Below are 144,179 nucleotides of genomic sequence, written 5' to 3'. Positions count from 1 at the left end.
TAGATATAAGGTGTGTATTTAGAGTTTAATAGGTTACCTGTCGGCCCTATTTAGTGTGTATATTGATGTCTTTGTCACTCTAAATACGGTGGGCTGGATATCAACCAATTTATGGCAAATGTCCCTCATCTACCAAACTCTAAATCAGGCCCTGGGTCTCGTGCTTGAATTTATGCAAAGTTACTGAAAGGCTTCACGCAAATTAGGTCAGTAAATGTAGGGAAAACAGTGGAAAGGGAGCAACAGAAATCAATGGCAGACTTATTCCATCCGAAAAATGATCACTAGGGGAACATGGCCACGCTGGCGACCAAGATGGTGCCATGACACATAGCTGGATCTGGCAAGGACCATCCTCGGCAGTGGGAAGCTGCACCATGCGACCAAAATGCAATTACACGCACTTACATGCTGGGTGAGATGTCTCCAGCAATGACCGAAGCCTATTTGGGTGTTGCAGCCTTTTGACGACCCGGAAACGACTGGTGCTGCTTGTGAGTCTGATGCTAACTCCTCAACCCTGCAGCAGAGTCAGACAGGTTTGCCTCACCCTGTCCCCCGGGCCTGAATTTAAATTTGGTGTGCACTGTGGCTGGCTCCAGAGTATGAAATGTGCACACTCCGGCACAAGGAGCACCAGTGTGGACCAACCGGGTGGTCCAATAGGAGACTGTGGCAAACACCAGACCCTACCTACATACCTGCTTTGCTGATGAACTGTCCATTGACTCTTTACATTGCACTGTGTCTATCGCTTGCAGTTATTATGGTAAACCGCTACCGGATCTGCAGGGCTGATTTTTCCAACCCCTTGATTACAAAAGACACACAAGGTTTGGAAGTTCTGTAGAACCATATTACTTTCTACTTATGGACATCTCTCCCTGACTGTGGGTTTATATTTCTCCCGTGTTTTTCCGGATACTCACTGTGGGCCCAGGTAGAATTTTTTTATTGTATCTGTTCCTTGGTGGATCCTCATATTGCCTTCCTTGGCAGCCACATCCAACTAAGCATACCAGGGCTCTGCTGGGGTCGGGACTGTGAGTCACAGGCGAGGCCTCTGATCCAAATTTCTGCATCTACTCTACGCCGGTGTACCTGCTTGAATCCACGATGGGTAAGGGTGACCCAAATTATGGGAAACTCCATCTGACACCAAGACAATGCCTCACCACACCTAGATGCCATTTGGTAAGTAGATGGCTCAGTGGGCATCCATAGTGGGGTACTTCCAGATTTCACCGTCGCCACTGTACTAGAACTTACAACCAGTGTACAAACAATCAGTGACAAAATTGACTGGAAAGCCATGAGTCGACCGTCAAATAGAGGGATTTGACAGACAGGTGGCCTGAATAGACCGCATATAATGACTACTCTGTTCCTTGATCACTTGGCCCGCGTACACCACCAAGCACTCTCCCTCAGACGATCAAGACCAGGCTGCTCAACTTCCATGATCAGGATATTGTTCTATGAATGGCTGGTGAGAAGGGATCACTCAAGCGTCAATGTTCTGTGATACTGAGGTAATCTAAATTTTATGGTCCAGTTGTGTTCCCTAGCGAGTACCCCACCGACTCCATGTACGAGTTAAAGTGCATGTAACTTCCCTCCTGTGTCAGCTATGAAGACGCAAATACATTTGCGTCCAACGTTAACATGTCCTCTTTCAGACCCACCATGAATGGGTCGAATGGTCCGTTCCTAAGTATGCTATGCCAACGTCTTTTTGTAGTATACTCCTACGTTTTTCAGCTCTGGCTGAAGTAGGCCCTGAATCTCTGCCACCGAGCCACTTTTTCTGGCTTCTGACTCCGAGAAATCTCTGCCCAGGCAGCCCCTGTACTCGTGAACTCTGACTTACTTTCAGCGCGGCCCCTCGCGCTCGGCTCAGCCTGCTGCCTGCCAAGATTGACTATAACCTTCGAGTTATCTGTTTCCCTCCCCGAAAATACATTCCAGCCTGCTAGCTTCAGTAAACATCCTTCCTCAGCTACAGGGCTAAAGGGCCGACCTGTCTCTGTGCAAGTAATTCATAGCTTCGTTGCCATGCTTCCATGGAAGGCCCCATGCCCCCACGCTTCTCATACAGACACTCAGGCGCTTATACACGCACTCACAGCAAGTATAGAATAGCTTCTGCTCTAGAGACCTTTCTGCCCAGATAGCTTAGTTCCTAAACATCAGATATCAGATATGATAGAAGCACAAGTTGATCTGACATGCCAGACTTTTGTCTCTTTCCGTCAGTGTAAATGTCAAGTCCCCTGCACCCCTCCAATTTCACGTCATGCAGCTGCGTGCGCATCCAAGTTTCCGATTTCTGCTGACATTGCCACATTTTCTGTTAGTGCCACCCCTTTGTGACACCTATCAGTGACGTTTCCAGAACACACCTCTAGTTCACGCCTCTTGATTACGCACATGTACCACGTGTATATTGTTATCTTGTCTTCTCTCAGCTGTTACGCCTTCTATACTGTTTTAAATGGTGTACAATAAGTATATAAGCTATGTACTGTTAATAAAATGTTAGCGCGCTCATCTATCCCTTCTGACACCCTGTGTGGTGGTCAGAACATGATATCTTGGCCATGACCATTCCTTTTTAAGGAATAAAACCCTTAGAACTCTAACACCACGGACTCTGTCTTTTTTCACCCGATCTGAGTTATTATTGATTAAGTACTTACCTGCATAGAAATTAAGAGAGTAAATTAATTATTTACGTCATTTTGGCGCCCGAATAGGGACCCCTCCCCCACCTCACGCGCCGGTTGGCGCATTGCAAGCTCTGTCCCCTGCCATCAGTTAGAAGGAACATACGCGTACTGGCAGGATTTCCTGCATCTCCCTCTGACCCACGGAGGTGACGAAGACTGCGATCAGTGCCCAGACGAGGCGGTGAGGAGTGCGGAGGATCCCGACCAGAGCCTAGCCGAAAGAAGCAAGGTCCGAGGTGTCAAGAGGCCCACCAGGTTTCCGAAGTCTTTCCGAAAATTCCCGAAGTTTTCCGAAGTTTTCCGAAGTATCGAGTCGAGTCCAGTCGAGTTTTCCGAGGCCTTCTGTTTCCGTGCTTCCCGGTGAGTACCATTGCTGGGTCGTATCTAGACGGGTTTGGGTACGCAAGTCCGGTCTGCACTGTTTTTAGGCAGTGTATCTGTACTGTTTAGCAGTATATCTAGTATTCCGAATTTCTGAATTTTTTGCACTGTTACAACAGTGTATCTGTACTGTTGAGCAGTACATCTAGTATAGTGGGGTAGTCATCTATGTTTTAAATGTTTTTGTGATCAATGTCGTGGTATGAATGTGATTGTTCTCTTGTGCATTATTGTGTTTTTGTATAAATAGTTACATTCAGAATTAAGTACCAAGGATCGAGCATTTCAGTATCAAGTAGGCACAATGCCGTTTTTCAACAAGTTAAAGCAGATAGGAACCAGGAAAGGGATGTTAGAGGAAGAAATTCCGATCCCCCCTAGGGACACTCCAGGTAATTTCATGTATAACAAACATGGCATAGACGCCATATTGTATCTAGAGTTATGGACCGATTATACCAAGCACCTAGAGGAAAGATACCGATGGCCAGTTAACGGAACATGGGATGCCGAGTGCATCATAAAGGTAGAAGAAGCATTACGGAAAAAGAAAGCCAGACAATCTCAGAAAGACGCCATAGAATTTTGGCGTAAGGAATCACATAAACGTGCTGAAAGAGCACTCCGTAGAGAAGACAGACTTAAAGAATCAGAAAAGGCCCAAGAGAACGAATTAGTTATTGAAGGAATTCGAGTAAAATCAGAACAAATAGATCGCATCCGAAATAGCCAAGTGAACAACATGTATCTTTTGGCCGAAGGTACATCTGACGCCATTTCAGAAATACCGAAAAATTTGCCGTCACCATTAGTTCCCACTAAAGTAATGCACAAGACTACTAAAGACATATTCCTAAATTCATACTTAGAAGATGTAGCACCAGCTTACACCAATCTGCCTGTTCGTGCCCTGCCTACTGACAGGGACGGGGGTGGCACTCAACCCCCAGGTCAAGTTCCGAAGGTACCGCAACAGACTTCTCCCGTTCCGCCAGCCCCGCCGCTTCCCGCACTCAAAACTGACTTACCGAAACCACGTTTGCCTGATCCACCTAAACGACAAGTTCAAGTTCAGATACAGACTCCACAGGGAGGTAATGCACAAGCGTCCGCTTCAGGAGGTGCGACCGCGGGTCCTCAGACCCCGCCACCAACTCACAGATTCAATCTCAGAGATATGCAGAGTCCTCTCACGTACAGGTCTCCCCACTCCTCTAATTCATCCCGCCTTGACGCATTAAAGGAAAACATGTCAGTTTGCAGATATGATCCAGTACCCGGAAAGGACGATTTAATGATATTGGCATCATTACGGTTAAGATCTGCTACTGATAGCTTGTTATGCTATGCAGGAATGAAGGAGCGTCTAGACAGAATATATGAGTTTGTTCAGACAGGAAAGGACCCTGACAGTATTAAGGATGCCATGGAGAAACAGAAAGTTGGCATGCAAGCGCTGATACTACGATTCTTCATAAATTGTCTAATAAGAGAACGAGACAGGCCCGGAACAGATCAGAGTGAATTAGACGCATTGAACAAGTGGGGTCAAAATATAGCTGATGGAAGACATGACAGACAGAATTGCATAGACTCTATGTACAAGAAAATTAGGAAAGCAGTGATAGCCGTACATCAGAAAGAGAAAGAAGAAGCTCCCTCCGAGGAGGAAGAAGAACAGGAAGAACCCGAAAGAAATGTAGGAACAATAGCATATGTAGGTAAGGGAACTTACCTTAGGAAGGGTATCCGTCCGGAGAGCAAGAGAGTTTTCTTCTCTGCCTTAACAAATCCGAATTCTGCTGAGCATCAGTTCCAGGAAACTGATAAAAGGCTTCGAGATCGAGTTGGGTACCACGTACTCAATTCTATGGATGAACAAGAACTAGCTCGATCAGCTGTATCATGGGCCGAAAATGCAGACATATATAATGATGACACAGTAGCACAGACATTTCTGAACCTCTCCCCCGACGAACAGAAATTAGCAGGTGTATACATGATTCAGCACCTTCTCATCAAATACAGAAAACATTATTCCGATCCAGGTCCCTTACACGAGACACTAGAAGCACTACTGATGGATAGATGGAGAGGTCTAAGCACTAAATTAATTCAAATAATTCTAGAACAACGACACAGATATGATACCTTTGTAAGCTCTGAATATGTTCCCGCCCCACCTCCAGAAAGGAAAATGTACCACATGCAATGCGGGGGTGGTATTGAAAGTCAGAACCCCTTACGAGAAGTGCACCCTGTTATGGGTGAGGATAAAACCTTGAAACGCGTGTATGTACACACGCCTCTGACTAAATTAGAACTGTTAGAAATGAAGAAACTAGTACCATGCCATGATAAAGACCCTGCCGGTTTCCATAGAGAGCTTAAAGACATGTTATTAATGGGGGATTACACGTATGATGATATCATGAAAATGTTGAAAGTATTATTGCCTACGGGTATATTCGAGAAATTAAAGGAAAAGGAATGGGAGGTGGGAGACACAAAGATTGCCTGGGCAGAAATAGAGGAAGAAGAAAAGAAACGGGTCCCAGGGTTAGGCCTTGGGGACAAAACTAAAGCATTACCAGGTTTGATAGTACAGGTCCTGCCCAGATTATTGACAACAAGAAAGGAGGATTGGGATGCAATATCGTCCTGTAAACAGAAACATGATGAAGATACTAGTGACTTCTATTCCCGATTCGAGAAATGTTTTATTATTAATAGTGGCCTCCAGCCAAGTAGCGAGTCGTACCCGCATCTTTTTGTATCAAAGTTAGTCGAGAATTCCTTACCGTTAGTCAAAAATAGAGTGTACAAGGTCGAGAGTACATGGCAAGCAAATACGCCATCACAGATGTTACAAATGTTACAATATCATCAGAACAGAATCAGAGAAGAACAAGATCAGGAACAAAAACGCATGAAAGACACAAAGATGAAAATGTTAGTAGCTCAGACGGTCCCATCCGATGGTCACAGAAAGGGTGCGACCCAGACAAGTCACACTGCAGCTCCCGTTAAAGGGACATGCAATTATTGCAAGCAGCCAGGTCACTACGTACATGAATGCCCAGTTCTGAAACATAACATAGCGACAGGTAAAACTAAAGAAAGACCGCACCCGCCTAGACAAGACCATAACCAGCATCAGTCTTCACAGAATACACAGGGTACACAGCCTATGCATGTTTCCTCGACTCCAGCACAGACCGTAGCAGTACCACAGCCACAGCCCATTGCCGCAACTCAGCAAGTTTCACAGCAGATGTACCAGTATGCCCAGTCCGCGTATCCCGAATATTCCCGATATACATGAAACAGCCTAGAGAGGGAAGGTGGCTTGCCTCTTATTGAGATTCCTGTAGATCAAGAAGGTCCTTATGTACACAGTCAAGTATTGGGAAAAGACAGAAAGTTTTTAATTGACACAGGGGCAAGTCGCACTACAATAAGTCATGATGAAGTTCCAGGGGCACCCCTCTCAGGCTCACAAAATGTTTCTCTGGGTTTTTCAGGACAGCCTATTGTAAATGAGGTATCAGAACCAGTTCCCCTGGCTGTGGGTCCATTATCACGTGTTACAGACCTGTTACTCACGAAATCATGTCCAGAAAATCTGTTAGGAATTAAAACATTGAAGGCTCTAGGAGCTATAATATGCTGTTCCCCGGAGGGAGTTAGACTCTTTCTGCGGGATTTCAAGGGTCATTATGTTCTGCGTGAATTTGATGTCAGATTGAAAAATGTACCAGATTACTTGTGGGCAAAAGGCCCAACTGATGTAGGCTGTATGCACATTACACCATACCGCGTTACACTCAAGGCAGGTGTTATATTACCCAGAATCAGACAATATAAGTTACCACCCGATGCTGTAGTGGCTTTACTGAAAATCATTGAAGAGCTCATTGCCCAAGGAGTGGTCGTCGAGACCGACTCCAATATCTGCAATTCACCCATCATTCCGATTCTTAAACGTACTGATCCCAATGCACCGCCAGTATATCGGCTGGTAATTGATCTTCGAGAATTGAATAAATGCATTATTCCACAGTATCCTGTGGTCCCCGATATCTCCTCTCTATTGACTGCTATTGATTCAGAAGCAACGTTCTTTACTGTAATTGATCTCAAGAACGCCTTCTTCAGCGTGCCTATTGATCCAGAGAGCCAATATCTCTTCGGATTCAGTTTAAATGGACGCAGTTTCAAATTTTCGCGCGCACCTCAAGGATTCACAGAAAGCCCCAGCATCTATAGTCAAGCATTGAAAAGACAACTAGATTGTATTCAAATGCCAGTTAACACCGCTTTACTGCAATACGTCGATGATCTGCTGATCACCGCACGAAGTGAGCCCGAATGTGAAAAAGCATCACTGACAGTTTTACACTTCCTGGCCGACAAGGGACACAAGGTGTCCCCTTCGAAGCTACAATTCTGTGTTCAGCAAGTTGTGTACTTGGGTCACTTGCTGTCCAAAGTGGGGAGACAGCTCACTCCCGATCGCATTCAGTTAATTGCAAATATGCCACAACCCCAGACACAAAAGGAAGTGCGGGCCTTCATAGGCCTCACCTCGTACTGCAGACAATGGATTCCCCAGTATGCATTTCTAGCCAAGCCACTCATCCAGTTAACGACACAGGAGGCAGCGACTTCGACTGCCCTCCCTTGGACTCAGGAACATACACAAGCTTTTGAAGACTTAAAGAAAGCCTTATGTCAAGCACCAGTTTTAGCGGCACCATGTTACAGCAAACCGTTTACACTTTTTGTTACAGAACGTGATGGTACAGCGTTGTCTGTCCTCACCCAAGATCAAGCAGGTTCACATAAGCCTTGCGCTTATTTTTCTAGTACATTGGATTCAGTAGCCCAAGCACTCCCTGCGTGCTTAAAGTCAGTAGCAGCAACAGCGTTAGCAATAAGACAAAGTGACTCAATTGTTTTAGGTCATCAGTTAACAGTTCAAGTACCACATTCTGTAGAGGTTTTGTTAAACAGAACCCAGACTCAACACTTGACTATAGCACGACTGACAGGTTATGAATTAACACTATTTCAGCCACACATAGAAATTAGACGCTGCAGTATCCTGAACCCCGCAACACTATTACCAACAGTTGTGACAGATCCAGCCCCACATGATTGTATAGAAATCATTAATGCAGTAACAAAGCCTAGACGAGATTTAACAGATGTTCCATTGACAAATCCAGACCTGACACTTTATGTGGACGGTTCATGCATGAGAACAAGTACAGGAGAATTAGTGGCCGCATATGCCGTGACCACTGAAACTGAAGTTAAAGAAACACATCGCATTGACACACTGTCTGCTCAAGCAGCAGAACTCATCGCTCTGACCCGAGCTTGTATTCTAGCCAAGAACAGAAATGTTAACATATACACTGATTCACGTTATGCCTTCGGAGTTGTACACGACTTCGGAGTCCTCTGGCAAGAACGAGGTTTCCTGACCTCTCATGGGGCCAAGATTCAACACGGTCCCCTCATTCAAGCGCTGTTAGAAGCAATACATTTGCCCTCGGGCATATCAGTCATGAAGTGTAAGGCACATACTAAAATTACAGATTCTGTTTCCCAGGGTAACGACCTGGCAGACCAGACAGCAAAACATACAGCACTGACTCACATCCAGATTACTGATGTGACAAAGACAATAGTACCGATAAAGTGTATGGCAGTTAGAGATCCCGCCCTAGACGTAATTGACATTCAGACACATGCTACACCAGATGAAATAAAGAAATGGACTGAACTAGGAGGGATTCAGACAGATCAAGGTTGGATAACGAAGGAAAAATCTATATGGTTTCTCCCTGACTCAATGGTTCAAGTCATGATAAACACAGCACATAGCCCGGCACATCTAGGAGAGAAGGCGATGTTAGACAGTTTACAGAATCTCTGGTACAACAAACACTTACGAGCAGCAGCAAAACAGAAAGTGCGTACTTGCATGATCTGTTGTCAGTTCAATCCAGGTAAAAGCGTCCCTGTAGAACAAGGTGGATTTCATCCTCCCGATCACCCTTTTGAAGTCCTCCAGATGGATTATATCCAGATGAACAGTTGTCGAGGTTTTAAATATGTCCTTGTAGTTGTTTGTGCTCTGTCCCGCTGGACCGAAGCATACCCAGTTCCAGACTACACTGCTCCGACCACTGCCCGACAGTTGGTTCGTGAATTCTTCCCACGGTACGGTTTGCCCCGTGTCGTGTATTCAGATAACGGACAGCCATTCTCGTCCGAGTTGATGAAACAGGTTTCCCTTTTGCTAGGATATCAGTGGAGGTTCCACTGTGTCCGACATCCCGAAGCAGCAGGCCTTGTAGAAAGGCATAATCAGACACTAAAAATCCGCCTTGCAAAGATCTGTCAGGAAAAGGGGGTCGACTGGATAGTCGCCCTGCCCGTGGCACTATTCTACATGAGAATGGTCGCCCATTCAAGATCAGGGCTATCCCCGTACGAAGTGGTCTTTGGCAAACCACCGAATATGTGGGGGACGCCCATTCCGAAGAAAATAACTGATGTTGATTGCAATATGTTGACAGATTACCTTGCCTCCTTGATGTCTACACTCCAATCATGTCGTTCACAGGTTGCCGCAGCCTTCCCTGACAACACCGATGTGAAGGCGCACGAGGTCCGTCCTGGGGACCTGGTACTCGTCCGGAATTTCGACCGGAAAAGTCCGCTGGAGCCCCGCTGGAAGTCTCCGAAGACCGTTCTCCTTACAACCAGGACCGCCGTGAAGATAGAGGGGAGAAAGGGGTGGGTCCACACGAGTCACATCAAACTTTGCAATGAACTAAAAAACGGACTAAAACAGGACTCTGACTCGTCCACCCCCACCAAAGACTGTGTTGAAAGAAAAGACGTTACAGTGTCTGAACGAGAAAAGACTCCCCAAGAACTATATCGTACGAAACTCCGATCTAGCAAGTCAGACAGTTTAATTGTTTAAGTCCTCCCCTAGGTGAATCGGTTAAATAGTTTCTGACATGTATCCCCTAGATCGAGATAGAGAGAGAGAGAGAGAAGCAAAGAAACGTACATACTGTAAATCACTGCGTAGTCACTGTATAGTGACGTTGTTAATAATGTTTTTTTTAAGTATTCTAATTATTATTGCCAGCATTCTGCTACCTATATATTGGCCTATTTTCAGGCGTGAACAATCTGTTTACAATGTCTCTGCTGAACACACATTTAGTGAACTTCCTGCACATGAACTCTCTTACAGACTTGCGCTGCGCAACAATACATTCATTAGTATGTTACACCACTCCCATCAGACAAATAATGCTACCGACTGCTGGATATGTGGCCGACTCCCTCCCTACCAGAATTACAAGGGAGCTCTGCCCCTCTTTCCGTACCCGTTCACTCACAATGGCTCCTGTGGGGCATGGTTTAAAATAATTAATTCCTTAGATCCTGATATTGCTGTTTTCGATGGGGGTTGGGTTTGGGGAAACTTGAACTTAGTCCTGCTCGACGTCTGTTATCCTGATAAAGAGGGACTTCCCACTCGAATAGGAACTGATCTAGAAAATGAAGTATATGGATTAGGTAATTACACAATTAGCCTTATGATCCTTACTGTAGAATCCGAGGATGCTCCAGTTCTGCCCCATATGTTAGTATTACCAGTCACAGGTGAATTATGTGTTAGTAAGAAAGGTTCAGTACATGTAGGTCATAGTAAATGCACTACTGTGGTCGAATTCAGTGATCATGGTAAATCGTCTTTCAAAGCTATCAGTCACTCCTATTTTGTTTGTGGTCATACCGCATACATACGTTTGCCTCCAGATTGGGATGGTACCTGTCACATTGCATTCCTTCTGCCACCTGTTTTTCTAGCTCCCCCAGATTACCATAGAAATACGAATCTAGTACCGAATAGACCCAAAAGAGATATTCCACTTGTCGACTATACAGAAACGGCATGGGAACAGTACACTGATTTCAATAAAGGATTCTTTTTCTTTCTAGGACCTGTCCAAAACAGTAAATTAATACGTAGATTAACTAGAACACTTGAAGCAGTAGTACATGAAACTGCCTCCGCCTTAGGTAACTTAACAGAGGAGCAATCTGCTATGCGGGTTGTTGTCCTTCAAAATCGTCTTGTTATTGACGTCATCTTGGCAGATAGAGGTGGAGCCTGTAAGGTCATCGGGTCAAGTTGCTGCGTTTTCATCCCACAAAATGCACCATCTGTTTATGAAGCTATTACCCGTCTGCATAAAATTGCGAATCAGATACATCAGAATCCAGGCACCTGGACTTGGTCCGGTTGGTTCTGGACAACGTTAACAGCTTGGGGATGGAAGATCTTATCCTTCCTAGGCATTGGCCTTGTTATAGTATTCAGCTGCTGCCTGTGCCTACAGTGTGGGCCAGCGATATGTGGACTGTGTGCCACCTCGTGCATTGAACATTCCAGTTGTCTCTCAAACAGTCAAAGAAAGAAAGATGAACATATAATGTTACAAGAACAAACCGATCGATTTATGAGGATCGATATATCATGAAGGGTCCGTAGGGAACAAGGAGGGAATGAGGTAATCTAAATTTTATGGTCCAGTTGTGTTCCCTAGCGAGTACCCCACCGACTCCATGTACGAGTTAAAGTGCATGTAACTTCCCTCCTGTGTCAGCTATGAAGACGCAAATACATTTGCGTCCAACGTTAACATGTCCTCTTTCAGACCCACCATGAATGGGTCGAATGGTCCGTTCCTAAGTATGCTATGCCAACGTCTTTTTGTAGTATACTCCTACGTTTTTCAGCTCTGGCTGAAGTAGGCCCTGAATCTCTGCCACCGAGCCACTTTTTCTGGCTTCTGACTCCGAGAAATCTCTGCCCAGGCAGCCCCTGTACTCGTGAACTCTGACTTACTTTCAGCGCGGCCCCTCGCGCTCGGCTCAGCCTGCTGCCTGCCAAGATTGACTATAACCTTCGAGTTATCTGTTTCCCTCCCCGAAAATACATTCCAGCCTGCTAGCTTCAGTAAACATCCTTCCTCAGCTACAGGGCTAAAGGGCCGACCTGTCTCTGTGCAAGTAATTCATAGCTTCGTTGCCATGCTTCCATGGAAGGCCCCATGCCCCCACGCTTCTCATACAGACACTCAGGCGCTTATACACGCACTCACAGCAAGTATAGAATAGCTTCTGCTCTAGAGACCTTTCTGCCCAGATAGCTTAGTTCCTAAACATCAGATATCAGATATGATAGAAGCACAAGTTGATCTGACATGCCAGACTTTTGTCTCTTTCCGTCAGTGTAAATGTCAAGTCCCCTGCACCCCTCCAATTTCACGTCATGCAGCTGCGTGCGCATCCAAGTTTCCGATTTCTGCTGACATTGCCACATTTTCTGTTAGTGCCACCCCTTTGTGACACCTATCAGTGACGTTTCCAGAACACACCTCTAGTTCACGCCTCTTGATTACGCACATGTACCACGTGTATATTGTTATCTTGTCTTCTCTCAGCTGTTACGCCTTCTATACTGTTTTAAATGGTGTACAATAAGTATATAAGCTATGTACTGTTAATAAAATGTTAGCGCGCTCATCTATCCCTTCTGACACCCTGTGTGGTGGTCAGAACATGATATCTTGGCCATGACCATTCCTTTTTAAGGAATAAAACCCTTAGAACTCTAACACCACGGACTCTGTCTTTTTTCACCCGATCTGAGTTATTATTGATTAAGTACTTACCTGCATAGAAATTAAGAGAGTAAATTAATTATTTACGTCATACCCATTTTTCCAGATTTTACTGCTGTGTTTCAAGAAGCTTGCAACATGTTCATAGAGGTGAGGTGCACACTGCGGGAACTTGGTGTCAGGCACTCTATGTTATATCCAACATGAATAAAGGTGGACCTAGATGGTAAACTTCATCTCTTTCATAGTGCCACAGACGCAGCCAACATTTGTAAGTCACTTTCTTCTGGAAGGAGATCTTCTAAATCGATGGACAGATCTCCAAAAAAGTAAAAATCTCAGTGAACTGGGGCAGACTTTTACAGGACAAGAGTGGTGCATTTTTGTTGGGCCTGAGCTTCATGTTTTCTTACCCTTAATGTAGTACATTTTTCATAAATGATCTTGGGATAGGTGGCTTGAGGTACTACTCTCTCCCTATGACACCTCTTTTAGATTTTGTTGGTCACTGGACTTCCCATATGCCGACATGGAATACTAAGAAGGACATCCAATTATACGTGCCACGTGTCGCTGTAATGTCTCGTGGTGTGATTGTAAAATTGATACTTGTATAGCGCACTACTCACCCGCAAGGGTCTCAAGGCACTTGTACGAATACCGCTGTGGAACCCATCCTGGCTTTCCCTGTAAGGCGTCCACTCCTGGGCACCCCCAAGGTGGAGGCCAGGCATCCTTAGCGTTGTGGGGGCTGTTGTGGAGATTAAGCAAGCTATTGCCCAGAGTTGCCGAGTGGGACTCCATGATTGGAATGGGCACCGAGGCAAGAATTATCAGGTCCGTGGAATTTTGAGTCCAAGACCCGCCGAGGCAAGGAATTGAACCCTGGTCCCGGGCTAGACCTCTGCATCAGGGTCTGCCGCTCTAATCATTGAGCCACACTTCTCCACTGATTCACCTTGGTTGGTTTCGGTTTTCCTTTCTATTTTCTCTTTTACTTCACATCTGTTGGTCTTTGTTCCAGGGACATTGGCACAGACTGTTGGGGACCTCATTGTGGGCTGTATAGGAGGGTGCTATTTTGTATGGTGTGATGGTTATACAATTTTTGGAGCTTTCAATGCATGTTACTGCTCTCCACTTGGGTTCAGCATAGCACTCTTGTTAATCTTTGTATTTCAATCCATGGCACCCCGTAGAAAAGCCATTAAATGGCTCACTTGGAACATTAGAAGCCTCCATGAGTGAGCGTCCTAAACCTAACAGGGTATTGACATATTTGGACCATCATGTGGTTGATGTAGCCTTTTTACAGAAGTCACACTTGACACCAGGGTGCCCAAGCTCATTTGCCCCAAAATGGTCTCCTCATTGGTATTTCTTCTCATATAGGTCCTACTCTAGAGAAGTCTGTACTTCGCTATATTCTCATGTAGCCTTTAGATTGCATCAGAAGTATGAGGACAGAGATGGCAGATATTTTATCCTGGTTTGGACTTTTGATAAACTCAAATTAGCATTGGTTAATGTGTATGCACCAAATGTGGATGACCCCAGTTTTTTAGACAGCTTCACAAAATTGTGTAATTCCCTTATAGATTTCACATTAAGAGAGGAGATCTGAATTTGGGCTTGACATGCAGTGGGACTGTTCCAGGATACCTCACTCAAAAGCAAAAGTACTAAAGGATATCATTGATCTTTATGGGTTAAAGGATGTGCGGCATTCCGCACACCAGGAGGTGAGAGACTACATTTTCTAGTCAGCACGGATAAAAAATTCTCACAATTAGATTACTGGTTGGTCTCTCCTGAAATTACTGTATCTGTATCCATTTGCCCTACATGCTTTCCTATCATTCCCCAGTCATATTTAAGTTAGTTCTTCTAGCTCCAGATGTTGTCGTCCCTGTTTGAGATTACCTGCTACATCACTGTTAGACTCAGTGTTCAAAGATGAGCTTCAGTCTGCAATATTAGAGTACTTTCATCTCATTAAGGGTATGTTAATGAAACATGCCCCCATATGGGAGACCTTCAAGACATTTATTCAAGCGGAAGCCATACCAAGAAAATGGGGGGTTCTAACTTAGGAGACTTGCATCAATCAATCAGTCAATCACTCAATCAATCAATCAATCAATCAATCAATCAATCAATCAGGGTTTGGTGAAGCACAACTACTCACCTGTGAGGGTCTTAAGGCCCTGGAGGGTAGGCAGCTCAGTTGAGTGCTGGGGTCATCTGAAGAGCCAGGTCTTGAGGTCCTTCGTGAACTGGAGCATTGTAGGCACTTGCAAGAGGTGGAGGTGGAGGTCATTCCAGGCCTTGGCTGCAGGGTAGGAGAAGGACTTACCTCCCGTTCCGGTGGCGAGGACAGAGGACAGAGCGAGGTTGGCTGATCGGATGTGTCTTTTTGGTGCATGGAATGAGAGGCGGTTGAAGCTTATTCTTCTTTCAACTGGAAGCCAGTGAAGGTCTCTGAGGTGTTGGATGATGTGACTGCGATGGGAGATGTCTAGGATCAGTCTGGCTACAGCGTTCTAGAGTTTGCGAAGGAGTTTCTTGTTGATTCTGGCGTAGAGGGCGTTGCCATTGTCCAGTCTTCTGAGTTCTGCTGGTGAGGAATAAGCATATCCGGTCGAGGGCTTTGCTGCGAATGCCAACGTCAGGAAGTCTGATGGCTAGGGTGCAGTGGTAGACATTGTTAAAACATCCGATAGGTCCAGGAGGCTGAGGGCTGCCGTTTCGCCCTGGTCGAGGAGGGAGTGGATGTCATAGGTGGCTGCGAGTAAGTCCATCTCGGTGCTGTGGTTGCTGCGGAATCCTGATTGAGAGATGTCCAGGACGTTGTAAGCTTCAATGAAGTTTGTTAGCTGGGTGTTGACGTCCTTTTCGATGACCTTGGCTGCGAATAGAAGCAGGGAGATGGGCCTGAAGTTTTTGAGGTCTATCGGGTCTGAGGTGGATTTTTTCAGGAGATGATTGATTTAGGCATGTTTCCAGTCATTGGGGAAGGTAGAGGTCTTGGGGGAACAGCTGATTGTCCTATGTAGTTCAGGTGTGATGGCCGAGATGGCTCTGTGGAAGATGTGATATGGGTTGGGGTCTGAGGGTGATCCGGAGTGCATGCTTTTCATGGTGTTTAGGGTGTCTTCTGTAGGGAGCGGGGTCCATTTGAGCCGGGTCTGTTGGGTGGCATCGCATGGAGGGGGAACTGGAGCAGTGCGGGGGTCTTGGTTGTCGAAGTTGACATAGGTACTTTGAATCTTGTTGTGAAAGAAGGTGCTGAGTCTGTTGCAAAGGTGTTAGGAGGGTGGAACGTCTGTTGTTTCACAGCAGCGTTTGGCGAATTCCTTGATGATGGAGAAGAGTTCTTTGGTGTTATGAGCGTTGGTAAGGATTCTGTCTTGGAGGGATTTCTTCCTTGTAGATTTGATGAGATGGTGGTGTGCAGTAGTGGCTACTTTGTAGACGGCGTGTGGTTCTGGGATTTTGTTGTACCTCCATGTTTTTTCGAATCGTCTGCAGGAGCATCTGGATTCTTGGAGTGCAGTAAATACACCTTGAATCAGCTTTTGCGACACTAGAAACTGCTATTAATTGGATGCCCATACAGGTTCATCTACAGGAGCAGAACCAACTATTACAGTAGTATAGAGATTTGTTGGATAAAGAGTAGAGATGGGCGATAAATTCCACTCCATAAGTGGAGTTCGCAGAGTTTTGCCCACAGTGCGTTATGCTCGTAAAATGACAAAACTCTGCCACCAGCCGAATGGCAGAGTTTTTTTCTCATGTGTCACATACCAATGGTAAATTGGTGAGCACAAATGAGAACTGGTGTCCCCTAGCATGATTTTTGGGAGCACTAGGATGACACTCAGCGAGAATTTCTCAGTGCGGACACTTGCGACCGTTCGTGATCAAAAAGCTTGCAGCAGCAAAGAAGCAGCGACCTCTGGTGCACCGTATGGTGCTGTTCATGCTGATTTTGTAGTGCGGAACAAGCGCCCAGTGCTCAAACATATGTGCGGCATGCCGATTCCTCCTGCTTGTGGAACTCCACAGAATTTTACAGAGTTGTCATGCAAATCTGCGGAAATCCACTGAGTGACACTGCAAGAGTTCCGTTAACCACTAATACAAAGGTCACCCACTTAGAAAAATATTCACTAGCTAGGCAATATGGTGAAGGAGAAAGACTGGATAAAACACTGTCATGGCTACTTAAGAGAGAAATACATAGATTGAATATTGATAGAATAGATGGAGACAGTGGGATTGTTGTATGGCTTTTTAGGATCCGAGTGAATTTTCCCAATTCATGCCCTTATATAGGTACAATTCACATTGCCCTAATATAGGCATAGAAATCATTCCCTTATTTAGATATAGCCCATGCAGACCAAATACAGGCATGGCTACTTCTACCCGTACCAAAATGTCACAACGATTTCTTGGAAAATCGGCTTAAGCAGTCAGGGTCCTTCCCTTGCTTGAATATTGATTTGTCCAAGACCTTATATACTTTACAAAGAACTACTATTCCCTTGGGGTACTTTCCTAATGTTATTATGCCCGACTTTACGTCAAACTAGACACCTTCAAGATATAAATATGCCTTAACTTGCTCTAGCAAGACACGGTGGTTCGGAGCAGTTCGACTATCTACTTGCCTGACGCAGCTCGCTACAGCAAGTGCCGAAGGAAGCCGACCCTCCAGCTGACGCACTGATCGAGAGGCTGCATTTCTCTCTGCGAGAATCCAGCTCCAGTGTTTCCGAGCTCCCCTTGCGGGGTGTTGGGAAGTTGAGTCCCGAGACTGAGATACCAGACCTCCTTCATTCTAAATTAAAGGTATAGAGCTGATTAGAACCTAGAGAAACCTTGGATAGATTCTTGGCAAAGAAAAACGAAACCTATGCTACACCACACTTACTCCTTCCCGCGTACTAGACTTAGGTCAGGTACATTGGGGTAGGCGTATTTTAGAAGCACCAGTTGAGTACTTTTAGCCGTTGTTATTTATGTATGTATTTATATATGGTTTAGAAACCATACAATGCTCTTACAGTATTATTTTATAATATTGTTCTTGCTACTTTGCAGTCTGCATTACGCTTGTACTAGTTTACTTTACTCGCATGAGAAAGAAGACTGTTCAATAAAACCTTTTATTGAAAACGCCCGTCTTTCTATTTCTCTGCACCTCTGTAGAAACGAAGCATGCACGAGTTACTGAGTGAAATACTTATCTATTGTTTCCGCGACTCTAGAGATACATTTCCTATTCTTGGGAAATAAAGTTGTCATGTTTATGCGGTTGTCAGAAACGAATCCCTTCTTGTGAATTTTAGAAAGTTTCTAGTGACCTCTGAGCTGGCTGGTAGTCACCATTAAGTTTAATATATTCGATAGACACCTAGTCGACCTCAGTCCTACGTCTAATCTATAGGATATATTATTCCAATGCGCAGAGCCTATTGGGAATATAGGAACTACACTACAGGGTTGTGTTCACTAACAATGAAGATATTGTATCTGAATTTGTACACTACTACACACGTCTCCAATACTCACGCCCCTACACTCATGGTGGAGCTGAGTCTGTTATGGCATCACTGGATACCTTGATGAGATAGCATTGGTGCAGCAAGCAGACTGCCATCAATAGTTTCTCGGTCACCCGATATCTCTGGATGTTACTACTATTGGTTCTTCAGTGGGGGTAAGGCCTCGGGCTCAGATGGGCTCACCACTGATTTCTATAAAATATATTCTCACTCCCCACCTTGTAGATGTATACACAGAGGCACCAAAAGAAGAGGAATTACCACCATCAATGCTTGAGGTGGTTAAATCTCTACTACCTAAACCTGGGAAAGACCCCACTAAATGTGTTTTATACCGGCCTCTTTCTATGATAAATTGCAATAACAAAATGCTTGCTAAATTTATTACAACAGGCTGCACCTCTTACTTGGGAACATAGTCTCCCCTGTACAGTCAGGGTTTGTCCTGCATAGACATACGACATTCATCCTCTGCATGCTATTTGCGGTAATCAACTAAATAAACCCCAAGGTCAAAGCAAAAGTCAAGCTACTCGATGCGTTAAAGGAACTCAAGTGGACATTTCTATTTCAACCCCTTAAGCATTATGTCATGCCAAACATTCATCTAGCTATAATTCAGGTACTCTATAAAGACCTGTGGTCGAGTTAGTACCAATGGCTTGTCTCCTGACACCGTTCCAATTACACAGTGGACAAGCGAGGTTTGTCCCTTGTCCCTGTCTGTCATATTGGCTATGGATCTCTGGCCAGCCAGATGCAGGAAATTCATCTAAACAGGGGTAGGATTTCATCATGGCTGCCTCTTACTATGTATGCAGATGTTTGTGAGAGACCTGGAGGTCAATGCCACACCCCTTATTTGGGAAATTATTTGCTTTGCGACACACTCTGGCATCTCTATAAACTGGTTCAAGACAGAAGTCTTTCCCATAACACACAAGCTACCCTCGACTATCGTGTTCGATGAGTTACTGAATCTATTCAATATTTAGATATCTTTGCACATAGTGAGCTGCAACAGGTTGTTCAGCTCAGTTATGGTCCAGTGGTCGGCAAACTGTCACAATAAGTGGATACATGGCTCAAACTCCCCCTGCAATTGGCAGACAAAGTTGCCTTAATTTAAATGATTGTCCTCCCAAACTATGATATATTTTCACAAATACTCCCATACCTCTCAGTAAGTAATTTTTATTGCACTCTGAACCCTTTTGAGCAAACTACTCTGGGCAAATAGACCAGTACTGATTGCTTGGGACACACTAGTCCTTCCATCTGCAATAAGAGGGTTTGAAGTACCGGACCCGGCAGTCTACTGTTTAGTGGCTCATTGTCACTTTGATAAATTTTGGTATAACCTGCATATTTGCATCCTATACCTCATTCCCGAATAAGACCAAACTAACGGGATCCCTCTGACCTTGCTGCTACCATTAGGCCTTCTTAAGCAATAAAATAGACTAAAACAGTTGCTATTACATGATGGGCCTCGAGATCTCTTGATCACTTTGAGGAAATGCAGTTCATTATATGGTGTGGTTGTGCGACCTCACCATGTAATACACTCACAAACCTCTCTTGGGTCCAGTCAGGCTCATTTGCAAAACCTTTTTCTCAACCCTGGGTAGTTATGACTTTGAGCACTCAGGCTTTATAAAAGGAACACGTGTAAAGCATTTAGAAGACCCAAAACAGCTGAATAAGAAAGAAACATCACACAAAAGAAATCCAACACCAATTTAATAAAAATAGATCTTATTTTTCATGAATTTTTAGATTAAAAAATGAACTAAATCCACAGTAAGATTCCAGGGAAACAAATTGTTTAGCAAATTATAAATCACTGCTTTTTCACTCAAATCACAAACAAGTATTGGCAATTATCGTAGCTAGTGACTACTTTGAAAACGTTTGTAGAATTGTGTTTAGTTTCTCTGGCCCGCTTTGGGCAACCAACTCCGGTAGGGAGCAAGTCACAGGAGCCAGGAAGGCTCAACAGGGCAGTTACCTTGCAGTCAAAGCAAACTCCAGCCCAGTTCCAGGCTCTATGGGGGAACCCCCAGAGGCAACAATGGAGTGGTCCTGATGCAAGGTAAGCAGGAGTCTGAAAATGCGGAGGATGCTGTGGGTGCTGATTCCGTCCATGGGGTCTTCATTGGCCACCCAGTGGTCCACAAACATGGTGGGGTGGCTTTGGCCACATAGGTCGATGTCCCTCAAATTCCAGGTAAAGTTCAGCCAAAAACAAGTTGTCACTGGCCTTCTGTCTGTCTGGGCACAGTGAAACAAGGGGTTCCCCTTAACTGCAGCTAGTGTCCATCTTGGGTGACCACACTGCCCTTTAAAGATTCTCCCGGGTCTATCAGACTCGGTTGAAACTTTTGAATGTTAAAGCTTGGTCTCAAAATGAGCTTTGGTGAGTAGTGGTGAAAAAACAGTTGTGGCTACCACCTTTGCCAAGGTAGTTTCTGAGACTTTTGTGGCCTGGTGCTGTAACAGGAAGTCATCCAACTGCCCCCACCACAGGCACTGCCCTATCTTTACTAGCACAGGAGCAGGGGGTGCAGTCCATTCTTTGGTGTAGCCTCTCCTTGCCAGGTCCAGGGAACAGCGGAGCAGTCCTTCTTCAGTCCTCTCTCCAGTATAGATGTCATCTGAGGCCACGATCACAACTTGCCCTTGGGGATGAAATTACTAATTGTCAATGGACCACCAGGTCCTCTACCGCCTGATGAAGAATTACTGCAATTTGTGGCATCTAGCTATCCCAGAGTACATTATTCTTCTCACTCTCAAGATGGGAGAACTCTGTTCTCAGTTTGTGGAGCTTGTCAGCCCACCGTAAAGTTGTGGCTACCTGAGGGCTACACGCACACAGGAAACTGGTTCAGCAAATCTTTTCCCCTCTCTGTCCCCGACACCAACCTGTCTAGCAGAACAAAAGAGGAGCCTTTCTCGTGTTTGTCCATCCTTTTGCCCTTTAAAGGGGGTCTCCTCCTTGAAGCTCACCTTTTAATGATGTCCTTTTCTGGGAGTCGTTCACACCTCTCCCAGGTGAGCAGAAGGCTGTCTTGTGGCCAGCATCTGCAATTGGCCACTGGAAAACCAGGGCAACGGAGTGTCAACTTTCTAAAGTTGCCTTTTACTCGAAACTTACATCAAATTTAAATTGGGCACCAGATCGGGCTTAATGGAATGATTCTTTTGATACCATGAAGTACCAAATTTAGTAGTCCCATTCAGAAGTTAGCACAGGTGAGCGCTCAGCGTGTAACCCTGTAAGTGCCAAAGGGGCTACTAGCCTTTCCCCAGTAAATATGACAAGTTGTGGTTTTTACTTTTAGGACATATAAAATCACATGCCCTACTTTTTAATATACAGCACCCTGCCTTAGGGCTTGACAGGCCTAACTTATGGGTGGCATATATATTAAAAAGGGAGGTCTGTACTTTGTAGTTAATTGGGAAAGTCCAGTTGGCAGTTTAAAACTGCTCTTCCAGTCTAAAGTGTCAGGCTGGGAGACATATTTTTGCTTTGTTACAAGCATGGTGACATAACAAATGCTGCAGTCTACGAGGGATACTTGTATTGTATTGTATTGTATTCAAACTTATATAGCGCAATGTAACCCTGCGGGCATCCTGGCGCTGCGGTACATATGCACTGTCACCATAATTCTGGAATAGCATGTTGCTAAGCTAGACCTGTACTCTAGGGAATACCCAGGTTTTTACTTTGCCCCTGAACTTCAGCAGATCTTGCAGCTGTCTTAGCTCAGCTGGAAGACCATTCCAAAGGCGTGCCCTGTTTGCCACTGGTGCCATATACTAGATATTTATAAGTAAGTCAACTTATGACAACTGGGTATGAGCCAATTAAGCATACAGATTTGAGGGTGAGAACACTTGCACTAAGGGCTGGTTTGTAGGTCGCAGTGCAGTGAGTCAAAAAAACGGCAGCATCAGCCCAAAACATTGGGAGTGACCATGCATAAAAGAGGGATTTCCCTACAGTAGTGAAATCGGGGGGCTGTGCCTGTACTCACAGTCGTTCAGTTGGTATACAACCCTTAGTTACCACTAGTGGCTGAAAGCACTGTCATGCTGAAGTTGGTTATGACTGATATGGGCCATCTGAACGTAGATTGGAAACGCAAGTCTCTAGAACAATTTGCTCCACAGAAGATGCTACCATGCTTGATATTTTTATTTACTCAAGGATACATAAGGACAAATTACCAGGCTTTCCAGATAAACCAGCTGAATTTGCAGCACTGATGCAATTTATAACCTCATCTGATGTCCCCGGATGGGTCTGTAGACTCTACAGTCACATATCACAATGCAGAATGGGTCGCTCTGACCTTGCTAAAACAGCCTGGGAGGCTGAGCTCGGCGATTCCCTGACTGATGCACAGCAGACATATTGCTGCCCACGAACTGGTATACGTCCTATGAATTATCGGGACAAACCACTGCATTCTAAATATCCCCACTGTCCTTATAGCACCCCGATGCGACAGCTAAGGATAAACTGACCTCGTTCCCATAAATGTCTCAATTGCGGACATGACTATGCTGGGATTCTACACCTGGCAGGAGAATGTCCTCCTCTTTATAAATAGTGGCAGGATATTCTCTGGGTGGTGGGAGATGTGACACTAATCCCTGTGGAATCTTTCCCAGGAGTGACATTAGGCTTTGTGAAGGGTATCATACAGGGCATGCAACCTGGGCTGGTCTGGCCGTACTAGACATCAGGCCTTTCCAAGGGTGGCTGGAAGGGCGGGGGCCAGTTTTGCTGTGGTGGGGGCCCGTTTTGTTACTGGGTGACGGCTTTGCAGCAGTGCTGCACTATAAGCATCCTGTAACAAAATAGGCAGGCAAGACTTCCAGCCTCCTGGGGCCAGGCAGTGCTTCACCGGGGGCTGGTCCAAGACATTGCCAAGGCTGCTTGGGTTCCAGTCCGGCCTGCATGCAACGTATGACTGCCATGCCTCTCTGGTTAGCCAAGCATGGGATTGCTACGCACTGAGGGAGGATTAGAGTAATTACTTGTCTCTATTGGCTGCGAGAAATGGCAATACATAATGATCGCATTGAAGCCTACACTTTGATGCAGCCATCCACAACCAGACCTAGGGATATTTGGGGACCCTATAGCACTTACCTCGGCAGCACACCAAAACATCTGGTAGCCAGTCCAGCCCTGCTTACCTTTTCTGCAGCAACACTGATAGTCTTGAGAGCCCTGCTGAGGAATCAACGGGATAGCTTCTCCATCCATACATAGTTAACCACTGGCCTTGGTTTGTACTCTGTTGTGATTACTGTGTAATTACACCCCTCCGCCCACTAACGTTTCCCCCCTTTTTATGTATATATATATATACAAGAGTGTCTGAAATTTTACCTGGTGTGCCGGATGATTATTGTTTAACTACGGATACAAGAAGAATCCTACTACCAGTGTGAAAAAAAGGAAGAAAGAATAGGGGGAAACACTCAGTGTTGTGTAAAATACCCCTCACACACCAACAGGCCCCTTGGTGTCATGCTTCATCATCGGGGTCTTCGCACCCCGCTAAAGGGATGCGGCACGCTGCGACCTGCGACTACGCGGGAGCGTTGATAAACCAGACTATGTGTGGTGTGTGTTGAGTGTAAGTGAAAGGAAATAGATGTGAGTGGGAGGTGTAGTGAAAAATTAAAAAGTACCTGGCTAGTGGGTAAAATGAAAAAAACTTTATTTCGTACCCCTGGCTGGTGCTGTTAAAAAGTGTGCAAAAGAGCGAGGTTTTTTGTCTTACTTAGGAACAGAACCTCTGGTGTTCTTGACTCACCTGCCAGTCATTTCTTCCAGTGTGGTGTTTCCCTACCCTATGGATCCCTTTTGCTGGAACCGAGCATTCTGGGACGTGTAGTCCGTTGAACTACCGGGGACTACACGTTGGACATCCCGCTCCGGCCGGAGTGGGAGGGGGAATGGGTTACATCCAATCAAGACTGAGCAGGACGATCATAGTAGCTCAGGGAAGGGGCCTGTTCATTTCAGCATTACTGGGCACCGAAGAAGGCCTTACAGCCGAAATGCATTTGCCTGATGCACTCATGAGAATAAAACGGCTCCCTGGTTCTCCCCTATTCGGCCTCTACTCTTTTCTTTGAAGAAGGTGTGCACATACCAATTCACTGTGTTTTGCCTGTGACACGGTATAGAAGCCACCGCTTCACAAGTGACTCCGGAATCATTGGCAGCGGCAGCTCCGGTTGCTGGTTTGGCGTTTCTGTGGTAGCAGATTTCCGGAGTCCACCATATGACCCCAGGAGGAGGAGAAGCAATGTTGAGGCAACCCTGCCTCAATCTGGACCCGATGCATGGCCATTCGGAACCTTGCAGAAAGGAAACCTGGGCGATTAAGGTTGTTGCGGGTTGGGGACCCGAGGGAGCTCTGTTAACTCAAGATTTTAGAGAAATGGTGACACGCTCCGCTCCTTGACTCACCTGCCAGTCATTTCTTCCAGTGTGGTGTTTCCCTACCCTGTGGATCCCTTTTGCTGGAACCGAGCATTCTGGGACGTGTAGTCCGTTGAACTCCCGGGGACTACACGTTGGACATCCCGCTCCGGCCGGAGTGGGAGGGTGAATGGGTTACAACCAATCAAGACTGAGCAGAACGATCATAGCAGCTCAGGGAAGGGGCCTGTTCATTTCAGCATTACTGGGCACCGAAGAAGGCCTTACGGCCGAAATGCATTTGCCTGATGCACTCACGAGAAAAAAACGGCTCCCTGGTTCTCCCCTATTCGGCTTCTACTCTTTTCTTTGAAGGAGGTGTGTACATACCAATTCACCATGTTTTGCCTGTGACACAGTATAGAAGCCATCGCTTCACAAGTGACTCCGGAATCATTGGCAGCGGCAGCTCCGGTTGCTGGTTTGGGGTTTCTGTGGTAGCAGATTTCCGGAGTCCACCATATGACCACGGGAGGAGGAGAAGCGATGTTGAGGCAACCCTGCCTCAATCTGGACCCGATGCATGGCCATTCGGAACCTCGCAGAAAGGAAACCTGTGCGATTAAGGTTGTTGCGGGTTGGGGACCCGAGGGAGTGCTGTTAACTCAAGAATTTAGAGAAATGGTGACACGCTCCGCTCCTTGACTCACCTGCCAGTCATTTCTTCCAGTGTGGTGTTTCCCTACCCTATGGATCCTTTTGCTGGAACCGTGCATTCTGGGACGTGTAGTCCGGTGAACTCCCGGGGACCACACGTTGGACATCCCGCTCCGGCCGGAGTGGGAATGGGTTACAACCAATCAAGACTGAGCAGGACGATCATAGCAGCTCAGGGAAGGGGCCTGTTCATTTCAGCATTACTGGGTACCGAAGAAGGCCTAACGGCCGAAATGCATTTGCCTGATGCACTCACGAGAAAAAAACGGCTCCCTGGTTCTCCCCTATTCGGCTTCTACTCTTTTCTTTGAAGAGGTGTGTATATATATATATATATTCTCCATTGCTGGTTCCCTTTACCACTCGTGCAGCGCTCGGAACGGGTGCGGCGCCCTGCAGTTGAACCACGCTGCTAATCCATTTGTCACTGTTCCCTCGCGAAGGAACAAATTGGGTCGCACTCCACGGGTTGATTTTGCAATTTTTTTTATTTTCTCATAACATTCCACAGACTTAGGCAGATGTTACGATCTACGCGCGGGGATGCCTACGGGTCACCAGGCGCTTTAGAAATCGCAAAATAAATAAATACGCGTTTCGGTATTACAAATACCTTGCTCACGATCAACCGATCACTTGGCTCCCCCTCCCTGATATACTTGCATTGCATTGTATACATTACATCACTTCCTGTTTGGGGTTTGCCAGTGCCTCATTGCTTTATGGGACATGTAGTTTTTTTTAGATTTTATTGAGTTTTAAACTTTCTACCTATTTGCCCAATATTAAACATTTTACACATCACTATGATTATGATCAAGGATATTCAGACACGTGAGCAATGAGAGGATCCCTCTGGTGGGACTTGTTAGCTGAATATTTTCATTTCATGTATGATTCAATAATAGGTAGTTATCCACGTCAGTTAATAAGCAGTTGCGATATTATCTGCTAATATTTTCCCTCTGGTGGGATGACTTTACTTGTATCGTTGTATATGCAACTTAACAGTATCAATTCAGAAACGTTGACACAGGTATCATTAGTTATTTTAAACTAGACCATTGTCATTCATCTTTTTCGCTGCAAATCCTTCGGATTCTCAAAAATTCCCCGTACGGGATACTGGTGATCAGGGATTGCTGGTGGAAGCTGGTTGCTTCTAATGTGGCATTGGTGGCAGTACATTTACGATGCAATGTTGTATGTATTTGACTTTCTCGTATGCAGATCTCCGTGTCCAGAAATACAATCCTCTCATTGCTCATTACATAGCTAAACTTAAGGTTTGGTATGCTGTTATTCATGATGTTGAAGTATTTCTGAAATTCTTCTTTGCTGCCGTCCCAAATGATGAGTAAATCATCTATATATTGTGTCCAGCTTATTACTTTGTTCAGTGATGTTTCGTTGCTGTTGCTCCAAGCAATTTCCTTCTCCCACCATCCCATCGCTAAACAGGCATAGCTGGGACTGAAGGAAAATCCCATCGCCGTCCCGCTGTTTTGGCAGTATAGTTCATCCCCAAACATGAAGATGTTTCTAGTCAGACAGATCTTGATCATATCCAAAATCATTTGGTTGTGGTTTGCAAATTCCATTTTCCTTTCCTTTAGGAAGTAGTTGCATGCTGTCAGTCCCATGTCATTCCCTATGTTGGTATAAAGGGAAATGACGTCCATAGATACCAAGTAGTATGTGTCTTGCCAAGGGGTATTCTCAAGTTTCCTGAGTAGATCACTTGTATCTTGTATATATGAATCCAGGCATAATACAAACGGGTTCAAAAAATGGTCGATATAATTGGCAATTGGTTCCAGGAGTGAGCCTTTGGCAAACAGGATTGGGCGTCCCGGAGGCATTTTTTGATGTTTGTGCAGTTTAGGGAGGAAATATATAGTGGCTGTTACTGGATGCGCGACTGTGAGGTATTTCCTTTCCTCTTCATCAATTAGGCCATTTTCTGTCCATTCTGACAATCTAGCATCCACCATTTCTTTTATTTCCATGGTGGGATTTTTTTTCAATTTGTCATAGTACTTTGTATCCCTTAATTGTCGATGCGCTTCAGTAATGTATGCTGTTTTCTCCAGTATCACAACGTTTCCGCCCTTATCGGCCATTTTAATTTCGATTTGATTGTTTGTCGAGAGCTCCACGAGTGCCTTCCTCTCCATTTCCGTTAAGTTGTCTTTGTATTTTGTATTTTTCAGCTTATATAAGTCTTGGGTTACCGCCTCCTGGAAGAGATCAATTTTGTTTCCTGGGGCTAATTGAGGGTAAAACTTTGATTTGGGCTTCATACCGCTCAGACCCGCACCTGTTTGTTTACAAACTTCTTCGAGGGGGATGTCATGATTTACATCGTCATTCAGGTTTATCAGGGTCAGCAGAGCCTCCGAATCTTTGACTGACAAAGCTGTGCCACTTTCCTGCACAGGTATTTTATTTGTCTTTCCAGTTTTCTGTTTTTCAGCAAAGTATTTGGCCAGTTTTATCTTCCTGATATATAGGTAGAAATCTATCCAGACTTGGGCTAAGTCCATTTTTCTCGTTGGACAGAAGTTGATACCCTTTCTCAGTAGTTGTTCTTCTGTCGTTGATATTTCCCTTTTGGATAGATTGACCACCTAGAGTTCGTCCTCTATGGGTTCATCTTCCTGCGCATGCTGCGCGTTTCTGTCCCCACTTTTGTTCCTTCGTTGCTTTTTGCTCCTTTTTCCTCTCCTTTTTGGTCTTTTGGGGGCTATATATATATATATATATATATATATATATATATATATATATATGCACTGCTATGCTGACCCGCATTGTCGCATTGTTTTGGACTATGTTCTTGAACTGAAATGTAAATGAGTACCTCTATGAACGACACTGCTCACACTCCCTTGCTTGAGTGTATCTGTGCAACCTTATTATTGCATGACCCCATGTACTATTTATATAAGATTGTACTTGCTACAATGAATCTCAATAAAACTATTTTCAAAAAGAAAACATATAATTACCCTTGAGTGCGCTTCCTTAGGGATGAGTTCTTCCCGCGGCCTTAGAATGATTACTTTGCTTGAAAATGGAAGTGAAAGTGGAGGGCAAGAGAGCAAATGAAAAAAAATGTGCCCTATAAATTCACAGTATGCCAATGATGCAGAGCGTTAGGTTGAGAACCTGAATAAGAAACCAGCTTTGACAAGGTTCTAAGCCACACGCCCAACATCAAAGATGATGGTACGTCACTGGAACTTCATATTATATATGCAATGTCACTGGGAGTGACACCTCTGGTCAGAGCTGACACTGAACAGGAATCAGACAGATTCCTGGACCATCAGCTGCTTTTGAGATGGAATCAGATTAAAACCCAGCCGGTGCGAATTCCTCCACCTCTGTGTTAGCACTGATACCGGGGCACATTAATTGATTCCCACACATATAAGTGCTCTTCTTTTTTATCCAGGGGCTGTTTTTATTAAGCTCCAACTCAGCTTGGCTGTAAATTCCTGTCTTCATGGAAATCAGTAATTGCTTTTACATGAGCTGTTGTTGGGCTGACTATAGGTATCAGGGGGTCAAAAAGAGCAGAGATGGTTTCTCACATCTTGTCTCCGATGGAGAAGTTCACAAGTGGAGCAAAGATGCAGCATGTCCCGCCATAAACTCAAATATGAAAATTTGTATATTTTTATGTATGTATGTGTGCTTTTATAGCGCAAACCTACCTAAAGAGCAACAGATTATTAATGATATGCAAATGTATGTGTGTCCTAAGACAATGCTTGGTACTTCTTTCTGCGGTCCTCATTATGAGTGGGCCAGTGTTTGGTGTGACTATCTCACCCAATTAAAGCTAAAAGCATTGCGTCAAGGCAGCAATGAATCAGAAAAACTTACGCTGCAGTACATCAGTTTAAAACACCATTGATGTGCCGTATTTATGATACAGTAGAAAACATGGTGTATAACAAAGAAAATGGCACATCCGTGGGCTCGATGTCGTAATGCAAACTGACACATCGGCAGCTAAAATTACGGAAGGCTGGTTTGTGGCACATAAAGTGACGCTAACCACCTATGTGTCACTTTTAAGTGCGTCAAACATTATAAATCATATTAAAAATGAACAGAACAAGAGCAAACAAAATTGCACACCTCACACAAGGCAGCCATGGAACAGAGAACAGCAACCAGGTCAACAGCCCCAACAACCCCAGCACCAGTCAAGATGTCCCCACAGACTCTCAGGGGAAGATGAAGAGTAACTTCAGTGAGGAGGAGAATGACATCTTGATCACAGAGGTGACAAAGTACCAAGACCAGCTCGTTTCCACCCCTCCAAATTGCCATTAGGGGAGAAAGAGGCTATCTGGCTGTCCATAATGGCCAAGATCAACAGTGTGGGACAAGCAAAGAGGACTAACACCAAGAGATGCTGGCATGACTATAAGCTCAGGACGAAGGAGAATCTGGCCAAAAAACCTGAAGGCAGCCATGCAGCTAGAGGAGAAGCACTCACAACCCAGGAGGAACTGGTTGCCTTGGAGGAGTGGGTGGCAGCTGTCATCTAGCAGAGTTGGTGGCAGGAGTTCCTGGACAGGACAGTGCTGGCTTCGAGGATCAGCAACACCTACAGGGTAAGTGGCAACAAGGGCCAATATGGGCAAAAATGTCATTTTGTGTCCCAGCGCTCTACTGTGCTGTGTGCAAGGGTAGGGGTAGGAATCTCTTTCATGTACTGGTCAAGATCACCGAAATGTAAGTCACACTGCCCAGTCACATATAGCACAGCTCAGTCCAGCTTCGTCAAGTTTGTCCTTTCCATGTGTGATGTGCAGCACCAGTCCAGGTTCACCTTTGTATACAGGGACTTGTAGTGGAATGTAGAACATGAGTCACTAGAACTAAAAGTCCCCCAATACAAAGCACAAAACATGGACTGGAACTACACATCATTCATGGATACTTCAACCCTGCCCAACCTCACTATGACAATGCAGGCCACCTTGTAACATGAGGACTGTGTATCCTAGTTGGGCCCATGTATACAAATCAGTACTAAAAAGCTATAGAATGGAATGGCATTGTCAAAGGGAAAAACTACTCACCTCAGAGGGTGCTCAGCTGTGGAGCTTGTGAAGTATCAACACATAGGAACATGTAACAAGCCATATTTGTGGTCACTAGCATGAAACTACATTGCATGCAGCTATCCTGACATGTGGGGCGAGAGCACTCAGGTGTCACCTGCCATGGTAGGGAAAACCTGAACTTTTGTCATGTATCAATTCATGCTGGGTGTGGGATGGAATGCAAGTGAGAGACATCAGAGGACCATGTGTATTTAATGTATACAATGGTTTGTGGCCATGGTGAGCCCCTGGTAGTGCAGTGCTTTGTAGGTGTGGCTAAACACATTGAACCGGCAATGTGTTGGAATGGGGAGATGTTGCATTGTGAGGAGGTGAGAAGGCACATGTGTACTGCAGGCTAGCATGAACAATACACATGTACTGCTTTGTCTGACAGTGTCACACTTGTGCAGCTGGGATGGCAAGCCATGGAAGAGCCTATTGGTGTAATAAATCATACATCTGAGGTGAAGATGTAGCACATGGCAAGAGGGAGTCTGAAGGAAAAAGGCCACACCATGCCACATATGTCAAAGGTGGAGGGTGTGAAACAGGGTTATGTGAAGGCATAGGATGAACTAGATGGCCACCTCAAAGGGTAGGAGTCAGGGTTGGTTGGAGGGTGAGGTCGCTGAGCCCAGTTGTGTGACAAAACCTGGCTAGGTACATGTCGCTAATTCCAGCACTACTGGCACGTGGTGTACAGCTTGACCCATGGCCCTCAAGTACAAGCACCCAAGTCAGTCCATTGCATATGCTCATGTTAATTCTTGGTGCTGTAGGCACATGAGAGGCAATGTATGACCATTTCGAGTGATTAAATATAGAGTGTATGCATGTGTAGGAGCAGAATTCTGAGAATGATGTCTGTAGTGTTATGATCAGTCATGCAATGCATAGTGTATATATCTTATATTGTATATATTTTTTTTATTCTAGATACATGGTTATAGTGGGATACTATTGTTTTCTCCTGAGGAAGTTTTTTTGGCTCTGAATCAATATTTGCCATAACCGAAACGCGTCGATGCTTTGCTGGGTGGAAATACACTAAGTCATTGGACAAGGAACTCCTTTCAAAGTGACCAACTATACGGCCCAACTAAGCTGTAAGAGAGACCATAAAAATGACCTCTGGGCTCAACTACACGAGAGTTGTATCAGTAACGACAGCTCCCTATTTTGGAAAATAGTAAAATCTCCCTTCCTAAGTGAGGGTAATTCGCATCAGCACCTGGATGTCGCCGTATCCTCGGACGAGTGGGTGGCACACTTTTCCAAAATCTTTAGCGACACCCCAACGGATTGTGCTGTAACTTCCAACCCAGTGCCTGGGACCCACGTTAAAGGGGTGTACCCAATCGACTTGAACTTCTCCCTTGGAGAGGTTATAAGAGCACTATCAACTTCTAAATGTGGAAAGGCCCCTGGTCCCGATGGTGCACCATTAGATATTTTCCTTCTAAATATAGATTTATGGTCCCCACTAATAACCCAACTAATTGCTGCAGCGTTAAAAGACGGTCTACTGGACTCTTGGTCCTCCTCCATACTGCTCCCAATTTTTAAAAAAGGTGAGAGAAATAACCCTGCCTGCTACAGGCCCATCTCCCTCCTGGACTCATTGGGTAAGGTTGCGGGTCGCCTAATCCTGGATCGTCTACAGGACTGGGCGGCAGAAAAGAACATCATAACGGACTTACAGTACGGATTCCGGGAGGGGTTGGGCACTGTTGAACAGGCTCTAAACCTTTCACTTCTAATTGGGAAGTATGTTGGAGTAAAAGGGGGCAATTTATTTATGGTCTACGTCGACCTTAGCGCGGCGTTCGATTGTGTAAGCCATGCCAAGCTGTGGTCCATCTTGGACAAGTTGGGCGTTGACCCACCCCTTATCAAATTCTTGCGCGTGCTTTATACTAACGCCTCGGCCCGCGTAAGATTTGGTACGGCTGGGGAGTTAACGCCCTCTTTTTCAGTAAATCGCGGAGTAAGGCAGGGTTGCGTCCTCGCCCCCCTCCTTTTTAATCTATATACCAATGGCTTGGAAGTAGCCATGCTAGAGGGGTGCCAGGATCTACCCACTATCAACAGTCGCCCAATCCCAGCACTTCTTTACGCTGATGACTTCGTACTCCTCGCTAGGACCTTAGTACAACTCCAGAAGCAGCTTGATAAATATTGCAATTTCATGCTCTCACTTGGGCTAAAGGTCAATAAGACCAAGACCTTTGTCATGCAATCTGGGCCCAAGATAAAAAGCTCTAAACATCTTTGTATCGAGCAATCAAAACTGGAACGCGTTAGGGAATACCCCTACCTGGGCATCCTAGTAGATGACAAGCTGACTTGGAAGAGGGCGATGGTTACCAGGAGATTGCTCTACCAACGAGCAACTTCTGCCCTTGTCTCTTTTTCCAGAAAAATGGGTAAGCCATCTCCCTCAGTACTGCTTAAAATCCACCAAGCTAAATGCTTGAGCATCGCTACATACGGAGCCGGGGTATGGGGCTATGCAAACACTGACGAACTGCAAAAAATTCAGAATGGCTTTTTAAGGTACCTTTTGGCCCTTCCACGGAGCGCCCCTACATATGGCTGCCATATAGAACTTGAAATCGATTACTTAACAGACTACATAAAATGCCAACCAGTGCTCCTATGGCATCGCATATGGACAAAGCCACAGTGTCATCTTACCCGTGCACTCATTTTAGAATGTCTTGAGATGTCGGCCTGGAAAAACATCCCATGGTTGAACTATGTAGTCAAATTCCTGAAGGATCTTGACCTCTTGCAGTACACCATCGAGCCTTCATCCATCACTGAGATGAGTAGAAAAACCTTGAAGCATCATTGTCTCACCCACCTAAGGGAACTTCGTTTGTGTAATGAAATATCCAAGCAATCAAATGTAAATATTTTGATGGTTCAGGTGTCTCTAGGAATTCAGCCATATTTATTGTACCATGTTTCCAACTATGAAAAATACCTACTAACTAGGTTACGCTTTAATCTTTTTTTCAGATTGGTTACTTTTCCTAGAATCCTAAATTGGTCCAGTGACCTTGATAAATGTCCTTGTGACAAGGTCTCCTCCCAATCAACTATGCATGTAGTATTGTTTTGTCATTACTATGCAGAAACACGCAAGCGCTGGGTTTTACCATTGCTGCGTCAAATGGGGTTGAGGACCTGTCGCCCGGCCTTTTTAGCTCTGCAACATCTTGACTCACAGTATGTGGCAAAGAGCCTAGCTCTCTTCCTGAAATCATGCATAACCATTCGTAAAACGTTGGAAACGAATCTTTTTTGAATAGATGGACATCTGTATTACCGTTGTAAATGTTTTAAAATCGTACCTTATTGGACAATGTATCTCTCTAACTTTTACATTTTTAGGTGTATTAATAGTAACTGTGATTTTATGATGTTATGTCTATATGTGATGTACTTTTTATGTTTAACAAAATGGTTAACCGAATAAAAGATTTGAATTGAATTGAATTGACCAACTATACATTTTGGAGTGTGATCCTATATAGTATTTAGGACTATTGTATTTCCCTCTTATGAATTAAGAATTATTTTCCTTATGTATTGTCCCATTATATATTGTATATTGTTTTTTAAATCTGTTTTTTAACCATGTTTTTAATGTATCAAAATAAAATGTACTTTTTTGTATGACTGTATCGGTTACATCATTTGCTGCTCCTGAGTTGTGACATTTGTATTGATTGTGAATGTGTGTTTCTAAACTAAGGTTAGCTTAAAAGTTCACCCAAAGGGGAATCTTTTCTGACAATTTGTCTTTTGGTACCCTACCCCTTTGGTTTGTTTGGGTCCCTCTCTTTTGTTAGAGGCCTAAATTAGGAGTGCCAGGGGAGGAATGTACATGCACAAGTGAGAGTGCCTGAATCTATCAATGTGAATCTCTGCAGATACCCACCTCTGGCAATTATCAAATGGGGTGAGCGTTAGTGGTAGCAATCTACCTAGTTTGACTGGGCCCATCCCTTCTAAGTCAGTACACAGTGCCCACTGTCCACAACTATGGAGTCAACTGTGTATGAAATGAAGTCACATGAGTATACACAAATAGGAAACCCCTGGTAGGTACATGCCTTCACACAGTCCTGTAGTGTAGCAAGGGTGAACAGGTGTGTGGATGAGTGTAAAAAACCGAACCCCATGGCCACATGAATGCACAATGTGCATGCAAGACAGCACAACAAGGCAGAGTGCTGTGGGGTAGTGTGTGAAAGGTAGCCTGCAGGGTCAAATCCAATACATGACCAAGCCCACATCACCTTTATAGAGGCTGTGGGCTGAGTACCGGCTGCAGGGAATGCAGGCACCCAGAGGACTTGGTGCAATGTGCACCGTAGTGGTGTCAATACGCCAAAGCACAATTAGTATAGCCTGCATGAAAAAATAAGCTAATCTTACAGGCAGGTGTGGACCTTACCTCAATTCGCCGATGCACGCATGGCAGGCCCAGCAAGTTGTGTAACTGTGTTGCAATGTGTTTTGTGTGAAGAAAAGGCACCCATGTCACACAGTGGTTGTGTGAACAATGCAGAGATATCGCCATCTGAAAGTCTACTACATGGCAACTTGTCATCAGTACCTATGAGTAACATATGTCCTACGCATCAATTTTGATTTGAACGTGAATTTGAAAAAAGTCTGTATGTCAACCAGATAACTCTTGTCAACATCTAACATAGGTCATCATTTACATATATCTTTGCCATTGCAGAGGATGACACAACACCTCCTGACTAGCTGCCTGTCCTGGATGAGGAACCTGATGATGATGACAGCCTGCCAACACAGGATCAAGACACCCTCCAGCAAATTCTGACATCCATTGATACACCATCTCTGGTCACAGGAAGGGCTTACAGCATCACAGGGTCTCCCGAAGATCTGTCAACAACCATAAAAACCTCATTTGCCAGCCCAAGCACAGCCCTCGGCTCAGAGGACCTCCAAGTTGAATTCTAATAGTGTGTGGTAGAAATCCAGTGGCAGCTGGTTTATTAGTTGTGGGCGGGGATGGAGGCCGTGGTGGCCACCCTAGAGGGAGTCTGTAGGTGCCTAAGTCTCAATAAGGACACCAAAGAGTCTATTGGAGGCACCTAGACTCTGCTCCATGGATTGGATCAGTCCCTGGCTGACATCACTGGTGTCATGAGGCAAAATCATGAACAACTGCCCAGCCAAAGTGGCACCAGTGAAGTAGCCAACCAGCTGGGTGCTAGTCACACCATTCTTGAATCTATGGAGCAGAAGCAGGACTCCTACATAGCAACAATGGGTGCCTTACACCGCAATGCTGTTGCCATGCTGGCAAGCCATCAGGTCCTTCCTAGAACTGTGCTGCCTTCCTTGTTGGCACAGACAGTTGCTGCTGGGGGCAGGGGATACACATCTGCAGCCCCTGATGTGTGTGTGTCTCCACCACCTCCGGCACTGACAGCACCCTCCTCAGTGGAGGCACCACACACATCGTAGGATAAAGATGTGCACTGCAACACTTTGTAAAGAAGAACTGCATAGTAACAATTGTCTGTGCCACATGGGCATTTTCTCATTCCACCTGTGCTTATGATCATGCCAATATACTTGTAGTATAACTAGTACTGTCTCTTATGTGATTTCTCATCGGTTGATCTTAGCCATTTGTGGACTGTCAATGTGGCCTTTCATCTCTTACTGCATTTTGCTCCTCCTCCTCACTGGAACACTCCTCTCCACAACATGTCACATGACATGTGTCAAGCATCGACTCTGGACATCCTACGGCTCAAAATCTATGTTGGGGTTGTTGCTGAAAGAACTACAACTTGCTCCTTGCTCATTGACCCACATGCAAATAAAAACACTAAACTGAACCAGACTGTTGTATGTCTGTTGCAGATATGTTGGACATGACCATGGTTGATGTGTACATACAAAACACACTTCTCAACATATCTTGCTAAATGTGCTACTAGCCCTATCAAATGCTCAGGTCTTTTATGGTTCAAAGAATCGAAATTAAGTATTGATTGTAAATGTAAATTGAAACTTGTATAGCGCACTACTCACCCGCAAGGGTCTCAAGGCGCTTGTACAAATACCGCTGTGGAACCCATCCTGGCTTTCCCTGTGAGGCATCCACTCCTGGGCACCCCCAAGGTGGAGGCCAGGCATCCTTAGGGTTGTGGGGGCCGTTGTGGAGATTAAGCAAGCTATTGCCCAGAGTTACAGAGTGGGACTCCATGATTGGAATAGGCACAGAGGCGAGGATTATCATGTCCGTGGAATTTTGAGCCCAAGACCCGCCGAGGCGGGGATTTGAACCCTGGTCCCGGGCTAGACCTCTGCATCAGGGTCTGCCGCTCTAATCATTGAGCCACACTTCTCCAAATTATTGACAACTGCTACACAGCAAATAAGCAAGTCGTTGTGAAACTGCAAAGCAATATTTATTTAAAACATCATAACTAGCTAAACTACACTGTCATCCTATCTAAACTATGCCTAAACTAACCAATGTTAAATCACCTAGACAGCCCTAGCTTAAAAGTACCCTAAGCTACCTACCCTTTATATATCCTACTCTACACATATACCACAACAGACATGTTAAACCCCCCACCACCCCCTTAAAACACATTTGCACACAATACAAACATAGCTACCTAAACATGAAAACCTAAACAAATATATATTTTTTATTATTTTGATATTTTTTTGGTATTTTTCTTTTTACATATCCTAACCATTACCCCCCACCCACTTAATAACCTAATCAACCATATCCCCACCTAACAACACATAACTATTAAAATCTATAAAATCACTAAAACTACACAAACCTATCTATATGCTATAACCTATGCTAAAATACTACTTGCTAAAAACAACTGCTAAAAACGGAGGAATGCCTATAGCCGTTCAGCTATTCGGTCCACTGACTTCTGCAACATGCACCCCATGCAAATGATTATGGCAACCTGTAGTTTGATGCCTGCTAGACATAACTCCACGTCTGACTTGTCTTTGAGGGCCTGCTTTTCGAAATACGATTGCTGTCCTGGGGTACTGGTTACAGCCTATGGTGCCACTTCCGGTTGTGATGTGGAGGGTCCACCACGATGGGACACATCAACTTCATTCCTGGTGCTTGGCCTGTACAGCCCTTCCTCTCCCTGCAGTGCCGACTTCCCTGTCACAGCTGCCAGGTGTCTTTCCAAATTGGTACCGCGATCACATGCGCCTGTAGGCCTAGGCAGCATACCTTTGGTGGCAATACCTCTCTTAACCTAATGCGATAATCCTTTTCCTGGTCAGAAGTCATGTGTTCTATTGGAGAGGAAGGACATATGTATCAGACAAAGCTGATCTTGTACATGTTGTTATCAATTATATGATTGACTTACAAATAGAGGCACATGTGGCAAGTCCAGCCAAATAAACATTTATGGATCATCCAATCATGAGCAACCATCAGAAGAAATATATACTTATCTTAAAGTAACAATTCTAAAGTACTCAGATCTTGGCCTTGTAGGGACATGAAGTGAAAGTGTCTGGCCTAATAAACGTATACCCATGTAAAAAGTAAGACTGATTGGAAAAATGATGACGTGTACACCTGGAATGGTACACAGGGTCCGTCTAGGTAATCCTTAGGGTCTGTCATGCAGCATGAAAGAGGGTATAATCTATGGGCAATGACTATGTGAAATGAGTAATGTGTAGCAAGTACAGGTATTGGGCCTCAGCAATGTGTAACTGTTATTGCAAATACACAAGACCACACACATTGCAGCATTGAATGCTTCTGTGCCAGGTATTTGAAACATAGATGCAGGGTGGCTAGCTACCTCCAAAACAACAACAAACCTGTTGGACACTTCTCCAATATTGATTCATGGAAACGCCTAGAACCCTAGTACATAATAGAGCATGTAATGAGATTCAAGCAATACTGTGTGGTTTATTACATATCCATACATTTCAGTTTGGAATGTTACCTAGATGCACATAAACTCATACTTTATCTGTGTGATGAGTGTGTGCATCTGCGCTCAAGATCTCATAAGTATGAGTGTCTTGGGCTGTATCTTGCAGGTGATTGCCAAAACTGCTCAACAGGGGTTATTCCTTTTTCCTTATGCTGTTTGAAATTTGACTGTCATCACCTTCTCCTTACAGTTAGCAGTTATGCACTAACCTCTGTTCTGTTTCCTTGATTTATCCCAAGGGTAAGACCCTTTATTTACATTAAAGACTAACAATCGACTGTTGCACAGAGTGTGCCACTTGCACAGCTTTTAATTATATGTTGTTTGTACCATGTCTGTCCATTTGCCTGCTGTCTTGTGTGTACTAGTTTGTTTTTCACTACTTTCACTCTTTGGCAACTACTTAGCACCAACCACAGCATGTGCATATCTACCATTAGAGACACTTTCTAAAAAGTTTTTTTTTTAGCATTTTGCAATAAATCTTTTAAATCGAACAAGCAACATTGCCAACACATCAGGGTAGTAGTGGGAGAGGGATGTGGGAGAAGAGAAAATATTTAAGGAACAATGTATGAGAACGAATTGCGAAGGACACTCCAGGATATATTCCTAAAAGCAGTATACACAGTACATATCACAGCCCAGTCGTTAAAAAAGCACACAAGACAGGTATAATTTCCAAAAATATAGTCTAGGAAATGGGGAGGGGAAGATTGTTAACAGAAATTGTATCCAGTGAGTCATCCCAATGATTAGGGTGAACCAAAACCTATGTGGTCTATTGTGATGTTTGACTCTGGTGGGGTGTACCCAAACCTCTATGCTGGAGCCAGGAGTTGAATGACTCCGAGATACAAAACTTTAGGGAGGACAATCATCCTTGCAATCGCAAAACCGCCAGTAAGGGACAGAGCAAGTTTAGTCCGGATTGCTATCCTGTCCTCCAGCCATGATATGACACAACCATAGTTTGCCCACCAGAGTTCCTCCTCATCTCAACTGAGCCATATTACAAGATAGCGGATGAGGTCAATAGCCTATTTTAGGGGATACTCTATGGTGAATTGTTGTGTATTGTCAGTGAGGGGGAATATTATAGATTTTGACCAATTTATATGTACCCCAGAGTAGCCACCAAATCTGACCACCTCACGTGTCACAAGGGAAAGATTTTGAATTGCTTCATGGACATAGAAGTTAGATCTTCTGCATGCATGGAGATCACTAACCCCCTTGTGGTGAACCCGATGCCCCTGCTCACATGATGTTGATGCAGACATGCCACCAATGGCTCCATTGCTGTAGCAAAAAGGAGCACGGACAGTCGGCATCCCTGACTGGTGCCACAACCAATTTGGATAGGGTCCGATATCTGCCCATTCATGCATACTCTTTCCATTGGTGATGCATAGAGGAGTGTTAAAAGTATTAGAAAGTTAAGACTAAAACCCAAACACTTTAGGAGAGGAAAAAGATAACGCCATTCTATTGAATCAAAAGCCTTAGTGGCATCTGGTATGGCAGTCACTGCTGGTATTTGATGATAAATGTGGTGCAGAACTGTGAATATTGTGCATAGATTGTGAGTGGTAGAGAAGCCAGGAATAAACCCTGCCTGACCAGGCCAGACCAACATGGGCAGATTTTACTGAGTTTAAGTTATGTGTGAAAAATTCTACTATATCTATACAGATACGAGGAAGCACACAAGGTATATGTAAGGTCATTAATACTGGAGAATGGTCAGATAGGGTGCGTGGTAAGTGAGAGACAGAGGTAAGCCAGGTACCAATCTCCCTAGACACCAGCCAAAAGTCCAGTCTGGACCATGCTTTGTGAAAAGAAGAGATACCGGTACCTTCCAGAGTTTGGGGATGTAACCGCCACCAAATATCTAGCAAGCAGTTATCTTCTAAAAATGTTTTGATGGTGTCAATGCTCATGGGTGTAGACTCTTAGATATTCCAGAACAATCTAATTGATCGTCCATAACAGCATTAACGTCTCCTCCCCAAATCAAAGCACGAGGGCCAAGAGTAAAAATGTTCGCCCAGACATCAGCAAAATAATCCGGGCCATCACAATTAGGAACATATATTGCAGCCAGTATCAATGGCTGTCTACAAAGTTCTCCCACTATTATTGCATATCGTCCCCATGAATCTATTAAGGAGTGTGCCAATTTCCATGGTAAGTTTTTGTGCAAAAGTATTGCAACACCTCTGGCATAGTTATAATAGACTGAAATGTAGGTTTCCTCCCACCAGTGTGCTCACATGTTAGAAGGGGAGGGTTGACTCAGATGCATTTCTTGCAAAAAACAAATATCCACTTTGTGTCTCTTTAACTAAGCATTAGCAAGGCGTGATTTTCTATAGTCCTTGAGGCCATGTATGTTCCAAGTAATACAGGAGATGTTAGCCATATTGGGCAAGTGGTATCATGATTGAATGTAAGAGGTGGAGGTCCGCGATGTGAGGGCCACATTGGATATAGATAATATTAGTGGGTGGGGATGTGCAACAAAAAAGGAAAATAAGGAATGAACACAGGACAAAAACACGGTGCAACGATCTAAACCCATTTCACCCCAACCCACTCCAACCACCCAATCTGGTTGAGATCTAGTTCCAATACTTGCTTCCCAAATAACAACAAACAGGAAGGAATTGTAGTTTGGAAATCTCATGTGGGGACACGGAAACACCGGGCTTACAACCCTGCTAAACCAGGCAGGGTGGCTGAACCAGAATACGAGGGGCAATTTTATTAAGCATGGCTAGCTCAAGGGTGGTATGACTGGTGTCATCGCACCGGATGCTGACTTCAGGGGGCGCCCTGGTTGCAAGTTTATTTTGGTTTTTAAAGCACCTGTTGCCGCGTTCCATGCCTCCATCATCAGTAAAAATGTCAAGATAGCTCCAGTAATTAACGTTCTTCCTAGAGAGAGATGGAAGTTTTGTGTAGTTGAAGTTTTGAATGATCATAAAATAGCACAGAAGGTAAATGAGCCTGCTGCAAAGAACGTGTGCCATGCAGATCACAAAGTCCATATAATGCAAATAAGTCAGTGGGTTACTGCTTTTCTAAGAGACTTATTTTTCTTACTTGCAGTTTATAAGTTAAAATCCTAATATATAACATTAAATTATTAGCTGTCGTCAGAGTACTGCATGCAAACTACAAAGAATAGATTAAAGCATAGATTAATGTTGCAAAAAGGGTTCATTTGGGTAGAAATCTATTCCTATTATTAAAATGTTCTGTTTTCAGTCCTTAATTTGTGCTTCTCCAAACCAAGCACTCTTAAACTATATTGCCTACCAGTATGGATGAAATGTCACTCCAACATCTTGTAGTACTCTGTCTTATGAAATATTTCCTATATGCTGATTTACACGCATATGAATTATTGTCTCTGTGTAATGTGTGTGTGATGTAAAGTGCTCTGACACCCTCCACATGGATGAGTGGTGCTATATAATTAATTAAATGCATCTGAAAGAGAGTGGTTATGGAGACTTGAGGGGCACTGCTAAAAGTGGTGGTGAGGGAATTTATGGTAGATGTGGCAACTACCACCACCACGAATGGAGGGGGCGCCAACAAACATTGTTGCACCGGGCGCCACAAGAGCATGAAGCCGGCCCTGGTAATAAGGCAGTGGTAATAGCAAGTGAATATTATGAAGAGTTTAAACATGTTATGTTTGTGAATTAAACCCAGAAAACAATATATTGATTCAGGTGCATATTATCCCGCCCTCCATTGGCCACAAGACAGTAGTGGAGCAATGGACTGGAAGCAATTCATTTTTGTCACTGAGGCCGGCCTCCACAGAAGAATGGGCAATGTCCCCAGAGGTCGTCATGATTTTATAACGTGTTTAGCAGAGTTTAAGGCTACCTTGGCTTCTGTGAAAAAGTGAATTTTCCCTTAAAAAAGGATGCACAATTTAGCTGGGTAAAAGAGTGCGCAAGGAATGTCAGCTTGTTGTGAAACGTTCTTGCTGGGCAAAAATTCACGGCGGGCTGCTTGGACCGATACCAATTGGATTTAAAGATGCAAAGGTACATTTTGATCCTTGAGCATGTGGAAGTTTGAAAAGACGGTCTACGTTTCGACCCCAACAAGGATGAGGGTTACTGGTTGGCTCACAGTGGGGTCTTCATCAGGACAAATGAGCACTTGTATGTAGGATGGACTGGCAGCATTCACTCCTACATGGGCTTTCCTGATGCTCCGATCTCAAATGGTTAAGGAACTTAATGCGCATGGGGAAGTCAATCTCCCACTGCAGGCATTGAAAAATCCGAAAAAGGAGTCTTCGTGCTGTAGCGGTAGTGGCGAGACTCGCCGCTACCCCTACAGCACGAAGACTCTTTTTTCGTGCTGTCTGTCCTGATGAAGACCCGGTTGTGAGGCAACCAGTAACGCTCATCCTTGTTGGGGTCGAAACGTAGACCGTCTTTTCAAACTTCCACATGCTCATGGATCAAAATGTACCTACTGAAGATCTACCTATGAGCAATGTATAAAGGAACTAATTGACCTTTCATAGACTGAAAAGGCTTATTTGTACATATTCTGTATTGTATATATGTCACACACACCTTTACCCTGTCCTTCACTTACCTACCCACTACCACTTCCCCAATCTTTCCTCCATGTTCCCTACACCTATGAGCACATAGACCCATTAACGGTTTGACTAAGAATTGCATTTAAAGCGGCTACTATGTTAAAAATTAAATACTCGCTTTTGAATTGCTCATGATTTATGGTGATCTGTTTTTTGGTTCACACCATGATGTATATTTGACTTTTGTAACTACTCCGACCACTTTATACAAACCTTTATACCTTTGACCCAGACCGGGTAGTTTTTACTTCAGCATAACCCCGTAAAAACTTTACACCCTCCAAGCATGCACACTCTACTCTACTCATCTAAAAAAAAGTACTCACTTCGCCCCTCACACACCTCATTGCTCTCTCCCCACCTGCATACCCTCACTGTGTCCTCATGGCACCCAACCTTTCACTATTGTCTAGGACTAGGTAAACCTTTCTGCTGCCGCTCGTCTTCCCATTACTCAAGCCACCCATTGATTCAATTTCCATCTGCAAATTCTCATTGGTCAGCTCAGCCCATTGTGTCGTCACCGTTCGACCACGCGCCCCCCTCTCTACCTGACTCCCTCTGCTCCAGGGAGCCTCCCTCGAGTCGCACCTCTATCCCTGCTCGGGCCCTCCGTACTTAGCGTGACCCGTCTCAAAGCCGTCACATAAAACACCGGTGTGAGTGATAACAGGCGGAGCGGCAACTGGGCATAATCTCCGAGAAATATTGGTGCATTAAAAGATAGCAGAAGCTGTTATGGTTTTTTAAAAGATTGCACTAAATGCACGCGGCCGTCTCCCTGGGCTCCGCGCCGCCGGCCATAAATCGCACATTATTGAAGGTGAACCGGCGTGATGGTGAGCTGAGATCTCAGCCGCCCTGACGTGTCATTAACCGTAATGAAAAGTGGACAGGCTTTTAGAGAAGGGATAATTTTAGGTTTTGGCGCACGCCCGCCGCACCGACAACAAGCATTCGTTTTCCAGTTTCTGAATCTGTCTGGAGGGGAGCTGTAACCCCAGAGATGCCAAACCACTGAAATCGCAGATGGTAGAAATCCGCAAAACTGAAACTGAAAAACAACAGTGTGGTTGTTGAACAAAACAGAACAAGCATTGACAGGGCTTTAAGGGGGTTGAAAAACTGGGGGGGGGGGGGGGGGTGTCTCTCAAAGGGGCGTGGCCGCTGTAATTAAGGGCATGGCTTAAAACACGTAAACGATAAATCTGTGCTTAGTATAGTGTGCCCCCCCCCACACTTGCATTTTGCTGTTTATGTCATTGCATCCAAATATATGATGCAACAAGTAATATCATACCTACAGCAAGTCAGAACTATTGGCTTTGTCAATGGTTGTTAGTTGCATAAGATAAGTAAGCAGCAACTATGGCTTGTGTATAATATTGAAAAAGCTTCCACTTAAAGCCCTGGTGACAGACACCAAGACATTGTTGCTGCTCCTGAGTTTCAAAAAGAGAAGGGAAATCCAGAGAGAAAATGACTCTTTTTAAAGGATTTCCCTTCCCCTTCAACGCTCAACTGGCATGACGTCATGCCGTAACTTCTCCACAAGTGAGAAGTGAGCAGTGTAAGCACGCGCAAAACGATGTACCTGTTGTCACTGCAGTTCAGAAAAAATCTGACTGCCTGTGCCAGGGCACAAAACAGAGCCCGATAGAGACCCGTTTCGAGGCCCCCTTAAAAAAACTGCTGGTGCTCACCTGTGAGACCCTGCCCACTTAAAGGCCTGAGCGCAGTAGTCTTGACATTGGTGGCTAGCTTTCTTAGCTTTGCCAATGCTTGTTTTGTCTCGTGATGGCCTTTAAGGCCCTCGTGAAACTGCATAGCCGAGAGAGCAGCAAGCCCCTGGCCATTAATAAGTCAAAAAAAGCAACCACATTGTTAAGCTAAAAAAGCATAGACTGACTTAGTAATCACTGGCATATAATGGAACTACTTTATGCGTGAAACATGCTCCTTGTAAAAATCCCTCATAGAGAAGTCAGCTTTTATATTATAGTTGGCTCACCCAAACCTCGGTTATGTATGCTGAAGGGGGCGGAAGAAAATGTGAATGACACAACAACAAACCAACGAATGAACAGGAATGAGTGTAAGTCCTTATAAGTAAATATAAGCGAATATATAAATAATTTATGTAAAATCTAAGTGTCTTTCTTGACTAATACCAGACTTGAAAATGAGTCTCTTGTGAGGGCAAATGGAATAATTTCCAATATTTCACCTGTGTGTGTACGTGTGTTTATGTGGTGAGGGGGGTACTACAATGACTTTCTTCTTCCTTCTCCTAATCAAAGAATCAAAGTCCAACCGTAGCTAATTTCTGCCCCTGGAGCAGGCAGTAACACACATAAAGGACAACATAGCTGGTGGCACATAGACAGACTGCGTGAGGAAGGACTGGGGTGCCCACTACAGAGCAGCAGTCTGCATTCGGGATTTACTAGGATGAATAATCATCATCACATCCACTGTTTATATGTAAGAAAACAGAAGCAACGGGGCCAAAGGCTTTTCTTAGAAGCCACCATCAGTGCTGCAGAATGGCAGGGCTGCTGCCTGCCAAGGCTGCTTAGCCTTGATTCCACCTCAGGCCTCTTTCTTCGACAGTCCTGCACTTCCTGTCTCTTTATGTCATTGTTGCAGGTTCCTTTTCCTCCCTGCTTTCTCCCCTTGTTATTGTTTTCTTATCTTCCTCTTTTGCTCTCCCTTTTCTGCCTTTCTCTCTTCAAAGTCTAATGATGAAAAAGGAATCCTGTCCACAACAAGCATTTGCAATGCACTTACATTTACAATGCCAATAGCTAAAACTATTGTAAATACGAGACCTATTTTCTTACAACGAAGTGGCCTCCATTGCCCCGGGATGCTGGCAAAGTGAAAGCGTGCATGGCACACTGAATGTTGCATTAAGCATGTCCTGCCTGCAGTAGGAGAAACTCATTTGAAAACCAGCATTAGATTGTGCTGGACAGCGTGAGACATGAGTGTGCACCAGTATTCATGCGTGTAAACCAGCTGGGTTGGAAACCAGCATTAGAGTGTGCTGTGCAGCGTGATACTCAAGTGTGCACCAGGACCCGTGCATTAAAAACAACCATATGGAAAACCAGCATTAGAGGGTGCTATGCCACGTGAGAATCACGTGTGCACCAGGGTCCATGTATGAAAACTATCATTAGTTGTGTGCTGTGCAGGGTGGATCTGTGCGGGAAATCAGCCATGTGGGAAACCAGCATTAGAGAGTGCTGTGCAGCATGAGACACAAGTGTTCACCAGGACCTGTGCATTAAAACCATCCCCGTTGAAAACCAGCATTAGTGTGCTGTGCAATGTAAGACATGAGCGTGCACCATGAGCCATGTGCGATAGCCAGCCGTGTAGGAAACCAGCATTAGGATGTGCTGTGAAGCGTGCGACACAAGCGTGCACCAGGATCCAGGTAGAAAAACCAGAATCAAAATATGTGCAGTGCTACGCAAGACACGAACGTACACTAGGATAAGTGCATGAAAAATACCCCTGTAGAAAACCAGCCTTAGAATGTACTGTGGAGAAGTGTGGCTCAATGGTTAGAGTGGCAGACCCTGATGCAGAGGTCTAGCCCGGGACCAGGGTTCAATTCCCTGCCTCGGCGGGTCTTGGGCTCAAAATTCCACAGACCTGATAATTCTCGCCTCAGTGCCTATTCCAATCATGGAGTGCAACTCTGGGCAATAGCTTTTAATCTCCACAACGGCACCCACAACGCTAAGGATGCCTGGCCTCCACCTTGGGGGTGCCCAGGAGTGGACGCCTCACAGGGAAAGCCAGGATGGGTTCCACAGCGGTATTCGTACAAGCGCCTTGAGACCCTTGCGGGTGAGTAGTGTGCTATGCAAGTATCCATTTACATTTACTGTGCAGCGTGAGACACAAGCGTGCATCAGAATCTATGCATGAGAACCAGACATGTGGAAAAGCAGCATTAGAGTCTGCTGTGAATCGTAAAACACAAGTGCGCACCAGGATCCGTGTATAAAAAACAGAATCAAAATGTGTGCAGTGCAGCGCGAGACACAAGTGTGCACCAGGCTAAGCGCATGAAAAACAGCCATATGGAAAACCAGCATTAGTGTGTACTATGCCGCGTGAGACACAAGTGTGCACCAGGATAAGTGCATGAAAAACAGCCATATGGAAAACCAGCATTAGTGTGTACTATGCCGCGTGAGACACAAGTGTGCACCAGGGTCCGTGTAGAAAACTATCATTAGTGTGTGCTGTGCAGCGTGAGGCATGAGCATGCACCAGGATCTGTGTGTAAAAACCAGCCGTTTGGGAAACCAGCATTAGAGTGTGCTGTGCAGCGAGAGGTATGAGCGTGCACCAGGATCCGTGCATGAAACCCAGCCATGTGGGAAACCAGCATTAGAGAGTGCTGTGCAGTGTGAGATTCAAGCGTTCACCAGGACCTATCCATTAAAACCAACTCTGTGGAAAACCAGCATTAGTGCGTGCTGTGCAACGTGAGACACAAGTGTGCACCAGGACCTATGTGCGATAGCCAGCCATGTGGTAAACAAGCATTAGAATGTGCTGTGAAGCGTGAGACACGAGCATGCAGCAGATTTCATGTATAAAAACCAGCATCAAAATGTGTTTAGTGCAGCACGAGACACGAGCGTGCACAAGGATAAGTCAGAGATACAGAGAAGGTCCAGAGGTCCTGGTCCTAGATGGAATTGCCTGCATATGTTAGTAAGCAGTGGAGGAGCTTGACTCGAGGCATTGGACCTTTCCAGTCCCATTTTTGTAACTTTGCAGTTAGGGTTTGAGCATATGCTGCTAACCTTAAATGATATGGATGATTTCAATCATACAAATAATTTCCTTGTTTAGGTTCTAGGGTATATAAAGAGAGGCAATCGTCTTGTGTTTTCTTCAAGAAGATCCTTTATTATCATCAACATCCTTGTAATTCCAGAGATCATGTTTTTAATAATCTGGGGGTGCAACAGCTGACACGTGTTTCGCCCTTGGTGGTCAGTAAGACCAGGGCTTTCTCAAGACTTGTTAATTATTCAGCAGATCATAGAACAGTTGCCTTCTAATACAGTACACCAGTTCTCAATCAGAATACAATAAAGCTGAAATTGTCACAGCAGCATATCGTCCCGGGTTAAACTCTCATGCCGATTGTCACAGCAAGCTAGCCTTTTGACACGCGTTGTGCCCTAGGTGGTCAGTAAGACTAGGGCTTTCTCAAGGCTGGAAAAGATGCAATGTCACAATATGGGTAAAATGGGATTATAGACCCCACATTTCAGACACCGATCAGTGCACTGTATGTAATAGGGGTAAGTGCCCTTAAGAAAAAAAGGGTATTAAAAAGTGCGTGGGCTAGGAAGTCCAGTAGAACTACCTATATTAGTGGGGTGATAATGTACATGCAGGCTATGTGACTGTTGAGCCAGTGCCGGGAGAACAGAAGAAGCATAATCAAGTTAAAAGAAAAATAATAGAGTGAACAGAAAGATAGTAAGGTGCTGGCGATAACAGATCCAACGCCATGGTGGTTATTGCTCATTAGAACATGTCAGTACTTGGGGGGGCGTGGCTAAGCAAGCCACAATGGCGGCTGTGTCTTGCTGAGGCTCCGCGATCGGGCTAGCATCCTGCCCATTACCTGTGATCGCCGGGAGCCTCAACTTCCACGCATATCACCTGTGCTGACCTGGGGCATCCCCCAAGCGACCTGCAGAAGCAGCTGACGGACAGCGCGCCCTGGAGAGTCTCCTACCGAAGCCGAGCGCCAATGTGGAAAATGGCGGGCGCAGCCCCGTCTCCTGGACGCGGAACCCGCTAAGAGCCGACACCTTCAGCGACGGCCACAGAAGATACTGCCAGCTGACGACAGTGGGGAATCCCGGGGAAACTGTGGGTCCGGCCCTCGAGGGTCCACCTTGGACGGCGCTCAGCTCCGCCTCTACACCCCCGATGCGCAAGATGGCGGCCGCCTGCACCAAGGCTCCGCAACCCCGGCGCTTCTACTGCATCGGAGGCCTGATCGGGCCGTGACACCGACCGACCCTCCACAGCGGACCACGAGGGACCGGCGGAGGTGCCGCCAGAGCGGGGCTGTGCCTCCGGGGGCCCGCAACACTCCTTGAGGGCGGTGAGTGCCAATCGCTCCTCCCCCCCCCCCCGGAGCCCCGACACCGATGCCTGGCGGGGCCCCCCCCACCTACACGAGGCCCTGCAGGGGTGCGCAGCCCACATAGCCACCGGACAGAGGGATCCGAAGAACTTTGCGTTGGGGGCTGGGTGGAGAGCCCGAGTGCCTGACCCTAACATGGCGCCCACGGAGGCTTAGGCGCCGGGAACGACGCGAACCTCGCCCCCCCCCTGGGCCGATACCACCTGCCCCAGCCGGTCGGGCACTAACTCTGCAATATACATTAGCGAGGGAGAGGGCGCTCCCACGACCCCCTGGCGCCGGGCGCTGCTGGCCCTGACGAGCCACCTCTGACACCCCGGGCTGGTGGGGAGCCCCACTTGGAGCCCGGGTGGAACTGGAGAGGCCTGCCAACATCGGGATACCACCTACCCGGACGCGCAGCGAGGTGAGGGAGCCACCCCTGCGAGGGCTGGAACACCGAACGGAGCCCTCTTTCACCCCGGAGCCCCGGCTCCCAAGATGGCGGCCGCCACCCCGGAGCCCCTACCGGGAGCCTGACCGGCCCTCAAACCCAGACAGCTTGCCACCGCGGACTACAGGAGGACCGCCACTCGCACGGAGCTGAGCGCTCTGGAGGCCCCGCCACTACCATCGGTGAGTGCTGTACTGCCATTTCCCCTCCTGCTCCCTAAGGATCTCAGGTCGGCACCCCGGTGGCCCCCTCTTCACACCCACCCACGAGGACAGCCACGGAGCACGCTGTCACCCGACCAGAGCACCCAAGACTGTGCAGGCCTAACACCAGGAACAGCCACGAGTCCCGCTCTGGAGACGAGAGCATCCCACTTGCATTGGAGACATTGTCAGCGCCTCCCCCAGCTCACGCCACCCGACCTTGCCCTGCCGGTCAGCGTGGGCACTGGACCCCGCCCTGTGAGGAGCAGAGGCCCCCACACGATCGAATCCACCGGCCCGGTAACCGCATACCACCCTAGACGCCCTTGGTGGTGGCCCCCCCAGGGTGAAACGAGCCTCGCCTTGGACCCGGAGGAACCGGAGTGGTGACCCACTCACCCACCGATACCACGTGGCGACGACCTACCACCCGCAGGACACACGACGACCGAGGGGAAAACCCCCCCCCTCCTCCCCTCAGCAGCACCCATGGGGAAGCCGAGGAACACCCAGGGGACGGCAGTCCCAGAAACGGCTGTCGAGAAGATGCCCCAGACGAGGGCGTGGACACAGTCCAATACGTCGCAAGCCGACCCTACGCTATCAACGAAGCTGGACCAGGTGCTGGCAGCAATAGAAATGTCTCGCCTATCGATGGAGGAGAGATTAGGCACCCTGGCAACAGACATTAGCCTGATCCGGGATGAGCACCGTAAACTGGCGGACAGAGTGAAGGAGGGTGAGCGGATCGTGACTGAATTGCAACCAACGGTGCAATCGCAGGCAGCAGATGTGCAGGAGATCCTACGCCGCGTGGCGACCCTGGAGGAACGCACAGTGGATTTGGAAGGACGCTCGAGACGCTGCAACATTCGCGTCCTGGGCCTGCCGGAGGGGATAGAAAACTCAGACCCTCTGACCTACATGGAATCCTGGACTAAATCATTCACCCCGGACTGTGACCGGTCGCCATACTTCTCCATCGAGAGGGCACACAGGGTCCCGGCCCGGGCACCCAAACCTGGTCTTCCCCCGCGGCCCATGTTGGCCAAGTTTCTGCACTTCCGGGACCGAGATGCGGTGCTTCGTGCGGCCCGGACGGCGGGCCCCCTGCAGGTGGAGGACCAACACGTTATGGTGTTCCCAGACTATGCCAGGGAGATTCAACAGCGTCGATCCACGTTTCTAGAAGTCAAGAGGCGCCTCCGCGCAAACGAACTTCAATATTTCCTGCTGTTCCCTGCCCGCCTCAAGGTGATCCACAAGGGGAAAGCCCTCTTCTTCGACACGGCGGCAGACGCACAGGACTGGACCGAATTTCACTGCCCGCTGCTCCCTAAGCCCGGACCCCGGAAGGCACGCAATAATGACTCCAGACGGTCCAGGAGACGTGGCGCTAACCATGAGCGATCTGGCCACCCCAAGAGCCAGGCGTCCTCCCCAGCGGGCTCACCCGATCTCACCCAAATCATGCAGGAACGACGAGACGCCCTGCGGGCGGTCACTGAACTACATTCGTCACCCCCTGCTTCGGACTTGGAAGGTCAGCCACACCTATTCACCCCGGAGAAAGATCGAGACAGCGATGGAACCATGTCGGGATTTGGCCCGATCTCCTCCCCCCTTGCTGTGGCACGAACTCTGGACGCTGCCCTCACCAGCCAACCTGTCACTTCCTCGTGAACAACTGAACTGTCACCTGACATATCCTTTTCTTGATTGCCTGTGATGATGCGCGACGTCTAGAAGCCTAGACTGACCTACTAGATAATTGTAAGCGCCAGCGAGCGATAGATATTTCTCCTACTAGAGCCGGACCCGCGCACAGGCCCAGCGAAGACACATGCTGCCACCCCCGCAAACTACTGTTGACTTTCTCCCCTAGTGGGACACTAGTTTGGATATGCCACCCCCAGTGACGTATCCTCAGTATTGGGACAGTTACCCACCCGAAGTTCTAGTTCCTGTTCACCTCCCCAGTTCCCCCCCCACGTTTAAGGAAGCTTGGCGCGCAGGAGCATACACGACACGCACACATAGGCGACATGCGGGAACTGTAGAGGGGCCCCTCCCCCAACCACGTCACCCTAGCAATGGCTGTCCCCCACTCTGACATTAGTATCCTTACACTAAATGTACGGGGTCTACACACACCCAGCAAGCGCTACTCTGTATACTCCTACATACGGCGCATGGCGGCCAACATAGCGTTCTTACAAGAGACGCACATTAACGCTACTGAACTCATTCGCCTACAAGCCAAATGGCGAGGGACCATCTGCGCCACACAATATTCAGCGTTCGCACGTGGCGCATTAATCTGGGTGAGGCCTGGTACTCCCTTCCGGGCGCTCCGGCGAGTAGTAGATAGGGAGGGCAGATACGCGCTTCTGGAGGGAATTCTTGACGGGCAAGGGGTACTACTGGGCAGCATATACGCCCCTAATACAGATCAGGACCGGTTCTGGGATCACCTTACGGGCGTCCTGGCCCAGTTCACCACTGTCCCATGGGTGCTGGGAGGCGACTTTAACTGCACACTAGACCCCTCACTGGACCGTTCACACCCTCCCCCCACGCACTCCCCGGCCCCTCGGCAGGCGTCCCTCTTCAGGGCATGGACCACACACTGGGCGCTCACTGATGCATGGCGACACCTACACCCACTGGCTCGCATTTACTCCTTCCACTCGATTCCACACAATCTTCGGGTCCGCCTGGACCGTTTCCTCTGCTCTGCTCCGATCCTCCCTAAGGTTACGTCTACAGATTATCTGGGACGGATCCTCTCAGATCATGATGCCCACATACTGCGGCTTACCTGGCGCCCCCCGCATCCACCGGTCCCCACCTGGCGCCTCCCCAGAGACTGCCTAACGGACCCGGTCTTCAGGGACGTGCACAAAACCAGCATAAGCGACTACTTTATGCACAACGAGAACACAGCGTCATCGGTACTAGTGGAGTGGGACGCGTATAAAGTGGTGGCGAGGGGAGAATGCATCAAACAGATAGTGGGGGTCCGCCGCACCTTAGAACGGTCGCTCTTACAGACGGAACAAACTCTAGCTGCTCTCACTAAACGGCCTGATGACTCGGAGGAACACGCCGTGCTCACGGCAGAGGCCAAAACGGAATACCAAACTGCCTGCGCTGGCCTCCGTAAGTATAACTTCAGGGCATACGCCTCTCGGGTGCACAAAGACAGAGACAAAACCGGGGCTCTTCTGGCCTGGATGGCGAAGCAGGACACCGAAATCAAGCCGATCACGGACATTCTCAACCCGGAGGGTGTACTGGTGCAATCGCAAGCGGAGATTCTCCTCGCATTCCAACGCCATTATACACGAGTATACGAAGCCCCGACATGCTGTACCGCATTTACCGTAGATCAGTTTCTGGACCCTCTGATGCTGCCCACGATATCGGATTCCGACAAGCGCACACTAGACGCCAAGATAATCCCCTCGGACATTACCCAAGCGATACGCGCCATGTCCCGAAATAAAGCACCAGGACTGGACGGCTTCCCACTAGAATACTACGCAACATTCTCTCCCCTGGTAGTTCCCCGTCTATCACGGGTGTTCGGGGCGTCACTCCACTTGGGGAAACTACCCCAGTCGCTACGGGAATCCGTGATTGTCACCTTTCTTAAGCCCCACAGAGATCCGCTTCACATGGGGTCATACCGACCTATCACACTCCTGTCGGCTGATTGTAAGATCCTGGGGAAGATCCTAGCTGATCGTTATGCGCAGGTCATACGCCCGCTGGTCCATCCCGACCAATGCGGCTTCGTTTCCGGGAGGAATACCTCCCAGAACCTCCGCCGAGTCTTCCATATCCAAGATCAGGTACGCGACAGATTTCCCCGCGCTGCCTGCCTCATTATGGACCTAGAGAAGGCGTTTGACACCCTCACCTGGCCCTACCTATTTTCGGTCCTGCGGCGCCTTAATCTCGGCCCGACGCTCCTGGCATACACCCGCCTCCTATACACCGACCTCACTACTCGAGTTCGTATCGGGAAACGTATCTCACCGGCGTTTGCAGTCCGACGAGGCACAAGACAAGGTTGCCCCCTATCGCCCCTCCTGTTCGCGCTAGCGGTCGAGCCGCTGGCGGTTCGACTGCGTCAGGAGGGGATGGACTGGGGAGTGCCGCTTGCAGACGGGACCCACTGTGTGTCCATGTACGCGGATGATCTCCTCATATATGTCCGAGACATTGAAATGGACCTAACCCCCATAGGGGCCACATTGGCGGACTTTGCAACTGCCTCGGGTCTACAAGTCAACTGGGACAAGTCCACGGTTTACCCCCTACACCCGGACCTACCCCCCCGAGACATAGACCTTGGACCACATAGGCTTTCGTGGTCCACGGAGGCTCCCCGATACCTCGGCGTCCGCTTATACCATTCTCCGACGGACATCTTTGAGGGCAATCACCGCAAGGTACTCGAGAGTCTGCGCCCGACGGTCGCCTTCTGGAATAAGTTGCCACTGGCCCCGATTGGACGGATAGCCCTTGCTAAAATGGTGATGCTCCCCCGGCTCCTCTACCATTTCACAAACCTGCCGGTGGTACCACCCAGATCCTTCTTTCGCGACGTTGATTCCCTCTTAGGAACTCTCATCTGGGGAGCAGGCCGCCACAGAGTCACCCTGAAAACTCTTCAACTCCCCACAACACAGGGGGGACTCGGAGCTCCATCCTTCGAGGCATATTTCCTCGCAGCACAGCTCCAGTGGCTATCCTACTGGACGGCGGACCGTTACCCTCAGGAGACGGTTACCCCTACCGGTAGAATCGTGACTCCGGAACTCACCCGTCTGCTCCTCCCGGGCACCAAGCCGCGGCGCACTTACCCCCTCCAGGTGACGATAGCGCGCCGATGTATGCTACGGATTCACCGGCTGTCTCCCGCTAGACCCCCATACTCCCCGCTGCTGCCGCTAATAGGTGGCCCCAAGCAGGATTCCTACTTTGCGGCCCCACTACTCGCCGACTGGTCCCGCTGTGGCATCACAGATCTAGAATCACTCTTCGAGGAGGGTCAGCTGAAACCGCTGGACCGCCTGGTCGCAGAATACGGGCTCCCCCCAGGCCAATTCCTCAGGTATAGGCAACTGCTCGACGGATACCGACCCCATTTCAATCTCCAAAATGGCGAGCCAGACACGCATCCAGTAATACATACTATCCTACATATGGGGGTGGGTCGCCACCTGGTCACATGGCTATACAAATCCATCCGGGAGCTCTCATACACCCCCCTGACGACCCTACGAGCCACTTGGGAGGAGGACATAGGCCGTGCTCTACACGACTCGGAGTGGACTAAAGCTCTTGAGGCCCCTAAGCGCGTTTCTAGAAATGCCCGCTTCAAAAATATTCAATATTATATATTACACAGGGCATATCTCACCCCAGCGCGATTACAGAAGTACTACCCCTCCACGCCATTCCTGTGCCCCAGATGCTGTTCCCCAGCTGCGAACTTCCGTCACATGTTTTGGGACTGTCCCAATCTCCAACCTTTCTGGCAGGGGGTGCACAACACACTACTGGAACTCACGGGTCTCACTACACTAGCCACCTGGGAATCCAGTGCATTAGGCATCCTCCACATCTCTAAACGTGAGCCGGTGCATAGGCGCTTCGTGTCCTTAGCGCTCCTACTAGCCAATAGATGTATAACCATGCGCTGGCGATCCCCAGAGGGTCCCCCCATAGCACACTGGCAGGGGGCGGTTAACAAATGGGCGGCAGCGGAGGAAGACGCTTTAAGGGAAGAAGAAGCCAAAGGCGCGCGCAAGCTTCCCATCTCCATGGAATGGGCCATGCTCCTCCACAGCTTCCGCCAGTCCACGCAGGCTGGAGACCCACCTGACCCTTCCCCTCCCCCCACCCGAGAAGACCGGTAGCCTTCACCTGAAGTGAGCCACCCCAGAGTCGGACCCCGATAACCCCCTATATCCTAGGCAACCTCTCGCAGGTCCAGCCATCCATGGGTTTCCCCCCCCCCCCCCCCCCTCGACACCCGCCGCCATTATCTCCCGACTTAGACCCTGCTAGCGCCTACATGCTTCCCTCCCACAGTTTCGTTACCCCCCTGTTCACTGGTAACACTGCTGTGTGCACAGTACAGATCTAGATCCGGCGCTGTAACGGCATGAAAGAACCCATCTGATCTTATTCATCGCCCCTATGGCGATACCGTCCCATCACCTTTCAGCCTACAGGAGCCTTTGCATGATTATAATGCACTGATACACCGAAGTCATGTTTATGTATACCAGTTCTATATAGCAAGAAAACGTTGCACACATAGCTGTTCGTGGCTGAATGTTGAAGCCACGCCGGCGGTCTGCTTATTCTGTACTGAAATACTTTACTGCAACAATAAAAACAAATTTAAATAAAATAAAGAACATGTCAGTACTTCATGCATGCTTGATTGGTTGTGTACATTTCTATTGTATAGGAGGGGTGCTGACGATCATTACAGCCCTCTGTTGTTAGTCATGCACATGCTTATTAAAGTTATGAAACATGGTTCAATACATTATTTCACATTTCTAATACACCTTGTTAATTATTCAGCAGATCATAGAAAAGTTGACTTCTGATACAGTACATCGGTCCTCAATCAGAATACAATAAAAGCTGAAAATGTCACAGCAGCATATCGCCCCAGGTTAATTCCTCATGCCACCACACCACAACTAAGCTTCTCTAGGGGTAAAAATCTCAGAGATACTCTTTGCCCATATTTCTTTGAAATCAAACAAGAGCCTTCCACTTTTTTGCATCAACCTAATGGCTTTTACACCTTTTCCAACTGTTCGATCCATAAATTGGGACGAGCTAGAACCAAGGACGTCACAGTGAAGGGTCACCCTCACATAATAAGAGACTTTATCAACTGTGAAAGTACAAATGTAATTTACCTAATTGCCTGCCCCTGCAGAAAATACTACATCGGCAGGACAATTTGACCGCTTAAAGTCCATATCCATGAACATTACCAAAATATCCATAAAACAGCAACCAGGCAGCCACTAGTAGAAAATTTCAAAACTCATCATCCGCACCACCGTACTGTCTCCTTCAGTCCCCTTAAGAAAATGAAACAACTCAACCTTGAACATCGCCTGCGCAAGGAGGAAAGCACCCTCACGTTTTTTTTCTGCTTTCTTGTGCCTTGGTCTACAGAGCACAAGATGGCTGCCAAACAAACCTGGTTTGGAGTGTTGAAAGCCAATGAGCATGCAGCTCTTGCTTGGAAAGGTTTAGAACTCAAAAAGGGGGCAGGGTAGAAGCACCCTGACCCCCTAGGCCTGCTCAGGGGGTCCCACAAGGACCCCCAAGGCCCACCCCAATTTTGTTTTTCAAAAATTGGGGAGTACGTGTACCGTACGCATACCGTACGTGTACCGTACGTGCACCCCACGATGTGACCCCCTGAGCAGGCCTAGGGGCCCCCTTTTTGAGTTCTGCATGTTTGTTTTTCTGCTTTCTTGTGCCTCAGTCTACCGAGGCACAAGATGGCTGCCAACAATTTCTGGTTTGGAGTGTTGACAGACAGTTGACAGCCAATCAGCATGCAGCTCGTGCATGGAAAATAACATGGTGAAAACACGTTTTGGGAACCCCCTTTTTTCTCAGCCCCCACTTAACGAATCCCCCCAAAACTTTTAGGGAAGGAGCAGAGTGGAGCGGGTCATCTTCTTTGAGAAATTCGCGAAGATTCATCAACCGGCGCCAAAGTTATTCCCAATAGAATGTTGTGGATTTCCTTTTGGAAACTAGGTCCTAACTATAACTACCTACGATCTTTTCGTCGTATGGAGGGGATCAAAGGAGAGTGTTAGAAATTTCATCAAAAAATTACAACAAAACTCACCTAATTTGAAGTATACGAGTACTGTCAGCAGGAATTAGGTTAATTTCCTTGACCGCACAGTTTATGTGAAGGACTCTAAACTACATACTAAACTTTTCAGGAAACCAACAGCGAGAAACACATTGCTTCACACTACGAGTTTCCACCCCCAGAACTTAATCAAGAGTATTCCGTACGGTGAGAGTCTGAGGATGATTCGTAATTGTAGTGACCCACAAACACTTGAGAAAGAATTCGCTAATCTGGAATCTCGATTTACAGCACGGGGTTATGATAGAGGCAATATTCAAGCCTCCATAAAGAAAGCAAAGAATAGAAGCAGGGAGGACATTCTATTTACTAAAAGTCAGAGTAAGATCAGAAAAGAGAGTACACAGACAAATCAAGTGCGAATGATTACAGCATATAACAGAAAACATGGACAGATTAGAAATATTTTGAACAAACATTGGCACCTTATTCGGAATGATCCGATACGAGGCAGAATTGTGCAAAAAAGGCAAGCAGTTACATTTAGAAGGGCTCGCTCTTTCAAAGAGATGTTAGTCAGTAACATGATCTTGCAGCAATCAAACACCCAGTCAAAACATTGGCTAAAAAAGAGAAAAGGGTTTATTAAATGTACAAAGTGCAAGGCATGCAATCACTGTATTAATACACAGACCTATGTACCTGGTCTGTCCAACAGAGTGAATAAAATCAAAGGATTCTTCACGTGCAACACAAAATAAGCTGTCTTCGTGCTGCAGTGCCCATGTGGCCTGCGGTAGGTGGGCAGCACTATTCTTCCTGTTCATAAAAGAGTGCTCCAGCATTTGAGAGCCATACGCAATGGTGATAAGACATATTCAGTGGCACGCCACTTTGAAAGCCACCTTCAGAAGGATACACAAGGGCTGAGTTTCTTTGTAATCGATTGCGTCCCTTTTAATATCCAGGGAGGCAACCGTGAAAAGAAACTTAGGCGATTAGAGTCCTGTTATATTATTGAACTGCAGGGTCCCGATGGGTCTAAATATGTTGTACGATAAACTGAGATAGACTAGCAGAGTATTAGAGCATCTCTAAAAAATTGGTTTTAACCTTTTGTCTTTATAATCTTTTGTATTTATTATTTCCTGTAGAGTTTGAACATGTTATATTTTTTCCTCCCCCATTTTATCTTAAAAGACAGTATAAGATGTTGACATCCCGCCCACTAGGGCTAGATTATAACCCAGTAGTAAACAATGTCTCTATCAAGCAGTACAAATGAGTATATACCCACTTGGGTTTAACGCGGCACAAAAAGTAACATCCTTTGTAATTACTCTTTTGGGATGAAATCCGTGCCAGGAGTGTTAAAATCCGCACAGCCTGGCAGTACGCATAAAGTTTTATTGAACAATACTTGTTTCATGTTATGCAAAAATACCACGATATTGCAGCTATTGTTATTATTTTATAACATAGAGCTGTTACTCAGTACTTGCATGGTTTTACAGTGATTGTATTTATTTATTTATTTATTTTTAGAGTTTTCTATAGCGCGAACTTGAACCGATAAGGTTATCAGAGCGCTTTACATAGCACCAGTTCCGTTACATGTTGTCACAACAGTTTACATAGAATCAGTTACGTTGCACATTTCAGGATCTTGAACCGTTTAGGTTATCAGAGCGCTTTACATAAGCCAGCATTCGATGTCCAGTGCCCTCCTATTCTACAATGGTAAAAAACAGATGTTATAACTGAGGTTGATGAACTGAACTACTATTCTTTCTTTGTGCACATTGTATCTGTAGTCACGTCACGTGACTAGGTGGCTAAACACGGTGTTTAAAATGGCCATTTAACAAATGGTGAAACTATTGGTGAACAAGATGGCTACGCCGGCGAAACGCGTCCTTTTCAGCTGTACCATTAAAGAATTTTGTGGCCAGCACACAGCATCGTGGACTCGTACTTTGTGAATGGGGAGAGGTGTTGATGTTATGGACCGAGCTTGGGCGGTCCTTTCCCACGACGCACCCGTTGGTTAGGAGTGCGGCGGCTGTTCCAAGACACGGAGGAGAAAAAAAAAAAGATATATATATATATACACATATATATATATATATATATATTCAATGAAAAAACCATAGGTTATACTCCATATATAGTTAGGAATTAGCATTTACAAAACCTTATTTTACTCGCATAAAACCATTGAAATTCCATATATAGTTAGATGCGCTAACTATATATCGCGCACCCGCAATCCACTGCTGATGATGTCACATATTACATCATTCATGACATGGTCAGTGACATCACTGATGACATCACTGATGACAACATCCAGTGATTGTATGTGTCTGTAAAGTTTAAATATGTTTTACATATTGAAGAATGAGTGGATGTATAAGTGTCTGGATGAAGGATTTAGTAGGTGCATGACTGACTGTATGAGAGAATGATTAAATGTGTCTCACTGAGAGCAAGGGTTAGTGACTAAACTGTCTTAATTTGTGCATCATTATGTCTGTTGTTCTGTAAACTGTTGCATGCGTTGATAAGTAGCTATATGAGTAACTATATGGGTTATTGATTGGTTGCCCAAGTATTTGTATGGGAGACTGAGTGTGTGTGTGGGTGGCTGGGAGGTGTATGACTCTGTGCATAGATGTGTGAGCAGTTGATTCACTAGATGTATGGTTTCAAAAGTGCATGTGGAAACAGCTGTATGGGCGGTTGACTGTGTGCATGAGTGTATTGGTGAGTGAATGGATATCTCAGTGCTACATGTCAAAGTAAGTACATATGTAAAACACAGTACATGTGAGAGTTGACATATATAAATAACTGTGCATAAGAGCCAGTGAATGTGTGAGTGGCTGTATGGATCATTGTGAACTTGTATCAGGGATTGTATAAGAGAGTAAATATGTGTTAGTATATGTTTGAATAAGTAAAGTTTGTATAACTGTATAGTTGAGGAAACGGAGGTGTGATTGATTCTTTGCATGACTGACTAGGTGTGTGAGTAACTCCATGGATGAGTGACAGTCTGTGAGTGTCTGTTTACACTGATTGTATCTAAGGTTATATTAGAGTCTGAAGAGGTTCATCGTATTATCACATGAATGATATCATCAGTGATGTCATCAGTCATTTCAAATGAGATGTCATCAGTGATGTCATCAGTGATGTCATTTGAGATGTCATCAGTGATGTCATTTGAGATGTCATTTGAGATGTCATCAGTGATGTCATCAGTGATGTCACTGACCATGTCATGAATGATGTAATATGTGACATCATCAGCAGTGGATTGCGGGTGCGCGATATATAGTTAGCGCATCTAACTATATATGGAATTTCAATGGTTTTATGCGAGTAAAATAAGGTTTTGTAAATGCTAATTCCTAACTATATATGGAGTATAACCTATGGTTTTTTCATTGAATTTCAATGGTTTTTTGAAAGCTAATATTTCTATCTCTAAAATGTATTTTTCTTTAAATCATAAAATATATTGTACATTTTTTTATACAATTTTTTTTTTTTTTAAATTGCTCCGCTCCTAGTCCGCGAACTAGTCAGCTTCCCGTTAGCTGAATTCAAAGCCGCGACTTGGTGCGCGTGCCGGTAATCGCTCCTTAAGCGTGACTGTTACGTTATCATGACGTTTTGCGTTGTCGCGTAATACGTTATCCGACGCGCCAAGTTAGCGGACTCGAAAGCGGATTGGATAGCGGCGCAAAGCGTGAAACGTAAAGACAGCAGGTCATGTGACTCGATAATAACACTTTTCATTAGTTCATTTCACTTTTGGTTTCCTAATGATGTAATACTAGGTCATGTGATCTAAAATTAACACTTTTCATTGGTTTAGAACTTTGGCTTTTCCCAAATGATGAAAACCCCTCCTTCTTTCCTCACTCTGACTTTCATCTTGATGAGAGAAAGACCTTTGTACAATCCAGGGAAATGGCTTCTGTTGTAGCTTCTGGTAGTGTTCCCCCACCACCACCTCCACCTCCTCATGGAAAGAAAGGACCACCAACTCAACCAATCTTTCAAGAAGAGGAAGAGCGGGAAGAGGAGGAAGAGTCTGAATATTTGCCTGAGGAGCCCAGGAAATACAACAGGAAGGAAAATTTCATTTGGCAATTTTTCAAATTTCCACCAGGGCAAAAGAAAGTGAACGCCAGGTATGTCTTTTGCCGAATCTGTGACGAACGTCTTTCTAGAGGCACGGATAAAAAATATAGTTATAGGAATTTCACTATGCACAGACACATGAGCAGGTGGCACCCAAATAACTACAGTGCAGCTCAGCTTCGAGACGAACAACAGAATTCACCAGCAATAGCCAGAAGATCGGTTGTGCCAGAAATAACGGGACCTGAAGCAAGGGAGCTGATCCCAAATATTCAAATGGACATGGGGGAAGTCAAACAAGTTTGTATGAGGTGCAATCAAACATTATGCTACCGCGAAAGTAGTATAACTCTTATCATTAGAGCCATCAAAAATCATGTATGTCCAAAACGCCCCCAAAAATAAATTCTTCTTTTTTTTGTTGCTCCTGTTGAGCCCTCTTCGATGAATCATTTTTGTTTCCCCCCCTCCCCCCAAAAAATAAAAAAAAATACAAAATGTTCAGAAAAAAACAAAAAAATATAAAAAATGTTCAGAAAACTAATAAAAAAATTTAAAACAACAAAAACAAAAAAAAAGTTCTTTTCAGAACTACCTCCCCATTATTAAAAAAAATTGGTAGAATTCTTTGAACTCTGCCAAGCTCTATTTCTATTAGTTCGCTCCTAGTTCGCTATCCGGTACGCGAACTTTGAGCGCACCAAAAAAAATTTTTTTAAAAAAAGGAACAGTAAGTATAAGGAAAGAAAACAGACAGCTATGTTACTATAAAGATAGCTATAGGGAGTAAAGAAAAGATACTGTGACCCGCAATTCACTTCTGATCATGTCATATATTACACTATTTTTCACATAGTCAGTGACATCATCAGCAGTGGATTGCGAGTAACATTTTTTTTTGTTTACGTCCTATAGCTCTCTTTTTTGTAACATAACTGTCTGTTTCCTATCCTTAAACTTACTGTTCGTTTTTTTAACGAGATAACAGATATGCCCAATTATTACATCATTCATAACATAGTCAGTGACATCATCAGCAGTGGAATGCAGGTTAAAAAAGTAGAAAACATTTACCTTATAATTCTTGTTAATTTTTAACGAAAATTTTTCATACATTCAATCTGTAAAAGAGAGAACAAACATTTCCAAAAATATTAAAACATGTATTTAAAAATTAGAAAAAAGAAGGGAAAAGGTTCAAGAAGAAACACTTTTTAAACAACTTTGACACTTATATAAACCTCTACTTCTCTATGACCCCTACACAATCCTAAATATATTTATTTTCAACAAACAGTATCTTCATGCTGATGAAATGAGGCCTATTTTGAAATATGATGCTTCTTTTGCATTGCTTATGTCTCACAATTGTGATGCCATAACAGCGCAAAAGAGATGTGAAACCATCATAAAATTTTGTCTAACATTTAAAATGATTATTTTAGGATGCAAATAAGATGTGTGCTTTCAAGAGCTTTCTTTGAGGTGAGGCCTCTTTTCTTTCTTTAAAAAAAAACAGTACCCAGAAGTACAGCACTATAAGCATTAAAATTGACACTTACAGAAGACTCAGCTTACCCATATGTACCTCACATTTCTAAATGTATATCATAAGTACAAAAACGATAACATTAATTATACATGTTAAATGGTTTATTTTTGCTGTTCTCAGAATGTATCAAATTTCACTTAAATCAGTGACTTGAAGGTATTCATCATATAACAGCGGGGAAAAAAAAACACAATCAAAATGACTGTGTTTAAAAAACCCATACAACCTAAGAAATCTGATTTCAAAACTCCTTAAAATTGACTTACTTTCAATGACGTCGAATGATCTCCTATAAACAGCATCCACTCTGTTGTGCTATAAATATTTTCAGCCCGCTACTTTCTGAAAGAAAACCTCCATCGATACGTAAAATATGTTACATAGAAAAAAAAACTTCTCTCATTCTATCACATGTTTCCACTAGGCCAAATCATGTTGCCGCGATTCGCAAGTCTTATATTTCTTCCAATCAAATCCCGACATTTTCTATTTACGCAATATTTGAGATTATTTTCACAATCCTGGACTACTAATATCTTACTCTTCTTTGTCACTCATGTTCTCCTTTTCCTATGACACTGATACTGCTTACTATGAAGCAGACCTACTTGCATCAGGTTTATATAATAGGATTTTTAATCTAGACAGCATTGCAGACTTACATTCCCTCTACTTAAAATTTTGGTTTTAAAAACACCAGGTAAGAATTTTTAAGGTCAAACGGCAATTTTTTTTTGAAAGTTACAACGGAATCATTACAGAATGACCAGCCGTTTCCAGACTTTAAGTAAGCTGTATAATGTCCTGATGTTGTTGATGGACCTTCATGATAGATAATTGCTACAGTTACAAAAGTCCTCCCTGATATTGACAGCTGAGAAGCCACAATTTTTTTTATTAAAGTTGACAATTTTGATCCATCAGGCCTACATCGTTGGATCATTAAAATGACATACTGGCTATATCTACGTATAAATAATGTTGACATCATATCACATTTACATTGGCTACACTCCATGTTGTGATCCGCTGCATTTACTAGCTTATTAAAGGAGACTGATTTACTGTCTGGCAAAGTTAAATATATAAATCTTTCTGAGTCTACACTAGTAGTACTTGATACCATACAGTTCTCGCAGTCATGCTGCCATTGATAAGAAAGCCCAAACAGGTGATCTACATCTACACCCTCATCTTGCAATACATCAAGCATATACATTAAAAACTCCTGACAATCTTGCTGATTATTTTCAGAGAAGTCTGTTTGACCTGAACATTCATCTAACAGATAACGAACTTCAGACACACTTTCTACTTTTGTTCGATCAGTGCTACATTTCTCTAACACAGAATTCAACAAGCAGCATAAACTTTGCTCCGAATTGAACACAATCTGTTCTTTTAAACTCTCTAGTGAAAAGAGAACATTAACCACTACATTTGCATAGCAGTTGACACCAGAACTGTTTTCAAATTGAAAACCGACAACATCTTCAACAGAATCCACTTTCTTTCTGCTAACAACTTTCGGTTCATTGACTTTTAGTCTTTTTGCAACAACCTCCCTACTATTACTGATATTTCTACGTTTCTGGCCTACCACACGTTTCTCAAACAAAGGATATTGAGGCAAATGTGGCGCATACTCTCTTCTTAACCTATTGTATTCCTTAACACAATCTAGATCCGCACAAATGTTTGTGACATCACAGTCAATCAAGTACAATCCCGATAAAGTTCTAACTCGTGACAATGCCACATATGCCATACCCTCCTTGAACACAGAACTGCCAATATTCACCAATGCACAGTCTACACTTAAACCTTGCGATTTATGGATTGTCACCGCATATGCCAAGCAAACAGGAAACTGTTTACGGCGAACATACAAGTCTTTAACAAGCAAAAACCTAGCAGAACAACGACCAATTTGCTGTACTTCCTCAATGCCATCAAATTTAATTCTTAAAAATTCGATTCCATCTCTATTTTTGTATTTCTCCAAATCAACAACATTACCCATTGATCCATTTACTAGACCTCTTTCTACATGTAAATTCCTTCTCAAAATGATTCGGCAATTTAAACACACATTCAAAGTCTTTTCAAAACCCGCTGTTTTAGATATAGTCTTCTCTAATGAATCCAATTTTGATTTCAAATTGTCTGACAAAATAATTGTTGATCCCATGTGCTCTAATTTGTCGATAGCTTCAAGTTTCACAATCTCTTGCTTTTCTAAATTCAACATTTTATTGTTGAAGATGGCACATTCTGCAAGAGTTGGCATGAGACATATCCCGGACTTCTTCTCAGTAATTTTCAGAAAAATATTCTCAGGCACAATCTCTTGTTTGGGATATAAATTTGACAGTAATCGTGCATTTAAAGCTTCTCTCCCATGCTCGGTCACTTTTCCAATTCTAATGTCTTGTAGAATATTCTTGTAATCTTCATCCTTTGCCTGACGCATATTTTCATGCAGTTCTGCATAATTGAAGTTTAACCATATATTGACGTTGCCAATGCTCCCTAGGCACTTCCTGGTATCTTCATGTGTGAGTATTTTGAACACAGGTTGACCTTTTACTGGTGTCAGCTGCAGAAGATCTCCAAAAACAATGATGTGTTTGCCACCAAATAACACATCATATTCAGTTTTAAGTACTTCTTGCATTCTCAAATGCACAAAGGCAAGCATGACATTGGAAACCATGCTTACTTCGTCAATGATAAGTAGTTTCATTTTCCTCAAGACTCTTGAAACTTCACAGCAAGCATCTCCAGATAACTTGTTGTATTGTAATTTGTTGTCATGCTCCACCGGCAGCATCAGTAGACGATGCAAAGTAATACCTTTAATGTTATGTGCTGCCAGTCCAGTAGGAGCGGTGACAACACAAGACAGCGATGACTTAGTCCTTTCCTGCAAATAACAAGAAATTGCTTTAATGAGGAAACTTTTTCCAGTTCCCGCTTCTCCACTCACGTACAGTCGGACAGGCTTCAACGACGTACATGAGCACTCTTTCTTCTCATGACTTAATCCGTGCTCAATTTCCTTGGTAACTTCATCATATATTTTCCTCTGCTCAACGTTGAGTTGTTTTTCCAAGTCTTCTAAGTTAACTGAATCCTCCTGAGCATGTGCCATGGCTCTTTCCACTTCATTCATAGCAGTGGCAGCTTCATTTTCGATAATAGGTCCTCCAAGTGGATCTTGACTCAATGAAACAGAACTCTGACTGTCCTGAGAACTGTCTCTGGCAATCTCGGCTGCAATCGTTGCTTCCTGCTCAATTTCCAAAGTTAGCATTTCTTGATATTTAGGAAAAGCAGGACATTCTATGGACTCCTTGGCTGCATTAAAAGAGTCTTCGTAACAGAGGAAATCTCCAAGCAGTTCCTCTTCTGCACGCCAAGGCTTGAAAAGTTGCAAAAGTGCTAAATAGAAAAACTCCTTTCTTTCTGGAGATTCACCACTCAATTTTCGATGGTTTACTAATTGGCATTTTCTTTGCTTGACCAGGCATCCCTCACTTCCAATTACAGCATACACTCCTTTCTCAATATCTTCTTTGATGTTCCTCTTGAATATATAATTTTGGAGAACCTCATATAGACAAACATTCTCAAGGTGACTGCTTCGATTTGGATAATATGTATCCAACATGTTGGTCTTCAAAATGTCGGTACTGTTTGGCTCCTTTTCCGCCAAATACTCAATTTCCCGGACAGGTTTTAGAACTCGATTTCGCGTTGCAGCAAGACCAAGACTCGCCCAAACGATACTCCTAGATTTGGCATAGAGACTTGCTGAAGACAATCGATCTGAACATTCGTAAGCTCCGATTTCTCGATGCGACAACATCTTCAGACTGAAACTATACAATTTCTTGCTGAGGCTCTTTTCATGGGATATGTCCTCCCACATATCCTTCAGTTCTGTCTTTTCTTTTTTGGTGATGTAAGATGTCACATACCGAGCCACAGCCATGCAGTTGTCACCCACAAACTGTATATCCATGTTAGCATTCCACATGGACAAAATCACTGGGTTGTAGTCATTGATGTACTTGGACTCTTCGTTCCTTTTCAAATTGTATGTATTTTTGGGTGATTTCCTCGTCACATTATGTCGTAGTGAAGACATCAAACTGTTCACTTTTCCTTTAGAAATCACCGGCCGTGGAAAGTTGAAACGACATTTGGTGTAGAACTTGTCCTTGTTTCTGAATTTACGACGACAGTACTTTCCACAACGATGGCTTTGGAAACGTAGAACTTGTTCTCTTAGGCTTTTCTTCTCCGTTGCATTTGGAACAGCACACGTAGAATACTGTTCTATGAAATTCATCACTAAGTCATCGGGATCTGTTCCAAATTTAGGAGCATCCTTGATCCACAACAACATATGTATATGAGGAGCACCTCTTGCTTGGTACTCCTTTCTCCAAAAGAAATCCAACACCTCTCCAAGAGGTGGATTCTTCTTATTTGTGATGAAAGACATCATAGATTCAAATTTATGATTGAAGTACCTGCATACATTCACAGGATCCAAAGAACACAGTTCTCCAGGTGTCTTGAATTCAATGTTTTCAATATTTCCATTTGCTTCTCGTAGAAATTCAAGTAAGTCTTCCCAGCCATACTCAGCACAGCTCAGAGTGAGGAACCATGTCGGAGTTCCTAAGTTCCTCAGCATACATTTTAAATCACCATGACGACGATACCAATACTCATTAGTACCACGCTGACACGCCATGAGATTAATTAAGTGAGAATCCAAAATACTATCTTGGACATTAACTTTATGTATAAAGTCTCTTGCCGAGATATTTCGCATCTGTATACCACTTTTCAAGATGTGGTTCACTGCATATGACAGTCCAGACAGATCGCTTTCAAACAGGAGATGAAACAAATAGGGAATGCATTGACGAAACCTAGGATCTTCTCCATACAATCGTAAAGTCCGGTATTCAGACGCAGGAATTTGATGAGATCGCTCATCATATCTTCCTCCTCGACCTGTGGGAAATAGCTGTGGGAAACACCGAGCTTCCAAACTTTCCTCCCAAACACTAATGGGACTCCCTTTGGCTTGTTTCATTTGAAACAACTCAATAGCATTCCCCATGACTTCCTTGGAATGCAATGGATGAACACTATAATGTTCATATATTTCTTCACTTTTAGAGGCCTCTACTTTCTCAATTTGCCCAGCACACAAATCGCTATCCTCTTCATCACTTACTTCCTCTTCTGCAACATACACAATCTTATAATACTTATTATTTTTCTTCAAATACACTGTTGCCTTTTTGACTTTCCTAACATCCACTAAATCTTGCCATATTTTCTTATTCTTTGTCGGAACCCCATTAACCAAGATAACCAGAGGTTCCTCTTCCACTTCTTCTACTCCAATTGTGTTAATGTTTTTATTCAAATCTAAAGGCAAATAAACAACTCTTCCCTTTAATCCTTTCTGTAAATCTGCTGGAGGCAACTTCCCTGTCTTTGGCTCCATTCTTACAATAGCCTGAAAGGGATGAATACTTTGAATCAAAATAGATTCATAAGTATTTAAATCCTTCAATTCAGAAGGAATCTCAACCAATTCAAGATTATTATGAACTGCCCTAGCAGGCATCTGGTTTTGGTTTAATTTATTACAACAATAAGTACACACACGTTGATCCGATCCCAAATCAAAATAATTTTCTACCATCAAGTATGTGGCAAAATCCTTCCATTCACTATTATTTTCCCTTTCACTTTTTGCATATAAATCCACTACCTTAGTCTGATTCTTATAATAAGTACGTCGACAACAAACACAAGTGAAATTAGGCCTCTCACTTGATTTCATCTGAAACGTGGCAATTTCCTTCTGAAAATTATCTGTACTGTAAACCTGTACATTATCTTCCACATTACTCTCTACTTCAGGGTCAATTTGAACATTCTCATCTTTACTACTAAAGTAACAAAACTCAATTTCTTCACAAATATTCTTCACATCTATTTCAGAACCATGCAAAAGAGCAGCACATAATTGTTTAAGCATAATTGCTGGACTCTTTGCATAATACAACATTCTCACTAATTTTCTCACTTTATTATGATGCACTGCTAGCATCCTGAAATGATGAAAAACACTCTGGCATACTCTCCTGGAAAGACAAGCCAGTGAATGACCACGCAAACCTGTTATTTGTCTCACTCTGCAAGGATCTAAATCTTGCAACAACTTAATTTTCTGCTTCAAACTTTTCTTATTAAATGTCCGTATAAAATCACAAAGCAAATTGATGGAAACCTGTCGCACACTGCAAATAGAACTACACTTCCAAATGTACACAGGAGCCTTAGGACGTCTTCCTAAAACCTCATCACTTAGCGCCTCTTCTGTCTCTGTTGTCACAAGTTTTTCTTTTTCAACTGGACAACCATCCTTCACTTCATAAGCTCGACCACTGGTGTCAACTGCAAACATCAAATCATTATCCTGAAAATAACTCTCCTCATTAAAAAATGCCTCAGAACTTGAACTATGCATCCATTCTCCGGAAAAAACTTCACAAAAGTTGCTACGATTTACTACTCTCTTCCATCTACTGTTTGTTTTAAAATCAGAAATTACCTTGCTTAGTTTCCTAATTCTATTGATTACCAAAATAAACAACTTTCGCTTAATTTCAAAAGCATGATCAATAATTTTCTCGACATTTTTCTTCTTCTTATAAAATGCCGCTTTCTGTTTGCATTTCTTAATATTTCTTAATAAATTAACTATTATCCGATTACGGAACATTCGTTGTCGAATGTCCCTAAACTGTTCTTTCCTTCTACTATCATGCACAGAGTTATCTCTTCCTCTACCAGTAACATTTTTCATGGGTCTTTTCTTTCCATTTAAATTACTCTTCTTTTTCTGAACTGAAACATTTGGGCGAGAAATACTTTTTTTACTACAAATATTTTTTAAGAAAGACTTGGTGCTCTTACCCGGAGCTTTCTTGGTGTTTTGATAAGTATTTAGGGAAGAGGACTGCTGCAATAAAACATCACCGTACTGTCTTTGGCGTTTTCGAGCCTTTATAATTCTATGTTTGGTAGGCATTTTCCAAACTATGAAAGAATCTGCAGTTGAATCTGTTGAAAAATATAATAGAAAAATGTTAATAACCACTATTACCAAACAGTAAATGAATAACAGTCATCAAAAACTTAATGCCCTTCTTATTATTTAACATAGCAAATCAAGGCATATGACTGAGTATGATGTTATTTTTCTTTTTTAAATGGAAAGCGTTCTTCATGGTGCAAGTTTCTTGTAAATACGCTCCCACCTGCGAAAAGGAACTTAGCAATGCAAAGCTGCTTGGGTCCCCAGTGTCTGTCAACATTCTAAACAGTCCGGAGCGGCCGCCATCTTATCTCTCGGTAGGATCGAGAGAGAAGAAAAGGTGAAAAACGAAGGGGGAATTTAATGAAAGGGGGCAAGGTATACCCCTCTTGACCCCCTAGGAATGTTGTTGGGGTTTTTAAAGGGTCCCCTGAGGAAAATAAAGAAATATATATTTTTCACGATAGAACCGCTTCCCAAACACCGAACTGGTCCGCAAACTGCACGAGAATACGCCATTTTGTGCGTCGTTTTAATTAAATTACTAGGAATAAGGAGGTGCGGGAGACGTATCCTATTTCCTTATATTTTCTGAGAGTGGCTGAGGAGTCTCATATATGTTGATACATGTGTTCCAGCGACTGTGCGTGAGCTTTTTTTAAATTCTTGCTGCGTGACGTCTGTTAACGTTCGATTCGAAGGAAATCAGGAACTGTTGACCACCAATTTCTCAGTACGATAAAATCTTTTGAGATATATTATCAAGCCTGTGCGCTAAAATTATCGCCGATAAAGCGGCGACAATGGGCTTGATAATATACTCTGTGAAATTCCAATCGAAGCCCATTTTAGATGTCTTCACATCTAGCATGTACTTCGATTGGAAATCCATAGAGCATATTATCAAGCCCATTATCGCCGCTTTATCGGTCGTTTTCGGCTGATAAAGCGGCGATAATTGAAGCGCACAGGCTTGATAAAATACCACATTGTTATCCTTATTGAGACACAATGTCTGCGCCAATTTGCCTTTTTTACAATGCCACAATTTTGTCGTGCACGGCAGCCATTTTACATGCCAGGCTGGTCTCAGCCTATCACCTAGCCCTGCGAATGTAGGGAAATATTATCAAACCTGTACACTAAAATCTATTTCTATATCACTACAGACAAAGCCACAATTTAAAAACACAGCTTTCTTCATCATTTTCTCCTTAGCGATAAAAAGCGGTAGCAATGCATGAATATCACGCTGAAAAGTCAGCGATATTCATGCATTATCCTGCAAATGCTCTTAGCCATGTTATCCACCTCCTATTGGATAACATGGCTAAGAACTGCTCGCAAATGCGAAAAAAACCGGTCGCAATGCATGAATATCACGCTGAAAAGTCAGCGATATTCATGCATTATCCTGCAAATGCTCTTAGCCATGTTATCCACCACCCATTGAATAACATGACTAAATACTGCTCAGAGCCCCATGAGGAACGCTTTCCATTTAAAAGAGAAAACATATCATCATAGAAAAGAATCGTTTTTAAACACAGCATATAAATCAATTGTATACCTGCATTCAAGAGGAAATGACTGAAAATATCCTTGAGACACACGAAAGCGTTTTCTGGAATACCCTAGCACCATTTTTCCGACATTATTAACATGGCTATGTAACTCCCATAATCAAAATCTAAATTTGCCAAGCGCAGGTGAGAACGTATTTACAAGACACTTGCCCCATGAGGAATGCTTTCCATTTAAAAATGAAAAAATAACATCAAAGACACTCAAATGCCTTATAAATATGACCCAAAACAACCTATGAAACTCTAACAGTACATATCCAAAATTTAATTGTTTTCAAAATGGTTTTTAAAAACAACATATCTGTTTCAGCTTACATAAAAGACCATGGAATGCGCTTCATATACAACAATACCTTGAGTTACTACATGCCGGAATCCTACACCGAATATGCAAATACAATTTCTCAAAGAAACAAAATCTATTTCTATATCACTATAGACAAAGCCACAGTTTTAAAAACACAGCTTTCTTCATCATTTTCTCCTTAAATCATTCTATTCTATATCTAAAATAAATAAATCTTTTCTCACCTTAGCAAATACTTTTTGAGTTTTGAAAACAGTCTCAGAAATACACCAAATTGTCTTCAGCAGAAGAAAAACGATGCACTCCAGAGGCTGCAGCTATTGAAAGCACAGAAATACAGATATTCATTTCACATATCTCTCATATCAGCCAATCATAACTCTTCCCTCACTTTTTTCAAATCAAAACCCTTCCCCCCCTCTGCCCTCTCTGCCTTTTTTTTGCTTAGCAACGACCTCCTGAAAGACCTCTCATGTTTGCAAGTTCACACAACAATGTTTCAATTGAACTCTGAACTCTCAGTGCACCTGCGTATCCAGTGCAATCTTTCATTAAAAGTTTCTTCCTTGACCATTGAAATTACATGTTTCAAGAACACATCCATGCACCCTAACTTTCTGTTTTCAGAAATGGAAATGCGCCAATCACTGCTAATGAATAATTAGCATTGGAAATCCACAGTTTTTTTTCTTTACAAACTCCTACTGTTTCAACTGCCCTTTCATTACCACACTTCATCTGACTGCAGCACAACCTTCTCCCACCATGTTTAACGTCTGGATTGTTGGACATAGTTACATCCACTGGGCTCAAAGGTATGCTGACAACAGAAATTTACACAACCTCAATTTACAGGATGTGGAAATTAAATGGTTGGGCCAAAGAGGATTAAAATGTCACCAATTGATACCATTGGTGAAAACCTTTATGCATTTGCCAAAACCTGACCTCTTAATAGTGCACTGTGGAGGAAATGATTTAGGCACTATGACTGGAGTTGGTCTGGAAATGCTTTTAAAGGACACCTTTGAGCAATTAATGGCACTTTTTCCTCAAACTGCCTTGGTATATTCCAATATATGCCAAAGACAGAAATGGAGGTGGTCCAACCAATTTTGTCCACAAATTGAGAAAGCGAGGAAGCATGTAAACAAATCTGTTTCAGCTTTCATGAGAGACCATGGAATGGGCTCCCTGTACAATAATAACTTGCGTTACTACATGCAAGATATCTACAGAGGAGATGGAGTTCACTTCTCAGATGAGGGCAACAGAATTTTCATTCTGAATTTAAGAATGTGCATTGGTACCTACTTATAAGTACCTAAATGGAACATAAACCCAAAAGCTCTTCTCAGAGCTACCCTTCATCTGATCACTCACAATTAATACTTTTCTCTAACTTATTTCTGTAATTTTCAACAAACTACGCTCAAAGAGCGCTACCCGGTACGCGAACTGGAAGCTAACCACCCAAAATTATTTTTAAAATGTTTTTTCTCCGCACATATGGTCCTCCTCAGCCACCCTCAGAAAACCTGGGGGGTCAAAATACTTGTACCGTGTCCCCTTCTACCCTTTCTGAACATTATTTAACCTCCATTTTATATGTTAATTCGACCGAAACACAAAATGGTGGACTCCCGTTACGCTTCTAGTTCGCGGACTAAACTGCTTCCCGGGAAGCGGCCCAAAGAAAAGGTGGGAAAGTAATTCAAAGAAAAAGGACTGGAGACACTCTCACCAAATATAGATTAACTCATACTACATAACAATCCCTTTCATTTTCACAAATTTGATTGAAATTCCATTTAGCCATTAAGCCTGTAGACCTCTCTAAATACCTTGAGGTAAATTACTTCACAAAACACATCTGAAGTGTTGGAATTGACAACCAATAAAAATCTTACTTTCATTTTCTACTTTTATTACCTGATATTTGATTGGTTATATACCTGAATATATATAAAGGACGAGAAGAAAACACAGCCATTTTGACTGCTACTTCTTGTTGTACATCACATTTCAATACTTACCTAAGACTTCAACTTGTTTCTGAAGGTAAGTTGTATATTGAACACTATAACTTGATATGGTAGACTTTTTCTGATACATATACACTATCCCTCTGTAGTAGTTATGGATTTAGATAGACTTCTCTGTTATAGTTAGGAATGGAGTTAGGCTTCTCTTCGTTAAATTACATACACTTTTTTTATAGTCCTATTTCCACTCTGATACTATACACTGCCAAAAGAAAAATTCACTGATAAAAACTACCTATCTAAAATTAATCCCAACAATGTCCAATCTCTACTAATATATATTTTCTTATTCAAAATTTCAGGCAAAATGGAAGGCGAACAACAAGTTTCATTTTCGATTGAACTGAAGGAGAGCAGCCAAGACAAACTTGATGACTTTATGGATGACAGTAGAGACCACGAACTTCTACAATGTGTTGAAGCAGTAGACAACTTGCTTCAAAATGAAAAACAATTACACCCTATAATAAATTATGACATTTCTGACAATGAAATGTTAGAAAATTTAATAAAGTATGAAACACAATCATAATAAAAAAAAATAAATAAATAAAGAAAACAAAAAAAAACTAACAAAAACAACAAATATTTAACATACAGTATTAAAAAAATCTATCATTCTTTTATCCTTATAGTACGCTGCCCAGAGCACTACCCGGTTCGCGTACTAGGAGCTCACCACGCATAAATAATTTTTTTTTTTTTCTTTTTTTTTCCCCCTGCAGAAACCTTTTACAACCTCCACATAAAACCTAGGGGGTCAGGGAGGATCTACTAGGCCCCCTTATCGAAATTTCCCCCTTTGTTTTGGCCTCCTCTTATCTCTCGATCCTACCGAGAGACAAGATGGCGGCCGCACCGGACTGTTTAGAATGTTGACAGACACCGGAGAGCCAATCAGCTTCGCATCGCAAAGTTCCGATAAGCGAAAAGTAAGCGGACCGGATCGCTGCCCGGAGCGCTGTTACAGATATATATCTTGATTTAAACGTTAATTTCTCAAAATCCACTGAAGCACATATATTGAGACCTAGCAAAGGCACATCGGGCTAACAGTCCCTACAATTTTGCCAAGTTTCGTGCAAATCCATTCAGCCGTTCGAGCTAAAAGTGAGGCCAACCGCCCTATGGAAAAATGAATGGGAAAAACGCGTTTTGGGACCCCCCTTTTTTCTCAGCCCCCCCTTGACGAAACCCCCCCAAATTTCCAGGGGCTGCTCAGAAACAAAATGTGCCATTTTCCTGAAAATTTCAGCCGATTCCGTCCACAAACGCCAAAGTTATTAGACATAGAATTTTCAGAAATCCCATAGGGAAAAAATCCTAACTATATATACCTACTGGCGACCGCCAGTAGGTAATATATATATATATATATATATATATATATATTCACAAAATAAAGGGGGAGCCCCAGTAGGAGACGCCAACAGGTAGGTGAATACTTCTTTTATTGCGAAGACAATGTTGCTAACAAGCATCCCCTCAGGAAACAGGCATCAAAGTCTTTCGCCAGCCAAACACGTTTTACGATTAACTCCTTTCTTCAGTGGCTTTGTAAAGGTGGGGCGGTTTAGTCCTGGCACTTTTTATCTTCAAAGTTCCCGCCCATGTGGGCGTGGCCAATCGCATGGCCTTATGGATCTTGTAGTGGCAGGATTATTGCTCTCAAGTGAGTCTGTCATTGCACACCTTTAAAAATTTTAAAGGCAGTGTTACCCATGTGGGTGGATGCGAAGTCGCGTTAGAATGCTTGCACCGCTTTCACATGTCGTCATTAGAAACTACCTCCCGTATTGCTAACAGCACCATTTAGGCGCTGTTACGGGCCCGTGCCGAAGCGGTGAGCTGTCTCCTGCGGCTGGACAAAGCCGCTAAACATTCACAAAACAAAGGTAGACCCAGTTGGATACGCCAACAGGTAGGTGAATACTTCTTTTATTGTGAAGACAATGTTGCAAACAAGCACCCCCTCAGAAAACAGGCATCAAAGTCTTTCGCCAGCCAAACGCGTTTCAGGATTAACTCCTTTCTTCAGTGGCTTTGTAAAGGTGGGGCGGTTTAGTCCTGGCACTTTTTATCTTCAAAGTCCCCGCCCATGTGGGCGTGGCCAATCGCATGGCCTTATGGATCTTGTAGTGACAGGCTTATTGCTCTCAAGTGAGTCCGTCATTGCACACCTTTAAAAAATTGAAAAGGCACAGTGTTACCCATGTGGGTGGATGCAAAGTCCCGTTAGAATGCTTGCTCCGTTTCACATGTCGTCATCAGAAACTGCCTCCCGTATTGCTAACAGCACCATTTTGGCGCTGTCACGGCTCCCCCTGAAGCGTGAGCTGTCTCCTGCGGCTGGACAAAGCTGCTAAACATTCACAAAACAAAGGGTGCCCCAGTAGGAGACGCCAACAGGTAGGTGAATACTTCTTTTATTGCGAAGACAATGTTGCAAACAAGCACCCCCTCAGCAAATAGGCATCAAAGTCTTTCGCCAGCCAAACGCGTTTCAGGATTACCTCCTTTCTTCAGTGGCTGTGTAAAGGTGGGGCGGTTTAGTTTTCATCTCCTACTGGGGCTACCTTTGTTTTGTGAATATATATTTATATATATATATATACCCTCAATCCACTGCTGATGATGTCCCATATTACATAATTCATGACATGGTCAGTGACATCACTGATGACATCACTGATGACATCTCAAACGACATCACTGATGACATCACTGATGACATCTCATTTGACATCACTGATGACATCATCCAGTGACTGTGTGTTTCTGTAAAGTTTAAATATGTTTTACATATTGAAGAATGAGTGGATGTATAAGTGTCTGGATGAAGGATTTAGTAGGTGCGTGACTGACTGTATGAGTGAATGATTAAATGTGTCTTACTAAATGCATGGGTTAGTGACTAAACTGCCTGAATGTGTGCATCAGTATGTCTGTTATTGTGTAAGCTGCTGCATGTGTTGATCAGTAGCTATATGAGTGGCTATATGGGTTATTGATTGGTTGCCCAAGTATTTGAATGGGAGACTGAGTGTGTGTGTGGGTGGCTGGAGGTGTGTGACTCTGTACATAGATTTGTGAGCAGTTGATTCACTAGGTGTATGAGTTCAAGAGTGCATGTGGAAACAGCTATATGGGCGGTTGACTGTGTGCATTGGTGTGTTGGTGAGTGAATGGATATCTCAGTGCTACATGTGCAAGTAAGTACATATGTAAAACACAGTGCATGTGAGAGTTGGCATATATAAATGACTATACATGAGAGCCAGAGAATGTGCGAGTGGCTATATGGATCATTGTGTACTTGTATCAGTGATTGTATAAGAGAGTAAGTATGTGTTAGTATATGTTTGAATAAGTAAGGTGTTGTGTGTATAACTGTGTAGTTGAGGAAATGGAAGTGTGATTGATTCTTTGCATGACTGACTAGGTGTGTGAGAAACTCCATGGATGAGTGACAGTGTGTGAGTGTCTGTATAGGTGTATGAGTGCATATGATAGTGTTGTATTGATGAGTGACTGTATGTATGAGTGATTCTATGGGTGAATGAGTGAATGTGTGTGTAGACCTAGGAATCAGTGAGTGCGTATGTAGTAACTGGTATTGGTGTGTCAATGGTTTCAAGAATGGTAGTCTGTATTTAACACCGGGTGTATCAAAGGTTATATTAGAGTGTGAGGAGGTGCATCGTATTATCACATGAATTATATCATCAGTGATGTGATCAGTGATGTCAAATGAGATGTCATCAATGATGTCATCAGTGATGTCATTTGAGATGTCATCAGTGATGTCATCAGTGATGTCATTGACCATGTCATGAATGATGTAATATGTGACATCATCCGCAGTGGATTGCAGGTGCTCGAAATATAGTTAGTACAATTAACAATATAGGAGCAATTTCAATGTTTTTTTAAATGCTAATTCCTAACTATATAAGGCCTGAAACCTATGGTTTTTTAAGCGAATTTGCAAGGTTTGGTTTTTAAAATGCTAATTCCTAACAATATAAGGCCTGAAACCTATGGTTTTTTAAGTGAATTTGCAAGGTTTTTTAAATGCTAATTCCTAACTATATAAGTCCTGAAACCTATGGTTTTTTAAGTAAATTTGCAAGGTTTTTTAAATGATAATTCCTAACTATATAAGGCTTGACACCTATGGTTTTTTTAGTGAATTTGCAAGGTTTTTTAAATGCTAATTCCTAACTATATCAGGCGTGAAACCTTTATTTTTTTTCAATAAATTTCAAAGAATTTGTAAATGCTAATTCTATTAGCGGATAAGGTTTATATATGTTATTATCCGTCTGGTACCACCTGAGCAGCCATCTTCTTTCTCAGGAGAAGTGAGGCACAAGAGAGCACAAAACAAGAGTGGAAAACGCGAAAAGAAGGCAGGGTTGAGACCCCCTAACCCCCTAGCCCTTCTAAGGGGTCCCAGAAGGACCACCAAGTGCAAAACATTTTTTTTAAATCGCGGGGTGCGCGTACCCCGCGTTTTTTTTCTTCCCTTGGGGGTCCTTTTGGGACCCCTTGAGAAGGGCTGGATGGTTGGGGGGTCTCTACCCTGCCCCCTTTTCGTGTTTTCCACTCTTGTTTTGGGCTCTCTTGTGCCTCAGTTCTCCTGAAAAACAAGATGGTGGCCAACACTTCCAGGTTTGGACAGTTTGGAATGTTGACAGTCGACTGCCAGCCAATCAGAAACTCGCTCACGCACGTAAGGGTACGCGCACGTACGCGTACGGTACGCCTACCGTACTCGTACGGTGCGCGTACGGTGAGTGCATATAGATATATAATTTGATCAAATTCAATTTTCTCAACAACTACTGGAGGGATTTTCACCAAATATAGAAAAGGCACTACTGCATACCTGTCCCTACCATTTTGCCAAGTTTGGTATAATTCCGTCCAGCCGTTCGGGCTGTGGCCGTGTCTAAAGGTCCCATAGAAAATGCCATTTGAAAAATTTCAAATTCAATTTTCCCAAGAACTACTGGAGGGATTTTCACCAAACATAGCAAAGGCACATCTGCATACCAGGCCCTACTATTTTGCCAAGTTTGGTGTAATTCCATTCAGCCGTTCGGGCTGTAGCCGTGTCTAAAGGTCCCTATGAAAATTAACATGGGGAAAACACGTTTTGGGACCCCCCTTTCGGCCCCCGCTTGACGAATCCCCCCAAACCTTTCAGGGAAGGAGCGGAGAGGAGCTGGCCAAAATTCTGGAAAATTACACACAGATTCCTCAATCGGCGCCAAAGTTATTCCAGATAGAATGTTGAGCGCATATAGATATATAATTTGCTCAAATTCATTTTCTCAACAACTACTGGAGGGATTTTCACCAAATATAGAAAAGGCACTACTGCATACCTGTCCCTACCATTTTGCCAAGTTTGGTGTAATTCCGTTCAGCCGTTCGGGCTGTAGCCGTGTCTAAAGGTCCCATGGAAAATGCCATTTGAAAAATTTCAAATTCAATTTTCTCAAGAACTACTGGAGGGATTTACACCAAACATAAAAAAGGCACTGCTGCATACCAGTCCCTACCATTTTGCCAAATCTGGTATAATTCCGTTCAGCCGTACGAGCTGTAGCCTTGTCAGAATGTCCCTATGGAAATTAACATAGGGAAAACACGTTTTGGGACCTCCCTTTTTTTTCGTCCCCCGCTTGAGGAATCCCCCGAAACTTTCAGGGAAGGAGCAGTGCGCAGCGAGGCAAATTTAAGGAAAATTACAGGCAGATCCCTCAATCAGCGTCAAAGTTATTCCCAATAGAATGTTCGGAATTTCCTATGGTAACTAGGTCCTAACTATATATGTCTACTGGCGACCGCCAGTAGGTAATATATATTTATATATATATATATGAGCCTTATGAGCATACTCATCCAATATGCCGAAAGTGACAGGGTCAAGCTGTTGGATGAAATAGCACAACTAAATGCGGAAATTGATATACTTCCTCCCTCTCCAGAAATTACCAAATACAGAGAGGAAATGAATGCTCGTTTAAAACTAGAAGAGGACATTATCAAAAAGAGAAAGGCGTACAAATTCCAACGCGATAGATTGGACTACGAGAATGGACAGATATTTACGTTCGCTAAAAAGTATGATAACATCAAACAGCGACGTAATATCAATGACACTATCGCCAACACCAGCTCTGGCACAGCGGCAATTACAGGACAAACAGAGGTGTCTTCGGTCTCGGGGGACAGCTCACAGCCGGGAAGTGAGTCTGATAATGAAACAAGAAGACAACTAAGGTCGGGGTTTCGCAAATTTACTCCGGGGCAAGAAATGGAAATGGTCCAACAGGACCGCAAATCGACCCTGCGATCTGGAACATCGACTGCCGGCGCCAGCGCGCAAACAGGAAACGCGCCGAGAGGCGTAAAAGCCACAAACGCCGCATCAACAGGAGGCAGGCAAAAGAAACCGCGTTCCAGCTGGCAATGGAACAAAACCCCGACACCTCAACCACAGCAGTGAATTTGACTCCTACCTCTAGCTGCAGTACACATTCGGTTATCAATCTGACTGACATTGTTTTAACCCCGAAGGAAACATCAATATTATCCTTGGGATTGTCATACAGTCCCCAGGGTGATTTTGACTACGCCACAACCAGAATCGACATGTTCAAATATACACGCAAACTCAAGTTACGCAAACATCATGCTACACGCACTGAGGGTGCCTCCAGCAACCACAATGGCACCCAAGGGTCGATTTCTGACCTTGCAGCCAATGTCGAATCCAATGAAACAGTGGTTTTAGGAGCAGCATTAACACAGGAGTTCATGTCACTCCAAGAAGAAGAACAATCAATTCAAACAGAGAGTCGAACTGCATTGGGAGGTGAGCCCCTTCCAAAGACTTGTCAGACCCCGTTCAAACCCAAATCCAAATTTTGTCCCCTAATGGTCAAAGACAATGTTGATATATTCCATGAGCGTGTAAATTCCCAATTGAAGGAGCTACAAATTAAGAACTCACACTCTACTAAAAGGTACAACTACAAAGACAGTGAATATCACAAGCTGATAAAGAAATTGAAGGCAAACAAGCATTTGGTCATAAGACAATCAGACAAGGGGGGCAATGTGGTCTTGTGGCCACGAAAAATGTATCTAGAAGAAGCCCATAAGCAACTCAATGACAAAGACTGCTACAAACGAATAACAATGCAGGATGCTGTTGCAGCCAGGAACATAACCTATTCAAAACTGTCTGCCTGGCGGAGTAAAGGCTTGCTGACCATGGAGGAATATACATTTTTAAAGAACGAACACCCTGTTACTCCGGTAATATATTTTATCCCCAAGGTCCATAAGAACTATCAGCAGCCTCCAGGCAGACCCATTATCTCTGCATGAAACAGTCTTTTGGAGAACATGAGTAAGTACATTGACTTCTTCTTACAAGACCACGTTAGAAGTTTGCCCTCATTTGTCCTCGATACGACCGATTTAATCAGGAGACTCATTGATTTCAGATGGAATTCCACCTACATACTGGTGTCTATGGATGTTACCTCGCTATACACCAGTATATTCCACCAAGATGGACTAAAAGCTATCAGGCACTTCCTAGGGAAGAGGGAAGTTTGCTTTAAAGAACATTCGCAAATGCTGATAGAGATGATCTCAATGTGCCTTGATAATAATGTTTTTTTGTTTGCAAAGCAGCTATTTCTTCAGACCAGGGGTGTAGCCATGGGGGCCTGCTTCTCTCCCAGTTACGCCTGTTTGCACATGGGGTACTGGGAGGAGCAGGTCCTGATGGCAGACCACTCTGTCATTATGAATACGAAGGTGAAACTCTGGTCTAGATATATTGATGATTTGTTTTTTGTTTGGGACGGGACTGAGACTGAGGTGACAGATTTTATAATCTCAATATCCAATTAACCAGCTCCATTAGTAATCAGTCCATTGTCTTCCTGGACGTTGAAATCTTTGTCCAGGGAGGCACTCTCCAAACTAGGTTGTACCGGAAGCCCACGGCAGGGAACACCTTACTACATGCGGGCAGTCACCATCCTGCACATCCCTACGGGGAGATGCTTCGTGTCAGAAGAATCTGCAGCAGTGAAGAGGAATGTCGTGTGGCACAAGCACAGTGTAGGGAGCGTTTTCTTCAAAGGGGCTACAAACCAGCCATCATAGATAATGCTATCGTCGGGGCCAATAGAATAGATAGGCTGGAACTCTTAGGCTTAGGAGGTACACGCCAACCAGCTGTTCCAGCCAATGGATCTGGTGAAGAAACCAGATTAATTATCGGGTACAGCAATCAGCATAGGATTATTCATAAGATAATCAAGGACAACTGGTCACTGATATCTAATGATCCTATAATTGGCCCTGCAATGCCTAAATACCCTAGCATTACGTACCGGAAGGCACGATCTATGAAAGACAGTTTGGTATCTAGTAGCCCAGAGGTAATTTCAGGCTCATGGCTAGATGATAGCAAGGGATTTCTGCGTTGTTCTACGTGCAAAGCATGCAAACATGGTGTGAGCAAATCTGAGGTAGTTACACCTTTATCTCCTTCCCCTATCAAGATCAAACAAAGATTAAACTGCAAAACAGAGTTTGCTGTTTATGTGTTAGAATGCCCATATGGGCTCAGATATGTAGGTAGCACCAGGCCACAAGTCCATAAGCGGATCTTGCATCACCTGCGTGCTATTGCCCATGCTGATCCTACATATCCTGTGGCCAGGCATTTTGAGTTAATGCATGGGAAGGATGCCTCAGCTCTGAGATATTTTGTGATAGACTGTGTTCCCCCCCAAAGAAGAGGAGGTGATAGGGAGTCCCTCCTCAGAAAGTTGGAGACCCGTTATATTATATCCCTTGATACGAAGGCACCTCAGGGGCTTAATATGGGGGAGGATTGCCACACCTATCTGTAATACTCGTACCACCTTGCTATCTTGCACATTGCACTTTCACCCTCAATGAATTGTTAATGTCCTGGAATAACAACTTTAAACTAGCAATTTTGAGGTTATTCGTATAGCATGAACCCTGGACCCTCGCTTTTGACCTGTTTTTAATATACAAAGAAATAATGATTCAACATTTCTTTATGCACTTTTTCACTTTATGGTAGCACTTTACAGCCATTTAACATGTTTTGCACAGGATATTGCATATTTGCACGATTGAATCAATAATGCTGACCTCAGTACTGAATAGCCCACTTGGGCAGTATATCCTTTACTTCTGCACTAGTGGTAACCATGACATCTGGCCCCTAAAGTATAATTTATGTTCTCACTAATCGATTAGTGTTTGAATTTGTCAAACCTTTGAGTACTCTTTGCATTGAATTTTAATGGCAATATTATTATTTATAATTATTTATTGGCTTTTAACTTTTGTACATTATGAAGTTATTTTTTAGCCACTGCCATGAGTTTGTTGATCAAAATTCAGATTCCTGAGGCATACAAATTTACTTGTACATATTCTGATACATATTAATTTGAAAATTATTGTTATAACAATGACATGAGATTGTCTTTTGTTGTGCAAACTAATGCATTTATGCTGTGATACTATTAATGTATATGGTTCCAATCAAAGTTGAGTATTTTCTCACTTTCTATTACATGTGATGGCACTACTTGCACTTTAAAAGGGGTGGTCAGCCCCCGTGACGTTGTCATGTGATCAAGGCTATCTCTAGCCGAAACGCGTCATGGCGGACTGGTGCTGGGCTAAATACTAAATAAAATCAAATTTGCACCACTTTGGGTCTCGCTGGTTCCTGTGTGTCGGTGTGGCTGACTGCGCTGCGCTACTATCTTTGGGAACTGGACATACCTCATATATATATATATATATTCACTGAAAAAACCATAGGTTATAGACCATATATAGTTAGGGTTTAGTATTTAAAAAACCTTATTTTATTTGCACAAAACCATTGAAATTCCATATATAGTTAGTTGCACTAACTATATATCGCGGACCCGCAATCCACTGCTAATGATGTCACATATTACATCATTCATGACATGGTCAGTGACATCACTGATGACATCACTGATGACATCTCAAATGACATCACTGATGACATCACTGATGACATCACTGATGACAACACCCAGTGACTGTATGTTTCTGTAAAGTTAAAATATGTCTTACATATTGAAGAATGAGTGGATGTATAAGTGTCTGGATGAAGGATTTAGTAGGTGCATGACTGACTGTATGAGAGAATGATTAAATGTGTCTCACTGAGTGTATGGGTTAGTGATTAAAGTGTCTTAATTTGGCAATCATTATTTATGTTGTTCTGTAAACTGCTACATGTTTAAATCAGTAGCTATATCAGTAACTATATGGGTTATTGAATGGTTGCCCAAGTATTTGTATGGGAGACTGAGTATGTGTGTGGGTGGCTGGGAGGTGTATAACTCTGTGCATAGATGTGTGAGCAGTTGATTCCCTAGGTGTATGGGTTCAAAAGTGCATGTAGAAACAGCTGTATGGACAGTTGACTGTGTGCATGAGTATATTGGTGAGTGAATGGATATCTCAGTGCTACATGTCAAAGTAAGTACATATGTAAAACACACTCCATGTGAGAGTTGACATATATAAATAACTGAACATAAGAGCCAGTGAATGTGTGAGTGGCTGTATGAATCATTGTGAACTTGTATCAAGGATTGTATAAGAGAGTAAATATGTGTTACTATATGTTTGAATAAGTAAGGTGTGTATAACTGTATAGTTGAGGAAATGGAGATGTGATTGATTCTTTGCATGACTGACTAGGTGTGTGAGTAACTCCATGGATGTGTGACAGTCTGTGAGTGCCTGTTTACACTGAGTGTATCTAAGGTTATATTAGAGTCTGAAGATGTATTATCACATAAATGATATCATCAGTGATGTAATCAGTAATGTCAAATGAGATGTCAGTGATGTCATCAGTGATGTCATTTGAGATGTCATCAGTGATGTCATCAGTGATGTCATTTGAGATGTCATCAGTGATGTCATCAGTGATGTCACTGACCATGTCATGAATGATGTAATATGTGACATCATTAGCAGTGGATTGCGGGTCCGCGATATATAGTTAGTGCAACTAACTATATATGGAATTTCAATGGTTTTGTGCAAATAAAATAAGGTTTTTTAAATGCTAATCCCTAACTATATATGGTCTATAACCTATGGTTTTTTCAGTGAATTTTCAAGGTTTTGTAAATGCAAATTCCTAACTATATATGGTCTATAACCTATGGTTTTTTCTGTGAATTTCATTGGTTTTTTAAAAGCTAATATCTATAGCTGTAAAATATATTCTTTATTAAGTGACGTATCACGTAGCCCGTGAGACGCCTCATGATGCATCGCATAACCGTGACGTATCGTCTCTGCAGCGCAAACCAAACCCAAAACGTAAGTGCGCCAGAACACACTTAAAGATATATATATATTTTTTTAACCTTAATTAGACAAAATCCACACGTGCACATATCACAAACGTTCAAAAAACACAATATGTCGGACTCCCGTTACGCTGCCGGTTAGCTGCCCGGTTAACGTACCAGGAAGCACCTTTACTGCGAAAAATCGCAATTTTTTTTTTCTTTTGCCCCGCAGGGAACTTTAATAGCCCCCTCATCAATCCTAGGGGTTCAGGAGGGGTCTGCCTTACCCCTTTCATTCATTTACACCTTTTTTTTTTCCACCTCTTGTCTCTCGATCCTACCGAGAGACAAGATGGCGGCCGCTCTGGACTGTTTACAATGTTGACAGCCAATCAGCTACTCCTCGGGATTTTTTTTTTTTTGGGCCCCGCGTGGTTTTATAATATCCCCCTCATCAATCCTATGGGGTCAGAAGGGGTCTACCTTGCCCTCTTTCCTTCATTTCCCCCTTTGTTTTGGTCTCCTCTTGTCTCTTGATCCTACCGAGAGACAAGATGGCAGCCGCTCCGGACTGTTTACAATGTTGACAGCCAATCAGCTACTCCTCAGACTCCCGTTACACTGCCGGTTAGCTTCCCGGTTAGCTGCCCGGTTAGCTGCCCGGTTCGCTTACCAAGACGCGTCTCTAGGGCGAAAAAATCGGATTATTATTTTTTTTTTTTTGGGGCCCCGCGTGGCTCTATAATATCCCCCTCATCAATCCTAGGGGGTCAGAAGGGGTCTACCTTGCCCCCTTTCCTTCATTTCCCTCTTTGTTTTGGCCTCCTCTTGTCTCTCGATCCTACCGAGAGACAAGATGGCGGCCGCTCCGGACTGTTTAGAATGTTGACAGACACCGGAGGGCCAATCAGCTTCGCATCGCAAAGTTCCGATACGCGAAAAGTTCGCTAACCGGATCGCTGCCCGGAGCGCTGTTACAGATATATATCTTGATTTAAACGTTAATTTCTCAAAATCCACTGAAGCACATATATTGAGACCTAGCAAAGGCACATCGGGCTAACAGTCCCTACAATTTTGCCAAGTTTCGTGGAAATCCATTCAGCCGTTCGGGCTAAAAGTGAGTCCAACCGCCCTATGGAAATTAACATGGGAAAAACGCGTTTTGGGACCCCCCTTTTTTCTCGGCCCCCCCTTGACGAACCCCCCCCAAATTTTCAGGAGCTGCTCAGAAACAAAATGTGCCATTTTCCTGAAAATTTCAGCCGATTCCGTCCACAAACGCCAAAGTTATTAGACATAGAATTTTCAGAAATCCCATAGGGAAAAAATCCTAACTATATATACCTACTGGCGACCGCCAGTAGGTAATATATATATATATATATATATATATATATATATATATATATATATATATATATATATGAAAGCTCTCTCCCTCCCGGTCCCGGGTGGAAATAAAGACAGCACACTCGGGAATTCTCATTGGTAGCAACTTTACTCGCACAGACGCGTTTCGGAAGCCACGCTTCCTTCCTCAATGTTTGTTACACCGCAATGCGCGATCTGGCGCCATTTTATTTCAAAATAACAAACAACTCATGTTGGTAAGCATAGAGAGGGGACTGACGCGTAAGCGCCATCTTGCTAGTGCATGTAATTCTTACAGTAGCATGACTGAGATTAAATAACACAATCATTTAGTGGTTACTAATGTTGATAAGACATTATTTGAAAACCTCACATATTTGCAACGAGGAATTTACAACGTAATATTGCCGTGGATCGATCAGTCCCCTCTCTATGCTTACCAACGTGAGTTGTTTGTTATTTTGAAATAAAATGGCGCCAGATCGCGCATTGCGGTGTAACAAACATTGAGGAAGGAAGCATGGCTTCCGAAACGCGTCTGTGCGAGTAAAGTTGCTACCAATGAGAATTCCCGAGTGTGCTGTCTTTATTTCCACCCGGGACCGGGAGGGAGAGAGCTTTCATATTCCAAGCGCGAAGCTCTGACGCGCTCAGACTAGCACCCGCTGCAAGAGTGCCCCGATATTTGGAGCAGTGAGCCTGGATATATATATATATATATATATATAGATGACCAGATCTCCTTTCCTCTCGAAAAAGAACAGAGACCACATCGGGGAACAGTGGAGAAGCAGCTTTAATGGCATTTAGTTTGGCGAATGCATTTCGGCTTTGAATGCCTTCCTCAGTGCTCAAAAATGTTCACAGCAGCTTCCCAGGTTGCATCATGGTTAATCCTGCCGCCCTCTTTGTTGCAGAAAGTCGGCTCCGCCCCCTATGTAGATGGTTCACCACCTGATTGAAGCTCGCCGTGTAGCCCCAAACTCCAACACCCAGAATGCTTTGCCAGGATCCCAGGTAGGTGGTGATAGGAATTAAAACCCGATGGGGTGGGCGGTGATAGGATTTGCGGTTTGTGGAAGTGCAAAGGTGAGTCTTTGAAGTGCCATCGAAGTGTCTCTCCGAGTCCCTTTTTACCGCTTCAGCCGTTATGCTGCAGTCTCAATGTCCGCGGGGGAAAACGTGTCCAAGCACATCACCCATAGCCAGGTAAATTACCTTGCAACCGCTCAATTTTTCCCACAGCAGTAAGGCGAGTTCCGGAGCTGTACCAATCCCTTGGTAAAAGAAAAATGCCGAAGCAAAACTAGAGGGCTCGGGACCACTTATGAAAGGGGATCTCTGAACTGCGTCTCTGGAAAAACACAGAATATATGACCAGACCTCCTTTCTTCTCGAAAAAGAACAGAGACCACATCGGGGAACAGTGGAGAAGCAGCTTTAATGGCATTTAGTTTGGCGAATGCATTTCGGCTTTGAATGCCTTCCTCAGCGCCCAAAAATGTTCACAGCAGCTTCCCAGGTTGCATCATGGTTAATCCTGCCGCCCTCTTTGTTGCAGAAAGTCGGCTCCGCCCCCTATGTAGATGGTTCACCACCTGATTGAAGCTCGCCGTGTAGCGCCAAACTCCAACACCCAGAATGCTTTGCCAGGATCCCAGGTAGGTGGTGATAGGAATTAAAACCCGATGGGGTGGGCGGTGATAAGATTTGCGGTTTGTGGAAGTGCAAAGGTGAGTCTTTGAAGTGCCATTGAAGTGTCTCTCCGAGTCCCCTTTTACCGCTTCAGCCGTTATGCTGCAGTCTCAATGTCCGCGGGGGAAAACGTGTCCAAGTACATCACCCATAGCCGGGCAAATTACCTCGCAACCGCTCAATTTTTCCCACAGCAGTAAGGCGAGTTCCAGAGCTGTACCAATCCCTTGGTAAAAGAAAAATGCCGAAGCAAAACCAGAGGGCTCCGGACCACTTATGAAACGGGGATCTCTGAACTGCGTCTCTGGAAAAACGCAGAATATATGACCAGACCTCCTTTCCTCTCGAAAAAGAACAGAGACCACATCGGGGAACATCGGAGAAGCAGCTTTAATGGCATTTAGTTTGGCGAATGCATTTCGGCTTTGAATGCCTTCCTCAGCGCCAAAAAATGTTCACAGCAGCTTCCCAGGTTGCATCATGGTTAATCCTGCCGCCCTCTTTGTTGCAGAAAGTCGGCTCCGCCCCCTATGTAGATGGTTCACCACCTGATTGAAGCTCGCCAAGTAGCGCCAAACTCCAACACCCAGAATGCTTTGCCAGGATCCCAGGTAGGTGGTGATAGGAATTAAAACCCGATGGGGTGGGCGGTGTAGGTAATATATATTTATATATATATATATATATATATATATATATATATATATATATATATATATATATATATATATATATATATAATTTTCCCTTCACTTAAAAAAAACAAAGGTTAAAAGGCTGTTATAGTTAGGAAATAGCAATAAATAATTCACTGAAAAAGACAAAGGTTACAGGAACGTTATAATTAGGCTCAGATTTCACTCGTACTAAAACAGTGAAATTTAGCAGTTAAAGTGACTTGAGCTTACGTAACTATGCCTCCGCAATGCACTGCTTATGACCTCACATATTACATCCCTCATGACATAGCTAGTGACATCACTGATGGCATCTCAAATTACATAATTGATGACATCATCCAGTGATTGTGAGCATTTTCTAAACGTTTTTGTGTGTTAAACATTTATACTAAGGCATCACAAAAGTTACATTAGTATACTTGGTGTACTACTAAGTGATTCCTTTTTTACCATAGCTTATGTGAGTTGTTGTGAGACTGTGTGCATCTGTGTGTGAGTGGGTGCCTGAGTGAATGTAGAGGTGTGAGAGTAGGTGTGTGAGTGGCTGTATAGGTGTATAAGTGGGTGTCTGAGTAGCTTTGTTAGTGACTTAGTGGATGTGTGAGTGGCTATATAGGTGAGTGAGTGGTTGTGTCAGTGGCTGTATGGGTGGGTTAGTGGTTGTGTGAGTGGTTGTATGGATGTCTGAATGAGGATGCAAGTGGTTGTGTGGGTGTGTGAGTGAGTTTGTGAGTGGTTGCATTGGCGAGTGAGTGCCTCCATTGAGAGGCTGTGTGGGTGAGTGAGTGGGTGTGTGAATGGCTGCATGGATGAGTGAGTGGGTGTGACAGTGACTGTATGGGTTAGTTAGTGGTTGGGTGAGTGGTTGTATGGATGTCTGAATGAGGATGCAAGTGGTTGTGTGGGTGTGTGAGTGAGTTTGTGAGTGGTTGCATGGGCGAGTGAGTGCCTCCACTGAGAGGCTGTGTGGGTGAGTGAGTGGGTGTGTGAGTGACTGTATAGGTGAATAACTGGATGTTTGAGTAGCTGTATGGGTGAGAGACTGGTTGTATGATCAGGCTCTATAAGCGAGTGACTGGGTGTGTGAGTGGCTCTATGGATAAGTGAATGGTTGTGCAAGTACTTGTATGCATCTATGAATGGAAATGTGAGTGGTTGTGTGGGTGTGTGAGTGGGAATATAAGAGGTTGCATGGGGGTGTGAGTGGGTGTATGAGTGGTTCTGTAGGTGATGTAATCAGTGATGTAATTTGAGATGTCATCAGTAATGTCGCTGACCATTTCATGAGTTATGTAATATGTGAGGTCATAAGCAGTGCATTGCAAGGGCGTAAGTTATAGTTAGCTCAGGCATTTACAACTGCTCAATTTCACGAGTTTTGTATGAGTAATATCTGAGCCTAACTATAAGGTCTCTGTAAACTTCTTTTTTAAGTGAATTTCTGCTGTTTTTTTAATTTTATTTCCTAACTATAAGGTCCCTGTAACCTTTGTTTTTTTAAGTGAATTTGTAAGGCTTTTAAAATTCCTGTTCCTAACTGTAACCACTAACCTTTACACTGAGTGTGTGAGAGAGTCCATACGTGTTTCAGTGGGTGTATGAGTAGATTTGTAAGTGGGTGTGAGAGAGTATGAGTGGGGCTGTAAGTGGGTAAATGAGTGTCTGAGTGGTTCTTTGAGTGGGTGTGTAGATCTCTGAGAAGGTCTTTGAGTTGGTGCATGAGTTTCTGAGTAGATCTGTGAGTGGGTGAGAGAGAATATGAGTGATTCTGTAAGTAGGTGCATAAGTGTCGGACTGTGTCTGTGAGTGGGTGTATGTACGAATGGGTCATAAGTGGCTGTGAGAGTATCTGAGTTGTTCTGTGAGTGTGTGCATGGTTGCATGAGTGCCTCAGTGGGTTCTGCTCATTATCTATTTGTTTTCTGTAGGCCTGAGTGGAGCTCGTGGAGTTTCACTCCACAGAATTCTGCAGAGCTACCAAAAAACACCACCAAATTTTGAGGGGTTCCTTGAGCGTGTAGAGTATCGCTTGGCAAAACCTAATGAAGACCAAAACCAAAGGGGATGATGGACGGAGTGTTGAACAATGCAAACACTCACCCTCAGTCAACTGATCTGGGTTAAATCCATCGTCACTCTTTAGCTCACTTCACCACCCCAGTTCGGACAGGGACATATGCAAATCAGTCGGACCCTGTGCCTCATGGGAACAGTCAAGACTGATTTGCATATGGCTGGGTTCAAACTGGTACGGCATGGTGAGCAAAAAAACAATGGATTTAGGTCCAGATCTCTGTACTGGGGTGAATGTATGACATTGTTCTGCATTCTGTCCATCAACTGTTGTTTTTGCATTTGTCACCCCGAGTGGGAAGGGTATGCCCAGACATGGGTCCCATGCTCTCCATGCCACTGGAATCAAGCTATCCTGGCTGAAGAGGGGTGAAACCCCAAAATCAGCCCTAGGATGCTCGATTCGAATCCAAGAAGGACCTGGCTTGGCAGTTCAGACAGGACCGTACCCATAAGGCATAGGGTCAAGACTGATTTGCATACGGCTGGGTTCAAACTGGAACGGCATGGTGAGCAAATAAACAATGGATTTAGGCTCAGGTCTTTGTACTGGGGTGAATGTATGACATTGTTCTGCATTCTGTCCATCAACTATTGTTTTTTGCATTTGTCACCCCGAGTGGGAAGGGTATGCCCAGATGTGGGTCATGTGCTCTCCATGCCACTGGAAATAAAGCTATCCTGGCTGAAGAGGGATGAAACCCCGAAACCGTTCCTAGGATTCTTGTTTCCAGTCCAGGGAGGACCTGGCTTGGCAGTTCGGGCTGGACTGTACCCATGAGGGACAGGGTCAAGACTGATTTGCATATGGGTAGGTTCAAACTGGAACGGCATGGTGAGCAAAAAAACGATGGATTTAGGCCCATACCTCTGTACTAGGGTGAATGTATGACATTGTTCTGCATTCTGTACATCAACTGTTGTTTTTGCATTTGTCACCCCGATTGGGAAGGGTATGCCCAGACATGGGTCCCGTGCTCTCCATGCCACTGGAATCAAGCTATCCTGGCTGAAGAGGGTTGAAACCCCGAAAGCAGTCCTAGGATGCTTGTTTCCAGTCCAGACAGGACTTTGCTTGTCAGTTCGGGCTGGACTGTACCCATGAGTCACAGGGTCAGGACTGATTTGCATATGGCTGGGTTCAAACTGGAACGGCATGGTGAGGAAAAAAACTATGGATTTAGGCCCAGATCTTTGTACTAGGTTGAATGTATGACATTGTTCTGCATTCTGTCCATCAACTGTTGCTTTTGCATGTGTCACCCCAAGTGGTAAGGGTATGCCCAGAACTGGGCCCAATTCTCTACATCTCACTGGAATCAAGCTATCCTGGCTGAAGAGGGGTGGAACCCCGAAATCAGTCCTAGGAAGCTTGATTTCAGTCCAAGAAGGACCTGGCTTGGCAGTTCAGGCAGGACCGTACCCATAAGGCACAGGGCCAAGACTGATTTGCATACGGCTGGGTTCAAACTGGAACGGCATGGTAAGCAAATAAACAATGGATTTAGGCCCAGGTCTTTGTACTGGGGTGAATGTAGGACATTGTTCTGCATTCTGTCCACCAACTGTTGTTTTTTGCATTTGTCACCCCGAGTAGGAAGGGTATGCCCAGATGTGGGTCATGTGCTCTCCATGCCACTGGAATCAAGCTATCCTGGCTGTAAAGGGATGAAACCCCGAAACCGTTCCTAGGATGCTTGTTTCCAGTCCCGGGAGGACCTGGCTTGGCAGTTCGGGCTGGACTCTACCCATGAGGCATAGACTGTTTTGTATATGGCTGGGTTCAAACTGGAACGGAATGGTGAGCAAATAAACGATAGATTTAGGCCCAGGTCTCTGTACTGGGGTGAATGTATGACATTGTTCTGCATTCTGTCCATCAACTGTTGTTTTTTGCATTTGTCATCCCGGATGGAAGGGTATGCCCAGATGTGGGTCCCGTGCTCTCCATGCCACTGGAAATAAAGCTATCCTGGCTGAAGAGGGATGAAACCCCGAAACCAGTCCTAGGATGCTTGCTTCCAGTCCAGGGAGGACCTGGCTTGGCAGTTCGGGCTGGACTGTACCCATGAGGGACAGGGTCAAGACTGATTTGCATATGGCTGGGTTCAAACTGGAACGGCATGGTGAGCAAAAAAACGATGGATTTAGGCTCAGATTTCTGTACTAGGGTGAATGCATGACATTGTTCTGCATTCTGTACATCAACTGTTGTTTTTGCATTTGTCACCCCGAGTGGGAAGGGTATGCCCAGACATGGGTCCCGTGCTCTCCATGCCACTGGAATCAAGCTATCCTGGCTGAAGAGGGTTGAAACCCCGAAATCAGTCCTAGGATGCTTGTTTCCAGTCCAGACAGGACTTGGCTTGTCAGTTCGGGCTGGACTGTACCCATGAGGCACAGGGTCAGGACTGATTTGCATATGTCTGGGTTCAAACTGGAACGGCATGGTGAGCAAATAAACAATGGATTTAGGCCCAGGTCTCTGTACTGGGGTGAATGTATGACATTGTTCTGCATTCTGTCCATCAACTGTTGTTTTTTGCATTTGTCACCCCGGATGGAAGGGTATGCCCAGATGTGGGTCCCGTGCTCTCCATGCCACTGGAAATAAAGCTATCCTGGCTGAAGAGGGATGAAACCCCGAAACCAGTCCTAGGATGCTACTTCCAGTCGAGGGAGGACCTGGCTTGGCAGTTCGGGCTGGACTGTACCCATGAGGGACAGGGTCAAGACTGATTTGCATATGGCTAGGTTCAAACTGGAACGGCATGGTGAGCAAAAAAACGATGGATTTAGGCCCATATCTCTGTACTAGGGTGAATGTATGACATTGTTCTGCATTCTGTACATCAACTGTTGTTTTTGCATTTGTCACCCCGAGTGGGAAGGGTATGCCCAGACATGGGTCCCGTGCTCTCCATGCCACTGGAATCAAGCTATCCTGGCTGAAGAGGGTTGAAACCCCGAAACCAGTCCTAGGATGCTTGTTTCCAGTCCAGACAGGACTTTGCTTGTCAGTTCGGGCTGGACTGTACCCATGAGTCACAGGGTCAGGACTGATTTGCATATGGCTGGGTTTAAACTGGAACGGCATGGTGAGCAAAAAAACTATGGGTTTAGGCCCAGATCTTTGTACTAGGTTGAATGTATGACATTGTTCTGCATTCTGTCCATCAACTGTTGCTTTTGCATGTGTCACCCCAAGTGGTAAGGGTATGCCCAGACGTGGGTCCAATGCTCTCCATCTCACTGGAATCAAGCTATCCTGGCTGAAGAGGGGTGGAACCCCGAAATCAGTCCTAGGAAGCTTGATTTCAGTCCAAGAAGGACCTGGCTTGGCAGTTCAGGCAGGACCGTACCCATAAGGCACAGGGCCAAGACTGATTTGCATACGGCTGGGTTCAAACTGGAACGGCATGGTGAGCAAATAAACAATGGATTTAGGCCCAGGTCTTTGTACTGGGGTTAATGTAGGACATTGTTCTGCATTCAGTCCACCAACTGTTGTTTTTTGCATTTGTCACCCCGAGTGGGAAGGGTATGCCCAGATGTGGGTCATGTGCTCTCCATGCCACTGGAATCAAGCTATCCTGGCAGTAAAGGGATGAAACCCCGAAACCGTTCCTAGGATGCTTGTTTCCAGTCCAGGGAGGACCTGGCTTGGCAGTTCGGGCTGGACTGTACCCATGAGGCATAGACTGTTTTGTATATGGCTGGGTTCAAACTGGAACGGCATGGTGAGCAAATAAACGATAGATTTAGGCCCAGGTCTCTGTACTGGGGTGAATGTATGACATTGTTCTGCATTCTGTCCATCAACTGTTGTTTTTTGCATTTGTCATCCCGGATGGAAGGGTATGCCCAGATGTGAGTCCCGTGCTCTCCATGCCACTGGAAATAAAGCTATCCTGGCTGAAGAGGGATGAAACCCCGAAACCAGTCCTAGGATACTTGCTTCAAGTCCAGGGAGGACCTGGCTTGGCAGTTCGGGCTGGACTGTACCCATGAGGGACAGGGTCAAGACTGATTTGCATATGGCTGGGTTCAAACTGGAACGGCATGGTGAGGAAAAAAACTATGGATTTAGGCCCAGATCTCTGTACTAGGGTGAATGTATGACATTGTTCTGCATTCTGTACATCAACTGTTGTTTTTGCATTTGTCACCCCGAGTGGGAAGGGTATGCCCAGACATGGGTCCCATGCTCTCCATGCCACTGGAATCAAGCTATCCTGGCTAAAGAGGGTTGAAACCCCGAAACCAGTCCTAGGATGCTTGTTTCCAGTCCAGACAGGACTTGGCTTGTCAGTTCGGGCTGGACTGTACCCATGAGTCACAGGGTCAGGACTGATTTGCATATGGCTGGGTTCAAACTGGAACGGCATGGTGAGCAAATAAACAATGGATTTAAGCCCAGGTCTCTGTACTGGGGTGAATGTATGACATTGTTCTGCATTCTGTCCATCAACTGTTGCTTTTGCATGTGTCACCCCAAGTGGTAAGGGTATGCCCAGACGTGGGTCCAGTGCTCTCCATCTCACTGGAATCAAGCTATCCTGGCTGAAGAGGGGTGAAACCCCGAAATCAGTCCTAGGATGCTTGTTTCCAGTCCAGACAGGACTTGGCTTGTCTGTTCGGGCTGGACTGTACCCATGAGGCACAGGGTCAGGACTGATTTGCATATGGCTGGGTTCAAACTGGAACGGCATGGTGAGCAATAAAACTATGGATTTTGGCCCAGATCTTTGTACTGGAGTGAATGTATGACATTGTTCTGCATTCTGTCCATCAACTGTTGCTTTTGCATGTGTCACCCCAAGTGGTAAGGGTATGCCCAGACATGGGTCCAATGCTCTCCATCTCACTGGAATCAAGCTATCCTGGCTGAAGAGGGGTGAAACCCCGAAATCAGTCCTAGGAAGCTTGATTTCAGTCCAAGAAGGACCTGGCTTGGCAGTTCAGGCAGGACCGTACCCATAGGGCACAGGGTCAAGACTGATTTGCATACGGCTGGATTCAAACTGGAACGGCATGGTGAGCAAATGAACAATGGATTTAGGCCCAGGCCTTTGTACTGGGGTGAATGTAGGACATTGTTCTGCATTCTGTCCATCAACTGTTGTTTTTTGCATTTGTCACCCCGAGTGGGAAGGATATCCCCAGATGTGGGTCATGTGCTCTCCATGCCACTGGAATCAAGCTATCCTGGCTGAAGAGGGATGAAACCCCGAAACCGTTCCTAGGATGCTTGTTTCCAGTCCAGGGAGGACCTGGCTTGGCAGTTCGGGCTGGACTGTACCCATGAGGCATATACTGTTTTGCATATGGCTGGGTTCAAACTGGAACGGCATAGTGAGCAAATAAACAATAGATTTAGGCCCAGGTCTCTGTACTGGGGTGAATGTATGACATTGTTCTGCATTGTGTCCATCAACAGTTGTTTTTTTCATTTGTCAACCCGGATGGAAGGGTATGCCTAGATGTGGGTCCCGTGCTCCCCATGCCACTGGAAATCAAGCTATCCTGGCTGAAGAGGGATGAAACCCCGAAACCAGTCCTAGGATGCTTGCTTCCAGTCCAGGGAGGGCCTGGCTTGGAAGTTCGGGCTGGACTGTACCCATGAGGCACAGGATCAAGACTGATGTGCATATGGCTGGGTTCAAACTGGAACGGCATGGTGAGCAAAAAAACGATGGATTTAGGCCCAGATCTCTGTACTAGGGTGAATGTATGACATTGTTCTGCATTCTGTACATCAACTGTTGTTTTTGCATTTGTCACCCCGAGTGGGAAGGGTATGCCCAGACATGGGTCCCGTGCTCTCCATGCCACTGGAATCAAGCTATCCTGGCTGAAGAGGGGTGAAACCCCAAAACCAGGCCTAGGATGCTTGTTTCCAGTCCAGACAGGACTTGGCTTGTCAGTTCGGGCTGGACTGTACCCATGAGGCAAAGGGTCAGGACTGATTTGCATATGGCTGGGTTCAAACTGGAACGGCATGGTGAGCAAAAAAACTATGGATTTAGGCCCAGATCTTAGTACTGGGGTGAATGCATAACATTGTTCTGCATTCTGTCCATCAACTGTTGCTTTTGCATGTGTCACCCCAAGTGGTAAGGGTATGCCCAGACGTGGGTCCAATGCTCTCCATCTCACTGGAATCAAGCTATCCTGGCTGAAGAGGGGTGAAACCCAGAAATCAGTCCTAGGAAGCTTCATTTCAGTCCAAGAAGGACCTGACTTGGCAGTTCAGGCAGGACCGTACCCATAAGGCACAGGGTCAAGACTGATTTGCATACGGCTGGGTTCAAACTGGAACGGCATGGTGAGCAAATAAACAATGGATATAGGCCCAGGTCTTTGTACTGGGGTGAATGTATGACATTGTTCTGCATTCTGTCCATCAACTGTTGTTTTTTGCATTTGTCACCCTGAGTGGGAAGGGTATGCCCAGATGTGGGTCATGTGCTCTCCATGCCACTGGAATCAAGCTATCCTGGCTGAAGAGGGATGAAACCCCGAAACCGTTCCTAGGATGCTTGTTTCCAGTCCAGGGAGGACCTGGCTTGGCAGTTCGGGCTGGACTGTACCCATGAGGCATAGACTGTTTTGAAAATGGCTGGGTTCAAACTGGAACGGCATGGTGAGCAAATAAACGATGGATTTAGGCCCAGGTCTCTGTACTGGGGTGAATGTATGACATTGTTCTGCATTCTGTCCATCAACTGTTGTTTTTTGCAATTGTCACCCTGGATGGAAGGGTATGCTCAGATGTGGGTCCCGTGCTCTCCATGCCACTGGAAATAAATCTATCCTGGCTGAAGAGGGATGAAACCCCGAAACCAGTCCTAGGATGCTTGCTTCCAGTCCAGGGAGGACCTGGATTGGCAGTTCGGGCTGGACTGTACCCATGAGGCACAGGGTCAAGACTGATGTGCATATGGCTGGGTTCAAACTGGAACGGCATGGTGAGCAAAAAAACGATGGATTTAGGCCCAGATCTCTGTACTGGGGTGAATGTATGACATTGTTCTGCATTCTGTACATCAACTGTTGTTTTTGCATTTGTCACCCCGCGTGGGAAGGGTATGCCCAGACAAGGGTCCTGTGCTCTCCATGCCACTGGAATCAAGCTATCCTGGCTGAAGAGGGGTGAAACTCCGAAACCAGTCCTAGGATGCTTGTTTCCAGTCCAGACAGGACTTGGCTTGTCAGTTCGGGCTGGACTGTACCCATGAGGCACAGGGTCAGGACTGATTTGCATATGTCTGGGTGCAAACTGGAATGGCATGGTGAGCAAAAAAACTATGGATTTAGGCCCAGATCTCTGTACTGAGGTGAATGTATGGCATTGTTCTGCATTCTGTCCATCAACTGTTGCTTTTGCATGTGTCACCCCAAGTGGTAAGGGTATGCCCAGACGTGGGTCCAATGCTCTCCATGCCACTGGAATCAAGATATCCTGGCTGAAGAGGGGTGAAACCCAGAAATCAGTCCTAGGAAGCTTGATTTCAGTCCAAGAAGGACCTGGATTGGCAGTTCAGGCAGGACCGTACCCATAAGGCACAGGGTCAAGACTGATTTGCATAAGGCTGGGTTAAAACTGGAACGGCATGGTGAGCAAATAAACAATGGATATAGGCCCAGGTCTTTGTACTGGGGTGAATGTATGACATTGTTCTGCATTCTGTCCATCAACTGTTGTTTTTTGCATTTGTCACCCTGAGTGGGAAGGGTATGCCCAGATGTGGGTCATGTGCTCTCCATGCCACTGGAATCAAGCTATCCTGGCTGAAGAGGGATGAAATCCCGAAACCAGTCCTAGGATGCTTGCTTCCAGTCGAGGGAGGACCTGGCTTGGCAGTTCGGGCTGGACTGTACCCATGAGGGACAGGGTCAAGACTGATTTGCATATGGCTAGGTTCAAACTGGAACGGCATGGTGAGCAAAAAAACGATGGATTTAGGCCCATATCTCTGTACTAGGGTGAATGTATGACATTGTTCTGCATTCTGTACATCAACTGTTGTTTTTGCATTTGTCACCCCGAGTGGGAAGGGTATGCCCAGACATGGGTCCCGTGCTCTCCATGCCACTGGAATCAAGCTATCCTGGCTGAAGAGGGTTGAAACCCCGAAACCAGTCCTAGGATGCTTGTTTCCAGTCCAGACAGGACTTTGCTTGTCAGTTCGGGCTGGACTGTACCCATGAGTCACAGGGTCAGGACTGATTTGCATATGGCTGGGTTCAAACTGGAACGGCATGGTGAGCAAAAAAACTATGGATTTAGGCCCAGATCTTTGTACTAGGTTGAATGTATGACATTGTTCTGCATTCTGTCCATCAACTGTTGCTTTTGCATGTGTCACCCCAAGTGGTAAGGGTATGCCCAGACGTGGGTCCAATGCTCTCCATCTCACTGGAATCAAGCTATCCTGGCTGAAGAGGGGTGGAACCCCGAAATCAGTCCTAGGAAGCTTGATTTCAGTCCAAGAAGGACCTGGCTTGGCAGTTCAGGCAGGACCGTACCCATAAGGCACAGGGCCAAGACTGATTTGCATACGGCTGGGTTCAAACTGGAACGGCATGGTGAGCAAATAAACAATGGATTTAGGCCCAGGTCTTTGTACTGGGGTGAATGTAGGACATTGTTCTGCATTCTGTCCACCAACTGTTGTTTTTTGCATTTGTCACCCCGAGTGGGAAGGGTATGCCCAGATGTGGGTCATGTGCTCTCCATGCCACTGGAATCAAGCTATCCTGGCTGTAAAGGGATGAAACCCCGAAACCGTTCCTAGGATGCTTGTTTCCAGTCCAGGGAGGACCTGGCTTGGCAGTTCGGGCTGGACTGTACCCATGAGGCATAGACTGTTTTGTATATGGCTGGGTTCAAACTGGAACGGCATGGTGAGCAAATAAATGATAGATTTAGGCCCAGGTCTCTGTACTGGGGTGAATGTATGACATTGTTCTGCATTCTGTCCATCAACTGTTGTTTTTTGCATTTGTCATCCCGGATGGAAGGGTATGCCCAGATGTGGGTCCCGTGCTCTCCATGCCACTGGAAATAAAGCTATCCTGGCTGAAGAGGGATGAAACCCCGAAACCAGTCCTAGGACGCTTGCTTCAAGTCCAGGGAGGACCTGGCTTGGCAGTTCGGGCTGGACTGTACCCATGAGTCACAGGGTCAGGACTGATTTGCATATGGCTGGGTTCAAACTGGAACGGCATGGTGAGCAAATAAACAATGGATTTAAGCCCAGGTCTCTGTACTGGGGTGAATGTATGACATTGTTCTGCATTCTGTCCATCAACTGTTGCTTTTGCATGTGTCACCCCAAGTGGTAAGGGTATGCCCAGACGTGGGTCCAATGCTCTCCATCTCACTGGAATCAAGCTATCCTGGCTGAAGAGGGGTGAAACCCCGAAATCAGTCCTAGGATGCTTGTTTCCAGTCCAGACAGGACTTGGCTTGTCTGTTCGGGCTGGACTGTACCCATGAGGAACAGGGTCAGGACTGATTTGCATATGGCTGGGTTCAAACTGGAACGGCATGGTGAGCAATAAAACTATGGATTTAGGCCCAGATCTTTGTACTGGAGTGAATGTATGACATTGTTCTGCATTCTGTCCATCAACTGTTGCTTTTGCATGTGTCACCCCAAGTGGTAAGGGTATGCCCAGACATGGGTCCAATGCTCTCCATCTCACTGGAATCAAGCTATCCTGGCTGAAGAGGGGTGAAACCCCGAAATCAGTCCTAGGAAGCTTGATTTCAGTCCAAGAAGGACCTGGCTTGGCAGTTCAGGCAGGACCGTACCCATAGGGCACAGGGTCAAGACTGATTTGCATACGGCTGGATTCAAACTGGAACGGCATGGTGAGCAAATGAACAATGGATTTAGGCCCAGGCCTTTGTACTGGGGTGAATGTAGGACATTGTTCTGCATTCTGTCCATCAACTGTTGTTTTTTGCATTTGTCACCCCGAGTGGGAAGGATATCCCCAGATGTGGGTCATGTGCTCTCCATGCCACTGGAATCAAGCTATCCTGGCTGAAGAGGGATGAAACCCCAAAACCGTTCCTAGGATGCTTGTTTCCAGTCCAGGGAGGACCTGGCTTGGCAGTTCGGGCTGGACTGTACCCATGAGGCATATACTGTTTTGCATATGGCTGGGTTCAAACTGGAACGGCATAGTGAGCAAATAAACGATAGATTTAGGCCCAGGTCTGTGTACTGGGGTGAATGTATGACATTGTTCTGCATTGTGTCCATCAACATTTGTTTTTTTCATTTGTCAACCCGGATGGAAGGGTATGCCTAGATGTGGGTCCCGTGCTCCCCATGCCACTGGAAATCAAGCTATCCTGGCTGAAGAGGGATGAAACCCCGAAACCAGTCCTAGGATGCTTGCTTCCAGTCCAGGGAGGACCTGGCTTGGAAGTTCGGGCTGGACTGTACCCATGAGGCACAGGATCAAGACTGATGTGCATATGGCTGGGTTCAAACTGGAACGGCATGGTGAGCAAAAAAACGATGGATTTAGGCCCAGATCTCTGTACTAGGGTGAATGTATGACATTGTTCTGCATTCTGTACATCAACTTTTGTTTTTGCATTTGTCACCCCGAGTGGAAAGGGTATGCCCAGACATGGGTCCCGTGCTCTCCATGCCACTGGAATCAAGCTATCCTGGCTGAAGAGGGGTGAAACCCCGAAACCAGGCCTAGGATGCTTGTTTCCAGTCCAGACAGGACTTGGCTTGTCAGTTCGGGCTGGACTGTACCCATGAGGCAAAGGGTCAGGACTGATTTGCATATGGCTGGGTTCAAACTGGAACGGCATGGTGAGCAAAAAAACTATGGATTTAGGCCCAGATCTTAGTACTGGGGTGAATGTATAACATTGTTCTGCATTCTGTCCATCAACTGTTGCTTTTGCATGTGTCACCCCAAGTGGTAAGGGCATGCCCAGACGTGGGTCCAATACTCTCCATGCCACTGGAATCAAGCTATCCTGGCTGAAGAGGGGGAAAACCCCTAAATCAGACCTAGGATGCTTGATTTCAGTCCAAGAAGGACCTGGCTTGGCAATTCAGGCCGGACCGTACCCATAAGGGACAGGGTCAAGACTGATTTGCATTCGGCTGGGTTCAAAGTGGAACGGCATGGTGAGCAAATAAACAATGGATTTAGGCCCAGGTCTTTGTACTGGGGTGAATGTATGACATTGTTCTGCATTCTGTCCATCAACTGTTGTTTTTTGCATTTGTCACCCCGAGTGGGAAGGGTATGCCTAGATGTGGGTCATGTGCTCTCCATGACACTGGACTCAAGCTATCCTGGCTGAAGAGGGATGAAACCCCGAAACTGTTCCTAGGATGCTTGTTTCCAGTCCAGGGAGGACCTGGCTTGTCAGTTCGGGCTGGACTGTACCCATGAGGCACAGGGTCAGGACTGATTTGCATATGTCTGGGTGCAAACTGGAATGGCATGGTGAGCAAAAAAACTATGGATTTAGGCCCAGATCTCTGTACTGAGGTGAATGTATGGCATTGTTCTGCATTCTGTCCATCAACTGTTGTTTTTTGCATTTGTCACCCTGAGTGGGAAGGGTATGCCCAGATGTGGGTCATGTGCTCTCCATGCCACTGGAATCAAGCTATCCTGGCTGAAGAGGGATGAAATCCCGAAACTGTTCCTAGGATGCTTGTTTCCAGTCCAGGGAGGATCTGGCTTGGCAGTTCGGGCTGGACTGTACCCATGAGGCATAGACTGTTTTGCATATGGCTGGGTTCAAACTGGAACGGCATGGTGAGCAAATAAACGATGGATTTAGGCCCAGGTCTCTGTACTGGGGTGAATGTATGACATTGTTCTGCATTCTGTCCATCAACTGTTGTTTTTGCATTTGTCACCCCGGATGGAAGGGTATGCCCATATGTGGGTCCCGTGCTCCCCATGCCACTGGAAATAAAGCTATCCTGGCTGAAGAGGGATGAAACCCCGAAACTAGTCCTAGGCTGCTTGCTTCCAGTCCAGGGAGGACCTGGCTTGGCAGTTCGGGCTGGACTGTACCCATGAGGCACAGGGTGAAGACTGATGTGCATATGGCTGGGTTCAAACTGGAACGGCATGGTGAGCAAAAAAACGATGGATTTAGGCCCAGATCTCTGTACTGGGGTGAATGTATGACATTGTTCTGCATTCTGTACATCAACTGTTGTTTTTGCATTTGTCACCCCGCGTGGGAAGGGTATGCCCAGACATGGGTCCCTTGCTCTCCATGCCACTGGAATCAAGCTATCCTGGCTGAAGAGGGGTGAAACTTCGAAACCAGTCCTAGGATGCTTGTTTCCAGTCCAGACAGGACTTGGCTTGTCAGTTCGGGCTGGACTGTACCCATGAGGCACAGGGTCAGGACTGATTTGCATATGTCTGGGTGCAAACTGGAATGGCATGGTGAGCAAAAAAACTATGGATTTAGGCCCAGATCTCTGTACTGAGGTGAATGTATGACATTGTTCTGCATTCTGTCCTCAACTGTTGCTTTTGCATGTGTCACCCCAAGTGGTAAGGGCATGCCCAGACGTGGGTCCAATGCTCTCCATGCCACTGGAATCAAGCTATCCTGGCTGAAGAGGGGGAAAACCCCTAAATCAGACCTAGGATGCTTGATTTCAGTCCAAGAAGGACCTGGCTTGGCAATTCAGGCCGGACCGTACCCATAAGGGACAGGGTCAAGCCTATTTTGCATTCGGCTGGGTTCAAAGTGGAACGGCATGGTGAGCAAATAAACAATGGATTTAGGCCCAGGTCTTTGTACTGGGGTGAATGTATGACATTGTTCTGCATTCTGTCCATCAACTGTTGTTTTTTGCATTTGTCACCCCGAGTGGGAAGGGTATGCCTAGATGTGGGTCATGTGCTCTCCATGACACTGGACTCAAGCTATCCTGGCTGAAGAGGGATGAAACCCCGAAACTGTTCCTAGGATGCTTGTTTCCAGTCCAGGGAGGACCTGGCTTGGCAGTTCGGGCTGGACTGTACCCATGAGGCATAGACTGTTTTGAATATGGCTGGGTTCAAACTGGAACGGCTTGGTGAGCAAAAAAACAATGGATTTAGGCCCAGATCTCTGTACTGGGGTGAATTAATGACATTGTTCTGCATTCTTTCCATCAACTGTTGTTTTTGCATTTGTCACCCGAGTGGGAAGGGTATGCCCAGACGGGGGTCCCATGTTCTCCATGCCACTGGAATCAAGCTATTCTGGCTGAAGAGGGGTGAAACCCCAAAACCGGTCCTAAGATACTTGTTTCCAGTCCAGGGAGGACCTGGCTTGGCAGTTTGGGTTGGACTGTACCCATGAGGCACAGGGTCAAGACTGATTTGCATATGCTGGGTTCAAACTGGAATGGCATGGTGAGCAAAGAAACGATGGATTTAGGCCCAGATATCTACACTGGGGTGAATGTATGACATTGTTCTGCATTCTGTTCATCAATTGTTGTTTTTGTGAGGATCATTAAGGGGCAAGAACCCCTTATGTTGCCACAATAAGTCCCCCGAAGTAGGATTTCTGAGACCTCATCAGAGAACTGCCCCCTTCTCAATCACTCTGCAAACACACCTCCTGGCACACTACTTGTTGGGGGATTAACTCGCCTTTGCAACTGAGGGTCATTGGGGTTGAAGAACGCCTATTGTTGCCAAAAGTAAGTCCCCCACAGCAGGATGGCTGAGACCTTGTCAGAGTCCCTGCTCTCTTTCTTAACCAATCTTCAAAGGGGCCTCTTAGCACACTACTGGTTGGCCGATGAAGTCCCCTTGGCTGCTGAGGGTCGTTGGCGGCCAAGAACGCCTATTGTTACTACAAGTAAGTCCCCTACAGTGGGATTGCTGCGACCTCGTCGGAGGCCCTGCCCTTTTTCTCAACCACTCTGCAAACGCGATTTCTGGTGCACTACTCGTTGGGGGATGAAGTCCTCTGCTCTGCCAGCGGTCGACAGAGTTTTTGTCGAACTCTGCATTCCAAAAGAAGCAGAGTTGCAAAACTGTGGCAACTCTGTCAGAAGGGCGAAGTTTACTGCCCACCCCTAGTTTTCTGCCTTTATTCTGCTCACTTCTGACCTTTAATATTCCTCTTTCTGCTCGTTGTTGACCTCACTTTCTCTTCTTTCAACTTTTTTGACCTGTATGTTGCCCCTTTCTGCTTATTTCTAACCTTTAATCTGCCTTTTTTTGCATGTTTGTGATTGTTATTTTGCCTCTTTCTGCTCGTTTCTCATCTTTATTCTGCCTGTTTCTGCTTGCTTCACAACTTTATTTATCTTTTTTTAGCTCATTGCGGACCTTTATTCTGCATCTATCTTTTCATTTCTGACCTTTATTTTGCCTTTTTCTACTCATTTCTCATCTTTATTTTGCCTCTTTCTGTTCATGCTGTCCTTTATTCTGCCTCTTTCTGCTTGCTTCTCAGCCTTATTTTGCCTCTTTCTGCTAGTTTCTCACCTTTACACTACCTCTTTCTGCTAATTTCTGGCCTTTATTCTGCCTCTTTCTTATCGCGTCTCACCTTTGTTCTGCCTCTTTTTCGTTATTGTTGACCTTTATTTTGCCTCTATCTACTGATGTCTGACCTTTATTCTGTCACTTTCTGCTTGTTTCTCACCTCTATTCTGCCTCTTTCTGCTTGTTTTTTACCTTTATTTTGTCTCTTTCTGCTCGTTGCTGACCTTTAGTGTGCCTCTTTCTGTTCGTTTCTGATCTTTATTGTGCCTCTTTCTGCTTGTTTCTAATCTTTATCTTGCCTCTCTCTGCTACACGGCTGTCCTTTATCCTGCCTCTTTCTGCTCATTTCTGACCTTTATTCTTTTATCTTTCTGTTTGTTTCTGGCCTTTATTCTGCCTCTTTTTTACTAGTTTCTTATTTTCATTTTGCCTCTTTCTCCTCTTTTTCTCCCGGGACCGCAGGGCAGTCTCGAAGACCGTGCAATCCCATTCGGCTCCCCTACTCCTGAGGGAGCCAGAATTGCTCTCACAGACAGGGATCTTCTAAACATGCAGCTCCCTGTCGGTGAAAGCAATCCGTTCATCTGTTTCCCTGCATACTTGATAGCGGGCAGGTAAACAGACAAAACTTCTGCTTCCAGCAAGCGAGAGCATTTATCAGCTCCCGGTTGCTGGAAGTGGAGTGATTGCTCTGACTTGGTGGGAGGTGTCAAAGGCCCGGGAGGAGGGCTGTGAGATTCCTCTCCCATTTAAAAATATATATATTCGCCACCTGCATGTGGCAGTCCTGGGGGGCGGGGCCTCCCCTTTAGGTGTTCTAGTGCAGGTGGTGATCCCCAGGGCTCAGGGGGAGGATTGGTGCAGCCCCCATCAACCTTTCTTCTTTAGACTCAGGGAGGTGATGGTCCCCGAGCCCATTAGAGCCCATGGTGGGGACCCCATGTGGTCCCATCTTTTTATAAATAAAGCCTTGGGGATGTGGTGGTCCCCAGTACTCAATGAGCCTTAGGAGGGGGACCCCATGTGCCCCCCTCCTATTTTAAATTTGCGATATATTTGCATTATCTGCGGTTCATTTGGAAGTGTGCTCAGGGTATTGTACATTGTTCTAACAGATCTTGATGATCAAATTTTGAGGGAGCAGGGTGATTCCTCCTTCCTTTTCAGCACTGAAACACACATTGAGGCCATTCTTATTAGTTTGTGCAGTGTGAGCGTCACAACTTACCTGCTGTTTATTCACCCCATTTAATTTGTGTATTCAAAACAAGTGAGGGAGCCCGCACTTGTTTAAAATGTTTTTTTTTTTTTTGCTCTTTTGGTTTCACAGGAGGACCCCATCACAGCACCTAGGCTGTGGTATTCTAATCAGCCCCCTTTTCTTTAAAAAAAGTTTTTGGTGAGACTCAGCTGAAGCTGAATCCCAAGATTGCTGCCAACACTTCCTGGTTGAAGTGTTGGCAGCCAATCATATCTCACCATGGGATCTCTGTTTTGGCTCCGCCCAGATATCATTACTTGCTTTCCCTTAAATTTCACAGCAACTACTGAACATATTCACACCGGATAACTGAAAGCGTAATCTGTGAACCAAAATCTACCTTTCCTGACAAATTTGGTGTAATTCTGTCCAGCGTTTTGGGCTGCAGTTATGTTCAATGTTCCTATGGGAACTAACATAGGAAATAATATTTTTCCCGACCCCCCCTTTTCTCACTCCTCACTTGTTGGATCATCCTCAAACTTTCCATGCACAATAAGACTCACAATTACACTTTTTGTGGAAATTTTCATGAAGATTCGTCTAACGATACCAAAGATAAACGCATGTCAATAAATGCTTTTTTTTTAGAAAAATGGTCCTAAATGTAACTACTTACTGGCAAAAGCGAATCCGTGGAAAAATAAAAATGAAAGAAGCGCGGACTCACACACGTCTTTTTTCAACAGCCCCAGGGTGGGCTAAATCCCGGGGGCAGGGTAAAAATAAAGGAAGGGGCACATGGGGCCCCCGTTCTCAGGCTATTCAAAGCCAGGGGACCACCACCTTTCAGGGGCAGTGATATAACTATATGTGGGGGAGTCTCCTGGCCCCCCCCGCTGCCCCAGGAACCACCACCTCCCGGGGGCACACATGTAATGATAAAATAATGCGGGGGAGGGTCTATCGCTTCCCCCAGAGCCCCGGAGACTGTCACCTCCCCAAGGCAGTAAGCTCCCCTGCTGCCCCGGGGACAGCCACACCCCAGGCACTGTTGTAAACAAATGCAGGGGGCACTCAGCCCTGCTGCTGCCCCATGGCCACTACTTTCTCAGGGCACACACATTCATTATTTTTTTATTTAACAATGCGGGGCAGGCCCTACGCTTACCCCGTGGCCTCAGGGACCGCCACTTCCCCGGGACTAAAATAAATAATGCGTGGTGGGGCTCTGACCCCCCACACAGCCCCATGGACCACCACCTCCCGGGGTAGAAATACAATTATGAAGGGGGTCCGCTTTGGACCTCCGAGGCCCACCTCCCCGGGACCTAATTAACAAAGGAGGGGAACTGTGTGCCCCCCTCTTGGTGCTCTAGATGGCCCTTCGGACTGCCACCCTACAGGGCAGGCTCCAGCAATGCCCGGGGGTGCCCACCCCTGGGACATTGCAGTTTGCTATGGCTTGGCGGGGGCACCGCTCCAGGCAGCCATAGCAAACCTGCTCCACTTTCAGCAAGCAAGAGCAAAAATGCTCTTGCTTGCTGAAAGCAGAGCAGTGTCTGTTTCCCTGCCCGCACTGAAGTGAACAGGGAAACAGACATTGCTTTGGGATTGAGGGAGTTGCATGTCAGCAGCTCGCTGGATCCCAAAGCAAGGCCAGCTCTGCAGAAGGTGGAGGGCTGGCAGGGACCACGGGGGACTTCAGGCTCCCTCGCGGTATGCAACATAGTGGCCAGGCCTCAAGGGATGGGTTCCCCGGGGTTTTATAGCAGCCTGGGGAGTGGGCTGCACAAGCCCCCCAACCCCATTAAAAAAAATATGAATGCCTGGCCCCAGGGGATGGGTCTGAGGGCCGAAGAAGGCTCAGGAGCTGGCTCGCATGGCCCCCCTCCCTTGTTTTTTTTGTTTTAGATTGAAAACAAAGGTTATGCCTCGGGGGATTGGATCACCGGGCCGAAAATGGCCTTGGAGTGGGGCTACTCTGCTGCCTCCATTTCAACTATGAAAAAATTAATAAAGACGGTCTCCTCCCATTTTTTATTCAATTCTTTTTTAAAAAGGGCAGGCCCCGGGGATGGGGTCCCTAGGCCCCACAATGGTCCAGGGAAGAGGAGCCAAATGGCCCCTCTCCCTTATTTTTTTTGTTTTAAATTGAAAACAAAGGTTATGTCCTGTGCCAGAAATGGCCTGGGAGGTGTGCCGCTCAACCCTCCTCCCTTTAAAATGTTTAAAAGACCTTCATCAAGGATCACAGCTAATTTTTGACGGTATATATGGGGAGAAGAAAGCACACCTGCCCAGCCTTGACCGTGCTCGCGAATATTTTGGGCTGATTAATGCGTTACTGAATTTGAGCTTTAACTCGGGCACCTGCTTTATATCTGTAAGTGCTTCCTGTTGAGGTTTAATTTTTGTGACAGGAGTGACGTGCCAAAATGAATCCTACACAGCAGCACATAATTTTCAAGAAGATGCCACCGTTTTGTGCAATACCTCTACTCAACTGGAGTACTACTAGCTAAACAGTAAGTGCTACCTAGTTGGGTAAATGTAAAGTGCCTTTCCTACACTACAGCTGCTTAAAGAGCCAGAAGAGTTTTCTCCAGTGACCATGTGTGCCTGTAATTTTGCCACCACGCCGAAAGGCGCAGGGGTCCCTTGAGTGAGCTGTCCATCATAGTGGGTAAAGGGCGGGAAGACGTTGCATACCACTAGTGTGTGTGGGGGCTGGGGTTTCTATGCGAGTTCACATGCCTCTTGTTTATAAATGGTCAGAGACCGATCAGAGCAGCAGATGAGGAGAAGGAACCTCCTGGTCTCAGGAACTACATGGGGATTGGGCTAGAGAAACTCATGAATGCAAAGACCTCCATCAAGGATCACAGCTAATTTTTTACGGTAGATATGGGGAGAAGAAAGCATACCTGCCCAGCCTCGACCGTGCTCACAAATGTTATGGGCTGATTAATGCGTTACTGAATTTGCGCTTCAACTAGGGCACCTGCTTTATCTGTAAGTGGCACAGTGCTTCCTGTTGAGGTTTAATTTTTGTGACAGGAGCGACTTGCCAGAATGAATCCTGCCCAGCATATTTATCCAAAGAAGATGCCACCGTTTTGTGCAATACCTCTACTCAAGTTAATACTTACTCACCAATGCTCACGAATTCCGGTACACCACGGATCGCTGAATTTTCAACAATTCTGTGTTCCGCGCAGAAAGCGGAATTGCTGAAATTTCGCAAATTCCTCGAGTGGAACTGAATTTGCCACCCACCCTTAGAAAAAAACAGTGGTTAGAGGGACGTTATAGTTAGGATTTAGCAATAAAAAAGCCTTAAAAAATCCACTGAAAAAAAACAAAGATTACAGAGACATTATAGTTTGGCTCAGATTTCATTCATACAAAAACAGAGAAATTCAGCAGTTATAGTTAGCTGAGCTAACAATAACTTGCGCCCCGCAGTGCACTGCTTATGAGCTCACATATTACATCACTCATGACATGGTCCGTAACATCACTCATGACATCTCAAATGACATCCCTCTCTATCTCAGCATGGATGGCACGCCGAGATAGAGAGATATACATATAAAAAAAATGTGTCTCCAAATCTTGTAGGTGTCGATTTATTCCAAAAAATGGATTTTCATTAACACTTTATGAGTCAAGGCAGAGGAGAGGCACTTATCCACCACCAGTCTAAAATTATTTGTAACAAACTCAAAATCCCACATTGCAAGTCTTTTTAACACCTGCTTGTTGAGCATGTAACTGGTGCTTTTTCTTCAATTATCAGAACAATCACCTATTATACAATTCTTCATAGCTTTCCCAACTGGTCTCAATGAACTGGCCTATTTCATGACAGGGGTATACAAAAGTGCACAACTTGTCTTTACAAAGTCCCTGAAATTTCTTTTTCGTGTGAACAATTACAATGCAAAAATAAGTTACTTGTGGTACTGTCAATAAACTGGTTGTATCAGAAAATGGCTCTCTGCAAGATATTATCTATGAAAAACGTTCTCTTGTTTTTGCATGTGTAATCAGATTTCGCAGAGGCCTCTTCATTATGTCTTCCTCAAACATCTCTTTCATCTTAGGAAAGATAACTGAGCATATGACTTCTATACAGTCTATTTGGACAACATGGACAATTTAGGCTGCTCTCAAGCATCTGACACCCTCATGTATGAGCACAGCCAGAACCTTCACTTAATATTCTAACAAGTTCCAAGCCAATTACCAATTTCAAACTGCTACTGTGGCCAGATCATGCTTTAATTCACTTTTACTTGCTGGTTGTCAAAACTAGGAGTGGGTATGACTGGGGTAATTATCCGTAGCATAATTACTAGTAATTGCTGCAGAATTACTTGTAATTATGAATTATTGTGTGACAATTGTAATCCAGCATTTAGTGCTATTTTTGTACTGCAAAATGCACCTTTGCGCCAAAAAGAGCCTGAGGATGCATTTGCGCTAAAACGATAGCACTAAATCCTACAGGACATGAAAAGCAGCTGCTTGCTCTCTCTTAGTTCATTGTTTCGGGGCTACTGCAGTAGGATTTTTGCCCCAAATTACTCTTAATTACCCAAGCTGGCGTAATTGCGTAATGCTGCTAATTTTTCATGCAACAGCAATGCGTAATTAGAGAAATGACTCCAACTACTCCGACGTAATAAAAATTTCTCCCAGGCCTAGTCAAAACTGCAACAATAGTTTTGTGACGCACTCATGTCCTTCTTTGCCGTGTGTTCAATTGAGTCTTCCTCTAATGGACTTGCATCCCCTGACATCCTTAATATCCGCAACTTTTTTTTAAATAAACTACCATTTGTTTTGGAGTTTCATCATTATGTTTCACAGCCGTGTTTCCCTTTTTAATCATTGCTGTTGACCCGAGAGTGCTATTTAACCGCATTTTTCTCTTTATCTGAATTTATTCATGTTGTCCCGCTATGATGCACTCGGACAACTTTTAGCACGGCTTGTACTATATAATCCCATAAGCTTATAACATAAAATTTATAATGACAAATTTGCGACGCTCACGGTTAATATGAACTCTGCATTTTCTCACCAGTAAGTCACCATTGGCCCAACACTTCTCAGGACCTTCTTTGACACCTTTGATCTCAAATTTATGCCACATGCATTGGTATCATTAACATAATCAATAACTCTGTAATGGCAAAACAATTAAAATGTTCTAATCTTCTACAGTGCTAGTTATCACGAGAATCATCAGGCCCTTCTTGTTGGCTGGAGACACATCCCCTAAACTCAAACATGCTATTATTAATATACAGGCATCAGATCACGGAAATGAACTAGAAGAACCCTAATGAACACCATGGAAGGACTCCTCTCTGCAATGGACAAAAGTCATAGTTCTGCCTTGGTTCCTCTGGACCTGCCTGCAGCCTTTGATACAGTTGACCTTGCTATTCTTCTGTCTCCTTTGGAATCTCTGCTTGGGTTGAAGGATGTTGTGCGATAATGGTTCAGATCATTACCTCTAGACATCATTAATTAGGTAAAACTTGGCTACTTCCTTTCAAAAACTTTTGAAGTGATCTTCCCTATTACCAGCCCTCTTTATCACCATAATGCCCCCATTGTATCATTCCTCAACATCGACAACGTCTGATACCAAATATATCCCTACTAACCCATTTATACACCAGATCATAGAAGGGCTATGCATGATTTACCGTATGCAAAAACAGATGACAAAAAGAGCATGGGGAGAAGAGCAAAAAAAAAAGATCCTGCTCAATGGTCCTAGACTCCTTCAATATTACTTTACTCACTATCTTCTTGTCTCATCACCTGAAGTTCAGTCAGGCGTCATCTAAGGCACTGAATTATCTTTCACCAAGTTAAGTAGGGACCATGATTTTTTTTCTCCAAATTCATCGTTTTCTTTGGATACTCCATCTTCTACTAACTCAAAGAAGGTTCTCGCTCTTGGCCCTCACATATATAGAACTTCTGGTAGAAAACACAAGAAAATTACAAACAGCACAAACCTTTGCCACCTGACTCAACATCGGCTTGAAAGGTTCTGATTGCATCACACCAACTTTAAAATCACCCCATCTAACAACCAAGAAATGGTTTGAGCTAAATCTCTCTGCGTGTTCCACATGGCATTCTATGGAACATCCCTGGATTGCTTTTCTGAATTATTTACTTCTCAAAGCTACACTAGATGTTTAAGTGTCCCGAATGCTCCGCCGCAGGCTGTAGCGTGGATGGAGTGTTGTGGGATTAAGGTAGCCCTGGGACAGCGGAAGAGTGTTTCTCGTTCTAGTGGTCGCAGGTTTCTCTTCTGCATCTGGGTCACTCACCTTTGTTCCTTACGGCTTGTTCGGGCTCACGCTTCGGTCGGCGTTTCTTCGTCGGTCTGGTGCGGTGGTTCTCCCTGGCTCCTGCTTAGGGGCACAACTAGGTCTTAACTTTGGGGGGGGGGGGCTAAAATGGCAACCAAGGGGGCGTGGTTTACATGTTAATCAATGGGGGCGGGGCAAAAATGGCAGACAATCAGGATTGGGTAATGCTCAGGCCAAGCTGTGGAAAAGGAGTGGCAAATTCTGCATTCCAAAATGGACAACAATCAGTTTTATGAGAATTTAATTGGAGAACAGAGGGTAATGTGAGCCATGTATATAATAACAGACAAGGGATTTGTTCATCTTGCAATAAAGTGTCATTCAAATACATTATATTGTCTCACAACAATATTATGTAGATGGTTAAAATTACACCCTTTTTTCTAATGTAATGCCCATGAAACAGAGTCAAAAGAGCCCAGAACAACATGCTACTCTCTGAAAAACCTAGAGGCATATTCACAAGGATTTAACTCCGAAGTATCCCCACTTTAACGCATCAAAAGTGGTGAGAGAATTAACACCTCATTCACAAGCTGGTGCAAACTGCAGACAACACCAGTATTCCCGCAATAACTGCCCCCAAATTTACCTCCACAGTGGACACCACCAACCAACACTAATGAGATGCAGAGTAGACCTTCCCGTACAAAACACATGAGAAAACCACAACACCACATTCACAACAAACTGACAGATCTGCGAAGTGAAGGAAAAACAGGAGATAAACCGCATTAGCACCAGGGATTTTACACCTGCCTTTTTCTGGTGTTAAGCAGGACGACTACCTGCAGCATGGAAGGAAACACTGCCAGGAGCCTTTTACGATGCAGGTATTCCAGAGTGAAGGTGTCTGCCTAAGTTAGCACCACTAAAATTACAGTATTTTTGATTAAAACAAATGGTCAGACTTCGAGGAAGCTGATTGCATCGGTCACCATGCTGCCAGTTTCACAGTGACACCTGTCTTCCAGCAGGGGCAGTGTTGGGACGGGAGCTAAAAGTAGTGATGATGGGATTTTGCAGCAGATTATCGGCCAGTCACAACGTATCGCCAGCTAACGCAGGAACTGCTGGTTACTTGCATTAGGCATCTTAAAATGTGTATTATGATGGTGTAACATTTGAATTGCAGCACAGTGAATGTTTAAGATTGGCAGGTTTTATCGGTCTTAATTGAGATAGAGGGTATATCGAAGAAAAATGTGAAAATAAACTAAAAACCCACAAATAAACTTACAACCCTGTCTGCGATACACATACTACCAATCCAAACTTAGGACATGGTAGACATATTCGACCATCATCTGTTGTTACAGTCCTTCAGACTACTTTAGAAAAGCCAACCAAACCCTTGACTGGATGCATGAGAAATGGGCCCCAAATGCTTCAAACGACATCACAGGCAGGGGCCCTCCCATGAGTGGTACCACTGGCCGGGGCCACTCAGCCGATAAGGGTGCTTGTTCTGCTTCACATCAGCATCACATCTCTTGCAAGGACATGCCAGGGGCACAACTGCCTCAAAACACTTGCTGAAAATGAGGCCACGATCTGCTTTGCAACAGCATCACTTGCAAGTACCACCCGTCCATAGTACCACTGTCCGCGCCACTCAGCAGGCAAGGGGGCAGGTATCTGTGGCATCACTGCCCCAAGCCCACACAGCTGAACTGAGGCCTAGCATGCGCCCCTGACCACCACCTCCATCACACTTGTGGTGTAAGGTGAGGACACACCAGGTGTCTCACAACTTCACAGCCATCATTCTCAACTCTCACATCACCATGTTACCCTACAACCAACCCAGGAGTGCATAAACCAAATCCAAGCACCTACATCCATCGATGCACAAACATTGTGGGGAACCATGCTATTTCCAACCAAATAACGCCCTTCAGTGGCAAGATTTGTTAAAAATGATAAAAACGGATTAATCATAGAAAGGACCAGTCAAGCATTAAATTAAAGAGTTGCTTTCCGCTCGGCTCCTAGCGCCTTCCTATTAGAAGTTGGGCCACTGTTGCCAGCTTCTGGTGACAGCGCCACCCAAGGCAGCAACTGTAGGTGCTTCCAAGCTCCCTACCTCAATTTGCTGCTTTCATAGCCAGCACAAGGACTGTCTCCAGTGCCACAACTCACTAGGCGCTATATCCATGCTTACGCACATTCACAGCTCCTCTCCATCCCAACAACCACTTCCAACCAATGAAAGGGCCATAGGACGCAATAAGCCGCACTATCGCGCGCCCCTATTCACTATGTTCAGCCAGAAAACTGTAAACCTGGGATGTACTGCGCGTACAGCGCCGGGTCACACAAAAAATGCCCGTACAGTACCCACAGGACGCGCGTGTGTTGCTCTTGACACAGCCCTCTAACAATTACCATTGTAATGTGTCTCCTCCCCTTATGCAGCTCTGTGAGTTGAGTGCGTGCTGCATCGATCTTATGTTTAGCCTACACATCACAAGCTTGATTCCTGGCACAGCCACTCAACTTTTTGTCCTCCCAACAACAAAATGAAGAGCACCGAATCTAACAACTCTCCGAGTACAGACAAGTAAGGACAGCTCCTGAGAAAAAATCAGCTGAGGTGTTCTTCGAAAAGCTGTGTTCAAAATGCCCAGGGCTGGCGGGGCTTCCCTTGAGAGGTCAGTCATGAAACTCAAGCTCACACAACAGGACTTTTAGCGCAGGGTGTGGGAAGATGTGCACTGCAGGGGTAAAGCGATGGCCAGTGCAGGTGACGCTTTTCCTTTGTAAAGGAATTCCTGCTGGCATCATATCCCCCTGCTGTGCACATCTTCACACTAAAAGATATGAGATAGCAGGAATATAGCGAGTGTTGTTAGCCGGGCCGCCTCTAGGCGCTGGAGGGAATTTTGGAAGCCAGACTCGCACCACATAAGAATGTGCTGACCTGAGTGTTTCGGAAATTAAAGCGCTTCCCGCAGTGCCTGCAGCTTGTATAGGGACAGGGTATGCCCATTCAGTGGTAGGCTTCCCTGCTGGGGGCACCTCTTACAGTGGTGTTTTCTTTTATGTGAATGCGCCGGGACTTTAGCAGTGAGGTCTCTAGCTCTATTCACGGGTACCACTTAAATCCACCTCAGCCACTTTTGTCGCTCTCTCTCATAGGATCACAGATCCACCTCAGCCTCCTTCCGTGGCTCTCACACTCTCTCCCAGACGGAGCTTCTAACAGACTTAATAACAGCCCGCTGGCTTTCCCCACAGTAGAGGAGCTGCTCCTGGTAGCACTGAGGTGGTATAAGGGCCAGAGCTGCCGCCTTTTGAATTGGGGAAATGAAATACCAGCATTTGTAAAGCGCACAGCTACCTCCAGAGAGGTGCCCTGGTGCTGGGGGCCCACGGGAAGATTGAGCGAGCTATTGCCCAGAGTCTCACTGGGCTAACCTGTTGTGGGTAGCGGACCCTGAACCCCATGGTCCGGAGTCAGGCACCCTGGCACCCTGGCCGCTGCGCTACACCTCTACCATCAGACTCGAGTCTCGGCGTCCGCTCAACATCCTGTGTTCTGGACAAATCACTTAATCTCCCCGTCCCTACTAAAAAGGAACGTGTCCTTATGTAATGTAACTGGTGCTCGTGTAAAGCGCTCCGATACTTTCGGGTGGAGTTCGCGCTATATAAAACTGCAACAAAAAAAATGATTACAGTGTACAGCCAAGACTGTGAGAGACTAACGAGAACTGGCGGCGGGGCCTCGCATGCCCCCTCTACGCCCCACACCTCTGCCTTCTGCGAACCATGAGGTAAAATATACAATACATACATTGTATTAAAAAAAAACGCCAGCACAGCTGGCGATGTGAAGGCAGACTCCGACGCCAGATGTTCTTCCGCGCTAATTTCTATGTGTCGGCTTCTAGGGGGGTAAATCTAACAAGAGGAAGCGCCCTCCCCCACCCACGCCGCTATCCCAGTCTAACCTCTTGCACAAAGGGAAGGGAGGCGCCGCGGTAATATTTATGTCGCACATCACCCTCTGACTTGCATCTTGGCGCTTTCATGTTCAGTACTTGTATTATATATTTAAACGGGAACACTGTTATTTTTCTCTGCAAGGGAAGGGCAAGTGCGAGATGGTGCTTCTTATGGACGAGGACGCACGTGGACCTCAGGCTCATCAACCCAGAGTACTATCTGGCTTGTAGTGTAAAATGCAAATGCATGCAGATGTACGCAGCTGGCGCATTTACCTCCTGAGACATCTAAGTGGGATTGGAATGCAGTATAACCTCAAGGTTAAATACTGATCTTTGAAAGAGGTGCATTAACCAATTGTCCTATATTAATGGAAAGTTACTCTGCATGTTACACACAGCGGAGTGAAGCTGACGTGTTAACCCACTGACCTATCTTTCTGGGAATGTGACCGACACGTTCCAAACAGATATCCTCCGCAGGTTCATTCACCCACAGAGATGTCTTACACGGATTACATGTGGCTAGTATAAAATACACGAATCTCTGCAGCAGGAGTTAGAACCAGCTGAGCTATAATACAGCATGTGGAACCTATGACCGGCAACTCACTGAGCCCAAAACAGATGGGTAAACCCAGTGCAATATCATCGGGTTGGAAACAGAACAAGGAAAGGCACGGACAGCGGGAGGGAGGGCAGGAAAGGCATGGACAGCGGGAGGGGGCGGGAAAGGCACGGACAGCGGGAGGGGGGGCGGGAAAGGCACGGACAGCGGGAGGGGGGCGGGAACTGATCTTTGAAAGAGGTGCATTAACCAATTGTCCTATAGTAATGGAAAGTTACTCTGCATATTACACACAGCGGAGTGAAGCTGACGTGTTAACCCACTGACCTATCTTTCTGGGAATATGACCGACACGTTCCAAACAGATGTCCTCCGCAGGTTCATTAACCCACAGAGATGTCTTACACGGATTACATGTGGCTAGTATAAAATACACGAATCTCTGCAGCAGGAGTTAGAACCAGCTGAGCTATAATACAGCATGTGGAACCTATGACCGGCAACTCACTGAGCCCAAAACAGATGGGCAAACCCAGTGCAATATCATCGGGTTGGAAACAGAACAAGGAAAGGCACGGACAGCGGGAGGGAGGGCAGGAAAGGCACGGACAGCGGGAGGGGGGCGGGAAAGGCACGGACAGCGGGAGGGGGGGGCGGGAAAGGCACGGACAGCGGGGGGGGCGGGAAAGGCACGGACAGCGGGAGTGGGTGGGAAAGGCACGGACAGCGGGAGGGGGGCGGGAACGGCAAACGGCAAGAAAGGCAAAGCAGAAGGCAAGAAAAAGCACTCACCTGGACTTCTTCCGGCGGCGGTCGGCCTGCAATGACCAAAACAAACCTTCCCCCCCCAAAAAATAGGAACTGCCCACCGCCGCAATGACGGCAACAAAGGGGCTGGATGAGAAAAAATCTCAGGAACGCCCACGAGTCGTCTCGCAGAATGACGGACGCCTCTCTCTTCCAATGGCTAGCCTCCATTTATGGAGCTAGCCAATGGAACAGAGATGCGGTAATAAGCCACATACTGGTAAACAAAAGTTTTCGCCTGCGCGAAACGCTGCTTGCGCAGCTGTTCACCAGGCGAAACCTAAGAACAAAAGGTAGGAGGCAGGGAGGGTTGCTGAAACCTTCAGAGGCTGGCTGCCTCCGGCTGGTTCTGGGCCTCTCTGAAGGAGTCATTAAAATCATATTCTTGGATTCTAAAGCATCCGAGAATAAAAGTGGAGGCTTGATACAAATGAAAGTGGGGAAACGGTTTTCATACTTTCATTATTTTAGATCACTGCAAATAAGAAAAGTGTGTCGTGCTGTCATCTGAACCTTGGCAGCCTGGGCTGAAAAAGACGACGGGGTGGGGGGGTCTGAAGCCCGTTCAACCCAATGGGTGTTGAGCACCTGCTCCTGCTGCCATCCTCCTCTTCAGGGCCTCGGTATGATATCCCACATAGGAAACTGCTGCAAAGTTAAAAAAAAGGGAAATCCTCTAAAGTATCAAAGGCATCTAAATTTGAGTTAACGCGATTTGTGTTGATATGCTAATACGATGTAAACATTACTTATCTGATTGTTGTCCCTATAGCCTTGGAAATTCTGTATTCTTTCTGTGCACGCTGAGTAAAGCTCTAATATATAAATAACACATTAGTGTTTCCTAAAGTTTAGGGAGACAAATATAGCCTGCATATTTTTGCATATTTTTTCTTTTCTATTTGAAAAGGAACTGTTCATATTGTTTAATTGTCCCTTTTCAGTTGCTTATGAATATATCAAATTTGCGGCTATACTTAACTTACTGATACTTCTTAATAACAGGTGGGTGTTTTGTTGTTACATGTATTTATAATTTCATATTTGCTCTACCAAAGTGGGAGGTCAAAATCTGTTTCTATTCTCTTTCACATAGATTGAACCAATGTTCCTGTGTGGACAGTGATTGATCTATAGTGGAACAGGGGAGTTAAGAAGGTAGTGGAGGCTTTTACATAATAGATGCAACTACATAGAATTGTAAAGCACTAGAATAAAACTAGTACATACATTAATCATCCTTCTCTGCTCTTTACATACTGGGAACACATATGACTGCATTGAACCTTACCTGCTTCTCTGGATATGCCATGGAGCACTTATTCATTTCTCTTCCCTTGTTCCCCTCTTCCCCTATCACACCAGTTTTGCTTTGACACTGTTGGGCATATTTGGTGGATAGGGGAAGTTGGGACCTTTTCTTCTGCACTGGCATATCGTTCCTGCGGCAACAACAGGATGTTAACATTAATGTTGGCCTCTCAAAACTGTGTCACAGTCTTCCCACTGAGATATTAAGAGATTTGGGAGGAGGTTACCACGCCATCAAGGCTCTTTCCTTTGGCCTTTTTCCATGAGACTAAAAGATCATTAATGAAACAACTGAAGATCTACTTCTTGTGCCAATGTCTTGTTTGATTTGATTTTGATCGTGAGATTTATATAGCGCCCGAACGCCCAAGGGCGTCTAGGCGCTGCAACAGACGAATCTGTCAATAGTGAAAGAAGGAAAGGATTTTGTTGGAAAAAAAACAAGTTTTCAGCGCTTTTCTGAAGAAAAGCAGAGTTGGACAGTTTTTAATGGCTAGAGGGAGCATGTTCCACAATTTTGTGGTGTTCAGGATAAAACTGCTTCCTCCCCAGCGAGCTTTCCTAAATTTGTGTATCTGAAGAAGTTTACTGTGTGCTGAGCGTAGTGTTCTACAAGGATGGTACCATGAAAAATGCTGTTTCAGGTACACAGGTTCCATGAACATGTTTATACGCCAGGCATAGAGATTTAAACTCCGTTGTTCTCTTTACTGGGAGCCAATGAACAGCTTTTAAACAGACTGGTACTTAGGAATGTTCAGTAGCAGCCTGGCGGCAGCATTTTGCACCCAAGGAAGTTTCGGCAAGTGCTGTTTCTGAATGCCCAAATGAAGGGCATTTTCATAGTCCAGTTTGGACATTTCTAAGCTTGTCACTAGTGTTTTTACTGCATCTGAGGGAATAAATGGTCTCACTTTCCGGATTAATTTCAGTGTTAAATAAACCTGAGAGGCGACTTTATTAAATTGATGATGAAAGGTAAGTCTGTAGTCAAAGATGATGCCCAGGTTCTTAACCTTGTGCACTGGATTAGGAGGAGTTCCCATGTCCAGAGACCACCAGTTCTGTGAACAAAAAGAGGTATTGGATCCCATCAACAGAATCTCTGTTTTACTTCCATCGAGCTTTAGGCAGTTTGAGCTCATCCAGTGGTCTACGTGAGACATACATTGATTAAAGCGAGCAGCTTAATGCTTGAATATCTTTTCTAAACTGCTTGTACTCTCCTTTCTGCCTTTTCTGTATGTATTGTGTGATTTGGAGAGTCCATCGTATTTGTAAAATCAATAAAGCCCCCTTTAAGGGCATCCTACATGCAGCTGCAATCCTCATGAAGGGCCTGAAGAAACATAACCACATCACTCCCATCCCGGTGGAACTTCACTGGTTCCTTGTGTTGGCTGCCATCATCTTCATAACCAGCAACACCACGTACAGAGTTAGCACAGCCACACCATGCCTATCTGGCTGAAAGCTCACCATCTCTGGTGGCCTGATATTTCTGCAGGTAGGACACCATTAACCTGGAGTCAAACAAGCACAAAAAAAACAAATACAGTAGGCCTTCTCCATTTATACATCCTAAATCTGGAACAGCATCCTAGTGCAGACCTGGACTACTCCTTCTTCCAATTTAGAAAAGAGGTGAAGAAAGTAACACCTTTTTAAGAAAACTACATTATGATGAGGTAACAGGTCTGTATGTATGCACTATACATATATGTATATATACCAAATGTTGATCGAAATGGTTGGGAAATGTTTAAACAACAATGTGTTTTTATTTAACAATGCAGTATTCAAACAGCTCAGAGGCGTTGCGATGGGGGCATGTTTTTCCCCCAGCTATGCGGGGCTCCACGTGGGCTGGTGGGAAGAACATGTCCTCAGGGTGCAGCATGCGACCAGTTGGTCTTCAAATGTCATGAAGTATTGGCGATACATCGATGATGTATTTATTATCTGGCGTGGCACTGTAGCGCACGCGACTGAATTTGTCAACAATATCAACATGAATCAATTAAATTTGAATTTTACAGCCAGTATTAGTGCTAGTGAGGCCAATTTCCTGGATGTACATGTAGAGATTCAAAATAACAGCATAGTCACCAGCCTGTATAGGAAAAGTACATCAGGCAATACAATATTACACGCTGGCAGTTTCCACCCACGACATACCATAAACAGTATGCCCTATGGGGAGTTTTTAAGGATCCATAGAGCCTGTAGCTCTATTAGGCTCAGAGATCAACATCAGCAGGAAGCCAAAACCAGTTTGATGGTAAGAGGCTATAATGCAAAAATACTAGACGAGGCCATGAAGAGGGCTAACACCCATAAGCGTCTAGAACTCCTGAATCCGGACAGGAAAGGGCCAAAAACTCATGAAGTATGTCCTGGTAGGGATGAAATTAGACTCATTACTGGCTACAGCCGCCAGGCATGACAGATCACGAAGATAGTGAAACAACAATGGCCAATCATCCTGACAGACCACGTACCTGAGGAAGTAATGCCAGATGCCCCCACGATAACGTTCAGACACGCATATGCTATGCGCAATGACCTTGTGACTAGTAGCCCTGAGATTAAAAAAAGGGACATTTGGCTGTCTCCCCACAAAGGGTTCTTTAAGTGCAGCTCTTGCAGGGCCCACTACACTTGCCGCACGGAATATGCATCTAAGGGCGATTGTCAACGCCGATCAGACTTTCCCCGTGGCACGACATTTCCAGACCACCCATGGCAAGAATCTGTCACATTTGAAATATTTTGTGATAGATGCAGTAATTCAAAACAAGAAAGGCGGAGACAAAGAAAGAAAGCTTAGACAGCTAGAGTCCAGGTACATAGTCCAACTGAACAGCAAAACACCAGGGGGCCTCAACATGGGGGAAGATTTACACAACTTCATATAGCTAATGCACCAGGCTTGGTGCACTGAGCAATATAGAGGTGATAGAGAATGACTTCCCTCATCAATTCTAAAGTATATACTTCCGTTGATTGAAGACAGGTTAGGAATATGCACTGGATAGGAATTCCGTGACAACTGTGTGGCACTGTATAGTTATAACTGTATGATTCCAATGAAATGCCCGATATGATCTAATGCAAGAAGAAAAGAATCCAAAGTGAATTGTATTTTTAATCACAAGCACTATGCACATTATGGGGATGTTCTCATATTCCAGTTTATCACTACCAAATATACGAGCACTTAGAGCCCCACACTAGTTGAAGTACACATCACCCGAGGAGGCGCAACATAGGGAGACAGGATGTTTTCGATATTTTAAATCGATCATCAGATAGCGGTAAGCATTTGTGCAAGCAAAATAAACTCCCTTAGTTCATGTCACATAGCCAAGACATCGATAACAATAGATAGGTGTTTGGAATCAATCATAAGATGACTGTAAGCATTTGTGCAAGTGAAGCATACTCCTTTTTGTACACATTACGCAGCCACGATATAGACATCGATATCAATAGAGACATGGGACACGACATTCACATCTTTGCGGGATAATGAGGCATTGACGCCTGATATTACGGGTATGGCAAGAGCAGTTATTTCACAAGACGGGCATTATTTATGCATATAAAGATTGGAAGGAAAAGATTGAATGAAGCATTGGTACATACATATTTCGAATTGTAATTTCAATTTGCATGGGAAAGTTTGCACACATTGATATTTGCACACAACAATGTTTACAGTAGCACTATGCACTTTAGATCTGTGCTTTTTCAAATCATTGTGTTTCTTCAATGCACGAAATAACTTTGAAATAGTCGATGATGAAATATGTGAAAAATTATATTGCTTGCCATAGAGAATATCTTGTATAAAGCACTTGAAAGTCCTTAATGTACATGGGGGGGGGAAACAACCCACTTGCAAAGTCGTATATGATGCGGAGTTATATTGACCTGTATTAGCAACTGCATTTAAAATGTTTTGTGTATGTCAATCCTACATTACAAAATGGCGCATGTATTGTTGTATAGGAATTGTATGCTTGCTGAATGCGAAGTCCTTTGCCTCTGTTTGTTAATGTGGACATTTTTGGTGCGCAAAGGGTGGTGTTTAAAAATCACTGTGGTAGCCCTTCCGTTTGTTATCAGTGAGCAAGGACATACGTGTCCGAAAGGCGTCTGAAGGCTTGCACCACTTCACGAATATGAAAAAATAAAAGCATTTGAGAAGGAAGTCTGACTCTGGCGATAATTGGTGTCTGCGTACCTGTCTGTGCTGTATGCACGCTATGGGCAAGTTAGATTTCATATGCTGGTTCTGTTGGATTAAATAAACAAACATCTTGCTGACTTTGTTGGTCCGTTCCTCATTCTTGCTGGCGTGGAAGCGGTGTCTGCGAGCGCAGAGCGTGCTGAGGAGGAGCTTTGTTCTTTATATATATATATATATACCACCAAAATTGTCCACACTCGCTCAATACGATCATTTGGTTTTATTAAACAAGAGACTCCAATACAGCCCCCTTCACCTACGCGTTTCGACCACAGGTCTTGTTCACAGTGTTGCCACTAGTCCATTGTCTCTTTATAACTTATATACCTTCCAGTCCATTTAGCATATAATGATGCATTCTGGGTGAGGTCGTTTTTAGTAACTGTTGGAGACTTTAACGTTCGTTTTGCAAAAAGTATCACTTTAAGGCATATTGAAACCTACCAATTGGTTTAACAGAGTCTCTTAAACCTGTATTCGTCGTTTTTCACGATAGGAACATCCTATCAATCCTTTGTAGGGGTTTAAAACGACAGACATTTAAACAGACAATCCATCTTATGGTTTAGACGCATTTGCTGTTCATTGTGATGTTTGTTAAGTATGGGCTTAGTGCCCATGAGATTCCATTATGGACCAACTGGTTTGTACTCAATTGTACTATTGGGCTCAGTGCCCATATAGTCTTTAAAAGTGACCTGTATCAAATTCTGGCATCCATGGTATTTCGAGCAAGCTTCCATCCTGTAAATTTGAAAAAAAGCATCCCCTATGGGGAGTTCATCCGGATGAAAAGAAACTGTTCCAACACGAAAGAGATGAACCGGAAATACAAAGAAACCACCAATAGATTCCTAAAAAGAGGATATAAATATAATGATGTAAAGAAAGGAGAACTCAAGGCCAGAGCATTGAGCAGAACAGACACTTTGATCAATAAAATGGAAGTAGACAAGACACAAGCACAACCTGAACCGATCCGGATGATTATAACATACAGCAAAGAGAGTCATAACGTAAGAAGAATACTCAATATATATTGGAATGTCATCAAGAAGGATCCTGACATTGGTGGTCAATTAGGTGAGTACCCCCTTATGACATTTAGGAAACCACCCTCACTAGTAAGACAAACTAGTAAGGAGTCATTTCCAGTTGAAGAAGAAAAATGATTGGCTAACATCAAGACAAAAAGGCTTCAACAAATGCCATCAATGTAAGGTATGCACAATAGGGCAATCTCTCAAGTCATTAAAAGACCCACAGGAAAGGTATTCAACATTGAGGACACTATCACATGCAAAACCAGGCATGTGGTATATATGTTGACATGTGCATGCGGAAAAAACTATACTGGCATGACAACTTGTCCTTTACACAAAAGGATTCTTGAACACATCAGGGCCATTCAAAATGGCGACATGTCCTACGCCATAGCAAAACATATGCTTCAACATACAGGAAAAACATGGAAAGATGTACGCTACAGTGGATTGGCAACCATCCTTCCAGATGAAAGAGGAGGAAACAGAAAACTCCACCTGAGACGATTGGAGTCACGCCTTAATATTAGATTTCAAACTAAGACGCCGAAAGGATTGAACATGGACGAAGAAATGTATGTCCATCTGTGAACAAATATATAAGGGACTTGATTCGGACTATGATTAATTGCTCAAAAAACCATGGATGCCAGAGTGTTCCTATCGTGAAAAACGACGAATACTGGTTTAAGAGACTCTGTTAAACTAATTGGTAGGTTTCAATAAGCCTTAAAGTGATACTTTTTGCCAAACGAACGTTAAAGTCTCCAACAGTTACTAAAAACTACCTCACCCAGAATGCATCATTATATGCTAAATGGACTGGAAGGTATATAAGTTAGAAAGAGACAATGGACTAGTGGCAACACTGTGAACAAGACCTGCGGTCGAAACGCGTAGGTGAAGGGGGCTGTATTGGAGTCTCTTGTTTAATAAACCCAAATGATCATATTGAGCGAGTGCGGACATTATTTTCTTTTGGTGGTTCATTTACAGTAGGGGGACGTTCATCCCTACGGTCCAGCACCAACCGTGCAAAGAGTGCACCTCCGAGTGAACGAATTGGTGAATTATATATATATATATATATATAGATATATATATATATATATATATATATATATGACCGCGCCCGATTTTTAAAACGGCCGCACTGCTGCAAAAAAGCGGAAGCAGCCAACGGGTTAAGAGACTGCAAAGCCATGCCAATATTATTCTAAAGGTCCCATTAAGCTGTAAATCAATGTTTCCAAGAACACACCCTTGGTGTGCTATGAAAGGGAAGATCTGCTGTTGCTCTACCACCCTGTTGTTTAAAGCGGTTAACCCCTTGTGATAACCCCCATGCAGAATCTGTAATAGTTTTTGCGATGCACACAGGAAAGCTGGGTACTGGCCACACAGTTGAAAATTAGCCCAGATGCTTAGAGTAGAGAGGGTGGAAGAAGCCCATTTATCTTTATTTTTCAAAGTGACTGGAATGTTCACGAAAATGTGCATACTTTTCTTCAATATCGATCTTTGGACTGAGAGCCTTTATTCCCGCAGCCTCAGCCTTAGAGTCGTCGACGCAGCTACAGAGAAGTGGGTGCCATTCTGCTCCATCATACATACTCTAGCTTCCCACTCACCCACTCTGGCCATATCGCATTGTGTCAGGAACCAAACTTCTGGGGGCTGTCCACAAGCAGCAAAAGCTGTCAAGATCCACACCTCCAAAGTCCATCTTGTTTCCCCTGAGAGTCTTAGATTTGCATATTGCAATATTCCGTTTGGCAGATGTGAGCCTGGACATAAAGTGGCATCTTACATTGATAGGCAGCAGGCGCTAGTCTGACTTGAACATTACATGCCCACCTCCCGTTTTTCAGCAGATATTAGGAAGGATGAAGCAACATTCCTAGACGTGCATGTAAAAATAAAAGAGGGTAAAATTGTGACTAGCCTTTACAGGAAATCTACCTCTGGGAATACCATCTTGCATGCCCAAAGTTTCCATCCTAAGCATACCATAGCTGCCATCCCTTATGGAGAAGTTTTGAGAATTCATAGTTCATGTAGTACAGTAGAGGAGAGAGACCATCATCAAGAGGAGTGCAGACACCGACTCCTATTGAGGGGTTATGATAACAAGAAGTTGCTTGCTAGCATGATCAAAGCCAACAGAATAGATCGTCAAGAGCTTCTTGATCCCCTCAGACCTAATCTTAATGCCTCTCCCATTGAAAAAAACGAAACCAATACCATCCGTCTTATAACTGGTTACAGCCGTCAAGTAAAAGAAATAACTAGAATAATGAAACGCGAATGGCCCATCATACTAACTGACAATGTCCTTAAAGACATTATGCCAACTTCCACCACTGTTACAATTAGAAGAGCGTATTCAATGCGCAATGACTTGGTTAACAACAGCCCTGAAATACCTTTGGACAATTGGTTATCTCCCCGTAAGGGATTTTTTCGCTGTATTAGTTGTCGGGCTTGCAAATTCGGTGTAAACACTAGATCTTGCTTGACACCGTTCGACAACAAACCAATTATGCTTAAATCCCATTATACATTCCGTACGGAGTTGGCGGTTTATGTATTGAAATGCAGCTGTGATCTCATCTATGTGGGAAGTGCAAAGGGAGCAGTATATTTGCATATTCTCCAACATCTGAGGGCAATTGTAAATGCGGACCCCACGTACCCGGTTGCTCGACACTTTCAACAGGTACACAACCAGAATTTAAATCATCTGAAGTACTTTGCTATCGATGCGATCATACCGAGTAAAAAAGGTGGGGACAATGAGAACCGTTTACGTCAGCTAGAATCCAAGTACATTGTCATGTTAAACAGTAAACATCCGGGGGGATTGAATACAGGGGAGGACCTTCGCAACTTTCTGTAGAAACATGCAGTCTATGAAATCCTTACACATCTAACTGCATGAGTCTGGTTATCCGTATATGGGAAGAGTAGATCTTATAAACCCATTACATAACCACGTTTCGGAGGTATGATACACAGTTCAGGGTGTCTATATTCCAGTAAATTTTTTGAGGCCCCACTTACCAGTACCTAGAATCCCATATCCAAGAGGAGATAAAAAAGTGGGCAGAAAGAGTCCTTCATATGAACTAATCAAATAATTTTTTGTTTAACATTATAGCACTTCATTTGCACTTATTATACACTTTTACGGCTCTCACATTATTTATATGAGATGACCTTTTTTAGCCTTCACTTATACATGGAGTGTCAAACTAGGAATCACACTACGATTGTTAAGGTCAGTTAATGTTGGGCCCATACACTAATTAATTGGATTGTTTGAAATAACAGGGAATATAGGAGGAGGTCTTGATCAATTTGACCACACTATTATTGTAATGCCCTTTTCTCATGATATGTTACGAGTGTATATGAACGTTTGTGTCCCTAGGTACCTGATGGTACAGTATATAGAGGGAACCAGCTCTGTAACAGACTTCACGAGATGACAGAGTTTATCTATCTATACTCGCTATTATTTTAGCTTGTTTTGTGTATTTGTACAGATAGTACCCAACATTTATCATGTTTTAACTTAACCAACCAATGCTGCAACACACATTGCATTGAGATTTGTGGAGCATTATTTTTTATTTTGCAATCATAATCACTGTACCCTATGAGCATGCATGAGATGTGATCAGTTTGCATACAATATAAGTATTTGTACGGATAGTATATCACACACATGTGTGGAAAGCAAACAGATCATCGTTATATACGATATACTCATTGGGTAACGTTATGAATAAGAGTATAATATTGTTCCCTATGGGCACAGCTACGTGAGTCACATTAGTATTCAATACATTGGTAATGCTTTGTGATGGTTGCAATGACGAAAAACAGTCGATTTAACATCATGCATTGTGTTACAGTTTCTATGTTGTGATGGACAGGATATACATTCATTGTACATCTTTGACCATTGTAATATGGCGCCCACGAAATGGGATTGGAAGGAGACTTGTAATGTTAGTCCATCCTTTATGTTTACTATTGCCTGAGAAGGCGCGACATTTGAATGTTTACCAAACCCTATTTATGTTTGACCTCCACCATACCCGCTCATCAGTGAGCAAGGACGCATGTCCGAAACGCGTCTGATGACTGGCACCACCACTACCACTTTATGAAATAAATAACTTCTCGAATTCAAGACTGGTTTGCGGTAATCATTTTTGGAGTCTGTGTACCTGTTCACTGACTGACGGCTGCAGCCGGCGACTCGTTGGAGTTTTATATATATATATATATATATATATATATATATATATATATACGACCGCGCCAGTTTTTTAAAACGGCCGCACTGCTGCAAAAAAGCGGAAGCAGCCAACGGGTTAAGAGACTGCAAAGCCATGCCAATATTATTCTAAAGGTCCCATCAAACTGTAAATCAATGTTTCTAAGAACACACCCTTGGTGTGCTATGAAAGGGAAGATCTGCTGTTGCTCTACCACCCTGTTGTTTAAAGCGGTTAACCCCTTGTGATAACCCCCATACCCCCATGCAGAATCTGTAATAGTTTTTGCGATGCACACAGGAAAGCTGGGTACTGGCCACACAGTTGAAAATTAGCCCAGATGCTTAGAGTAGAGAGGGTGGAAGCCCATTTATCTTTATTTTTCAAAGTGACTGGAATGTTCACGAAAATGTGCATACTTTTCTTCAATATCGATCTTTGGACTGAGAGCCTTTATTCCCGCAGCCTCAGCCTTAGAGTCGTCGACGCAGCTACAGAGAAGTGGGTGCCATTCTGCTCCATCATACATACTCTAGCTTCCCACTCACCCACTCTGGCCATATCGCATTGTGTCAGGAACCGAGCTTCTGGGGGCTGTCCACAAGCAGCAAAAGCTGTCAAGATCCACACCTCCAAAGTCCATCTTGTTTCCCCTGAGAGCCTTAGATTTGCATATTGCAATATTCCGTTTGGCAGATGTGAGCCTGGACATAAAGTGGCATCTTACATTGCTAGGCAGCAGGCGCTAGTCTGACTTGAACATTACATGCCCGCATCTCGTGAAGCTCTCAAATGTACTGGCATGCTGCTAATGGGAGAGGCCTGTCAGAGCCTGCACTGGCCATTCTGTAAGGGAGCTAGCAATCTGGCAGATGTGTCAACAGAGGCTCATGAGGCTCAGCAGGTGTTCAAGTAGGACCCCCCAACGAACCTACAGCTGTAGAAGAGAGGTGCTGGCATAGGAAGAGCAGGCAGGCATAAGCATCATGTGGCAGGAGCTGCACACAGAGAGGGAACCCCAAAGGATGATAAGATGCATTCCGTCAGAGCAGGATTCCGGGAAGGCAGCAGGCCACAATGCAGCAGATTAATGGAGGGATGCAAGACACTGCTCACGAAGGGCAGCCCTCCTTCGACAGGGTGATGGGGTACAACGAAAGCAGGGTCAGATTGGGATCACAATTAGGCATGGGCACTCCCAAAAAGTGGCCCATGTTCCCCACCTGTTTAGTCTCACTGGAATCTGGCTAGTTAATTTTTGTTATGGTTTTGTATAGCGTGAACTCGGTCCAAAGTCATTCGATTTGTGAGCACCAGTTACATTACACAATATCTCTCTGTAACCCTGGAATATTCTATTATGCTTTCTGTGGAACTCGCTCGTCCATGCATGAATTCACAGAAATATATATCCCTCTGTGCACCTATGCCCCAGTCATCCATCTGTTCATTCATCTATTTGCTCTGTAATCCGCCTATAGATCCATCTTTGGCATCATTCTTGCAAGGTCTCACTCCTCCATCTGCACAACCCTACATGCAAAACAGTTAATCAGCAGTGACTGCACTGGGAGGAGGAATGCAACTTCAAAAAAATGTTTTTAAAGTGCACTGTTAGCACATTGTATCCTATTTCTGCCTGAGAGAAGGGCCTGTGTGAAGCTGCAGCGGCCCCAGTGCCTATGACAAGCGCGAGCATCCAGGAGCGCGCACTTAAGACCCGGCCCCCCGGCCCCCGCCCCCTACCTCGTCTAGAGTTAGTGCGGCCGGTCAGCCCAACGGGGTGACCGGCCACTTAGTACTTCCGGAGCATGCGGTGACCCGTTTCCGTTGGGGCAGAGGGCGGAGACTGGGGGCCTATTTAGGTTCCTGGGGTAGGGACCTCAGTCTCTTTGTCCTCTGCTACACCGGACCGGTTGCGGGCTCACGGAAGCGCCCCCCACTTCCTGCCTTTTTTAGTTTAACTCCCACCCACCCGTCCCTCTAGCTCAGTAGGTTAGAAGGGCATGTTGCGGTAGAAAGACCTTGGACAGTAAAATTGACCGACGGAATGGACGGGAGTCTGCCTTGCGTACTCCTTAGGCCAGCACTGAGGGGGGAGACGGTAAGCTCTCCGCTGTAAAATATGGCCCCGGATGGGGAGGCTAGGGCGACAGGTTACGAGCCTCCTGGGTCCCCGGGCAGCCTGGTAGTCTGAGGGCGGGCCCCTGGTGAAGGCAGACAAGGATCAGAGGTTTGGGGCCCACTCCTCATGGGCGCAGGTTTGTTGCACCTTGCGTGGATGCTCGGCTCAGAGAGAAACTGACTGACTGAGAGAGACTGACAGAGAGAAACTGACAGAGAGAGACTGCCTGACAGAGAGACTGACTGAGAAAGAGAGACTGACTAAGAGAGAGACTGAATGAGAAAGACTGACTGAGAGAGACTGACTAAGAGAGACTGACTAAGAGACTGACTGACTGAGAGAGACTGACTGACTGAAGGAGACTGGCTCGCAGAGACTGAGAGAGAGACTGAGAGAGACTGACTGAGAGACTAAGAGAGAGACTGGCTGATAATGAGATGGACTAAGAGAGACTGACTGAATGACTGAGAGAGACTGACAGACTGACTGAGAGAGAGACTGACTGAAATAGAGAGAGGCTGATAGACACAGAGAGAGAATGACTGACAGAGAGAGAGATTGACTGACAGAGAGAGAGACTGACTGACAGAGAGAGAAAGAGAGAGACTGACTGACAGAGAGACAGTGGAGAGACAGAGTAGAGAGAGAAAGAGGAGAGACAGTGGAGAGAGAGTTGAGAGGGAGAGTGTAAAGAGACTGACAGAGAGACTGACTGACAGAGAGACTGTCTAACAGAGAGAGAGAGACTGACTGACAGAGAGAGAGAGAGACTGACAGAAAGAGATACTGATTGACAGAGAGAAAGAGAGAGAGAGACTGACAGAGAGAGAGAGAGAATGACTGAGAGAGAGACTGACTGAGATAGAGACTGACTGAGAGAGACTGACAGAGAGACTGACTGGTAGAGACTGACTGAGAGAAAGAGAGACTGACTCAAAGACAGACTGACTAAGAGACTAAGAGAGAGACTGACTGATAAAGAGATGGACTGATAGAGACTGACTAAGAGAGAATGATTGAGAGAAATTGGCTGACTGACCAAGAGAGATTGACTGACTGAGAGAGACTGACTGACTAACTGAGCAAGACTGGCTGACTGACTAAGAGAGACTGACTGACTGAGAGAGACTGACTGACAGAGAGAGAGAGAGAGAGAGAGAGAGAGAGACTGAATGGCAGAGATAGAGAGACTGGCTGGCAAAGAGAGAACGACTGACAGACTGTCAGAGAGAGAGAGACTGACAGAGAGAGAGAAACTGACTAACTGACAGAGAGAGACTGACTGACTGATTGACAGAGAGAGACAGGCTGACAGAGAGAGAGAGACTGGCTGACTGACAGAGAGAGACTGACTGACTCAGAGAAACTGACTCAGAGAGAGACTGACTGAGAGAAACTGACTCAGAGAGAGACTGACACAGAGAGACTGGCTGACAGAATGACTGAGAGAGACTGACTGAGACTGACTGAGAGAGAGACTGACTGACTGACAGAGAGAGAGAGAGACTGTAATGGAATTGGGGTCATAGAGTGTTCAGCTCAGTTCATAAAGCTTTATTCGATTGTTGAAGATTTACAATCATAAAAGCACAAATTTAAAAATCATTATTATATTACATTCAATTAGATTAAAAATTACAGAGTAGCAGCTATCATTTTGTGCAAAAATGCTATCATAAAAATGAAAAATGTTATTTCATTAAGAATTAAAACCATTCAAATAAAGATTTATGATTCAACAGTATTAATGAATTGTTTCCTTAAATAAAATACTCTCTTTAACCACATGGCTGCTGCAGGGATTTTTGCGCTGTGCTGCAAATGATCATTTTGCTGTTTACATGACGAGCTCAGCTCGTCATCAGCACACGACACCCGTGGGTGATGACGAGCTGAGCTCGTCATCAGCATCGAAAGGGTTAAGAATGGCAAGTCTCTATACTGCATGATCATTTTTTAATTGCTGGAGTTTTAAGAAAACTGCACGACACTGTCTTAGTCCATAAGCTTTTAAGAGCGTGACCAGCCACACTTTTCTTAATTCAGAATAAAATTTACATTAAAGAACGGTATGGATTTCAGACTGGCATGAGTGGTTATCGCATGGACACAAGGCAAGATTTCTTGACCACTCATTCAATTTGGGCCATGAGAGCATTCTATGGACTATATTTAACCTACATCTAGTAAGTAACATTATATCAAATCTAGCAGTAACATATGACAAATATGGCTTCATTCCAAAGGAAATGACAATAGTTTGAGGCTGGTTAACAGTAGGTTTAGTGAGTTCACTAGACAATCTGGCCTCTTCTAGCATGCCAAGCACCATTTTTTTCAATGTTTACAGCAGTATTTTCTGCTTGGAGCTTGGGTTTGTAAAATACTCTATGTGGCCCAAATCAGTCATAAAATCCCCAACATATCTGATCCATGGTATTTTTAGCTCTCGATTGAGTTTAAGGAAATAGGCAAGAATATCCCGATTTAACTGTGTTTGTTCCTTAATCCAGACACTATGCCACAATAGTATCGGTTCTAATTTAAATAAATTGGATAAAAAGGGAGACGCAACTCTTCATGGCAAATAAAAGCTGACATACTCGGGGGACGGACAGTATAAATCTTAAAAAGGAATTCTCCACTTGCTGCAGCTGCATTGTGTTTGTTAGACCCCAAACCCCTGCTCCATACATCGTGGAGCTGATACACCTCGCTTTGTAAATTTGGATCAGCTCCGAAGGGGGTTTCCGACCCAGTTTCTTAGAGAACCCCATCAAGGCATTCAATGTCAGGATAAGCATCGGGGTTTTGGCAGTTATGGTTTGGGCCCACTATTGATTTTGATTCAACAAAACGCCCAAATATGAAAAACTCTTAGTTGAATTTAATTTCTGCCCCTCTACAAAAATATCTTTCACTCGCTTGGGTCCGTGACCATATCTCATTACATATGTCTTAGAGATATTAATACTCAGACCTAGATCCTTCATAAAAATGAAGAATCCGTTAAGGACCCTTTGGAGGGCAACTTGAGTTCTAGCCAACATAACTGCATCATCTGCATAAATAAGTACCAGGATGGGCCGACCGGCAACATAGGGAAAATCATAGTGCTTCTCTTAACCCGTTCGTATACAAGTTAAACAGAAAGGGGGCTAGCACGCAGCAATGCCTCACGCCCCTTCTAACGGGAAAGTTAGCTGTATGTTCCCCCCCTGTTCCATACCGTACACTGGCTTTTGCACTGCTATGAAGATTCCTTAGGAAGAGAATAATTTGGGGGTCTACGTTCAAGTCCTCAAGAACTTCCAACAATCTTACATGTTTTACTGAATCAAAGGCAGCGGTTAGGTCTACAAAGACCATGTACACTCTACTATTTTTAGCCTTCGTATATTTTCCTAGGAGCAGGGATAAATTTAAACACTGCTCCGTAGTTCCAAGCCCCTTTTGAAAGCCATATCGTAAGTCAGTTAAAATTCTGTTTTCTTCTGACCATTCCTGCAAGCGTTCTAAAATCACTCGCCCCACCGCTTTCACTGTTTAATCTAATAAGGAGATCGGTCTAAAGCAGCCTGGATTCTGGCGATCCCCTTTTTTAAAATTCGGTACTATTATCGACCCACCCCAGGTTTCTGGCAGTTTTGTATCACAACTTGCGTTTATAACCTGTGTTATAATAGGCCCCCAAAGAGCAACATTGAATTTAAACAAATCTATCGGGATGCCATCCTGGCCGGGTGCTTTACCGGACTTACTCCCATGTAACGCTCTAATCACTTCATCCAAAGGGAAATTTAAATTCATTTTTGGGTGGTCATTCACTAAATCTTCGACATATGGGGAGCGTCATTATATTCCTGCGCGAAATGGGTTATCCAGTCCTCCTCTGAAATAGTAATAGCTATTGATAGACCTTCATCTGTGGTTAGGAATGGTGTCTTCACCGCCGTCCAAAAAGCTGCACTATCCTTCAGAACTGCCGCTGTGTGTAGGGCTTCCCATGCTTCTTTTCTCAAGGTATTCTTACTTTCCTTTAATGCCTGTCGGTATTCCATCCTTGCAAGTCTAATGTTCTCCACTAGTCTAGGATGCCTGTGTAGTTCTAATTTTAGGTTACAATAGGCTTTGGTAAATCTTGAGTTAAACCAGCCTGAATCCTTATTTTTCTTGCGGTGTTGCACTAATAGTAATTTCTTAAGGGCATGTGATATTTCAGCGTAAGATGAAACTATACATTCTGCAGGTGTTGTCTCGGACAGGCAAGTTTTTATTGCTGGCTTACAGTTAACCATAAGAGACCTAGTTATTTCTGAGGGATCCACCTTTGACCATTTAAGTGTGTACCCATTATGTTTATCTAACGGCAATTCACCCGCTTCCTCTTTGTCCTTATTTATATTGGATACCTTCTTTACTGGTAAAGCATCAACCAAGTGTAGTGGGAAGTGGTCACTTAAGGAATTCTGATCGGCCTCAAAACTAGGTAATCTTAAAACATAGGTATGGGAAGCTAGTATATAATCAATTTTAGAGGCTCCTCTTTCATTATAGGTGTAAGGCATCTTTACTGGGGGCTCCATAAGCTCATTCACAAAGCCTACGTCAAATGTAGCTAAAATTTTGTTAAACAAATCTCCCGCCGGGGAGTGACAAAAGTGAGTTAAATGAGTTGATTCCTCATATAAATGACAACATAATCCCCTGTCCTCAATAGAGCACATTGCACAATTAAAATCGCCCATCATAATTATCACAGCATTAGCAGGGCTAGCATTACAAATTGCATATAGATTTTTAATTAAAACATTTTTTAAACCAGGCAAAGTTCTGTTGAAAATAAAATCACATTATTATAAAAATTCACAAGTATTACACATTGATTCATCGATATAGACACCTTAATTATCTGATAAAAACTGCTACTTAGAAATGCCTGTGTTTTAACAATTACCAACTTATTAGAGATATACAGGCCGAGGCCGCCCTTAAGCCTGCCCCCATGGCCTTTCACGGCCGGTGTGTGAAAAATGTTAAACCCATTAATAAGGATTGGCTCATTAACCCAGGTTTCCTGTAGTCCTATTATATCTCTATACTGAATGAACTAGGGCCACTCTGGGTTATCTATTTTCGATTGCAATCCCGCCATATTCCTGGAGATAATATCGCAGGGGGGCACATTAACATTCACAGATGGCAGCAGTAGCGTATGTCAGGAACTGTTACTATCCCCAGTGCAAGGAAGTTCAAGTGTTTGCATAATAGGAGCGGTGTTAAGAGGGATTGGAACCTCTTTACCTTCCGCTTGACCCCTCACTCACTCAACCACTGGTCTAAAAAGATTACTGACTTCTAGCACTGTGTTACTTCTCCCAGATAGAGAGAGATCCTCCCAATGAGCCTTTCTGCCTCAAAATTCTCGGCTGCATGATATGCCCCCGCATTCAGTCAGTCAATTTCCCCCAGGGAACTTAGGGCTTCAAATTGGTTGCTAGTTGGAATATAGAATCTTTGTTGAAACCCTCCTAAGCAGTTCTCTGTCTCACTGTGGTACTGAGGGCTCCTGGGAAGGTGATAAAAAAAGCCCAGTGGTAGGATATTTATTGCCCTTGTAGAGAAGTATCTGGATCCAACTCTCTCCAGAATGGTTTTAATCAGGTTAGGTGAGCCAAAGGTTAGCACTATACAATCTCTGGTCAAGGATTTAACAGATACTCCTACCCAGGCAATTCTTCTAGCCATTTTAAACTCTGCGAACAGGATGTTAGTAAGCCCAGTCCTTGCCCCCAAAAATGAAGAGCCTTGTTTCTCAGAGTGGTCCAATGCTCTACTGTTCCAGTTGGAAGTGGAGGGACATTCGACAGGATTATGGTGTATGGAGTTGCTTCGGGCGGAAGGGTCAAGTTCCTAGATTCTGGTGGGTATTCCTGCCTTGATGTTATGTTGCCTGTTGTAACTGCGGGGATATTCATCATAGCGTGGTTGGCATGGAGTTCTCCACCAGCCTCCCTCTCCCTCTCCCTGGTGATATATCTTGCCTAACGTGGATTGACTGTGCTTGATTATGAGAGGAATTGGATGCTCTTGCTCTCAACGACTCTGATCTAATCCAGACATTTGAAGTGTTTGGATCTATCTGAGTCTGCTGCTGTCATACAACCCCATTTTCATGGCTCGCTAAGACATGGCTACCTTGCATTGCTGTTTTTGAACTCAGATGAGCTGTTTGGGACAGCAGCTACACACCATCAGATTAATATTCATAGAGCTCTCCAGTGATGCCAACCTATTATTGATTTGTGTGAGCATTTGCTTTAATGGAGCCAGCATAAGCCCCACTGTTGATTCAATTTTTAACAAAAAATCCTCCCACCCAGATTCAGACTGAGGTCCTGGACGTAAGCTATCTTGACCACTCATAGTTAGAACCTGCTCTTGATGTGATGGCTTTCCCACAGGCTTACTCTTGCATGCCTGATTTTTTACAGAGTTTCTTAATTTATTTATACCCTGTCCCTTTCTCTTTTTAAGTGGGGGCGTAAGTCTATCACACTCAGTGGATTTAGCCTTTTGGCCTCTGGTGGTCACATTTGGCCTTGGTCTTTTATTACTAGGCTCTGGGTTCTCTATTGAAACTACGTCCTCTGGATCCTCTACAATAGACTGAGACATTACGGTTATACATGGATTACTATCATGACTAATATGAGGGATTGTTACTGCAGGGGAGATTACTACAGGGCCTACTGAGTGGTTTTGTAGTTCCAACGAGAGCCTGGGTTCAGTGAGCTGTATTTGGTGAATTAACGCTGACTCTGCACTTGTTAGAAACGCATCTAAAGTTCCCACTACCCCCGCCCCGTGAGAGATTTACCCCTGTTCATTATAAATTACAGACCCTTCACAGTAACTTCACAGTAACATTAAAAGAGAAAGAGAAAAACACTGTACAATTAAAAACAATTGACTGCCACCAGTCCCAATCTTACATTACTGCACAAGCTCCTCAAATCAATTTCCTGGGCTCTACCGGAATCAGTCTGTTTAGGGTACTGCCTAGTTATTCTTAAACACGGTCCATATGAATCAAATTCACTCGTAACAGTACCTTCTATTCCTGGACTGTAGTATTTATACGGGGCAATCCAGCAAGTATTTCAAAAGATAAGGGGGGTGGACCAGCCCAGCCTCTTATGGTCCCTGATGGGCATAGTTGGGCCCGCCCTTGGCCCGCATGCATCCCGCGGTGCGGAGGACAGGCGAGGCTTTGAAGGTCCGCTGTCGCCGTCTCCGCATCACCCAGCGCCTGATGACCAGGGGCCGCTGGGAAATGAAGTTCTATTGTTGGCCGTTCCCCTCACGGCGTAGGAGTAAGGGCGGGTAGGAGGCGTCGGCCGTTCCCCTCACGGCTTTAAGGCAGTGTGGCAGTGTTTGGAGGATGTGACAGGTAATCCCCTCGCAGCACCAGGAGAAAATTCAGAGCGTCAAAGAGTGTATGAAGCTATGCAATGCCTCTTAGATTGCTATTGACTGCTAATAAAAATATATTATCAAAAGTTGCTCTTTGTAGTTACATCTGCTCTTGAAGTACAGCATTGTCTCATTGTCTAATGTTTTGAAATGGGTTTGATTTTTTTTTACTCTAACCCCGCCCCCCCACTGACCCCACCCCTACTGGTGAGGGTCTCGGCCATAAACCACACTATAATTTTGGCCCAACCAGAAAGTTTGTGAGTAGCCATGCTCTGAATGAACAAAATGCTTGGTAGACGTGTACCGGCAGGTTTGACAGCCATCCACCAAACCTTTTCCATGTTTTTGTTTTTCAGAAAAGGCAGAATTTGTTCCTGAATGACGAAAACTAATGCCACCACCCAGCTACACCCTTGGTGTTGGGGGTAATTATTGTTTTATTCTTATCCCACCTCGCCAGCTTTTCCTGGTGGTGACGGGCAGGAAAAGATATATATTTCACAGTCCACCCTAAAAATGGTGGGTTTTGTAATGTTCTTCCTCTGACGTTGCCTACTCCGCCAGGCCTTCGGCACCAACGAGGGCTCCATCAATGGAATACACATGGTCAACTCGTCCAGTGCTTTAAATGGCAAACAAAACTTCAGGTACTCAGCAAATTTAGCTAGGGGTGTAGCTAGTGGGCTAGCCTATGGGCTGGGCTAGAAGGGGGAGATAATACATAGACACTTCTGCCATCTGTGGAGAATTCATTTGGCTCTTGCATTGTCCTTGTTAGTAGTCTCAAATGCTTAATATGTGCAGATTCCCTCTGCACATGTGGCATAACACATAAAAAGTAATTAATAGCCAGTTTGCTGCTATGGCCCACTACATTTTGTATGCAGCCCATTGCACTTAAAGTGACCTTGACTTATGCTGTGTAGTCTTTCACCAGAAATGTGTGCACTCGGGTCAAAACTATGCAATTTTAAGCCACCCATGTCTGATCTTGAGCCATTACTGTGATTTAGGCCAGCAATGAGTGATATTGGACCACCAATGTACTATCAGGTGCCAGTGGTATGGGGTCTTGGATCTGCCCTGTTTGACCTTGCCTCTGCCATGTCAGATCTTTCCTCAGTGCCTTTTTCCCCACGGGCACGAAAGATATCACAGCATACAACCGACAAAAGTGCAATATTTCGTTTTCAGTTTAGCGTTTTCAAATGTGTGTGTTGCCCACAAGGAGAGGACAGACTAACAAAATAATCCACTGGGTAACATCGATATATTCTGCAAGCTTCTCTGCTGGCTAGACACATACATGCAACCTCCCTGTCCAGGCGAGAGACTATCAATTTGAAGGCCGGCCACCCACCTCCTGATTCTTGAATTGAAAAACCAGATTCCATATAGAACCTCTGCTGGTTGCCCTTCCTCCTCCAACTCCCATAGTTGTCAATATACAAGAGCCTGATCCTGCCCTAAAATTATTGGTTTAATTGTGGGCTTGGGCGGGTCCAGGGGCAAGGACTCTGAAAAGGAATTCATTTGCCTGGCTACGCCCTGCGTAAAAGTATTCCTATGCGGGCTTCAGCAGGCACTTGGGATTGGTCTTGTGTGACTCAAAGTATGCGCTGCCAGAAACCTGCTCCTGCAGGCCAGTGCACAATAATGCCACGCTCCCTCTGCCTGCCATAGCGTTTTTGTGTGCTCTTGAAACAGGTTATGGTAAGGAGAAAAAAAACCTTAGTAAAACCCAGCAATAGCACCTGGGAGTAAAAATATGTTTCAAAAGGGTCTCATACTCTGTTTTTGTCTGAACTTTGTAAAACTACCGAAATGAAAATGTTGATGTCAATCTCATTCATGCATGCTCTAATCTCACTCTCCAAAAATTACCTCTGACATCAATGAATTCTTTGTCTTTAATTCTTGTAGGGTGAGATTAGAGCATATGTCAGGAATCAACATTGTTTTTGGTCATTTTTTTATAGTGCATACAAAAAAAGAGTTTAGAACTTTGTTTTTGTGAGCGCCAAAAATAAAATGCTGATTCACCCTGTACTCAGGATGTGGTGTTAGTACCAGAATTGCAGACTTTGGAACTGGGGAACCAGGTTCAAATCCTGGCATTGGCTCAACAGTCTGTGATGCTGGGTAAATCACTTAATCTCCCCATGCCTATAAACAGTGAACAGTGACATTGTGTAATATAACTGGTGCTCATGTACAGTGCTCCAGTACCTTTGGCTCAGTTCATGATGTATGAAGAATAAACAAAAAGGAAAAAACAAAGCATTAACATACATAAAGACAAATAGATACGTACTTAGTGGCTGATTTGGAAATTGTGGCTTTCTATCTTTAGTTGTGTGATCTTTTCTTCAGTATCAATTATGAAAACACTTTCAAATATGTTTGTTCAGAATACCAGTTGTAAAAAAAAAACTATTGTGTTTACTTTCATAGACTATAATGTTGCTCTATAATAATCTGGGCATTGTACGGGGTTTACATGACACCTGTCTTACTCTTACTTCACTAATGGTCTGTGCTTCAAAACTATCACTTGTATTTATTAATGCAGTGCTGTAATGTGATGTATTAATGTCAAAGCTTCCACATGTTAGAGAAATTCACTTTTTTGAATTTTGAAGAGACTTTGTCATATTTTACATGGTTTGTTGTATATTAGAAAACATACTCAGTGCTCAGGTCCTGCACTAGCCCTAAAAGCCGAGCCACGCTCCTGGCTCAGCTCTCCCTGTTAATTTGTTGCTTCTCCCCCTCTAAGACAGCATTGACCATTCAGGTCCGAGGTAGGTGCCCAGTTAGCGGCTGAACTGGACAGGGTGGAACTAGAAAATTGCGGATCATTGCTTTGCCTTTCATTCTAGGTGGGAGAGATTATAGTGTGTGGCATCAACATTTTATCTTGGGCAGTTTTACACAGGACAAACAAAAAAATGAGTTTGAGCTGCATTTGTTCCACTGATTGCCTGTTTAGGCTCCAAGAATTAAGGACAAAGCATTAACCTTTGATGTTCAAGCTATTTACCCATCTAGTGGCTGAATTGCACAGCGTGAACATGGTAAATTGTGGATCAATCCTGGCTTCTCTGGTTGACCAAAATGTGTGATCCATCGCTAGTATGTGGAATACAAAGCATGCCTCTTTATTAGTGGCCCAGCCACTTCCTGAATATCTTCAATGATTCCATTGGTACTTTGATACTTTCCATCTTCTGCTTAACTGCATCCAGTAATGGTGATTCTGGAGCCATCCCATATGCACCCTTCTTTGTCATGTATCTCTGTGCGATTATGAACATTCGCTAATTTTGATTACAGGAGAAGTCACAGAACTGGACGTGTAGTACACCTTCTCATTATTACATAGATTCCTCTCCGTTACATTTGAACTTCTACATCTGGGGAACATATCTCCTCCCATGCTGTCCTGTTTCTATCCTGCAGTGGAATTCCCTTTGTTATAGTCTCACACACAAAAGGGGAGAGGGTCTATATATAGTTCAATCACCCCAAATCCCCTAAATACTTATAGTATACACATAAGAGGGGTGGAGAAAACAAACAACAAAAATTTATCAAAAGTGTGCAAGCAATGGCACACTCTTGAGTGGTGAAAAACTGCCCTCACTCACACACACTGTGTGTGACAAGCTTCATCATTGGTTCTGCTACAACGCCCGGGTGTAGCCACACTCCGGGCGGAGCATAGGGAGGGGGAACAAAAATATACAAAGACAACATGTAATACAAGACTGAAAGTGACAACAGTGTTCACAAACAGAAACCCACAGCTCAAGACTGAGTACAGTAATAGACAAAAAATGAAGTAGGGAATGGTTAAAACTGGCTCCTGGATACCAAATATAAACTTTATTAGTAGGTTCGAAGGTCAGGATTAAACAATGAATGGATGGTAGTGCTAGGGTAGGGTATTAGGACCCCCTAGAGCCCATCCTTTACTGCTGTAGTCAACATGTTTTGACCTCTTATCGCCCTTAAATACTGGGTCAGCTAGGTCTTCTTTAGGACGTCTTCCTGTCCCAGTCTAATATAATGT

This window comes from Lissotriton vulgaris, chromosome 11 (genome assembly GCF_964263255.1).
Source record: "Lissotriton vulgaris chromosome 11, aLisVul1.2, whole genome shotgun sequence".
NCBI classification, from domain to species: Eukaryota; Metazoa; Chordata; class Amphibia; order Caudata; family Salamandridae; genus Lissotriton; species Lissotriton vulgaris.
The sequence above is the reverse complement of the archived record's forward strand: the minus strand, read 5'-3'. Positions refer to the sequence as shown.